Source organism: Agelaius tricolor, unplaced genomic scaffold (genome assembly GCF_023055355.1).
Source record: "Agelaius tricolor isolate 1412-34295 unplaced genomic scaffold, bAgeTri1.0.p SCAF_10, whole genome shotgun sequence".
Lineage (NCBI taxonomy): Eukaryota > Metazoa > Chordata > Aves > Passeriformes > Icteridae > Agelaius > Agelaius tricolor.
The window spans coordinates 6,026,124-6,170,302 of record NW_027269270.1 but is presented as its reverse complement, the minus strand read 5'-3'; the positions used below and the strand labels follow the sequence as shown (position 1 = coordinate 6,170,302).

The 144,179-nt window shown below is 41.9% G+C and overlaps 2 protein-coding genes across 5 annotated transcripts; one reads left to right on the top strand and one right to left on the bottom strand.

The window, feature by feature from the left end:
• Positions 1 to 17,890: 17,890 nt before the first annotated feature.
• On the top strand, positions 17,891 to 18,724 carry TSSK6 (testis specific serine kinase 6). Its single transcript, XM_071434229.1, has one exon. The coding sequence runs from the start codon at positions 17,891 to 17,893 to the stop codon at positions 18,722 to 18,724; it is 834 nt and encodes a 277-aa protein (XP_071290330.1).
• Positions 18,725 to 33,324: 14,600 nt separating this feature from the next.
• MYO1B (myosin IB) lies at positions 33,325 to 142,222 on the bottom strand. Of its 4 annotated transcripts, none has more exons than XM_071434527.1 (31): positions 142,026 to 142,222; positions 126,495 to 126,635; positions 113,112 to 113,227; positions 93,803 to 93,897; positions 90,685 to 90,789; positions 87,678 to 87,724; positions 85,026 to 85,089; positions 77,252 to 77,350; positions 76,765 to 76,868; positions 75,747 to 75,894; positions 74,962 to 75,080; positions 74,160 to 74,246; positions 73,769 to 73,834; positions 63,028 to 63,132; positions 61,485 to 61,547; positions 60,534 to 60,734; positions 58,043 to 58,269; positions 57,318 to 57,518; positions 56,210 to 56,303; positions 55,622 to 55,771; positions 53,482 to 53,550; positions 51,823 to 51,909; positions 51,427 to 51,513; positions 48,689 to 48,775; positions 45,548 to 45,622; positions 45,017 to 45,151; positions 44,071 to 44,177; positions 41,505 to 41,637; positions 39,866 to 40,018; positions 38,857 to 38,984; positions 33,325 to 36,321 (listed from the first exon to the last, which is right to left on the bottom strand). In XM_071434527.1, the coding sequence occupies exons 2-31, from the start codon at positions 126,627 to 126,629 to the stop codon at positions 36,198 to 36,200; spliced, it is 3,411 nt and encodes a 1,136-aa protein (XP_071290628.1). In that variant the 5' UTR covers positions 126,630 to 126,635; positions 142,026 to 142,222; the 3' UTR covers positions 33,325 to 36,197. The 4 variants fall into 4 exon arrangements, with proteins under 4 accessions (XP_071290628.1, XP_071290627.1, XP_071290629.1 ...); XM_071434526.1 differs by lacking the exon at positions 142,026 to 142,222 and adding an exon at positions 141,671 to 141,801; XM_071434528.1 differs by lacking the exons at positions 48,689 to 48,775; positions 142,026 to 142,222.
• Between the last annotated feature and the right edge of the window lie 1,957 nt (positions 142,223 to 144,179).

Below are 144,179 nucleotides of genomic sequence, written 5' to 3'. Positions count from 1 at the left end.
GCACTGTGCCCACTCCAGCCCATCAGCATCACCCCCTCACCCAGTCCTGTTCTGGGGGCTGATAGTGATGATCAGCTCCTACTTCTGCTGCCAAGCCACTTAGCTTCACAGGATCTCATTTACCAGCTCCCCACAGGGCTGCAGCAGAGGCTGAGGGGGAGGCAGGAATGTCTGCAGCCAGCACTGCCATTCCTGCAGCCCCGCTCTGCTCTGTGCCTCCACTCTCTTCAGGGAACAGGCTCAGCCTCAAGTCCCTGAGCTCTTTCTTTCATGCAAGACTGTCCACAGCCTCAGGAAACAAGAAACTTACATGAAATGTTATGCTTCAGAACTTGAATAGGGTTCAGCTGGCTTAGGGCAAGCTTCAATGCCTGCTCCAAAGTCTGTGAAACTGATGGCAATGCAGAGACTCTCCCTGACTTCAGGGAGATGAAGTCTCAAGGGAAGAGCAGGTTGATCACTGGCCTGCTTGCTGTGCAGCACAGGCTGAGAAAGGGAGCTGTAGCACAAATCTCTTTGGTGCATGAAGGTACAAGTGTGTCCCCTGATGCTGCAGATGCTACAGATAAGGTGAGCATGGGGTCTGGGTCTCCCAGGGTTTGCTGTTGTTTGGATTTTGCTGGAAGCTGCTGTTACGCAGAGGCTGCTTTGCTAATCTGCTTTTGCCCAAGTGTTTGTGCTTCAGAGTCACTTAATTCAGTTAACAAACAAATTCTAAACTCACACAAATTCTTGGCATTTTGGAGCATCCCCATGCTCATCTGTATCCTTGCTAATATTTGCCCATTTCCTTCCCTCTGTCCCCAGCCACTTCACTGCTATCAAAGCTTTCTTGTCACATTCTTTCCTTAGGCTTTAGGCTCACAAACAAGCAGCATCCTTTTTTGTTGCCCCCACAGAGTACCAAGATATAAAGGACAAACTGCAGTGCCGATACAAAATATCAAATTAGCAACAACAAACAGGAGCAGAACCCTTAATATAGAAGTTTTCATGGGAAAGACCAGGCTCAAAACACCACCGTGTGTTTCTCACCACCCACAGCTCCCCAGGCTTGTTAGCAGTCCCTGTTTTTCCAGTCCCTGAGCACTCTGGCTCTCAGCTGTATATCGAGGGCAGAGAATAGCAAAGCAGTCACACAGCATCGAGACATAGGCTGGGCAGGGCAAGGACTTCCATCATCCAAATTTTAATAATTATGTCAGTGGAGGCTCTCCGCCACTGCTGGGGTGGGCTGAGGTACACAAAATGAAAAAAAACCCTGTTCACAGAATATTATTCATGCTAGCCTAACATCTGTTACTTTTTAAGTAGGTGCTTAAAGAAGGTTGTCAGGCCACACAGTTACTCTTTATTAAAATCCTGTAGGTCAATAGGGGAATAACTACTCCTTATTGAATAGATAAATTATACATACGAACAAAAAAATCATCATAACTGAAAAGTGAGGGGCTCTTTTCTCCAGCTCTCACAATATCTTTTAGCATACTGTGTCATACAGAGTGTGTGTGGTTTCCATTATGGAAAAAAATGGTTTGTTGACTGTGACAGGCTGCAATTAGACTCTAATACAAAGCAGGGCCAGTGTAACACTTGGTGTTCATGCACTGTGCATCACAATGGGATCTCAGTCTTGTTGCCTGTTTCTTCTGCCTGCCATAATGACCATCATTAACAACAAGAGTGGGTAAAAGCCTTTTCTTTGCATGTAGTCAGCCTACATATTCCATAAAAAGGAAGTGATGTTACACTGACCCTACCAAAAAAGGAGCTAAGAAATTAGCTTCTCTCTTACATTGTATTTGATCATGACCTGGGCCATGCAGAAATTCAAAAGAGGGGAGAAATTACAAGGTCACACTGGAGAAAACCTAACTTTGCTGTGTATTTCCTGGACTGGAGGGAGCTATTTGCATACTCAAGTGGAAGAGCCTGCAGAAGCCAACACAGAAGATGTTAAAAGAGACCTGCACGTGGAAGGAAGCACAAGCGTGCTGGATGTTATCTGAGCAGGGCTATTCTGATCTCTTCTGAAGAACTGCTGAGGAAGCTGGCAAGGAAAGGACTCTGAGGGGCTGTCACAGTGGCTGTGCTAGGAAATAGTCCCTGGTGACAGAGCCACGTGGCAGCAGGGTGAAAGCTCTGGAAGGTCGTTTCCCATCCCTGGCTTTGCTTTCCTCTGCAAGCAGCTCCCATTCAGATGCCGTGATAAAGCAGGTTTCTCATTTGCATTTTCCAAAACAGGCTGATGGTTTGTTTGCTTTTATGAAATTCTTTCCTATGACCTTGGCTGGAGAGAGCCCTCACACAACTTCTGCTCTTTGACGTGAGCACTCATAAGAGGACCTTTCAGCAGTTCTCAGCCCAGGCACATCAGTAGCAGAGCCCCACGGCTCCTGGGTTTCAGATCTAGGAACTCTGTCTTTCAAGCAAGCCAGTTTGATACAAAAAAACCCAGTACAGGTAGGAAATAGAACATTGCATGTGTCTAATTACTGTTCTTCTGCTGCCCCAACAATAAGGAGCAATGCTAGACAATCTGTGGGCTGTCACCCTCATGCCCCGACTGTGTGTTCTGAAGGGTTGATTTCACACTCAGGGGGACACAGGAGAAAACAAAGACCCCTATTTTTTTCCAAGGCAGTGACTGACTGCTTGTAAAAGCCCATGCAGCAGCTTGTTACAGCCTCTGTCAGTGACAATGCTGCCAGACATCCAAAAGAGACAAGCAAACATCCAAAAGATCTGCAGAAAATAAAGCCAATCACCAGGACTAGGATTTTCCAAGGGATATTAAGTGGGACAACCTTACTGAAGAGCAGCCTTAAATTACTGTGAATATTGCCGTCTTGCTGTGACCATATTAACTTAAATGTGACTTTGAATAGACCTGACAACCCCATATGTGATGCAGAATAGCTTCATACAATGCAAGACGCTTTTATTCACTTGCATTAAGAAGATTTCCTGGCTGACACAGCCTGACCGCAGGCAAGGTGCGGTGTTAATGAGAGGGGGGCAGAGCGGACGGCAGGAGAGAGCGGGCAGAGCTGGGCGTCACGGACACACACAGCCTTGCAGGAGGACGAACAAGATGTATTTTCTATTGAAAAACACACCCTCTTTGTTCGAGGAAATCTTAAGTGGTTTCATTTCTCTGCTGCAAGCACTTCCTCCTCCTTCTAGCACAAGGGAGATGGGGGATTTTAGGCGGAGCAGTAACCCCGGAGAGAGGCCACCTCTGAAACACCTACGTACATCAGTCACTCCTGGCTGCCTCAGAAACGCTGGTTTGCTGCTTGACCTATTTCTGGCTTCAGCAAAGGAGAAGAAAAACAAGCCACCATTGATTTTGCAAGTAGTTGTTCTGCAGAATTAACCAGTCCAAACCCCGTGTTTATTTTGCTTCCTGGGGATATGTCAGAGAAGTCACTGGAGAAGTTACAGAGATTTAGAACAGGAGATAAAGAGAACTTGTTTTCAGTTCAAGAGGTCGATGCTCCCTAAAGCTACCTACCTGCCCCAGATTCCCCCTTCCTACAAGAGTTTGGTAGAAAAATAAAGCTTATAAATGCCAAGCCCTGTGAATTACAAAGTGGCTCTGATTCCCCAAAGGAAGGCTGTAGAGCAGCTCTGAAAGACAGGTGATAAATGATAACCCTCCACACAGGCTGCCAGCATGAAGCATGGCCACAAACATCCTTCCTCAACAGCCCCCTCCCCTGCCCTGGCTGCCACCCTACCCCAGCCAGCTTTTCTCTCTGTGGCCAAGGGGGATGAGTCCTCCCCTTGCCCATCCTGCAGCAGCTGGGATGTCCTCCACTGCAGAGCTGCTCATTGCTAACTAGAGAAAAGCTGCTCCCAAGCCCCTGCACAGGCAATCAAATGGAAATCTGCAGCAGCAGCAGCAGCAGTGCCCAGCAGGAGACCCTGTGCAGGGAGAAATGCTGCTCAGGAAGCAGTGGGTGCACTGACCTCTGCAGAGCCCCATCCATGCTGGATGCAGGTCTCAAGGAGGGCTCAGGCAGGCAGCAGACATTCCTGGCCGGTTCCAATCAAAGGCTCTGACTTGGAATACTGGGGTTTGTGATGGGCAGAGGCAGCACAGCAGAGGCTGCCTAAGGTGTGGTTTCCCAGGCAGGGGCAGCACTGCAGGGGATTGCTTTTACATCAGGTGAAACCACTGGGGTCTGGGGCATTAGCTGGGATCACAGCACTGGCAGCAGTCACCTTAGAAAACAAACAGGTGACATCTGCCCATGCAGAGCAACGTGAAATGCAAAGCAGGAGGCAACACCATGACAACACCCAGCAGCTGATTTTTTTTCAGCACAACATGAACCCAAGACCAGACAGGCTGAGCAAGAGATTTTTCCAGTGCCCTTCCCTGTCCCTTGCAGCAGCCTCATGGAATCACAGAATATCCTGAGCTGAAATGGACCCAAAGGATTCATTAAATCCAACTCATGGCCCTCCACAGAACAGCCCCAAAAATCATATAATGTGTCTCACAGACTGGGAAAGCACACAGCAAAGTTTCCCCAAAACACTTTCTCTGAGGGTTTGAGGAACTGAAGCCTCCCTCCAACACTTATGGCAGGGGGCTGGAAATGCCAATGTGCCCACACAAGCCCCGTGCCAGAAAGCATGGAAGTGAAATGCCCTTTGAGGCTGCTCCAAGAAGAAAATCCAGGGTTCACAGCTACAAGGAAGCTTGTGAAATGGCCCTGTGGTGAGAAGTGCCTCTGGGAGGCGTGCAGGAGAGGCAGGCACCAGGACAAGGGTGATTCTGCCTAGCCAGGACCCTGCCCTGCAGATCTCCTGGTTTAGCAGATGCAGCGGAGGGGGTGCCTCAGGCAGGCACAGGAGAGGGAGCTGCAGGACACGCTGCTCCCATTCCCACTCTGCCTCAGGAACCCCGGCCCAGCCACCATCATCTGCCCGTGGTTAACACAAGAAGGCTTGAAAAAAGCAGGAAGAAGCTAATTTGTGATGAAAGAGGCTGTAAATCATGCATGCAAGCGACGTGGGGACGGGACAATCAGCTGTCGTTAATGAAGTCCTGGGTAAGAGATGAGGAAGCAAAACACTGCACTCTCACCTGGCTCCTGTAATTATGCACCCAGAAGAAGTGAGCATAATTAATTAAACAGAGACACCTATTTTTGGAGTTAGGAAGATGCAGCAAGAGTGCCTAAAAATCAGATGCTCCTAAATGACAGTGGGGAAAGGGGCTACAGAGAGCAAATGCCCTGCCTGGAAAGCACCAGCAGTGACTTGCTGTGCTCTCCTGACCACTGCCAGGAGGACATCTCCCATCTGGGAGAATCCATAAACTGTCAGCAGATTAATTGAAGATTTCATAATCCAGAGCCTTTTCCCATGCCTGAGGACAAACGACTTGATCAGCATCTTGCAATCAAGCCTGAGCTATCAGATATGTTTGGTATTCTGAGAGGTGAGGAGGAATTTCAGAGGGGCTGGAGAAACAGCAGTTTCTCCCTTGCCAGAGGCTGTGTTTGCCAGTAAGGAGACAAAAGAACATCCAAACTGAAAACAAGGCATCTAGATGGGAAATTCCCCTCATTATAAAATTATAAAGAGTATTTTCTTAGTGGGAGAAGTCAGGAAAAAAAATACAAAAAGTCCTCATCTCCTAAACAGACTTTTTTTTCCCCACAGCAATTCAGACCCAGAAACTCCCCTTGAAATTTTCCTTCTCAGAAACTGAGGCTGTGAAATCTGCAGAGGGATGCTGCATTTCACTGAGGAATGCAAAAAACCTACCAAAATGGATGCTAGAAGGAAAGAGAGTCACCACCAGTTGTCTCTCTGATGGTTGCACACAATCCCAGCCTGACCACATCATTTGGTGAGGTTTTAGTCAGTGGTGGTGCTTCCTCACACACTGGCCCTCAGGGGTTCTCTCAGCTGATGCCACACCAATTTCTCACAGGAAAGTAATCTGTCTGTGGCAGTGGTCTAATCTTGTCATTGCTGCTGTGCAACATGCATGGGAAGCCACTTGAGGAGTTGGTAAATGCCAAAGACCTGAAGCATCTCTGGATGACTGCTGCCATATCTCCTTTGGGGCCAGCCAGCCTGGGGGAGCACACTCAGACCCAGAAGTGTCCCAGAAGTGTCAGGCTGTGCCCAGATGTGCCCAGGGTAATAACTAATTGCTCAGTTACCTGGGTGAGATGAAACACAGGGGTGCCTGTCACAGTTGAGATAGCCACAATGCAGAGTATCACCACACAATGTCAGAAAGCTTCAACCCACACAAAGTAACATCTCACCTCTTCAGAAGGCTTCAAGCATCTGCCCTCCTTTTTCTTTAGCCCAACCTTTTATCCCCTCCTGTTGATGCCCTGCACCTGTGTGCCCTCTGTTCCCTGTGGTGGTTGGTCAGTGCCCCTGGGCACTCCATGGCTCATTGCTGTCAGTGCTGCTCACAGCTGTGCCCATTGGGGATGAGGCTGGGCCACAGCCCCACTCCCAATCACCACAAACTGTGTGTGCCTACAGGTGCCTGGGGACCCTTCCTGCTGTGGGTGTAAGTTACCCCACACAGCACCCCTGCCAGACCCCAGGCAGTTCTCCCTCCACCCCCGTTCCTCTCTACAGGCTCATCCATGAGCCATGTCTTACACAGTGACTAAGACAACCAGTTTCTCAAGCTGTGCCAGGACAGTTGCTGCAGTTCCCATGTAGGGCAGGAGGACCCTAGAGACTCTTTCATGTCTGCATCCTATAGCAAAAAAAAAACCTAAACCTGTGAAGTGATAAGATGAGAAAGTTGTTATCAGTCACTTCTGTGACTGCAGACACCGCCTGCCCAGCGCTGGGGTTGCTTTTCCTCTGGTGCTGACAAAGGCTCCAATGTTGTTGTTTTTTTTCCTTAGGATTGGAAATAAATCACTCCAATCAGTTGCTTTTCTTGAGGCACTACAAAACAAACTGTGGTGGAAATGTTATCACTGGTAACAGATTTAGCCCGCAGGACCATGTGCTTATTTAAATTTTAACATTTAAAAATAGTTTCTGGTGGTACCATGTAAATACAAGGTATGGCCAGCACAAGCAGAGAGGAATTGAGTGAGGTTATATGACTGGAAGTTATTTATTTCTGCCTCTGACAGTTACTGATGAAATCCTGCCTCATCACTCCTGCTGTGCATTCAGGACACTGGAGTGACTTGGAGAAGGAAGAGCACACAGGAGACAATGCCACCTTAATGATCACACAGCTGCCTCTCTCTATCACACCTACCTGCCAGACAGATATCTGGGAGAAATAAAACATTTTCTGTCTTGACAAACAGGCTGTGCCTGATTCCCACCACTGCCAGAACTCCAGCAGTGCCTAAGAGCCCAGAGGTGTCATCATTGCACTTCTGCTTAGCTTGCTACCATTGCAGCCTGCTGATTTGGGCTTGGTAGGACAGCAAAAGGGGGGGGAAGGGAAGGAGGGGAGTGTTGAATACATTTCCTTCTCAAAAAAAAAAAAAAAATTGGAAAAAATCAGTGGTTTTCTCTGAAATCTGTATCAAGAAACTGGGAGGTGGGAAGATAGTTGCACAAAGGAGACTTTTCTCTGCTCAAAATTCAAAGCCTGCTCCTGAGGCAGAGCCTGCATGCTGGAGGCAGAGGCATCACTGCTTTTCTCTCCAAGTGCCATGGCAGCTGCAGGAGGAGACCCTGCCATGCTCACCCCAGACCCACTGCCTGCAGGGCGTGGCTCAGCTTTGCTCCCCACACACTCTCAAGGCTCACAGCTGGCCAGAACCAAGCAGATTTAAGCATGTCTCAAGGCTCACAGGCTGGCCAAAACCAAGCAGATTTAAGCATGTCCCAGGCAGCAGCTATCCTTCCTCCAGGTGCCAAGGCCTTGCCCTGCAAGACCACCACAGCCTCTCAAAAAACAGAGTTTTCCCTCCTCTTCCCTTGTCTACAAAAGCACTGCTTCTTTCATAAAATACAGATGCTTTTCTAAAATACTCAGCTGTTGTCCTGCCTGGCACAAGCCCTCTCAGGCCACACAGTTCAATCTTGCTGAATTTACAGCACTCTGAGAGCAGGATCTAGTAAGTGGCAATGAAACAACTTGTCCCCTTAAAACAGAGCTGCTGAGCAGAAAAACAAAAGCAGGCAAAGCTTTTATACAGGCTGAGGCCAAGCAAGAGCAAAGGAAACAAAGGCAGCACAGGAAAGATGCTGTCTCCTACCTTGCCAGAGCTTAGAAAGAAAGCAGGGATTTGGGGAGGCCAGTTATTTTTGCAAGCTAAAAGAAGGCTTCAGCACACACAGCAAGGTATGCTCAGAAATACTCTCCCCCATCCCAGCTCAAAAAGGGTGCTGACCCAGGAAAACAGAAGGAGATCTGTCCCAGCATTTCCCAACTGCACCTAGTGGGACAAACATTGCTCACACCATGAGTTTTTTGCCCCGTGCTCCATCTTTTCCAACTGACCATGCTGTCTGGTGTAGCTGGATGATGCCCAAGGGCTGCCCTGTGAAGCATTCTCTTTGGGGACACAGTGACATGAGAAAAGGGAAGGGGAGAAGCAAAAACATGAAAGACTGACTGGCAGAGCCCAGAACAAGATTTTAGGCCTGGCATTTAGGAAAACTCTGTTACTGATGTGAAGCAACCTAGATCTAGAAAGGAAAAAAAAAAAAGCTAGGGAAGCCCTCAGCATCAATTTGGAGTCTGGCTTTGCAGAAAAATCAGCTTTTAGAGTCATGGACTCATCTGCCAGGTGGCACATCTTTTTCAACTGAATCCTCACCACAGATAGACTTTAGCTGAATTTGTTAAAAAAAAATTAAACAAAAGAAAACAAAACCAAGCCCCAAAACCACTCATGTAGGAGAAACTGTCACAAATGCAAAGGCTTGTAATTTCATATCTTCCTTAAAACAGAGGTTCTTTCATAACCCACAGACATAAGGAATCAGGGAAATTATAGGCCTGCATTACAAAAAAAAAAAAAAATCCATTTGTTCCATGGAATCATGGAATCATTAAAATTGGAAAAGACCTCCAAGAACATCAGGTCCAACCTTTGACCAAATACCACTGTGCCCACTAAACCTCATTGTGAAGTGCCACGTCTGCTCATTGTTTGAACATTCCCAGGGATGGTGACTCCACCACTTCCCAGGGGAGCCTGTTCCAATACCTAACCACTCTTGCAGTGAAGAAATCCTTGCTAATATCCAGCCTGAACCTCCCTGTTGCAGCTTGAAGCCGAGCTTTCCCCTTGTCCTGCCACCAGCTCCTGGGAGAAGAGCCCAATTTGTTTGAGTCAAGAGTGGCCAATATACAGGCAAAGGATTTCGACTTAAGAATCCTACATTCAGATCATTAAGGGCAACAGCAGAGCATTGAGAGCCATATTAGCTGAGATATAGCTACAGTTCCATAGGATCATCCCAAATATTTCCTGGAAGTTGTGTTTTTATTCACATTTTCTTTCTTCTTCATGTTTGACAAAAGATGGCACTGCTAAATCTGGAGGGAAAGAGAAGCTGGCCTCAGTCTCTGCTCTGCAGGCTGTTCTGGCAGTCAGCAGGGAATTGCCACACTTATCCACGTCCTTCCTTATTTAACGCTCCACTCGTTCTTCACACTCCTGTACCACGGCTTGCAGACAGGTCTAGCAGCAGGACTTGAGCACTCTGTGAAGGAATACAAACACCAGCTAATTAAATCTATTGTTAAAACAATTTGTTTCTTGCTGGGACCGAGTGATCTGACAGCGTTTAAACAAGACAGGTTTCATTTCTGAGGGCAGACTGCCATCTTCACTCAGGAACTCCTCACCCCAGTCGCTTTAGATTCAAAGTGCAGATCAGCAGCAGAGAAATAGCAATAAAATAAAAATCCAAGGCCAAACTCTGAGCTCTTCTCCGGGAGGGGTATTGTTCAGTGGGAAATTCCATGATTTAGCCAAGCAGCAGGAGCTGCTAGAATAAACAACGGTGGCAAGCAAGGAGTTCCTCAGCACACGAATCACAAAGGTCTATTTCCAAGGAACACCTGCCCCCAAGAGGGCACTGTGATATAGTGTATTCCTCCTGGCTCGGGCACTGGGAGATAAGAAATATAGAATATAACATATAATTAATAAATATAAATAATATGTAATGGGAGCACCAACGGCATGCACAGTGCCATCCCTCCAGCCCAGCCCAACCCCACAGCCACTGCCAGCAGGCAAGGGGAACACCTGGCTTCTTCCTTCAATGGATTCACTTCCCTTTTAGGGAAATCCACAAGCAGGAAAGCAGCAAAAGCCCAGTTTGCTGGAAAGCAAAGCAGCCAGTGTCATGCAGGATCTGCTGCTGCTGCTGGTGTGAGCAGGGCTGTACTCACTCCCCACCCAAAGCACCCATCCCTTGGCAGCTGGGTGTGATAAGCCTCGATTTCCTTGGCAGTTTTCCTCACAGGGTCACAGATAGTTTCTTGCTTGATTTCTCAGGCAGTTTCAGCTTCAAATACCACAAAGGCCTGTGCAGTGAGGTGCTGGATGGAGTAAACAGATGGTGCCTGCTCAGCAAACAGACCTCCAGACCCTTTCAGCTGCCTCCAGCCTTGCTCCCAGAGTGCCTGCCTGTCTCCCTCCCTCTTTGATGTGCGCACACCAACTGTCTGGTCCCAGATCTCCCTCTGCCACTTAGAATGCACCTTTAGAATCTGGACTTGCTATCTTCAAATCTCAGTCTGAGCTCTCTCATCACTCTTGACAGCTCTGAAGCTTTCTTCATGAAGGTTTGCATGTCTAGCCTGTCCCCTCCTTTAGTCCTCCCCAACCAGCTCATCCAGGGCTAACCAGACCCGTGGGAGAAGCCACTTCAGGGCTTTGTGAGCACCTTCTGGAAAGCTTTTACCACATGACTCCACAGCACCTCACGAAATCAGCCACTGATAACATCCATACCACTTAAAAGCATTTAAGCATCTGCTTCAGAGCTCCAAAACTTTGCCATCGACTTTCCAACCCTGTGCACCACAGGCTGTTATAACCTAATCATAGACAAAATTCTGCAATCCCTAACTGGCCACAAATTACTTACAATAGATGCCAGACAACTGAATCTCTTTTTAACACATCATACTCTCCACAGGCAGGTAAGTAAATCAGTGTAAGGAGGAAAGTAGTGTTCACTTGGGATAGTTAAACACAAAATGCTTACCTGTTTTTCTAGATTATATTTGGATTTAACACACAACTTGATGTGGTGAAAAAAATTGGGAGTTGAGAATCTTCCCTCTTGACCCTCATTGCCAATTGTTAAAAATAGGTTAGAAACTGTTGTAAAATAGTTGCTAATTGTTAAGCATGTACTGTTAGTTTAGTTGTGATACTGTGAAAGGGGTTAAATGGGTAGTTATAAGAAATACAGTACTCAATGTACCATATTTCACACAAGTAAAGTGCACCACTCCCCAGGCCAAACAAGCCAGTCTGGACAGAACTGCAATGGGCCAATCAAGCGCCTTAAACCTTCATGCAAATGAAGGATTCAAAAAGAAACCAATCCAAAGGGACAAAAAACAGGATAAAAAGGGGTATCTGACCCAGGGAAGCCATGCTGCTCCACCTGGAACATTGGGGATATCGCTGCTGAAGAAGCCCCAGCATGGGAATGTTCCTGCTCAGCCCACAAGCCCCCATGCTTTAGGCCTTTTCATTATAATAAATGCTGAAATCACTTTATTACCAGGAGTCTGGTCCCATTTACAACATCACCTACTTCCAACTCCATTTCCACTAGACCAAGAGGCCCTTGCTACGGCTTTTGAAAGCTTGGCCTTGCTTAAATCCTCACCTGAAGCCCTCTCCCTCCTGTTGGACTGCCAGCCATGAGGGAGCACCGGCTAACCCTGCCTGGGCACAGACAGCAGGCCACACAAACACAGGTGAGCAAGTCACCAGCTCTGGGAGGCATTTCATCTTTCAGCTACAAAAGAGGTTTTTTGTGGATCCTGAGGCAACAAAAAGAGCAGGGACATGTTCCTTGCTTTCAGGTATGGGCAGCGTGGAGCCGCAGTTCCCATCCACGGCCTTGTCACCTCAGCAGCAAAGGGGACCTCAGCAGGCTGGGTGGGCTCTCTCCAGCCTCAAGGAGACTTGAGGAGCCTTGAGGAGGGGCAGAAAGAGCAGGCTTAGTGCTGCTCTTGGCCCAGCAGGCTGTGGGTGCTGCACAGCCCTTCCCTTTGGAGGTGTTCCCTGGAAGCCCTCAGGAATCGGCCACTTGAAGGCCGAGCCGAGCGTCGGCAGCACGGGCCAGGAGAGGAGCAGCGTCCCAGCTTTAGGAAGGGAGGTGGTGGGAAGGAAGGAGCCCTCTCAACAGAGACACAGGGAAATCAACACCTCCAGCCAGGAAAGGGTGTGGTGAGCTCCGAGGCTGAGGAGCCCTCTGCTCCCCTCTCTCTGCAGCCATGCCTACCCCTCCCAGCCGGCATTCCAGTGCTGGAGAGGAAAGCTTGCTTCCCCGTGCAGCTGGTTTTCCTTTGCTCTGACAAGCCAGGCATGACTTTCCACTTACTGCAAGGATGGAGGCATATGATCTCACTTTGCTTCCTCTTTCCATAAGAATTTTGGTACAAAGCCTCTCAGAGACAGCCCTGCCAGGAGAGTCTTCCTGCTCCTCCAGCAACTCACTTGTCACTGCCTGCTTAGCCCCTTTTGATTCCCTCTCCACTCGAGTTTTTTGCCTTCAGGTTTGAGACTCCTGGCAGGTGTGGCCTGACAATGCCAGCTGCAAAATCCTATTTGCAGAGCAGCTCATTAGCCCTTCTATCTTTCTTCTCACTTTGGCACCTACTGAGGCACTCACAAGCTGCTCCAAGAGGTGGTAGTATGGCCTGCTGCCATTAATCTATTCCCTCTGATGGCTTACAAACCCACTTAATGTCCCTCACACAGTTTAAATTCTAATTTTCATGAAGAGATGTTTCTGGCACATGAGTGCTGGCCTCAGGTTTCTCTTCAGTGTCTGAACAAGTTTGGTTATTTAAATGGATATCCACTGAGTTTGGTGTTATTCCTCTCATCCTGCTGAATTTCTGGGAGATTTTGTACTAGTCCCACACCCAGCTTCACTAATTTATTCTGCTTGAAAAGAGGGTAAAGGCAAGATGTGATGGCCAACAGCTGTGAGGGTCACAGCCACTTCTGAGCACACTTCTTGGGAATGTGAGGTTCCAAAACTCCTTATCTGCCAACATAGCCTGAGTATCTGAAACAGACACCAATCCTTGAAACGTGAGGAGAAGACAGAAGCAGCAAAACCAGCACATTGCCCAGCACAGCTTTCTGACTACCTGTGACTCTGGATTTCTCCCCTGTCTGCACTGCTGCTGCTGCCAGGGAGGAGCCACAACACCATGGCCAAATTTAAGGTGCCATTGTGCAGACACACAACATCAAATGTTCAGAGACAAGGCTGTACCTTTGACTTCGCAGGTCTTTTCGACACCAGTGCCTAAAATAACCGCCCAGATATCTTGATTTTGCAAGAAAGGATCGAGGGCAGTGACAGCAATTTAGCTCCCCAGGCAGCTTGGATTCAGTATGTTTTTCATGGGATCTGCCCCACTTTTCAGCTGCTCAGATATCACACACACCAGTGATCAGGTGCCACACTGAAGGGTTCTTGGCAATAAATGGGCAAATAACATCACTGTTGAAATGAAAGTATTTGCCAAGGGTCATTTTCTTCACTGGCTGTGCCTCTTACAAGTTGGCCTCAGCTTGGCTTGTTCCTCTTGGTACTCATACCTGGAGGTTGTAGCACAGCTCTGTAGGACTACAGAGGAATTGTGTGCAGAATTTTCACCAGCCTTCTGCACCTGCAGCACCCAAATAGATGGGAAACAGTGCTGTGAGCAGTATGCTTCTTTTCAGGCCAGCAGTCTCTCTGAAAGTACAACAAACATACTTTTAAAAGTAATAAAATCAAATACAGGATAAAACAGAAAACTTTTGTTTGCCCATTGCTGACAAGAAGCTCTTGGTAACTTCAGCATCTGCTGGGAAGAACTGTGGTTACCCTTTGTGCCATCTATAATGACTTAGTAAAGGGAAAACATTAACATTGTTTTTACTTCTTGTGCAGAAGTTTGCCCATTCCCATATGCACAGGGTGCCAAGAAATAATGTCTGGTCATGGACTTGCCACAAATTGGACACCTAGGAATTCCCTGACAGGTCCTGAACATGGCAGTCCTTGGGCAAAATTTTTCTGCTTGTATGGAAATCGAGGTATTTAAAGAAATCTCAAGGGCCCTGTGCAAGTGCAGAGGTCATGCTACACGTTGTAACTTACAGCCCCATGGCATGTATAAAGGTATAAAAATATGGTATGTCATGGCTTCTTGGACATCTGTATCCACAGGAGTTTATTTTGCTGCACTTGTGCCAGCAGGACCCATGTTAAGCTCAACAGTGTCCTCTGTCAAGTGAAATCTCTGCCCTGGAGGTGTCAGTCTGTCATCAGATCCATGGCAGGCATCTGAGGCTCTGACAGGCCTGCCCCCAGGGCTGGGGGCAATAGGCTCACAGGGAGGGGACAAGTTCCCAAAGCATGCATGATCTAATGGCCCTCCTTAGCTGCCTGGTTTGCCATATGCATCTCAGCTGGGATCTCAGCGATTGCTCTGAGGCAGTGCCCTCTCAATGACAGTCAGCAAGAGAGCAGCCCCCCCAAAAGGCACCACACAGGCATGTTAGCAGTGAAAAAATACCTATGGGTGATGCAGAAAGAAAAAAGTCCCTCCTCTATTAGAAGTCATGGCCTGTGTGTTCTTGTCCAGTCGATTGAAGGTGGTTGTACACATAAGGCCAGAGATCTCCAGCTACATTAGCTTCCCAGCAAGCTGGCTTACCTGGTGGTCCTTCAGGAGCTGACCAGGAAGAGGGATGGTCCTTCAGGAGCTGATCAGCACCTTGCCAGAGCGACTAACTTCATGCCAGGATGGTGCACAACAGTGCCACCATCCCATAACAAAATCCCTGACAGTGAGCTCCTATAATTTGTACCTCTGCAGACCAGCTCCTCCTGCTCAGATGCCACACTTTTAACAAAACAGTAATTGCTGCCTGATTTCTGATTGCTCTCATTAACAAGAGCAACGGAACAAGTGAGTTTTACAAACAGAGCTTTGATGAAAAAAATTATCTAGAAAGCACAGAAGCTTGGCACTTTTTTATATATCTTGGTAGTGAGTACACTACCAAAGTATATCAGTGTGACCTAAATATTTATACCACAGGTAGCAGTACTTGAGGTGCAGGAATTGAAAGCAAAAGAGATTTTTGGGTGCATTTTTACACCAATAAATGTTGAGCCAGCAGCCAACCAAACAAAAATTCCGTTTCTCTGAGATCTGAGGACAGCACAGAAAGCTGAGCTCAGCTGCCATTCCTCCTCCTCTGCCTGGCAGTGCCCTGCCAAACCAGCCCCTCTCCTCCCAACCTCTTGCTGCCTGCCTTTGGAGCTGTTTGCAGCAGTCCCAGCCTCGCTGCTGGCCGTGGGGCAGGAGCTCAGGGATCCACAGCAGCGATGCCTGCAGCCTCGGCAGCTCACAGAGCTGCAGCCTGGAGCATACAGGAGGGGGAGTGTTTGCTTCGGTAGCTGCTTCCTCCCTGGGAAACCAGGGCTTGCCTCCCTATCTCCTTCAAGCCTTCCCACCCCTAGGATGCTCCAGCAGCATCTGACTGCACAAGGCTTTTTCTGGGCTCCCAGGAGGGCTTACTGGGACTGAAACTGCCCACTTCAGCCAAGTTTGCAGAAAACTTTCCCAAAGTGACCTGCTCCCTCGAGCAGATGAAGAATTAGCCTCAGCACAGGACTCCTCTACATTGCTCCTTACCATTGCAACCCAATTTGTAGCTGCCACTTTGGTTTTTCCACATCGGTGTGGACACTCCCTCTTCTGGTTATGCTACTGTAGGGGCTTCAAAGGGGCTTCCCCTAAGTGAGGATTTACCTGTGGGTTTTAGGAATGTGCCTGTCATGTGACTGCCCATTCCTATTTTAAAATACATTCTGAGCATTAGCCAGGCCCCTGTACACGTCCTCCTATTCCCAGGAGCAGCAGTGTTGTTTTCCAGAGGTGCTTTGGTACTAAGTGGGGAAGGGAAGCCTGGCCTAAGCACTTCCCCCTCATAAAAATGCCCACATTGGTTCAGTTCTGTTTAGCCATCTCAAAGTTCCCAGCTCCTCTGAAAAGTCCAGCTCAGACCTCTGCTGAAGCCACTGTGGTTATGACTCAAGGGCTAAACTTGTCAGGAAATCATGTCTATCCAGCAAAATGGGTTTCTGCATCTGCCTGCTGATTGCTAGGTGGGATTTTTTTGTGTTTAGTAACATCAGTTTCTGAACAGGGACTTCTGGAAATGGCTTCTTGCTGAACCACTTCAGAAATAAGAAATCTGGGGGCATTTATTTGAAGGCCCAAACATGCCTGCTGGTACAGCCTGATGGTATTTCTGGTGGTACATGCCTGGCAACCACATTTCCATGGCATGTTGAATTCCCATACTTCCAACTGGCCTGTACAAATAACACCTGAAGTGGGAAAGTGGTTTGGTTTGGACCCACAACCTCTAAGCAGATAGAACTCGACATGGTGACTGCTTTACTTGCTCTTAGTTCAGAGTAAAGCTCCCCTGCAGCACATACAGACCCATGTCTGCAGCTTTGACCCATTTTAATTTCCTCAAAGTGACTTCAGAATACTGGCAAGATGGACTCACAAGAAAGATTTTCTTTCATCTTCAGCTGATCACCATTCCTCTTTATAACTGACTTGCAAAATGAAACATATATTCAAAACCTAAAAATAGTGTTTGGGTTGGTGTTTTGGAAGATGGGGTTTTGTGGTCCTAGGCTTCTTTGTACAGCTGGAAAGGAAATGTGGGCTCCACAGGGAGAACAGGATACTTGAGCAGCTTAAAAAACCCAGCACAAATCAGAAAAAAACAGCCAAGGATGCAGCACCTGGAAGAAGGAGCTGACACTGGCCTGAGAGACAGAGTGTGATGGGAGGGATGCCTTGCTCTGGAGTGGGTGTTGTGGCCCAGCCCAGCTGCCCTCCGCTCAATTTGACTGTTACGTTATGGCAACTAAAACTGACTATAACCTTTTAAAATCCAGGTTACAGAAGGTCTGAGAAGGATCTCAGGTCTCACTTCTCTGTAAGTCTCCAAAATATCATTTTGATAAAAACAGATAAAGAGCAATTCCAAGCTCAAGAAACAGAAAAGCTGTTTTTTCTGAAAGATGCATTTAAAGTTCCCTGTCTACTCCACAGAAGGTCAGAAAGCCTCCCTAGTAAGGTAATAGCTCTGTGCACCATCACCAAAGAAGTCAGTATTTATAGCCAGCCAAGGTAGTTCACGGTTACCGCAAGCAGAAGTCACTCCCTTGTACCACTCTGTGTAGTTTGGACTTTAATGTTAGTAATATCCCTGCACAAAACTGGTGTAGGTCTCCAAATGGGTCCCTGACCCCAGAAAACTGACATTTGAACTTTCATGCCCACAGCCCTATGCTGAGAACTCAAATGAAGAAGCTGAAAGGGTAAAAGCTCCAAAGTATCCAGCCCCAGCTGTTTTGTCCCCTGTGCAGGCATGCCAGGGGCACCCATGAGCAACGGGGACCCACCAGACGCCCGCATCACGTCCCAAAGTTCCTATGACACACAACATTCCACCCATCACAATACCCGGGTGGGGCGTGGAAGCAAGGGTTGTCATACCCGTTGTTGCAAAGGTGAGCAGCTGCCATGCAGCAGATAATACAGCCTCCCAATGCTGGGGAGCCCCAGCCCCAAGAACAGAAGCCCCAGGAAAGCCCACCGGCACCAGAGACCATGCCAAAGTCTGATGGAGGAGAGAGGATACTCAACGAGCTGGGCTACAGGCTGGGTCAGACCATAGGGGAGGGCAGCTTCTCCAAGGTGAAGGCGGCCACCTCCAGCAAACACAAGGGGCCCCTGGCCGTCAAGGTGGTGGACCGGCAGCGAGCGTCCCGAGCCGTCGTGTTCAAGTTCCTGCCCCGGGAGCTCTCCATCGTGCGCAGGATCCAGCACCCCAACATCGTGCGCGTCTACGAGCTCATCGAGGTCTGTAACAGGAAGCTCTACATCGTGATGGAGGCCATGGACACTACCCTGCTGCAGATGTTGGAGAATCTGGGAAAGCTGCCCTGCGCCCCCAATGCCCGGGACATCTTCGTGCAGGTGGTGAGGGCCGTGCGCTACCTGCACGACCGCAACCTGGTGCACCGGGACCTCAAGTGCGAGAACGTGCTGCTCTCGGCCGACGGCCGCCGCGCCAAGATCAGCGACTTCGGCTTCAGCAAGGAGCTCAAAGGGTACCCGGACCTGAGCACCACCTTCTGCGGGACGGCGGCCTTCGCCTCCCCGGAGGTGCTCATGGGCATCCCCTATGACGCCAAGAAATACGACATATGGAGCCTGGGGGTGATGCTCTACATGATGGTGGTGGGCAACGTTCCCTTTGATGATACCAACGTGCAGAGCATGCCCCAGCTGCAGAAGAAGGGGGTGATGTACCCGGAGGGGCTGCCCCCACTGCCGGAGCCCTGCCAAGCCCTCATCACCCAGCTGCTGCAGTACACCCCATCGTCCCGGCCCGGCGCGGGGCAGATAGCCAAGAACCGCTGGCTCAACGGGGACATCTGAAGGACACAGCCCTTCCTGAAGATTCTGGAAGAGCACTTTGGTGCAATAAATGAAAGAGCATTTCTATGGTTTGTCGACTGTTTTGAGGCCCAGGGGTGCCTGTGTGTGGAGCTGATGGAACTTCAGGCACCAGCAAGGCCGTGTGCTCTCAGGAGGTGGTCAGATCCCAAAACAGCAGAGGCAGCCTGCTGCAGGCTGGGTTTCAAGACACAGCAGCCAGGCAGAGCTGCCAGGGCAGGGTGGTGAGGTGCTGCAGCACAGCCCATCATGGTACCTGCTCCCTAGAGCACCAAAACTCTGGCACAGCCACCCCAGTCTGCTCCTCCCCACCCTCTGCTGCTGAATGAACAGGGACTATGGGAGGAAAGCTGCTCTCACAGGGGTCTTGGCTTCTTCTCAGCCTTGTTCACCACCAAACTGTATTTGAGCAGGTAGGAGGGGAGAATCAGTGGTCCTACAAATCACTGCTGCAGAGAAAATGTCACATTTTTTGTGTGCCACTATTTCAAGTCCACAGTGACACTCACAGCCCAAAATCACCCTAGGATTTTTGCAGGCAGCTGGACAGCATCACCCAGCCAAAAGTTTTGGTGTGGCTTTGAGATCCCCTTACATGGAACACCTTTCAGATATTTATTCCTAGCTATATTTGAAATGTCTGCCAAAAGATACTTGATGAGAAATGCTACTGGCCATGGAGAACTTGAAAGGGAAAACTGATAAAAGTATAAAGGAGAACCCACTTTGTAAACTCCTGCTGTCCAACTTCAATGCAAAAAATTACCAATTACTCTTAATACAACACCCAAAATCTTCTATGTATCCTTATGGGCAAGTCCCATTTTAAAGGGGAGCTAATTAAAGGTAGGAGCTGGCATCTGAAATGTGCTTTCATGAGATATTTCAACCCATTCTAAAAACCATCTCCAGCTTCCAGGGAGTGAAGTCTAAGAGGAAATGTCCAGTTGGGTGGTTTGATGGTGATGGTGCCTCATGAGCTGACCCAGCACAGGCCTGGCAGCACAGCCCGGGGCCAGGCCATGTCTGACATGGACAAACCAGTGCACGTGGTTCTGCTGGGGGAGGTGGAAACACCTTTCCCAAAGCAAACATTTTGGGTCTATTAAAAGCAGTAGTTTAAGTAGAACAAGATGTGGCAGCAGAGCCAGCCCAAGGCTTTTCAGCATGCAGGCTACAGGGAATTTTGCCATCCCCAGAATGAAGCTTTATTTTGTTCTTCTCACAGCTGCAAAATAAAACTTGCAGCAGCCAAGTCTAAAGTAGACAGAGTAATGGGATACAAAGGGTGTCCAGGGCTGTGGAAGCAGGCTTGGGAAGGATCAGGAAGGGGCTAGAAAAGAAGGGGAGGTGTCAAAAGGATGTGGGAAGCAAGGAGGTGGACTTCAGGGTAGTGAAATTTTCAGCAAGGCTCAATTCTTTTTCTACTCCCTTCCAGCCACCCTGTCAGTCTCATCCCAATCCATACCCCAGGACCTCCAAGTACCTGTCCACCTCCATCTACTGCCTCACTCCAGCCTTGCTTGCCTGCAGGTATTTCCTCACAACCTGGGAGGCATAAACCTGGCCTCTGCTGCACAGCCTCTCCTTTTGTTCCATCTCAGTCTTCTTTCCTTAAAGAACACAGTGGGAGTCGTTCTAAAATCCAGACCCTATTAATCTCCCCTCAGCACCACATTCTCCTAAATGGTTGCATCTGTTGAGGACACCAGCTGGGACAGATGACTAATGTTTTGTGAGGCTGCACCCCCTTGGGTGGCTTGGGAAAGCAGCTGGGGTTCAAGGGGGGAGAGATTTGAAGGAGCCACAGGAGGCTCCGGGCTGCCCGTGGCCCTCGCCCTCTGCAGACAGATGGTGATCTCCCAGGGCCAGCACTAATGACCTCAGAGCAGTCCCCAGGCTGCAAAAATAGTCCATTACACGTCTAATTATGCAAATTAAAAATAAAAATCACAATTAAAGACCCTGAGCCAATTCTTATCTAATTTGCACCAGTGGGATATCAGTTTTGAAGGAGAGCAGGAGCAGAGGCTTTGAGCAGGATGAGGCAGAGGCTCATGCCTCTGCCAGCACCCCTCCCCTCCAGAGGCCTCTGCATGTGCTCAGCCTGATGCTTCCCTAAGCTTATTTCATCCTCAGGAGGGTAGAAATTTTTTAACCTTTAACTTTTTTAACCTTCCTGGGAGGTGCACAGTTGATGGAAGTGCCCCTTCCCTGACTGCTAGCAGCTGAGTCCCACTATCCTGGCCACGAAGCACAGAGCCCTGTGTTTGTGGGACAGCCCTTGGAGTCAGAACAAGCATGTTCTAGGCACACTGACTTACCAATATCCCTGTGTTTATGGGACAGCCCTTGGAGTCAGAACAAGCATGTTCTAGGCACACTGGCTCACCAATATCCTGATCAGCCCCAGCAGACTCCTCCTGCAGTGTGACTCTGTCCTGCCCAGGCTGTGTAGAACATACTGGTGCAGTGCAATCTGGAAATGAAAGGATGTCATACCAGCACCAAATAAATAACTTTCCATGGGGAACCTGACCACCAAGCAATCTACACAAGTAACTATGTGCTATTTAATCCTCCTCCAAGGTTGAGGAGGTAAATGTCAGGGCCTGTATGAGGCAGCTGTGTGCTGTGGCAGCACCTGGCTCCTTGCATGGTGTGAGCATTACCCCATCCACAGCCCTCCTGCTGGCTGCCATGGTGCCCTGTGTCACTGACAGGCTCACTGAAAGATCTTTCAGATTTTTAGACATGTGAATTGAAATCAACTAGAGGAACTCTTAAAAGGACATTCAGCAGAATAGAGTCTTTAGTGTTTTCTTGAGATCATCTTGAAGCAATTTTACCCCATTTAAACTTAAAAGAGCATTATAAATTTCAAAGACATGTTCCAGACCTTTAGTATAACTCTCCTCCCACTGCTCTTTTGTCCATATGCTGCATCACTTTGCTTAAAATACAGCCTTTATTTCAGGCAAATGAAAGGAAGGGAGGTAATTCACTGCACCCTGACATTAAAGCTCTCTTTTCAGCTAAGCAAAATTTGCTTTCAAGATTTTAGGCCATGGCTGATATGTCTGATAAGCTTCAGGACTCAGCTACTTGAAAGTCTACACATTACCCACCTCTGGAGATAAGTACATTCATGAATTGTGGGAAATCACTGCCAGGTAATCAAACACCTCAGGTACTCCTGCCCCAGCTCAGGGCTGGCTCTCCCAGGGCTCTCCATCTGTGCCTGCAGCCAAGCCAGGCTCCCAGTGACTGCTCCAATTACCCCAGCCCAGGCAGCAGTGGCAGTCAGGCAGGAGCTGTACCTGCATGACCCGGCCTCCCTGCAGAGACAAAGCTTCCAACAGGCAACTGAGCCAGCTCAGCCCTGCTTGAATACATTAACCTTTCCAGAATTGCAGCCTTCAGTGCCAGCAGCCTTTTCTCCAGTGACCTGGAATCCTCCTGGCTCTGTTCTAGAGCCTGCTGCACTAAGTTATGGGTCTCCATGACTTTGTGTCAACCCTTCTTCAGCTGAACATCTTCCTCATCCTCTCTGTTCATCATCTCTGCAGGTCTCTACACTTAGTTGTCTGCCAGAAGAGCTATGGAGGGAGAATTTCCTGTCTTGAGCCTTTTGGTTATATCAAGCATAATTTAAAAAAGCTAACAAGAGGTTCTCACCAAAAACAGGATCCGGGGTGTCTTTGCACACATAACTTTCCTTGCAAACAAGAAACTTTCTATTAATAATAATTTCATTTTCACAGCACCTAGCAAACATTAATCCTTGCTCTTGCACCAAATGGTAATTATTCTCCCTGTGTTACAGTGCACAGGCTAAGGGGCTTACCTCAGGCCAAAGAGATTTCATTTCACATTACAGTTCAAAAGTTCCCTCTGGCCAGATCATGACTCTGTCTTCAAGCAATAATAAATTCAACAATACTTGATGGTCTGGAAAGACATATGATTTTCCTCTCCAAAACTGCTTCCAGATCAACTTCATTTTATATTGTAAATGAATGAAAGGAAATAGACTACAAACACAGATGGGTGGAGCTTCTTTTCCACGTTCTGAGTAAGGGATCCAAATTTCCTAACTGCATTTAACAGCCCTTTTGAAGAGCCAGGGAGGCACCTTCAGGATGTAACACGGGCACAGGTGGCCCTCAGCTGGGGCATCTCAGTCCTTGGAAGTTTCCAAGGGCCTGGAACAGGGCAAAGTCCCTGATGTGGTCTCAGAGTTGGCCCTGCCTTGAGCAGCACACTGGGCTGGAGATCTCCAGCCTGCCGTCCTGCAGGAATTACCCTGTGATCCCACAAACACACAATTTTTTTGTGATACAAGATCACAACTATATTTTGTTTCAGAGAGACACAGACCTCTCCATGAGTTTGACTGCAAGGGTGATAAATAACTGTATTTTCTAGACCCATTAAAAAATGAGACAGCAAGCAGTGCCTCCATCTGCTCATTACATTTTGGATATTACTGCTCTTACGGGAGGCAACATGACATAGGGACCTGAGCATGGCTGTTAGGTGAAGTTAAAGAGCCCCACAAAGGTGGGCGGGGTGTCTGTGCTCCTTCATTCCTTTTCACATTATTATCAGCCACAGCAGCAACCAGCAGATTCCCTGGAAGACATTTGTGGCGTTATTTCTTCCCCTCAGCTGGCAGATGCTCATTATATTATAAATGTCACAGGAGCCCTATTGGGACAGATCCTGGGTACAGTTGTCATATTTTTATTGATCATGTCTTCCTCAGAAGGTCTCACTTCATAAATCAGAGGCACCCTGGTCACAGGAGGGAACCTTTTCTTGGATTGTGCAATCTCTAGGTGTCCTCACAAGCAGCAGAGAGTGAGACACCACAGGAATGTTTGCCTCATGCCTTACCGAGAATCACAGAAGCATTTCTGAGCAGCACAGCTCTGTGTGCTTTACAATACAAGTGATACTTGAGGGGAAAACAGAAAAAAATAAATAAAAGGAAACTAATTAAATGCCTCTCAGCAGACCCATTTAACAGCAACAATGGGACAAGGTCAATGGCCACAGCGTCAGCAGGGTCACCTGGCCAGTGACAGGGTCACAGAACACCTTGTACCCTCACAGGAATATATTTACAGAGAAGCTGGATCTCACCAAATGCTCAGAGCTCTCAAGTCCCACTAAACTATTTTAAAATAAATAGTAGCTGAAGGAACTGAGCCCCTCCAGACAAGCCCTTCAGAAATCCCTGACCATTCCTCCTCCATATGGGCACTTAGATTATTCTCCATGTACTGCAGCAACCTGCTGGAATTGTAACTGGCAGCATTGTTTCATCAGAATACTCTGCACAGCATTGTCCTGTCATTACATTCTCTGCAGAAACATGGCATTTCCATTAAAAACTTCATTAAAAATACATATGGAGCCTTCACTGCAGCTGGCTTTAGTGCTACCTCAGACCTTGGCATGCCAGCCTGAAGGCTGGTAAGATGTTGGAGCTCCTCCACGAGTACATGGCAGGATTTGGTGGGTGGAGGCAAACTGGAGTTTGCCAAGAGGAGACACAGGATCTGTGCAGCACATGGGCTGCTACCTCCTCCTGGCTGAGCAGCAACCAGCCCAGGGGACACCGGCAGACCAGACAACATTCTCATTAATTACAAGCAAAAAAAAAACCCCAAAATACACATTATTGTCTCAAAAATAATGATAATCCTTGGCTTCTTGTTTGCATGTTCATTAGCATGTTAATAGGATACCTATTATGGAAGGGCTAAACCATGCAGTCATGCCCATATGCACCCAGTCATTTATTACAAAAACAGCTTCCCTTCTATTCGACATATTTCTCCCTGTCCAGAAAATGGTTCAAGCTGCACCATCTGGGGCAAGCTGTAATTGATGAATACATCTTGAGGAAAGCAATTTTGCTTTCTGTGCATTACACAGCCAATTATCTTTTCCAATATCAAGAGTTCTATTTACTTACTGTTGACGGAGCCAGGGAATTGCTGGAAGGACCCCCGGGAGGGTTGCACCTACTTAGCAAGCTTCACATAAAAACACACCAGTCTTCAAATAAACAGGGGGAGAAATGTCAAAAGTGAGTCCCAACAATCAACAGATCCACAAACCCCTATGTCCATGTGGAAGAAAACTACTGCTGGTGAAGGAAGCACCCAGGGTGGCCCAGACCCAGGCAGGGACAGAGCTCCTGAGCCCAAGAAGGGAGGATAGGGAGTGATGGGCAGACTGGGACAGCAGTGGTGGCACAGGGCTCAGCCAGCCTGGGCAAGCAGCACAGTCACTTAGGTACTTCTTGAGCTGATCACACAGTAATTTCTGACTCGGCAGCACGGTTAACTATGAAGATGTGAGTGCAAGACTTTACTCATGGCAGGTAACTATCCAGGAGAAAACTACAGCAGAGACTGTAGCCTTTCCTGCAGCCATCATCTTCTGCATTTCATCTTTGTGGCAGAAAAAGCACAGCCAGTTTTCTGTCTTTTGTTAGACTATTTCAGGCAGTGCCTGGGAGGAGAGAGTCATGGAGAGAACTGTGCTGGTGGTTTTGGGACAGAGCAGCAGTCTGTCAGCAGATTAAATCTTTTGAAAATGCTATTCTCAACACATCATGCAGGATCTAAACTTCAGACCAACAGCTCAGCACAAACTTAATTTCATTGCGAAACTGGAGCCTTTCATATTTTGGCTATAACGCTCCTAAAACATTTGTGTTTTTCATTGCACCCTGCTCCATTTCTTTGGTTTTACTCTACCCCTGAATTTTCTGCACGCCTCAGATTTTTATGTGGGGGAGGAATAGTTCCACTGCAAATGCTTCACTTACAAAGCTCCACAGCCCCACAGCAGTCAGGGAGGGCACAAAAATGGGCATCAGCTGGTGACCTGCCTGACAGCAGGGGAGCAGCAGAGGTCTGGGTGAGCAGGCTGGTGGGTGAGTGGAATATTCCATTGAACAAAAAGCATCAGAGAAGACTTTGGCACATAGGGTCAGGACTTTAACTGAATCCACGTGTTAAAATGCTGATGGCCTCAGTTATGAGCTCTGCTGGAAGTCCAAACATTGCCAGACTCCAGAATGAATGGTCAGATAAAACAAATTACTATGTTGAGCTATGGTCAAAATCATCACCCACAAAAAGATCATCACAATGCATCACTTAGGTGAGCCCATATTTGCAAGACCTTCCCCTAAATATATTGGCATGAAAAATTTTAACTCTATGTCCCTGCAGATCTGCAATTTATGCCAGAACAGGATCTATAGCTAATTCCAGTATCAGAGAAATAGATAAATCAGCACACAGAAGGGTAGTTTTGGTGACATTTTTTCAGTAGTAGACAGACTCGAGTCACTTGTTTGTATTTAGCATCCATCAAATGATAAGGACTGTTGTTGGCTAGCAAAGCACACACTGTCTCACTCTGGGCGCTCCAAACTTTTCCACATCTTGTCACTACCCATGGCTTTTATCACCTCTGCCACCAGAAATGGAATTCACTACTGCAGCATAAGCAGCCTGTGGCAAATCTCCTCTCACCACCAAAAACCCCATTTCCACTAATTAAACTACCAAGTTCTCAAGAGGGACCTGCCCTCACCAAGGACTCCTGGGGCACTCACTGACCTCAAGCCTCCTCCTTCAGGGATACACAGAGCACCAAACCCTGGCATGGTGGCTGCCCCTGGTTGCCCATGCACTGAGGATGGAAGGTCAGGATTGTGCCTTGTGGTGCCACAAGTGGACTAATGGGAAAGGAATCAACGATGGCATAGGCCAGGAGAGGACTGCTGCTGGCCAGCATGGGCTGTTGTGGTGAGGATTTCAGCAATAGGTGTCCTGTGAGCCAGATTTCCCAGCAGTTTAAGAAAAACGTTCTACAAAGACAAACCTGCCACAACCCACGACACCAGGGAGCAAACGATGAGGTTCATGGAGTGTAGGAGGCTGGTGATCAGTTCAGCTGCTGCTGGGGAGGCTGGAAGCGTGGCTGCCTGGAGCTCGAAAGAAGAGGAAGGGTCATAAGGAAAAAGCCCAAAGACCCATGGAAAGTTGAAGAACATAGACACACAGAAAAAGAGCACATGGTGTCCAAAGAAAGTTCAACAACTTTCCCAGCTTATTGGATTGTGGGAACTTTGCTTTTCCAGGGAATAACTATGCTATTTTCAGCATTTTTATTATTCAATTTGTCACAGGCTGTCTCAGGAGACTATCAACAATCAGTTTCAAGCAGCATCTGACCACAAACACTTCTCCACATGTGATTTAGAACATCTGGAACTAAGAAGACAGCTTTCAAAGCGTGCCAGCACTGTGCTGCCTCTCCACATTTCTTCTCCTTCCTTCCATCTTCACACCATTGTCAGACTGTGCATAGAAAGCAGGCTGGAGAAGCCAAATGTGGAGCCTGACAGCGCAGCATTGCCTGTGTTTGCCATGAGCACGTGGGGAGAGCGGGCACCGCCTGCTTTGAAGAAGGGCACAGTCAGGGACTGCTGGTGGCACATTCCCCGCATCGCTGAGCTGCTTTGGTTTAAACTTCACATTCCCTAGGGACAGGAGATGTGATCCTTGGTCTGGAGGCAGGCCAGTCTGAGGGCTCGTGCCAAAGCTTGCACACTGGATATTGCATGCACAGAGCTGAAAAGGAGGCGCGTGCTTTGCTCCATGCCAGCTGTACACACCAGCTCTCTGATTAGCACAATGATTTCCTTGGAAACCCAGAGCAACCTTTCCACCAGAGCTGTCTGGCAGGTAAATGGTAAATTAGCAAAGCAGTCCTTCAGCAAGCCTGAGGAGGGAATGGGAACATATGAAAAAGGAATCCAGGGAAATAGCAGAGGAAATGACATTATGATCCCAGCTGGAAGCTCTGCAATGAGCTGCTCGGTGTCCACACAGCAAACCTACATGAGAACGGGGAGAGGTTCTGGCCCCCGCAAAGCCGATGAGAATTTTACCATCATCTGGGAGGGGGAAGGTTTCATACAGCCATTAATTCTGTGTTCATCCCTAATTTCCCTGAGTGACCCAGGCGGATGCGGTGCAATGGCACAGTGGGCTGCACTCACCGCCTGCTGCCCTGCATGTCTGGCCTCCCTGCGTGGCTGCCAAGTGCTGGGCTCATTAGCACATGTGCCCTGCTGCTCCCAGCACTGCCCAGCCAGTGCTGTGCAACCCCAGGTCGGGTTTGTAACAAAGTCAGCACCAGGGCACAGAGAGACACTGAACTGTGCTTTGAGATAGTGACATTGCAGCGGGATCTGTATCTACCGCTTCCTCTCCTTTCTATGTTTTCAAAGAAAACATAGAAAAATGGTAAAATTCTGGGATGTCTGTCTTAAGTCAGAAAATCTGGGATTTTGACACACAGTGTCTTCTAAGAGAACTTATGAAGTGCCATGGCTGCAGAAAGCACAACTGCTATCCCAGTGCATGGCTATGTATCATGCCCAAGCGGGAGTCACAGATCCCATGTCCTGTCCCCTGTCCCACCCTGCACAGGGACCTGTGTCCCTCAGGGAGCTCCTGTCACAGGGTCACTTCTCAGCCCTTGCAGCCCACGGTCCTGGCTCACTGAAGGGCCCAGGAAGGGCCAGACCATGGTGCTGCAGTGGCAGGGAACGTGCTGGATCAGCTCATATTGAAATGTGAAACCGCAGCCTCAGTCTTACTTTTCCAGCCATTTCTAGTCAAGAAATAGCTATAAATACAAATCTTACTTCTAGTTGCTAGGATCGATTTTGTTTCATTTTATTCCAAAGACTGAGAATGGTTTTCAACTCCATTAATAGCCAGTTCACTCAAAAAAGAAACTAAAATGTGTAAACCTACCTTTTCTTCATGAGAAAAAAGATGTATCCTTAAAGCCACAGTGACCTTTATGCCATATTGCAAGCACAACAATCCAAAAAATGAAGAACAAAGACACTTGACTTGAAGTATGGTTTCCACAAGAGCCCAATCTTCAAGGAACAACATGACAATATCCCTTAGGTGGTGAGAAGTGGCATCCAGTGGATGTGCCAGGTAGAAGATGTCCACATTCCCCCCCATTTTCATTCCTTTGAAGCATGTATGTTCACACACTCCAGCTGAGGACACCAAAAGCAGTTTCCCAGGAACTCAGGGACAGCATTTCCTCAGTGCTGCGCCGCCACCAAACATATTTCCCACTCATTCAGGTTGCTGTTGGCATTGAACCGAGCGGTGACACACTCCAAAAGATCCTGCCAGACCTCACAAGCTCCCTGTGAGGCACCAGTCCTGATTTGTGGGTTTTGGAGCCCAGGTCCTCAAGACTGAAGAGCCAAAGCAGCTAAACCCTGGTGGCTGCAGTTCAGCAGTCACTGAAAGCTCATGATGCCTGGCAGCTCATACACCTTTTCCAAGTGCCTCTTACCCATTCCCTGCTTTGGATTTGTTTTTCTTTCTGAGAGAATTTCATGCCCCTCCTTACAACAGATTCTAGAAAATTCCGTGCAAGTACAACCAACACCCTAGAGAAACAGGAAGACCTCTTGAGCAGGGCACACTGGGGCAATGTGAGGGAAGGAATATCTGGGAGTGCAAAACATGAGGAGAAAGCCACAAAGACAAGGGAAGCCTCCAAATAACACCATGGATCAGGGCTAGCACAGTAAGCAAAAATAGATCAAATCTAGTTTTGTTTCCACCCTGGCTGGATGTAGCATCCCAGGGTCTGAGAGCTGGAAAGATGCTCTCCTCTCTTTGAAAAGATTTTCCTCACCCTCTTTGTACAGAAAAACCTGAAGATGGTCACATTGGACAGGGCTCTGAGCAATCTCATGTAGTTCAAGTCCTGCTCATCAAAGCAGGGATTGGACTAGAGATCTTTAATGGCCCTTCCAACTCAGACTGTTCCATGATTCTGCAGGACTGAAACTTGAAGCATGGAATGGCTCACAGTCCCCATTCTCCTTTTCCAGTTTGTTCTCTTGTTGTTTTGTTTGTTTTACCCTGAGAAATCCTGCCTCCTCACCAGCAGGAAGAAAACCACACAGGTAGGACCAACTCTACATCCCTGGAGCCAATCACACGCAGGACAGCAGGTCATATCAACATTTCTAAATAGTGCTCAAATCAAGGGTCAAGGAGAACAACTCTGTGCTCCTAGTGGGCTGATTATGAACTGGAAACATTCCTACACTTATGTTGCCATAGGTTTGCTGTCTGTTTAGAACAAATGCCTTTTTTCTTTAAAGAAAAAAAATTATTTCTGATAATCATCCCCAGAGCAGTTCATGAAGACTCAGGAACCTGCCATCACAAGGCCACAATCCCCATATGATATTAAGAAGTTTGTGATGTTATGAAAATTTAGGATCTTCCACTGCAAGGTCAGCCACAACTTTGGGACTTTATTTTTAATTACAATCAATAGCTTATGGGGGAATCATTTACATAGAATTGCTTTGAACACCTCCAGTTTAAGTCTCCATGTTTAAACTTATGCCAAAATCCCTTCCCATAGCTATACAGCATACTAGCAACTAAAGAGATACCTGAGTGTATTCACAGCTATTTAACGCTCCTTTGCATCAGTTTAAAATGAGTTCCCTCCTTTTGGCATCACAGTTTGAAACTGCCTGTTTGATATTCTGATGGATTCATTTTTTCCAGCTAGGAGAAGCATGCACAGCAACCTCGAAGGCTTCGTGCAGTGAATTAAACCAGCAGAGACTCATCACAGCATCACTTGGAGGAGATCTCTCCTCTAACAGGAAGAGACAGAGCACATAGCAACAGCAGCTTTTCATGTTTCAGGCTTCAGGTTTGCTTTTTGTCAGAGTTTTGGGAAATACTGGTGATACCACACAGCTAACAAGGTAACTTGAGAGGGAAGAAAGCTTCTCTCATTAAAAACAGCTCTTGGAAGGGAAATAAAACATTTCCTGTATGTTCAGCTGCAACCAAGGTGCCAAGATGCAGTGGTAGATAATGGAATAACCTAAAAGAATACATTGTTGCTGTATCCTGGAGATATTTGCCTCCCTTTATCACTGCAGGGAACGTCAAAGGCAGGAGGGAACAGGGCAGGAAGAAATCAGAATGTGATGTGAGCCAGAGCAGGAAACATCATGTGGCATCTCTAAGACCACCCAGTATCAAGATACTGGTGGGGAAAGAATTCATAGAGTGCAGAAGGGACATTGCCAGGCCAGTAAAAATCCCCATTCATTGTGGCAAAACCCACCATGTCCCACTTTCAGAGAACAGCTTAAAGGCATTCGATGTTTCAGAGGGTAAAAGTGAAAGTGGGCAGTGAAGTCCCAGGCTCCTCCAGGATTCCCTGCAGATCTCCAGCACTTTGCTATGTTTCCAGAGAAGAATATTCCATGGCCACAAGAATATTTAGTTGTTTGGGTGTTCTTTTTATTTTTGGGTTTTTTAAGTTTTGGGTTTTTTTTAAATAATTGGATACCATAAACAGTAAAATCTGACACAGCAAAGACATCATTACCTTGGGCTGAGTGCAGGGAGCAGCCTTGGAAACCAGCTGAATTATGAAGAAACAAGATCCAGATTCTTTGAGGTTTCTTTTCATTCACACATAAAGCCTTTTGTGCCTCATACGTCATCATTTCACCTAATCACTGCACAGCCAGATGTCAATGGTTTAAAGGATTAGAATGAAGGAGAGAGCCAATCTGTTTCTTAACAGTTTTAGGACTCATTTTCATCAATTGCTTATAAGCAAAGTTAACTCCATGGTCTCAGACTGTCCTCGCTCTTATTTTGAGTTAAAGTCTGAGTACTCAATACATCCATGGGTGGAAGGGAACAGGAGCAGAACTGGTTCTAGCTGATAACAAGATTAAGTTGATATCAGAATCCCAATTCTTTAAATAGCCCTAGTTTACTGTAGACAAACACAGTCAGACATAAAATAGCAATGCATTTACTTAAACCCAACAAATTTATAGGAGTACTTTTTTCCTCTTTGCATTCCAGCTAATTTTTCAAGACTGCCCAAAGCAAATCTGCCTCAACCTACATAAAAACACATTTCCACAACAATTACTGACAGCGACTGTAAATTCTCCACAATCCTCTCTCCACTCTGCTTCAGAAGCCCAGGGAAATCTGGTGCTGCTGAGGGAGTGCTGTGGGCAGAGTCACCCTGTGAGACAGAACGTGGCAGTTCTGGCCATGTCTGAACAGTCGGTGCTTAAAGCAGCCACTGCTCACACCTACTGCTCAATATTTCAGCAGAAGCAAGTTCTGCTCTGCCAATTAACTTTTTTTTTTTTCCATGCACTAAACCTTCCTTTACCTTCAAGTCCAGGAGGAGACACTCCAGCGAGTCAGAACATGGAAAGTCTCACTGTAAGTGGGACTGACACGTGAATGATGTTGACCTTGAGGAGGATGTCACTGCCTCAGTTAAGCCTCCTGAAACTCCTGAGCAGGTCACACAACTGCAGAGAGACAGGTCTGCAGTGAAAACCCCCAAATCCTGGGCTGGAATGGCTGCAAGATCACACTACATGACACCAACCTTTAGCTACATTTTATCTGGAAGGTCGTGGGACAGTGACATACCAAAGCAGCATTCAGAAAATTTTGATCACTTTGAAGAGTTTTAAAAAATTTGGCAATCTTCCCTCCCACTTACATTCATATGTTTGTGTAAGCTAAAAACCACTACAATAAGGAGGGAAGTTAGAAAGGAGGAGAGTCAGAACTCATTTGTTGGTCATACTAGAGATTCCCTCAAATTCACACTGCTCCACACTGGTCTAAGTTCTCAGCATCCCCAGAGTCCTGTCCAGTTCTGTCTTTGAAATGTTTGTTGGGAAGTTCTGATGCCCAAAGCAGCACAGGTGTGTGCATCTCCCATCACACTACCAAGCAATCCTTTAAAAATAACCATGACCATTTCCTACAGAATATGGAAAATATCTTGTGTTCTTCAAGATTAAGGATCTAAAAGTTTAAGAATTAATAGTGACATTTACACAGACTAAGGGAAAATTTTCTCATTTCACATAAAAATTTTGAATTCAGTCTTCCTTCCCCCCCCCCCCCAAAATGTATAGAAAAATGCTTTCATTTTGGCAAAGAAAAGAAACAAAAATTAAAACTGAATATGTTTTTCCTGATGTTACATTTTAGTTTCTTCCATAATTTGTATGGTGAACAAAAAGATTAAAAAACAATCAGGATAGAATTGTTAAGCACAAAAGGAGAGGAAACAGATCACAAGACATAACACATGGAATATGATAGGTTTGGGGCACAAAGCCATTTTTAAAAACCAAGTTTAACTGGCTACAATATTGTTCTCAGGCAATTGATCTAAAACCTAATGTTAGAAAAGTTGAGTTTTTAGAATTTTCAGAAAAAATTATGATGAGGAAATGACTGGAAAATGTTATTGTGAATCACGGAAGCTGCCTCTTAAGGAATCACATACAAAATAAAAATTTCTTCTTTCTTCAAGCCACACACCACCAGTGTTGTGTACAATTAATCTAAAACCCAGTCACCTGCTCTTTTTGCAGTAAGAAAGATACAGATATAGAGAAAATATAGGTCTAGGAACAGAATTTTATTTGATTCTAGAAAGCATCATGCATCAATTTTTTTTCTTAATAATCCTTGCCCAGCTTTGAGATGGAAGAATAGCATTTACAAAGTAAAAGGATGCAAAAGTAAGGTTAGCACCATAGGAGGAATACTCTTCTCTTTACAACTCTATTTGACAGACAGTGATAAAAGAAAACAGAAGAAAGGGACAAAAAAAAAAAAAAAAAGCTAGGTAGTTAAGTGACCTTGCATTTTTACTTTCAACATCCAAGATACTTAAATCTAAACATGAAGATACCGTGGCTCTCTGAGCAATATCTAATAATTCATGTTCAGCAAAACCTGCTCTGTACATTGAGAAGTATTCAAGAGTCAAAAGATAATTGTCACAAAGTACCAGCTAATGTGCAAGGTAGAAATTGTTGGAGTCCAGAAAAAAAAAGGAAACAAGAGAAACCAAGGTGAGGAGTTTGTCCCTCTTCCAGTCTTTTGCAGGTATGGCTATTATGTCTTGCTGCAAAGGTCAACAAAATAGAAAGGATGTGTATTGGACCTGGCTGGGATGGGACAAATATCCTAATACTATCCTGTAATACTCTAGTTTCATGGGCCAAATATCCAGATGTTCTTAATCCACACTCTCCCATTTCTTACCTGCAAGCAACTACAGGATCACATCAGATTTCAAATGTTTGTTTTCCTTATTTTTTTTTATTAATTTTTATAATTTTCTTCATGCGGTTCTTCCTCTAAGGTTTCCCAGAGAGTGAACAGTTTTACCAAATCTCCAATCTTCCCCAAGCATATAGTCTAATACAGGAGTTAGGACTTTTAAATGCCACATTGTCATCATTGTGTGCTGTCTTCTTAAGGCAATGGAATAATTCCTTTCAAGTACCATAATTTTGCATCACAAATCAATTCTAAAATCTCCTTCACAAGCATCTTTAATTGCAATACATATAAAATTATTTAAATTTTATTAAACTATTAACCTGACTCATTTACTAGAAGAAGGGTTTGAACTACAACTATGAGGAAGAGGCAGCTTTTTGTCAGTTTGGGAAATACATCTTTTGATTATTCCCACCTTTCAAGGTCACATGTATGGACTTTTAACAGTAACATTGAAGCATCCTGTTAAAACAATTGCTTTGTACCCAAATCATAGGAGAACCATTTAATCCCAAAGCATGGTTTGGTGTAACCCAAACCAGTTGTATTTTTCAGACTAATGACCATTAGCACTTGAACACCTATTGCAGTAAACACTGTTTTAAACCTTGAATTACCCAGAGGAGCCTTCATCACATCACCACCATGAGTGCTACATCACATCCCCACCGGGAGAGGAAGGAGACTCTGAACTTTTCTTTCTCTCTTTCTTTTATTTATGCTTGGACTTCCAGCACTGCACATCAGATAGCCAGGGTGTTAATCTGTCCTCTATCAGACTGCAAAAATACAAGGCGCTTTCTCCACAAATCACGGAGTCACATCCCACAAACCCTTCACGTGAGCAGTTCCTTCTCTCTGGAAAAGCATCTCTCCTCTCAAGGATTTCAGCTAATGCTTCTGGCTTATAAAAGATAAGTGCAATCAGTTACACTGAAGGTTTATAATGCGGCCCTTGATTGTATTTTCTGTGCACGCATTTACATCAGGCACACGAGTTATATAAAATAGTTTGGAGTACAAAAATATGGTTATAACATAGGAGTACCAAACAGCACAGAATTAGAACAGTTTTATTACCATAATACCAATTTATATACAGACCCCCAAATTAAGGATTTTTTTCTTTTTTTAAGTATTCTTCCCAAATTGACAACTGTAGTGTACACTCTATAAACTGCAAATTAACAACACAGATCTATTTTAACCTCTACATTGTCTATGCAGTCTGCACCAATCCGCTCTCTTCCACACAAAAGTGTATTATAAATAATCTCACAAAATGTCACGTATGTTTTATTGCACATTGTACATGCCAATATTTAAAAGAAAGGCTCAAACCTTTCACTTGATAACTAACTATTTAAATAACTAGCATTTACTTATTTTATGAATACTATTGCATTTTTCAGGCTCTAATCTTAACTCATAATTTAAAAGAAGAATAGCAGAACAGAAAATATGCCTTGAACTTTATAGCTTTTGTGAAAAAAAGAAAAAGCTTCTTTAATTCTGCTGATCTCTACTTTATAAAGTCATTAAAAACATCTGACCTAATTAAAAATGCTGTTTCAAAATTTCTGCATGTTTTACTATAAAATTTGCATGTAGCTGCTTGTGCAATCATCTATTCCTTCTATTTTGCAGAATTAGATGTCTCTGTGCTGCACTGACCGGAAAGTTGAGTTACACAGGTCCTGGTGTGAGCTACAGGAGTTGTTTCATCAGCCTCTGTTCTGCTGGTCTGCACAGGGGCAGGACATGAGGAGCCTGACAGACACCTGGACAGCTTGGGATAAAAGGACACCAGGTACAAATGGCCACCCAGCATCAAGGCCATGTATAATTCCTGTTAAGCAGATCTCTAGACTAAGGAATACGAGTAAGTTACCATTAATATGTGGGTTTATGATATGCTGCACTAAAATATGGCTGCTAAACAAAGAGAATGATTGGTTGTATGACAGATATGTGCCAGCTGGTAAAAATGCCTCACTGGATAAAAATCAGCGTTTTGAGGGTTAAAACTCTGGCATGAACAAAAAGATTTCAAAGTCGATTGATCAAATGTTTTGCCAAGGGTTTCTAAAGCTATTAGCCATCAACAGCTCCAGAAAAAGATAAAAATAGCAAAACCAAACCACTAAAATTGCACTATTACAAAGAAACAAGTCCATGAAAGGGAGAGTCACCAGCTGCAGTTAAGGGACAGCCACTTCGAGAAGCCGATTGTTTTTTCGCTTGCAAGTTGGGATGTTGCCATTTTTCTGGCTGCCTTGTATGAACTTCACACACACTTTGTCTTGTTTGAACTGGACCAGGAACCTAAGAGAGGGAAGGGTAAAAACTTTAGTTAAGCATGGAGAGAAAAAAAAAGACACATGAGGAGCAGAAGCCTTTTCCTGTTGGTTCTAAGCATCACTCCAAAAGATGTCATTTTCAGCTCCATATTAATAATAAAGAGTTGGGGAATAAATAAAAAAGCCATAGGTTATGGTATGGCTAGAATCTCCTTCAGGTTGTACCTCTTAATGATTGCTTTTTGCCTATAACTGTGGACATTTTACAAGTTAGTTTGCTATTCCTTTAGAAAAAAAGCAGTTTGAAACAGAATTTCTCATGTACCAGAAATGCAGCAAAGACTATTTCTAACTACTTCACTGTTGGCCAAAGGGACTTCTCTGTTTTCATGGAAGCTCAACACTTCTGTAGCAACACTGGGAGTTCTCTTCTTCTGATTTAAGATTAATTTATTACATCTGGTATTTCAGCAGCTCTCATATGTCTAATCCTCAGTCAGCCTTTATAGCCCCCTGCTTGGCAACTGGGAAAATTCACTTCCTGCCCAGCAATCTCCAAATTTAGACATTTTCTATAGTTCAGGGTAAATTAATCTGGATTTGACTCTTCACTTTTTACTGGAAGGGAAATTTCACTGAATGTGGAGAATTTCTTTAAAAAAAAAAAACCACCACAAAAAACCAACATGCTCCTGTGGAGTCTCAAACCTCTCACGGATCTGGATAGTGAGATTAAAAGCAGTAAGCAAGGCAGTGCTGCCTCTTGGCTCACATGCAGTGCTTGCTGACCTAAAAAGTCCTTTGTAATACAGCCGATTTTCCCTTTTAGCATCCTTAAAAAGTCCTCCAGCAGAGGCCAAAAACTTCAAAGAATTTGCTCTGCAGCCGGAAACCACAAATCAAGCTGACGGCAGAGCTCAGGGGAGGAAGTGGCCTCTGCTGAGCTGAGCTTCCCTTGGGTCCTGCTTTCCTGCTGCACAGCCCAGGCACTCAGAGCTTGCTCAGCACTGCATCTCTGGGGTGCAGCATTAAGAGCTACACCCCAAAAATGTGTGCAGCTCTTACAGCCATTGTCTCATCACCAACACTGCATTTTCCTGCAGCCACTGTTGTGATATTATGCCTGTGAATGGTGTGTCTCCTCCTAAACAGAGCCCTGCATCAATGGCGTTCTTACATCCGCTCTCTTCCCGAAAAGCAGAGTAGTCAAAATAAGGCCACATTTTCTCCTCAGTCCCTAGCTTGTGTCTAAACTCCAGCAGGGAGAAGACTCCTGCTTCACCATCAACACAGATGGGACTGCAAACAGCTTAAAATTATTTAGTCTGGATAAACTCAATAGCAGTACACACATGAATGTTTTTAATCTGCAAGAGAAGAAACAAAAACCACATCCCAAAAAGCAAGACTCCCTGAAAGCAGGCTGTTTTCCAGACCTAAGGCAAGCAGGCTGTCCAGACTAGTGCAATGCATGCTTAAACTTAGCTTTAGTAGTTTATGCCTTTGTAGCCCCCCTTAAACTAGAAACTTACTGGGGATAACCACACTCTTTTAGAGACTAAAAAGCACATACTCTTGAGGAAATTAAATGACATCTGCTAACAGAACAAAGGAAAATGGCAGATTTTATTTTCAAGGAAAGAGCAAAATTTGCCTTTTAATAAACCCTCAAATCTGAACAGACACAAACTGTACCCACTACCATGACTCTAGAACACACACAGCATGGTGCAGTCAGATAAAATGGTTCAGGTTTTGCCTACAGGAAAGTTACTTCACCATTGTTAAAGGGTCCAATTTTTCTTCTTTATTTAAAGTGAATAAATCCACCTAATGAACATTACTGAAAAGAAGGGCCACTTCACAGAACAAGAGTGGCACTTAGCAATGGTGGACTAAGTGGGAGACTCTTACTCAGCAAACTTTAGGAGCTCACACACAAACACCTTTATTCAATAGCTAAAAACACCACAAGGGCAGTCCTTATTTAAGACCAAAATATGAAACTGTCCCAATCAAAAATAAATATTATTTTGAGATGCAGACTTTTCATCAAACAAAGCTTTTTTACAAGCAAAAATCCCCAACAATAGGTTGTTACAGCTTCACAAGAGAGTCAGAGCTTCATAAACTTACATTGGATTGGGGACAGGTTTTGTATTCTTTTTGGATTGTTTTCAGAAGAACTTGGCTCCTAGTGTCCACTCTAATCTATAAATATCTCATAGTAATCTGTGAACTTTTCAGTCACATGCAAAATTGTTCTCCCAAATGTAGTAACTCTTGATTATTTCTACAGCAGCAATTGTGCTTCATAGCCCTATTTGAAACTACTTTAACAAAAGCCCATTTTCTGTAATGACTTTCAGGGACGTAAAAGCCAAAATGAATACTATAAAAGAGTACACACTGAAAACTGGATCCTTCTTCACAAGTATTCTGTCAAGAGAAAAGAAGCATTAGCTACACAACAGTGTTTTGTTATTCTGACACCAGATCCTTGACTTTTTAGCATGCTGCACTGAAGCAAATGTACTCTTTAAGCAAACAAGAAACATACTCATCAGATATCTCAATGTTGAGCTTCTGTTTGGTTTGGCTGAGGGTAGTGCGGTAAAGTTTAGTGGCCATTTCAATAAGGTGATCGCTGCTGAGCAGGAAATCTCCTTTACTGGCAGCTTCTGAGCCCTGAAACAGGAAGGAAAACAGTTAGGACTACCAAAACCTTGAGTATGGTTAAATGGCAGCCAAGCAGGAGGGTTTACAAGGAGTCTTCTCTTCCCAGTTTAAGGAAACAACAATCTTTTGTCCTGCAAATTAAATAGGGATTGCAGTGCAGTGTATAGGATCAAAACATCATTTGCACCCAAATAATCTACAAATCAAGTGAGAAAGGTGAAAAAAAATCCCTTCTGGCCCTAAAGGAGGGTCATCTTCATTTTCCTATCCCTTCTGTATTCCTTGTCTGGATACACCACAGCAAGCTTCCAATACTTGTGGAAAGGAACCAAAGCAAATTACCAAAACCAGGATTAGGATGATGGCAGTGAGTATGAAAAGACACTGTATATAACAGTCTTCAGATTCATTTAGGCTAGAATACAGATGCCAGCTTAATGATTTTAGCAGAGCAATGGTTAGAGTGCAGTGAGGCAAATATAGCACTGAGCTAAGTTCTTTAGAACTGAGTAACAAATTAACTGTGCCTCAATGTCAACTTCTTGGCATCCCATAAAGAAGAGAGAAATATTCTACCAGTATATGTAAGGAAAGCACTGGCACAAGGCACCTGAACCATATTACAAGTGGAAAACTCTGATCCTGAAGAGACTGCAGTGAAACACGAAGTCTGATTTTCACAGTTAAATGATCATTCATAATGTAATAAACTGTTCTCATTTGGCTTCAGTAGCTTTAAATCAAAGTTTCTTTTCAGCTATGGCAAAGTTAAATAAATTTCTAAGCCTACAAGCTAAACCCCTATGGTTTAATGCTACAAGATAATTAACAAACAGGTTTCACATCACTGCACATAAAGCATATTTTTTTGTGATGGAGTGGTAACCAACCTCCTTGAGGTGCACTGCAAAGAATCCATCATTTTGGGAGCTCATGGACACTTTGGTAACATCTCCCAATGGAACCTCTGACTTGATAGTCCCAGATTTTTGATCCGCGAGAAGAACGTTGTTTTTGGTTAATAAGAAAATCCTGGATGCAGCCTGTGAAAATGCAAAAATGCAGATCATTGTCCACATGAGGAGAGAGATGGCTTTCATCGAGCACCTACTGCAACTTCAAGGAGTTCACAGAGTTAAAAAGTTTGGCCCACATTAGCAAATGTGAACATTTGACGTTCAGTTAAAGCTGCAGATCAGTTAAAATCAGGTCAGATTTATTTATGTGTCTAATTATAGACTGAGAAGCTTAGCTCATTTTGGCACATATGCTTAGGTATAAACAGTTCCTTTAATTACTGGCTTACAGCTGTAAAATTCAGAAAGTCAAACTCTGAAACTATGCAAATCAGGGTAACCTCATTTCTCATGCTCTTTAAATCTCCAGGAAAATCATCACACACTAAGTCTCTATATTGAGCATTATTAACCAAAATGATGATGCAGAGCAACACAAATCATGTAAGTACTTTTCAGAGTTATGTTCTCCTCCCTTTATCTCTTGGAATTACCCTTTAGGAGGATAAGCATTCACACTTTCAAAAGATAAATATTTTTAAAGCATGAAATGTCTGTTCTTAAATTTGTCTTAGAAAATACTAAGGAAGAGAAATGAGAACTTAATCCACATACACATTTTTCTCCTGTAAACTTTTAAAGAATAAAATCTTTATTAAAATTAAGAAGTAGCTGCCTTAAGCACATAGAACCATAGTTCATTGATTTTATTTTTTTTTTAATCTTGAGAGCTGTAGCCTATGAAAGTACAGGAAAGATATTGTCTTCATTTAATTAGTTTCTTCTAAACCAGAAAATTAACTTGGCATCAACAATGGGCAACCTAATTTCACTCCTAGAAATGCATAAATGACATCTACATCTGAGAAGTTGAGATCTACTACTTCTAATACTTAGATATGGTGAAAGCAATTAAGTTTACTAAGGCAGAATAATACTTCCTGTTTTAATAAGTATAATTTAAATGCAAACTGTGTTCTATCTTGGCAGAATAAAAAGGTACCCACCATATTTAACAACTTTATTCAAATGATACAAGAAACTCGACTCTTCCTTCCAAAGAGCTTTGGAAGGCAGGTAAAGCTAGAAGAGTATGCCACTCATAATTTTAAAAGATAATAAAATGTGATAATCAGAGCTTGACTGACAGCATGGGCCATGAAAAGTTAAGTTTTCTAAATACTTGAGTTAAGATATTTGCTAAATGTTTATTTTCTTTAATTGGGAAATAGAAGATCTTAGCTGAGTACACAATACAGTCTGTTACCAGTTGATGAGATACCTTTTTTGTTTGGAAAAGTCTCTGGAAACCGCAAAACAAGATTTTAGTAATCTTTATGTAGATTTAAAAGAGGTGTTTAAAATCACCAAGTTACATAAAACCAGCATTTCCAGTCTTGCCCTTAAAAATACACATTATTTTAAAAATCCTCAGACTATTACGAGTCTCACTTTCAATGTATTTATTACAAAATGATCTATCCTTCTGGATAAATCAAATCCATGTGATTACCTTCCCATTGGCTCTATTGATCTTATTGACAACTTCTGCAATGATGATCTTTTCATCCACAGCATCTTTGAGCTTTTTGTACTTGGGGTTCTCGCTGATCTCCAGGTAAGCCCCTTGGAACGGCTGCCCAACACTGCAAAGGAAACACGAGTTAAACACCAACCCCAGGCAAGAAGCAAACCTGACACCAGCACAGGCTTCGTGAGGAGATGCACCAAATATCATTTTCAGTGATGGTGAATGAAGAGAAAGTTATCACTAAAATGGGCCCAATTGCTTTGGCTATCAGACACATGAATACCCTTGCATGGGCAGTGAACTGGGATTTGAAATCACCCAGTGAGAGTCTCTGTGAAAGCAGAAATTAGAACCCCAGTAGGAGTGACACACTATTGATGATGACAGGCAGGACTTCAGTGACAGACATGAACTTGCCTTCAAGATCTGCTGCTGTTTGTGAAACATGCAAAAACATGCTCCTTGTCAAGATCCACTGCACTTGCAAACTCCCCCATCTTTACACACCTCAGGGTGCTAAAATAAGGGCTTCCCTACAGACCAAGAACTGATGAATTGTCACTGCTTGCTTTGTTGCAAATCACTTTAAAAATGGTGATTTTACTTCAGTCAAAGCATTAATGCAAAGCTTTGCCAAGACTGGAGCCCAGGAGAAACTGATGCATTCATTATGTGGAACAGCACTGCCTTTGCCATTGCATCTCTGGCACACAGAGTGATGGGAAAGAAGAGGAAGGATACTGGAATTTTAGTACCCACAAGTCCCTCTTTCTCCTTAAATAATTATACTACAGACAGAAAATTCGCCACATCCTATGAACCATTATCATACTAATTAATCAGAAACTTTATACAGCAATTTTCTCTACCCTTAGGCCGATTAAAAAAAAAAACAACAAAACAACAGTAGGAGCTAATCAGCTCTGAATACCAGACAAAAAGAGATGGAAATGTTTCTAAATGAATCAGGGCAGGGAAAGCATTCCAACTTTCCACCACGTTGGAGCTTTGGGGTTTTTGGTTTTTATTAATTAGCAGTATGAAACCATAGTCAGCAAAACAGTAGATTCCATGTGGACTTCATCCCTGACCAAATGATGACAAGTCATAGCTAAAACTGAAATGAATCAACAGTTCCCTTATCACATATACCACTTAAAAATGTCTTGGAAAAAAATGACTCTCATATATATACATATATAAATATAAATATAGATATAAATTTCTAAAAAATATCTGTGTGTGTGTATTTTGCTGTAGGTTATTTAATTGTTCAGCCTTGGTGTAAAAAGTACCAAACCAGGAGTATAAATAGAATTCCTTCCCTTCCAAGGAGCTCTATGCTGAGCAGATGCATACTGACTAAAACCTAAAAAAACCTGCTTGCTCATAGGAAAGTCCAAAGGCACCATCTTTCTCTTTTGCAGCATAAAAAGGCATCCCAAAGCAAATAAAGAACAAACCACAAGCTAGCATATATAGCCATTAAGTAAGTGATCTACTGAAGGGGAAAAAAGAGAAATGTACACTGAGCCCATTACAGGAAAACAGGAAATGTCTCAATAAAAAAATGACACAAAACCAGGGAAACACACAAACAACAAGCAGGGCTTGTCCATGCATGGAACTGTTCCCATAAACTCTTGCAGATTCCTGTTCCTCCCTCTACTGAACCTTGCTTCTCATTCTATTTTGTTCCTGCTCAGCTCAAACTACAGCTTCTAAGAGAAAACTCTCACAAGATGGACAAGATGGTTGTTTTCAAGAAAAAACACAATTTATAAGCTTGTATTCACTTAAAAAGTGTAAGTCAACTTATATCAAGGACATCATATCTTTATTTTGTCACTTTTACTGCATACCAAAAGAAGAGTATTCCTTAAATAAAATTATATACTAGTGCACTCTCTTGAATAATGCTGGCTCTGTAGATAGCAATGACAAGAATCTGTCAGTTTAAAAGAACTCAATAATCTGAGAATCCAAAATACTTATTTGCAGAGATTTCACATTATTAAAAGAAAAAGAAAAATAGATTCTAAAATGGAAATAGAAATTTCTTTTAAGTATCTCTGCAAAAAGATATGCACCAGTGTATCTAACTTTTAAATTACCCAGTCTTCATCTTAAGTTTGAACACAGCAGAGCTCCCCAGGACAGCTCACCTGGGAGGGAGTGACATTGTCACTTAGAGCCTTCCAGCCCACTCTACCTTTATTATTGCAGGAAATAACCTGAAGGGAATGAGGGGAAAGGGTGAAAGTTGTTCCCACCTGCAAGTTCCCCAAACTTGTAAGGCATAAGTGGGTCAAGGAGGGTTAGAATAACAAACCACCATGGATTTTGGACAGAATTTCTTGCTATCACAGGACTGGTGGCAACATCTAAGTTTGCTTCTAACTGAGGTCAATTTTCAGGATGGTAAAGGCAAATGATGGAGGAATGTTGTCAAATAAGGAAAATGCACTTTCCTGCTTAAGACGAAAAGCGAAATCTTGCAAGGATATTGAATTTCTGGTACACTAAAAGCAGCAGAATCAGTCATTACCTGGCTGGATATAAAGCCTTCTTGTCCTTGAAAAGTTCACTTGCTTCCAGTTTTTCTTCATAGATAAGCTTTTGCTGATCTGTGAACTGATCTCTGTACTTTTTACACTACAAAACAGGATATATTAAACAAACCATAAAATTATCTTTCCCAATCTCACAGCACCACAGACTAATGTTTGCCCATTGCTCAAGATGCACATTCTTTGTATGCTTCTGAAGTGATTCAGCTCCATCCTACGTACCACTGATAACAAACAGGGGAGGTGTTTTGCTCCTCCCCAATTCTAGATACTTTTGAATTACACCAGAAACAATGTATAAAACATCTCCTGTAAGTATGAACATGAGCCTAATCTATGAGACTCATTCATTGGAAGAGTGCGCTAAAAATGTTCACAAAAATATGCATACAGTTCCACAGTTTTGGAAGTTTATGTAGGCAGAGGAAGAAAAAGACACAGCTGACAGGGTGAGTTTTGCAGGCTCAGAAAGAAAAAACTGTTCCTTGACAATTCACAGAAAACACAGCCCACAAGATCAGTAAAACATCCCATCAGCACTTGTACAGATTCTCGCCGTTCTCTCCATCCAAAGATCCAAAACAAATTTCAGCTAACCACAGCTCATAAGTAAAAAATTCCACCCAGCACTTCCAACGTTGGTCTAAGTCCTGGCCATGGACACAAGTATTACAAGCTATTAATTAACAGGCTGATGGCAGGAAGCAAACTTCTCTCCCTAGCCCCAGGAAGGAGTAGCCAGGATAGTTATATCCCTTACAGGCCAAAGGCAAATGATCAAAAAAACCTACTCCCTTCCAAAGAAATAAAATTATCCTGGCTGGAATCGAAGGAAACACATCCTAAAAATAGACCCTTTGTGAACAATACTGCTGAAAATCATGGGAAGAAGTTCTGCCCAGACTGGACCAGAATGTGTCCTACCCTCCACAAATGGAAAATCCTCTTTAGCTCCTTGTGGGTTGATTCCAAGAAAAGGTAAGGCCTCGCTGGCCAGTTTTTATCTATTGGTGATAAAGAAGGCATCTTATTCTTCATTTCCAAGAAGTATTTTTGCATCTGTGATAAAATTGAAGCAAGATGTTTTATTAATGTTCGAATATCAGAGTTATTGAAGCTCGCAAGGAAAAGCAGATGCTCTGTGATTAAAAAGCACAGTTACCAAACTGCAACTCTCAGCTCTCATAAACCACAATATGGATTTTTAAAGCCAGGTATATTGAGAAACACAGATTTAGGTATCACAGAAATGTGGCAAATCCTTAGTACCATTCTTATATCTCCAAACATTATCACTATCCTCTCTTTACAATATCAGAATATTAATTTGCCACTTTTCCATGAGCTTGGACATTTCCTTACAAAGACTATCATAACACAACAGCTACATTTAATAGACAATAAAAACTTAAAACACAGGAAATGTACATGTACTTTGTACAGACATATACATACAATTCTCTGAAGGGTAAATTCATAAATTTTTCTTCCAGCATTGGCTCTGAAGAATTTCCTGTATTCTCTACGGACCTGGAAAGTTAAAAAAACCCCTCAAAATGAATATAAAGAATGAATTTGTTTGCACAGATACTTTTTTAACAAGCTCTATGGTAGAAAACATTAAAACAAGCATACATACATGCATAGGGTTCCCTGAAATAGGAACATCACCTGGTCACACTTAAATTATGTGAAGCAGACCATGGACCACGATGTCTGAAAGATACCTCGGCTGACCTGAGCGCAATTATTTGCAAACTTATCAAGGAATTTGAAATGCTTCCCTCCAAAAAGGCAAATTATTCAAATATTGTCAAATTCACAGCATGAATCTATTTTCAATAGGCTTTTGCATAAAGCTGGACTGGAAAAAGTGAGGCATCACCAGTGATGATACCATTTTCTTGTGTCTGAAGTGACACTTATTTGATGTTAATTACAGAGTTAACTGGTGAATTTTTCAGCTTTTTCTCCTTTAAAATTCTTAATACACAGTCTTCATTCCAAAAGACTAATGGGATTTTGGTGCAAGAGCAAAGAATCAACACAAAGGTTGCTTAGTGTCAGCAAGCTCGATATTTGCTCACAAAATTTATTTGAAAACCAATAATTTAAAAAAAAAATCAAAAAAAGAAATCATCATAATTTTTGCAGGCGATAATAATTTTTAGTACGTACTTGGAAGTGCAAGTTTTAGAGTACTTGTTTTGCCTTTTGTATTTCTATCAGTCTATATTCTATGCTATTTGGTCTATGCTATTTCTAATTAGCATAGACCAAAATTCAGAAAAGGCAATTAGGGAGAGCCCAACTGGTTTGCAGTTTTATGTGACACCCAGGCTCACCTCAAGTCAGCTGAAACATCCCTCAAATTTCTTTGCAAACTCTGGCACAGTCTGCAACACACCTGTTATGGGTTTTGGGCAAAACCCAGGGAAAACATCGTGGCTTTGCATAATTTACCCCAGAGCAAAATTTAGTGGTTTTAGCTAACTCACTAAGTGTTGCTGGCTTCTCTGTAACCAGAATATAAAGGAAAACCCATAGCATAAAATCCCCTTCAATTTACAGAAAAAAAAATTTACTCCTTTCTGCCTCACAGTAATTCATGCATTTTAAGATAAACCAGCATTTGGAAAGCAAGAATCTGTCACCATTTCTGGACAAATACACCCACAGGTAAACAGATTTTGCTTAATTACACATTAAGATGCACCAACAAAACTGGCAGCATTCAGCTTTCATCATTCCATGCAAATTCAGTGTATATTTTTTTCCTCATCACTTTATGAGAAAAAAAATATCACAGTTCTTATTCACTCATTTTCTGCAAGGCTTAGTGCTCTATAATTAGAGAACATCCTTTATTAATTATTCAGGGATGTTAATTAACACACTCAAAGCCACTCCAACCACAATCATCCCAAATCTCACCATAGATTCTCCTTAATGATCTTGCTTTATATTATTCTTTGCGAGCTGCAAGGTGTGCAAATTAATTTGGAAGAAAGGGACTAATAGACACCCACGCATCCTATTGGTGCTGCAGGGAAGCTGCAAAGCAAGCACTGAGAAATGCAAGCTGCTCCAGAAAAGCCTAAATCTGGAAAGTACCACAAATGCTATTAAAATCTACTTGGCATACAATTAAAAAAAAAAAAATCAAAACAAAATCCTCATAACTTATTGGTTTAATCTTCGTTGTTTTTATCAACTTTAATTCTTCAACCTCGCATGTCACAGGTGAAAACACTTTGCCTTCAAACTACCTGTGGTAACAGTGATATATTGGAATGACAGACTACAGTCTCATTCAGAAAAATCTGTGTATTTCAGGTGAGATGGAAACTGGAAATGTAGCTTACACTATTTAACAAACTCACTGAAAACCACAGACTGCAGAAATGTATTCCTGCTGTAATGTGCCTTAAAGGTTTTGGAGTCATCAGCTTGCATTTAAATGCTGCTGTTTGATATAAAACAGCCTCTGAGTTCTCAGGAGGGACATATCCTTGTTTTAAAATCATAAAAACAGACCTACTTTGGCAGTAGTACCTAAAGTGTGATTCTGATCTGCAGAATGACTTCTTAAAATGGCTCCTTTGTATTTTCCAGCTCTGGTTTCCATGTATGTATTGTAATGGATTTTTTTTTTTTTCATTTATAAATGAACATGTATTATATATAATTATATGTTTTCTAACTATTTTTCCCATTTCATCACTGTCAGGATAAGTACAAGAATAGAAAAGTACCTGAACTTTACTCTGCACTGTCAAGTGAATTGTTCCTTTCATACCCCTGCAGTTTACAATATCCCTATTAGCAGGAGTCACTCCCAGCCAAACCAAACAGATTCAGATTTCTGCAGTTCTTCAGGACTGCATCTGTAAAACTGTGTTATGTAAATCATTTGGGCACAGACCTGAAACATCTGAAGATGCCATTTTCATAGTCTATTTACAGAGCAGAACTACATTTTTCCAGATTACAGATGTGTTTTCTTTTGCCAACCAGTCCTTGAAAGCAAGGGATGGAAAACAAAACACTTTTGTGCATCTCAATTTTTCTAGAAATCCATGGCTGTCAAAAGCCACAGGTAATGCAATGCCAGGCCCCCAAAAGGCTGCTGGATGCAACAGGACATGACCACTGGCTTTACACCCTGCCCTCCTCAACACTGGGATCAGGGGTCTACTGTGAGCAGCAGTGAGAGTCAGACATTTCCACCCTACTTCCCATTCTAACAAGCAGAGGTCACAACAAGAAAATACATCCTTGTAATCTTTCCAGATAGGACCTTTGCCAAGGTAGGTCAGTTTTTAAAGTCAACAACTGTAATAGAGTCCCTTTTATCTGATTTTTGTCTTCCTGTGATTGCTGACAAAAATCCCCCGATGCCTCAATGTTGCTGTAAGTGAGGCAACTTCATTTATGACTTTTTCAGCCAAGTCCACGACAAAGTTAAACAATGTGTAAAAAAAAACCCCCATCCCTTCTAGTGAGCCCACACAACTGCTTGTTTATTAAGTGTTAGTAAGGTGTGCCACGCTCCATTGAGTTCACGTTGACAGATGGGAGTGTTGGAGAAAGTACCTTCAGTCCAAGCCAGTAAGCCCAAATGACTGCCACAGCATGCTTACGCCTAGCCTCCTCCTTCAAGCGTTTCAACTCCCTCCGAGCCTAAAAGGTTCAGAGAGTGAACAAGAGACACAGCCCGGAGCAGACAGCGCCAACGCCGCTCCCACACCCAGCAGGGGAGGGATGGAGGAGCAGCGCTCGGCCTCAGGCGCCCAACGCGCCGCGGGAGCCCGTGCGGAGCAGCTCCAAAAGCCTCCACTGCTGCCGATCTGGCATGCACAGGTGGGAATTTGGTATTCAGCCCTGTTATTCACTGTCAGCCCTTCCTCCTGCTCTTCTGTGCACACCTGCCATGAATTGACTCTGATGGGAGGGCTTTGCCTGCGGTTTCATGATCAAAGTGATGCGCGTGAGAATCAAGACTTACTAAGATCTCACTATCTAGTCACTTCTTCCACTGGCAAGTGCCTGGGCAGGACAGAATCAGCTCTGAAACCATGTGTCATGGTGACTTTCCAGCATTGTAATAAGGGCTTTTATCCTGGAGGTTATTTTTTTATTTTGATCTTTATGTATTAAAAAAAAAAAAAAAAAATCATCTCCAGCCATGTTAAAATCTCCATGTTAAAATTATGTCAGTCTGTGGAATTAGGGGTAAAGCCATCAAATCTAGTGCATTCCTCATGTACAAATAGATAGGCACCTTCCTACCTTTCATCAATCATTCCATTTCAGGAAAGCAATTTGAGGCATGTGTGGGCAACTTAACAGAATGTCACATTTTAGGAGATACCAGCACATTTTTTGTTCAGTTATCTGATGAAAACACTCAAGGAAGAGTTCCAGTATTACAGGCTCAGTCAGAGCAGCTCTAGCCCTGTATCTGCACTTGTCAAGCTGTAAGTTATCAGACCTGTGCAGCAGCAGTTCCAGCCTGTGCCAGTAATGCTCTTCTGGTGCAGCTGGAAAGGTTAATGTGCAGTAGATGCAGACTCAGAGATTATGTTTTCACTCATCTGCTTGGCAGAAAAGCTCCTACTGCACAGCAGTGTAAAAGCAAGAGCTATGCAAAGCTAAGTATTTGTCTACCCTGTGAAAAGGAAGGAAACTGAGTACTTGAGGCTCACTCTTGTTTCATTTTTGTTTGTTTTTGGGGTCTTTTTGGGTAAAGCAAGAGATTTCTGATGATAACTTTAAAAATTTTTGTCCTAAATATTCCCCCAGTTAAAGATAAAAGATCACATCAATAAAAAGTTGTCTTTCTTATCAGAGACTGTAATTATTTTTCTAATCTTAATTCAATTTAGATTATTATCTTTATATTCATATATATTATTATATTTAGATTATTTATAATTAAGGAATAAGGAGACAATTATTCACTAGATTCCTGTGAGCCAGTTGATAAAAATAACTATTAAAGCATGTTAAAAATTATCCAAATCTACTAAACATTTAAATGAGGAACTTTAACATGGTTAACAGTATTGCATCCACTGGATGTATCTTTTAATTCAAAGGACTATCTTAAAACTATGAAAACAAATATCTCTTCTGCAGTACTGAGCAATATTTTGGTGAAAGGAACTCTGGTTAAAAACAAAATAAATTCTCAATATATTCTGCTTAATCAAATGTAGAGGAAACTGTGTTTCTGTCAAATTATACTGTTAACTAAATATCAAGCTAGAGTTGAAAACTTCCAAAGACTCCCTAGTATTAAGGAAGTTCTCTACATGTTTGTTTGAATTCCCAGGGCTGCCATTTTGCTGGAAATCTAATAGATTTATACCAAAATAGCAAAGGTCAAACACAGCATTATACTCCAGATGTAATTTGAGCATATTTCTCCATTCATTTGGCAAGGTGTTCTAACAACACACCCACAACCATAAATAACAACTGAAAAATGTTTTAAATCTAATGTATTTATGGTTTTCAACTAAATTAGCAATTTATTAATTGAAACCAATATATTTTTGACCTCTAGTGAACAGCATTTCAAATGTTCACATAACCCGCAACTACAGGCTGGGGATTAGCAAGAATCTTTCAGTGGGACTTTGCTTCTGAAAACAAACAGCTGATGCTGAAATTCCTGGGATTTTTCTAGAGCTGCAAGTTTAGAATTGCAAACTAACATCATTTTCTGCTAAAAGATCAGCTCATAAAATTTTGCTTTACTTGTGGTCATTAATTTTTTTTTACTGGTTCAAATCACAGCCAATTAAACCAATCATAACTAGAATTTAATGAAACTTAATAATGTCGGTTTGAACTTGTAGATGAAGACTATTCAGGGTACAGATTATAATAAGTGGTGAAAATCTCAATTGGATCACTAACACAGTGTCACTGAAAGCACTTGTTGGGGGCATGGGGAGGAACACAGCAAAAAACCCCAACCTCCTCTCCCACCACAAACCACACTTTGCATATTTACATGTAGTTAAATGCATTTCCTAGTTTCAGGTTACTGCAGTCCAGTCATTTTTAATCTAGTCTAATGCCTTGTTAGTGCAAATCTGTACTTGGTTGCCATGCAAGGTATTTCCTACTCTACAAAAAACTGGCATACACAATGCTATCAGATTTATTAGGTGTGGCATGAATGGAGATGGAAGGAATCGATGATCATGCTCTATTATTTAAGAGTGAATTGTATTAGTCATTAATTCTCACTATGAAATAGTGATTAAATGCTGATGTTGTTGAGCAATGAAGGGAGAACATGTGATATGTGCATGAAGTACCTTATATCCAAGCCAGAAAGCCCAAATAACAGCAATAGCATGTTTATTTCTAGCCTCGTCTTTCAGTCGTCTCAGTTCCCTTCGTGCCTGTGATGCATTTGAAAAGGGGATATAGAAAAGCTTAGGAAAGAAAAGGTTACTGCAAGTTCCCATTGGTGCAAGAAAGAAAGCAAGTAACCAGTCACTACAAACAGCAAAAATTAAAGCGTGTCCCAGCTTCCCAGACTGCACCAGCTATGACATGTTAGCAGCAAAGAGAAACCAAAAAAAAAACCAGTTTAAGCAGTCAAAGCAGTTTAAGGCACTGACAGTATTCCCAGATAACTATCCTGAGGGATATCCTTCTTCATTCCACGTAGGGACACACAGCTGCACGGTTTGCAGCCATTTTCTTACCTGGGTACCATGCCAATAAGCAGCAATTACTGTGGCAGCCTCATTACAACGCTTCAGATGCTTCAGCTCCCGAAGAAGTTTCCGAGCCTGCAAACAATTTAAAATGTTCTTTTTGACTAACTAACTTTTCATATTTTTGAAGTAGGGCACTGCAACCTGTAAATCTAGGCAAAACCAAACAAACACTGCCTCCAAATCCCCAAGCAAATACATTCACAAATGCTGCCCAGCCTCAGATTTGCTGCTCCAGGGAGGATTCTGTGCTGCAAGGCTGGGACTGGCAAGTTGGGGATCTTAGTTCAATGCTCAGTTTTCTCCCAGATTTGCTGCATTACCTGAGATATATAGATATCTGTTTGCACAATGGCAACAATATTTTTTTCTCCTTACAGTAAATGTCTGATCCATTTAGAGTGCAATAAAGAATAAATCCCAAGTAAATTGTCTGGCTTTAGGTCACACTAAAGGCTGCTGTCATACCAAGCTTTCATGCACAATGCTACTGCAAAAGAGCTTGTTCTCCAATGGCAAACAGAAAACCATAACTCGAGATGATGCTTTTAACCCAGTTTTCTTCAAATAATGCTCATGGGAAAAGACAGCACATCAATAGTTACACTGAAAGGATATTTTTAACTCATTTAAACAAAATCATAAAGACAAAGTAAAAATCCAGACAAACAGCAAAATCAAATCACGTTACCTTATTGCTGGCAAACTTTAAAGCCTTCTAGACAGGAGAGATTATTTACACCAACAGCTACTAACTGCAGCCCCTTCCTTCCCTGTCTGACAGAAAGGAAACTGATTCCAGAACTAAAGGCAGTTCTCTCTTTCTAACTAGAGGGGAAAGGCACCTTTAGCAGGGTGAAGAAAGGTTAATAAGAAAATAGAGGAGCCCAGGGTTGCTTTTTCTGAAGATGGACAGCAGTAGTTACTTTGAGCATCCTGGCTGCTTTCATGTGAGCTGTTAATCTCATTTTTACCTCCTATTAAAGCATCATTCCTTAAATATCTACCAGGATGCATGATTATCCCTTCACAAAGTACAAATCTCTCAGAGAAGAAGTGAAGCTGTGGCAAACTGAGGCAGAGTACAAGCCCATAGCAATAAACTATTTTCTCAACACAAGTACACTTTCACTCCTCCACTAAGCAGACAGAGCAGAATTGATGATTTAACCCAAGTAACAAATTGCCCAGGCAACTCAAACTCTTTATTTTAATCCTGCTTAAATCTGATTCATTCTTTGAGAATCCTGTTAAGCACAAAATAACTGCCAACCACAACTTGTTTCTTCCAAGTCAGTCCAGCACTACAGTTCTCCTAAGGCCAGTGGCAGAGCCCCAGAGCATCCTTCTCCAGAGCTGCTGGCCTTCTCAATTCCTTGGCAGAACATGCCTCAAGGACAACCCAGTGGTTTAGTGTGGTCCCACCATCCCCCTTGCACTGTTTGCAGGGATTTATAGCCCAGGCAGCACATCCAGGTATCCTGAACTCACCTCTTCTACAGCAAACACGAGTGTTTAACAATGGCACAGCCACAGCTCCAAGGAGAGAAGGTGTGACAGGCAGGAGGCTCAGTGCACTTGGGAAGTGTTTTCTGACCTGCTCCTTACCTCTCCAAACAGGGACAGCTGCAGTAACAGGAAACTCACCTTCCACCCTCTGATGTACGACTGTACTGTGATAGCCGAACTCTTTATCTTCTGGTATTTTTTTTGTTGCTGCGTTGGAAATAAGTATGTGACGTTTAGAATAGAATATTATGTCTGTTAAACACTGCATAATAAACCTTTCATCACTAACATTTGACAATATGCTTGGGGAGACAAGCACTGAATGTAAAAAGTGAACAATTTCTGACTGAGCAGATCAGAGTGTAGATTCTGTGTTCAACTCGAGGGGAAACAAAGCACATCAACAATGCTGCATGGACAATGTCACTCTGTTTACAGAAACACTAAGTTCATGGTCAGCAGCACAATTGCACATTAAATGCTAACAGTAAGAGCTTTATTTGTCTTTCCCACCACCAGGGTAGCACACAAACTGTCACACATACTCAGGTTTGTAGGCTAAGCTTTTTACCACCTTTTCATAAGACATGTGCTGTTCCTATTATCCACAGTGCCTTTATTATGGCTGATGATAACTTAGGAAGAGGAAAAAAACAAAAACCATGGATTCCTAGCCGAGATGCTGGAGTACTATTTAGGTATGCCAGGTTGAGCAATAAATTTCCCAGACAGCTGAGCATTTTCCTTCTAAAAAGCTCAGTTCTCCAGTGTTTAGTGTAATACTAAATTGACAGACTTTGCAGCAGGGCTTTCAGGTTTGACATTCAGCCCACTCAGTGACAGTGAAAATCTCTGTGAGCAAGCTGGAGAGGGTCCCCCCTGGGCCACCCTCATGCCACAGCTGCTGTCTGTCATGCCCTGCAATGCAACAGACAGACAAGTGCCTGCAGATCCTCGAGTCAAGCCTCCAGCACAAGGAGTTACTCAAAAAAGCTTTATTCATTCCAGGGATCTCCCACGAAACCTTCCAAAGCACAGTGCCTACCAGTCATGTCGGGTTAGGAGAACAGCGCCTTCCATCCATGTGAAGAGGCTGAGGAAACATCTCTATCATCACCAATAAAACAACTGCTGCCATGTTTCACCAGTGACCCAATTACAGTTAAGAAATCAGCACTTCTTGGTCGTGTATGTGTTTTCATTTCTTTATATTTAAAGTTGTGCCAGTCTAGCTGCAGTAAGTCCATTTTAAATTCATTAAGACTGTGTGAGATCATAATGAAGCCATATGGGCACAATGCAACTGTAATGATGCTGTTTGTAGGAATGGGGCTTTCAGTCACACAGAGTCAGAGGGTTTTTAAGATCAAGAAGTATGCTTCAGTCATACTTTTTCCAAATGATCTATACTTCCCTCTAATTATCCAAGAGAAGTGAACCAAACATTGATGGCTTTCAAGAGGACAAACAGAAGTGCTTGTCAACTGAAAAACTGGGATTTGTCAACTTTGCCACTTGCAGTTTAAGAAGACTTTCTTTCTGTGTTTCATCAAGGTTTCTGATATGCTTGTGCTGTTCTCTAGCAACAACAAAATGCAGCTGAGAAGTTCAAGAGTAGCTTTAAAAACAAATCTTTTCATTAGTCAGTAAGTCAGTATTATTTACTAACTGCCAAGAAAACATGAAAGAGTCGTATATTAGTGCTGTTCAGTTTGTGGCACAGAACATCCAGTCCACACATAGAACTGAAACTGCTTTGGGATGAACTGTATCAATAATGAAACCAAATTACGAGTCTTAGGAGTTACAATTAAAATAAACCCCTAGGGGCAGCATTTTTGAGTCTAAGGCAAGTGTTCCAAATAAGGCAAAACCAAAAAAAGGCTTAGGAATGACTGAATTCCACAGAACTGCACGTGTATATTACTGAACATTTTTTACACATTAACCATGTTTTGAGAGCACTGTAAGTGCTAGGAAGCACAGCATTTTAGCTGAGTGAAAAAGACTTCCCAGTTGAGCCAGAGAATCCTGCTCTCCCAGAGTGAAGGGATTCTGGTGAGCTTTTCAATGTTTTAAAAACAAGCACAGTGTAAGCACTTAACAGTAGTCTATACAAACTAAATTTTCTTTTTTCCCCTCTACTGTTACATAACTATTAACATAAAATTGAATTCTTTCAACAGCTCTCTGTGCATATTGAAGAAAAATATCCCAAGAAGGTAATATGCATTAAACAATGAAGAGAACCCCCCATGTAGTAAGGATGGGATCTTACTGAGTATCGCCTGTACCAGGACGCGATCACAACCTGGCATTTTTTCATTAGCAAGAAGTGAGTACGGCACTTCCAGCCTCTGTAAATCTTCCCAATCAGAGTGGCCAAGTCCTCCAGACGCTGCTTTCTCAGGTCTTCCAGCTTGAAGAGCTGTGTGGGGGGGTTTGCAGGGTTTTGTTTGACATTGGAAGAAAAACAGCAGGAGAGAGGAGACAAGGAAAAAAACCCATAAGCACAGCTCTTGTAAGAGAAATCTCTTTCTTTTTTACTGAAGTCCCCCCTCAGTCACACGTTGTTTTATTCATCTCCAGAGCTACAGGCAGGTACACCAACAAGATTTGTGGCAGATACAATGTCACAAGTCACTGCTCAAAAATGATATTAAATTAATGCTGACAGCTATTGTAGAATCTTGATTCACATTGATTTTAATGGGCCTAACATTAAAAATCACTTTTTTTTTTTTATGCTATGGTTGTAGCAATACATCAAAGCACTGCATGGAGAAAAATCTGTGGGAAGCAGGTAGTGAATGATGCTGTCCTCATGAGAGAGGGCTTGATTTTGCAGAAGGCATTTTTCACTTACTGTTCTTGGGTTGCGGATGAATATCTTTGATCTACCGAATGAAAATTCCTCTTCAGGGATTCTCAATTCATTAAACAGCACCTCTACTCCAGCCCTAAGAAGGAGCAAATGAGCTTAACAAACATGACCCCCAGCTCTAAAACGCCTTAGTTTACATACTCACAGCTTAATTTATGGAAGGTATATGAAAGCATATTTTAAACTCTTAAATAGTGCTTGACATAACTCATTTACTCAGTAGTTTATTCCGCTAAAGGCAAGAATAATCACTGTAAAGACTCAGAATAATTTGATGCAAAAAAGAGCAAATTTTATTCTACAGCATCAGCAACCGCCTATTTTTTCCTCTTACATCTATAATTATTTTACTTAAAAGCAGAAGAAAGGAAAAAGGAAGGCTTCACACTAATGTCAGAATGTGAAACAAAGACTGACAAGTTTGACAAATGCTAGCATTCCATTCTCATCAAATGCATTTTATGAACACCAACAGAAAAAAGGGAAGCGGAGCTGTGCAAATCTTTGTGATGATTATTGCAATGCTATTGTTACCAATACTGCACTGCCACCATTCTCTTGATAACCTAAAGACTTATATTGTAGCTGAAAGATGTTAATCAATTATGAAAGATATTTAAATCTTGCTTTTGGTGGCCACATGCAAAAAGAAATAATAGAAGCTTATTTGCTCATCCCAGGTATTATTTGCAAAAAATAAAATGTGGATAAAATGTGAATACTATGCAATTTAAAAGTATCTATTTAATATAATTGATTTGCAAGAGGCATTATCTCATAACTGTTCCCCAATCATTATAGTTATTCCTGAAAGGGCAGAGGAATATTGTATGGCTGTCTTCAACAAAATGAGTGTCCTTACACTTTGAACGTTGGCCATTAAAGATAAGTGCCCTCCTGACCATTGCAGCCCTCCCAGTTATTTCGAACTCACTGCAGTATCTCTCTCTTACACCCATTCTCTCTGACCCAAATTAGTAAGGCCTGCACTATATTCCTTCTGCAACGTATGCACAACAACTAAAAGCTCAGGACATGTGGAAGATGGGAATTTCACCTGGGACAGGTGGGAATATTGCTGTTTGCCTACCTGGCTGGCCCTCTCCAGTGGGGCCAGGTCTGCTTGCAGAGCATTTTGTACCTCTCCAGGCAGGGCTCGTAGGGCTGTCGGAAGGCGTAGCCCGCCCTGCGCACCCGCACGTTCTCCAGGAGCCCCAGGTAGCGGATCTGGTGGCACACCAGGGCTTCGTTGAAAATGTGGGCAGCCTTTTTGTCATTGGGCTTGATGCACCTGCACAGGAAAACCAAAAGGGACATCTCTTTGCACATGCCGGCAGCTATTATGGTGAGTTTAAACCATACATTTCAATTGTTTATTTGCCCACTATTCTTCTCCTGAGAAGCTGAGAGGCCTCAGAGAAAAAGGAAAACAATATTATCTCATTTGCTTCTCCTGTGTTTTGCTGCTTTGGAATGTGGTTTGGAGATTGTTTATCCAACAGGTGGTTGTTTGATTGGTTTCATGTGAATTGTTTTAACTTAATGACCAATCATTGTCAGGCTGTGTTGGACTCTGGAGAGAGAGTCACAAGATTCATTATTATTCTTTTTAGCCTTCTGTAAGTATCCTTTGTCTATTCTTTAGTATAGTTTTAGTATAGCATCCTTTAATATAATATGAGTACATAAAATAATAAATTAGCCTTCTAAGAACATGGAGCCAGATTCTCAATTCCTCCCTCATCCTGGGGACCCCACAAATACCACAAACCTCATCAAACAAACTGACCAAATCTTTGGCACTGGGGAATTTACCTGATATAGTTTGGATTTTTTGTCTGGAGATTTTTCATCAGGGTAGCAACTGAAGCTTTGAATTGTGAACCTGCTGTTGGTGGTCTCTTCAGATTGATCTTAGCAGGGTTTCCTTCTGGGAACAACGCTTTGATAAGGGAGTGGTTGGCCTTCCACATGGCCTGGGAGAGGTCACGGTACAGGAGATCATTATTTTTGTCAACAAATCCTTCCACCTGGTACATCACCTGAACAACAGAGAAGAGTCTCATCAGCACAGGTTTTGAACTACAACACAGACCAGTTCAAAACTGACCCAAGAAATTGATTTCTCCTTCTTACACACTGTCCAAAAGAACCAAAAGATATTTCAGCTTTCATTTTAAATCTGACATTTGGATGTTTTTTTGTTGGATAAAATGCCTGTGAATGTGCTACCTGGGAAAGATGCATTTTCTCATGCTGCCAACAGTTCCCTGTGTCAATCAATTCTGGTTTCTCAAGTGGAAGAAACCCTTTTTCACTGATAACTCTGACACACCACCACCTGACAAGACTCCAAAACAATCTTTTTTTCTGTCTGACATTTTTCTCCCTCTCTTTTGAGCCAAAACAACAAAAATACTCTTTCCTTCCAAAGTACTAATGCTTAAATTATTTGCCTAACTAAAACAAGATATGGAATATCACCTCTTGCTATCAGAGTGCAAGCAGCAAGCTGTGCAGCCCCCAGGGGACTGTTATTTTAAAGGACTTTTACCAGGAAAGCAGTCCAATAACAACAAGCACGAGTACAAAGCTCTGACCTGCAGCTGGGTACCCAGGAGGCAGCCAGAGGAACTTCATGCAGACCTCAGATTGCTACTGGCTCCTTTAATTTTTGAGGGTAGGAAACGTATTTGATTAATTGTGACAAGTCATCTGGCTGGTAATACAGATCCTTCTTCAGATCCATGATTTCTCAGTTCTGCCAGGGTTTGTGCTAAGTACACAGAATACTGAACGAAAATAGTACTGGCACGTATTTTACACAGCAGCAAGTTACTGGGAACTCAGTAGGCAGCATTTTACCTTGCAGAACACGTTTCTGGTTCTGACAGGTGCAGTAAATGCCACTACTGAAAAAACCCAAAAAACCCCAAACAACTGTTCACATGAAATTACTGATATTTCTTAAAAGGAGGGTCAAACTTTTGTTGACCAGTGACAAGATCAAAATGTTCTCAGCTGAGGATGGAAAAACAACATTCCTCCCAAAATAGGAGGAATTCACTCTGCTGGGTAAGTGAGTGCCTGTAACAATCAAAGACCCCCACTGCCTGCTAAGACACAATCTGTGCACAGTCCTTCTCACAGCACTGGGGTATTTTCAATTCACTTAGATTTTTGACAACCAAAGAAATACTTAGGTATTAACCCCTGATAGATTGTATGCAGTTACAAACGCTTCTTGGCAACTAATGTGAATGAAAGCCTGAAAGGTTGAAAGGCTGATATTTCCAGGACTATTTTGAATGAAAAAACTATTGAGCCATTCAAAATTGTAAGACTGAGAACATTTCAAAAAGCATCAAGCAGTCCTAGGGAAATGAAACACTTTTCAAATATTTTTTACTGTATGACATTATCACTTCAGCAGATTCAGACAAGAGGAACAATTTCAACCCTACATTTACTTTCAATTTTTAAAAAATAGATTGTCTTCAGTCTACAAATGTAATTATTTTGATTTTCATTAATAAAATGTCATAGTGGATTACACACTGAAAGCTGTCAGACTTGTATTTATTCATACTGCTTATGTTGAAAAATGCAAATACAAACATTTGTAAAATGCAAATGTTTGCAAGCCCTCTGTATAACTTTCTCTTCCATCTGTTTAAACACAGAGCATCAAACTCAGTTCCTTCAAATGTACAAAAACTGCATTTTCTCAACAACGTGACTAAGAACTGCAGCTAGCTCAGTCACAAAGAGCATGTTTTCCAAAATATGTTACCAACAAATGCGTGTGAATTTTTGTCACTGTGAGCAATGATTTATTTCCAGAGACCTAATGCAGCACCAAAGTACATGGGGCACCTTTCTCCTTTGGTGAAAGGAGAACTGCTTTGATTTCAGCCAGAGCAGCAAGGGCATGCAGTGGCAGGACAAGGGGTGGGGGCTTCAGACTGACAGAGGGCAGGTTTAGGTTCACCAGCAGGAAGAAATCCTTCCCTGTGAGGGTGCTGAGGCCCTGGCACAGGCTGCCCACAGAGGCTGCGGCTGCCCCATCCCTGGAAGTGTCCAACACCAGGCTGGATGGGGCTCTAGTGAAAGGTGTCCCTGCCCATAGCAGGGTTTGGAACTAGGTGATATTTAAGGCCATTTTATAACCATTCCAAAATCTCCTAAAGCCTTCCAGCGCAAATCACAGATTCTAGGTTTAAGACAGAAAAGATGAAGACGGGTGTGGATTTGTCAATCAGCTACAGCAGCCCCCCACAGCCCCAGTGCTCCCTCCAGCAGGTACCTTGCCAGCATAATGCTGAATCCTGAAGCAGCTGTGGGGCAGGGAGGTGTCGTTGAGGAACCGGGAGCACTTGCTCATCCTGCTCTCGAAATGCTGGTGAGTGGCACAGACCTGGTTCAGCTTTTCCAAAAAGGTGTCATCAGTAACTGTTCCTGGTCTCAGGCATTCTTCATCCAGCATGGCCAGGATTCCCGTTTGGTTCTGAAGTTTCAAAGCAAGAGCTTTAGTACTTGTTTCCACCACAGCACAAGAAGGAGATAATTCATTTTTTCGACTTCTGCTACCCAGGAAAACATTCTTTAAACCATCTCAAAGTTTGGCTCTTTTTACCCCATGACCATTTCCAACTGATTTTTAGCACTTGCGTTTTTGAAAGACTTTCTATGAGATCTGAATCCCAAAATTCACATTGAAACTTCATGTCATTTACTCAGACTGTAGGAACTCCAACTCAACTGAAAGTATCCAGTTTATGGTAAAATCACCATGTCTTTTATGTTAATGGCTAAAAACTGCTCTTTTCTGATTGTTAAGGAATTTTATCTTTCTTGCATTGGAAGTCTTCTCAGTATATACAAGTACTTTGAGTACCTCAAACACTCAGTAACATGTAATTGAGTTTTCTAGTTTCCATATGAAAAGAAATGTTAATTACAATGCAGCATGTGATATCTGCTACTGAAAACAGCCCTAAATGTAAACATTTAAGAGATGTTTGATTTGTTTTGGTTTTTTTTAGTGTAGGTACTGCTGAATATTTCTACAAAAGTAATATAGATTATAAGAAAACTCCTTTTTAGTAAAATAAACTTCTGCTACAAAAAGTAAGATGAATAATACAACAAATGGCATGTTCAGAAAATTTAGTGCATGAGGATGCATGCAGACATTACAGCTAAATTAAATCCATGCATTAAAAATAACCCAGAGAGGTTCCTGAATACAACTTACATTTTCTATTAGGTCACAAATGATAGCATTGTTGAAATATTCAATATGAGTCCATTCAATCCCCTACAAGAAAATATAAATAAATGGATGAACAAGTAAACAATGGAGGGAGCTTTTCCTCTAAGCAATTAGAATGATATTCCAGTTAACCACGGTACTGCATTCAAATTTAATTCCTCATGCTTACCAACAATTCATTTATTAGGGGAAAAAAAATGCAATCATCTACTACTAACATTATCTGCACAAAATGAGTGTCCTTGAGTGGCTGCCAAAGTCACTCTCCATTCCTTTCCCCCACCCATGTCAGCTTCCCATGCACTCCCTGGCTCCAGGCCAGGCTCCTCCCGTGCTGCCCACGCTCCCACTGGCCAGAAGGAAATCAGCCCATGTCCCTGCAACTCCTGAGATCAACATTTCTAACTTCTTCCTTGCTGGGATTTTTTTAAATTTTTTTTTTTTTTAATGGGAGGAAGAAAGAGGGCTAAATTTAGATAAGATGATTTGAAAAATCCAGAGTATGATAGTTGTTCAGATGTTCTTAGTATCTCAATTCTTTTTCGAATATCAGTGATAAAATTTCCAGGATGAGATGCCAACGCATCACAAGGTAGCACTGGTAGGGCAAAGGACTGAAAAAAGGAATATATTAATTCCATTCTTCATTTGCACTCTGTGGTACTTCTTACAGTCTACTTTTCTCAGAGCATTTGAAATACCATTCAAGAACCAAACTGCAGCAATAATGGTTCACCACTGAATGCAAAATTAAAAAGAGATGCTGAAATTTCATGTTATCCTCAGGATCATAAGGCAGGAACTTTATGTAATTTTTAAAAATGTTTATATAGCAAAATGGCATCATCCAGTTTGAGTACAGGCAGTGTGTGCCAGCTTTTACAGCTGGGAGCTGGTATTTTGTCTGAGCTCTGTGTATCATGTGGAGCACTGCTAAAACCTATTAGAACTTTAGCTTGATGTTCACTCACAGAATAACATCAAACACCAGAGGGCTGGGCTTCACAGGACATCTCAAATTTATCCATAAAGCTCACACAGCTCCCTTCAATAAATACCTGAAAGAACACTAGAACCCAACTCTATTTGCAGTTTCTTTCACGTTGTGTGCTATTATTTTAGCCACCCAATTGAAGGACTGGCTGTGGCTGCTTTTGGGTGCACACCAGACATTGCTGTATAATCCAAAACACAGGCTGCAGGGTAATGCTACTAATACCAGAAAGTGATATTAGTGTTCTAATAAATCAATTAGCCCTTGCTCAGAACTGCCAGTCATGGTTGCCAACAAATGAATCAGAGCTGGGGCTGGTTTTTACCTGGAGAACTCATAATGTCAAACAAATGCCAAACCAACATTTTTTGCTTAATGTGACTACTACACAGCCCCACACAAACATGCTCCATGTCAGCCCTGTGGTCAGAAAGTGCCTCTCCTGCCTGAAAAATGGTTCCAGCTTGCTGACCAGTGTGTCTTTACAGGGAAATGGGGAGGAGAGGAAGGGGAGATCCATTCCAGTATTACCTCTCGGATGTATTCCTCCTGCTCTTCTTTGAGGGTAAGTTCAATGAAGATCTGCTGCAACTTCTCATTACAGTAGTTGATAATGAATTGCTCAAAGCTGTTGTCCTGTCAGATGAAACATGTTTGAGTTTGCTTTGTGTAAACAGCCTGGAACCCAGCTGGAGCGAGCTACTGCAGCAGCTGCAGGTCAACAAGCCACTCTATTAACTACTCCCTCCAGTTTTGTGAGGTGATGGCTGGAGTAATAGTTGATTGAGATCATGATTAGTTCAGAAATTATAGACCAAATCCTTCCCTGAGGCTTTGTCTGTTGGGAGGGACAAAAACCTCTGTAGGTTTTATTCCTGATGCCTCCACACTGGTTCCTTTTAACAAGTCATAAGGACACTTGTGGTGTCAGGAAATAAACAACCCAAGTTTTGCCTGCACTCATCTGTCCCCATATGTAAAATGTAGGCTCCTGCAGGGTCTGACAAATAAAATCATGACAGTAGCATTAGCTCTTTTCCACTCAGCAGCCAATAAAGCATCCCATTTCCCTACAGAACAAGGCTCAAGCTGCTATTCCAGCTGCAGCTGAGCCTGGGTTAAGAGATTATTGGCTCCAGAGGTCAACCCACCTCCTCCCTGCAAACAAACTGCCCCTTGAAATGGTGGGAAACAAAAGAGCTCCATTGACTAAAATTCCTCTAGCAGGCTAATTCACCTAAAACTGGGTTAGGGAGCAAGCAGATGTGTGACCCTTTGCAGAAGGGACCAGGGAGTGGAGCAGACCCCAGCAGGAGGGGTGGGCACAGGAAGGAGGCAGTGTCACATGCTGTGATGTGCCTCTCTGCCTTTTTCAACTCCCAAATAATCTGCTGCACAATACCTGGGAAGCCTAAATTATGCTGATAGAATTTTTTTCACTGAAGGCAAGTGCAATCATTTTGAATGTTTGAATTAAGGATCTGGTTGCTAAATGAGATTAAGAACACACAAGCAGATTAGAAAATATTGAGGTAGCACAGATTACTTTTATCATTTTAGTTTTAAATGAAGCAAAATCATAGCTGATCACCAAAAATTCCTCAGCCACAAATGCTGCCCCTCTCACCAACTGCAATTATCACTCAGAGATTGCAAAACTTGCATAGCTCTAGATGAGAGAGTTAAAAGTTGGCATGCAGCAAAATCAGCACTGCAAACAAACCATACTTACTGCATTCTGTTGAAAAAGAAATTACACAAACTGCAGTCAGTACTTTTTCTACTTCCAAAACAACACAGAATATAGCTATTAGCATTTATTTAGCATACCAAGTAGATCAATCTTTGTATCACTGAAAATGCAAAGTACTACATAAATGTTATGTATTACATCTTTGCAGGAGAGTCTATCTTTAGGCACTGCCTAAATATTACCAAATAAACCAAGAGGTTGAGACACATCAGAGCCTAACACAGAACAGCATTCTTGCATTGCCCTGTCTCTAAATCCCCAGCTAATGTTGGCCTCTAAAAGCCATATTTATAACCTTGGGCAGACAAATCTGTGCAACAGAAGAGGAGCATGTGGAAGGAAATAGAGAATACTGGAGGAAGAATGAGTGTAAGTTTACTTGACACATTCAGATAAGGCCATCACTTCAGATATGTTGAGCCTGAAGTTAAAGGAGCCCAACTGCCACATCACCCAGACAAAGAGAAAGGGTGAAACACACTCTGCATCCTCCTGCCAGGCACATGCCACCCAAATCAGAGAGACTGCTGCTCCAAACGACCAGGTCATTCTGATTAAAAGGGCTGCAGGACTATTCACTCACAAATTATACAGGCTTGGTCATCAATAGAGGATGGAAACTGAACAGAAAATCCAGCTAAACCATCTAACTGAAAGGTCATTAACAATACATTAAAGTAATTGCTAGATGTTTTCCTGATTTGGTGTGTATCTGTGATATTTATGGCTTGCCAAAAAAAAAAAAAAAAAGGGAAACCAAAATCCACAGAGTTCTCCACAAATCGCTCACTTTGAGCTACGAAATTTAATTTGACATTGCCAAGCCACTGAAAATTGCTATTCCAGGAAAAAAGTTATTGAAGAGCAGCAGCAATGTTGTTCTTTATGAATAATACAGAGCAAAAGGCTAAAACAGTTAATTATGGCAAAGAAAATGGGGGAAAATGTTTGAAATTACTGAAACTCTCAAAACACTTAACTCTGAGCAGACCAGAAGACATTTGGTAAATGAAATACACTTCAGAAAAGGTTTTTAAAAACCATGCCCAAAAAAACCCAATTAGCGTTTATCTCTAAGCAATTCTAAGGAAGGCAACAGAGCTTGTGCATTTATTCTCCCTTAATGAATATCTGATTTAATTTATGTGAGGGCTCCACAAAGCATATATAAACATTCACAAATTAGTTGCTCCCCCCAATATTTTAATGAAGGTGTTATAGAAATGAATACAACAGAATTAGAAGGGATTTAAAGGACCTCTGACATGTTTTTTTTAGAAGGCAGTAGAGAATAACCCACATCAGTGATAGCATATCACTAAACCCACTCAGGAGACAGGGGATGTAAGGACACAGCCAGCAGAGACTACTTGCTCCTTATGCTGGCCTCTTTATAAGGTGACACAAAGGGGATTGACCAACACAGAAGCAGAGCAGTCAGACCCAAAATTTGAAGAAGAGCTATCAAATATTCCTAGAAAGTTTTAAAGGGGGGGAAAAAATCCCAAAATTAAGACCACGTCTTCTCAAGGTGTCAGCTTCTCTTCCAGGCAGTAATTCTGATATTTTTAATATCAAGGGCATCACTTCAATCCCTGCATTTTAATAGCAGCTTTCTAACTATGCCTTTGAAAGCACTGTGGAATACAAAATAAAACCTCCAGGGAAGGTAAAACCACACAGTCTCTCAAATTAAATAAAGGTGCTGGGAAAACAGAATGTCACCTGAGATAGGCTTAAAGTCATGTTGAATTTATAGATACAGCTCAACCAACCACCCTCAGCTTATCCTTTGAATCTTTTATCAGATGCAACACTAAATTTAGGGGACTAGAAAAATTCACTGACAAAAATCAAAGCCTACTTCACCATAGTTCTCACTTCATAAATAATGGTGTCATACAGCTTCATTCTTTATCAGCCTTCATGGCTGGTATTTCATGAATAGCAAGTTTTGAACTCTAAAAAAATATCTTCTCCATGCAAAAAATAAAATGATTATATAAACTAGCTCTAAAGTTCTATCTGTGAGCCACAGCTATTACATACAGGTGCTTGAAATGCCCTACAGAAAATATTCTTTTGTCCTTAATATTTCACCTAACTTCTTCTTTGAAAGATTCCACATGTGTACCGTGGAACCATCTGAAAAACACATATGTGGTTTGTTGCTGACTTTATACATTTTTATACCAGTAAAATACCAATGTGAAACAGACAAAAAATATTTCTGACAAAAAAAAAAAAGGCTAAAATTCTTACTGGTGTTAGGCAGAGAGATCTCCATTAGATTTATGAACAGAAAATATCTAAACCAGGGCATTTTCCTATCAACATTAGATACTTTTTAACCTTCTCTCCCCACACAGAATTCAAATTCCCTTTTGAGCACCCAGTTTCCAACAATTTCCAAAGATGATAAGGCAACTGAGATCCATGCTTAAAACTGAAAACTGAGTCCCTTTCCATTAGCCAGGAATCAATTCTTAACTTCCCCCTGCCTAATAAAGTCTAACTTTTAAGGGATTTTTTTTGTCTCCCCCAAATTAAGCAGATGATGTGGATGCAAACCTACAGACTCAGGTACACCACAGCAAAGTGTCACACCTTTGTAGGTGTTTCTCAAGGTCTCCTCTTCCTCCTTAATCTTTCACCACACCATTCTTGTTCAGAGGCAACTCAAAAATCAACACATTGCTCAGTCTGCAGCCACACTGACAAAAAAAGGTGCCCAGCAACATTTTTTCAAATACATTATGTGAGCACATACAGCTCAAATAGTACATGAGATGTATTTAAAGGAAAAGCATTTTTTTTAAAAGAAAACCCTAAACATTTCAGGTCATGAGACTGTTGAAATCGACAGGAATGGTGTCATTAAAATGAACTTTCACATCAATGTGAGACATACAGAGACTGATACTTCTGCTCTATTACAAATAGCCCCAGAAAGTAAGTGGGTTTTTTTTTTAAATATCAACACAGCTCCAGGCATCAGAAGTCTCTGACTGCCTCCTAACATAAGCAGGTGACCCCAAGTAGTTCCATCAGGCCCCCAGAGAAAAAGCCAGATGGCAAAAGTAATGATGATAAAAGACCAACATACTCACTTCCCTGAGATGAATGGTGGATTGAAGGGTGAAACCAACCAGCAAATTCAATTTATATGCTACTGTGGTGTCTGGGGATAGGGGGTTTTATGTATGACCACACAAGCATACAAGTTTATGAGATGAAACTAAGGAATATAAATGCTAGGAAGTTAAAATCAGCAAAATGGAAAAATTGCATTTAAAGAAAATGAAAAAATATACTATTTTAATCTCAGACAGCAATGACCCAGTTATAACGTGACTCAGTTGTAACAATTTTTCAAAATTTTTTGCAAATTTGGTAAAGGCATGTTATCAATATTTATCCCTTTCTTTGCTGTTTACATGTACAAGCATTTGAGCAATCAAGCTTATTTCTTGCAAACCAGACTGCACTGGACTTTTGTGTAAACATCTGTATATGCAAAGAACCAGGGAGGCACAAATCTTTAATTGTAAATATTCCATTATACGCAATCAAGCCATGTCTCAGTGTACCTCATGGAAGCAGGAAAGATCTGTGCCAAAGCTTGGGGTATTATCCATTTCCCATATTTGTGTGGCTGAACCAACTTCAGCCCTTTTTGTGTGCCAGGCAGAGAACCAGGCACTCTGAAATCCATCTTGCTCCCAGCTGTGCTGTCCAGGCACACAGGTCTGAGCCAAATTCAGACTTAAAAAGATGAGAAACTGCAGTGAACCCAGTGCAGGTGTGTTCCATGGGAAAACCCAGGTGCCATCACTTCAACAAACTCAGCCTGGTAATTTACAGTCCTGGAACAACAAGAATTGCAACCAGGCAAGAACCTACTGTATTCTCAGAACCACTCCTCTGCTCAGACAGAAATAGCTGCTGTAGGGCAAAACATTATTCTCACAACCTGAAGCAGAATATTTGTGTATTTTTGCTCCAGCATTTCAAGTATTTCCTCTGCTGCAAACAGCCAGCCAATGGGATTTACTTCATAAAACTGCGAGTTGCAAAATAAGCCTCTCTAAATACTTAGATTGTAATACAATTAATTAAATGGTGGTTAACTTCCTGGGATGCATCTCTGCTTTCAGCATCCCATCACTCAAGGAAATAATTGCTTTAACAGTATTTTAAAAACTCCCTGACACCTCAGAGTCCAACCAAGGGTTCCTCTCTGTAAAGCTCCTCTAACACTTGACAGCAGAGGTAGCTGATCAATTATAGATTAAAAATTCAGTTCTCCTCTTTTCCACTAGTCTGGGGTTTGCCAGAAGAAGCAGAGGGGCTGTGTGCACACATTTTGGCACTGCTGCTTGCCACTATGTGATAAACTTCTGGGCATCAGCAAAGGGTTGAACAATTTCAAAAAGGAAATCTGTGGCAAGCTAGACAGCCTAGAAAATGCAGCTGGAAATTATGGTCTGGAGATTAGGGTAACTAACAAACCAGATATCCATGGATGAGTTAAAAAAGAAAGATAAAATAAGATCCTGATAAGTCAATTTCCTCCTTAGAATTTTTTTGTTTGTCTAATATATCATCCTGCTTAGCAAATAACTACACCCTTCTCCAGTAAAATAATGCTTTGGGGTGTGGGGGGAAGACCCTGGTCCAGGAGCAATCTCTCAGAGCTCAGGATGCTCTGAAACTGTAACATCCTTCATGTAATCAGCAGGATAGAAAAAGGCAAAGCAACCAGGCAGCAACTGGACCAAGCTGCTGTACAGGTTTATGGTGAAGGTGGAAATGGCTCCCCTATTTTTTCATGCCTTAAACACCTCACAAAGACATTTTTAGTGATTACTGCTCCTTATTTGGTTACCTCCCTCTAAAAACGGACAATTAACACAACTATGAGCTTGTTAAAAGGAAGAAAATGCATTCTTCACATTTCTAACACATTCCCTCAACAGAGATAGTGTCATTTTATCATTGTCCAGATGACAGCTTACACAGTACATGCAGCAGGACCAAGCTTCTTTCCCTGTTACCCCTTTCCCTTCTTTCCCTGTTACCTCAAGGGACTTCTATGCACAAGAAACAAGCAAATTGCCTTAAATAAAAACAAGTGATATCAAAATGCATCACAGAGGAATGGACCTGGTTTTACTGCTGGGTGGCTTGTTTGGCTGGTTTACTTGTGACACTTTTCTTTACTGGTGGGTTTTTTGCCAGGTCTTTGCGTGTTCTTGCCCACCAGGAGCAAAAGGAGTTGGTCAGTTGCTGTCCCCAAGGACAAGGCAGCCACATGGAAACCAACCAAATGGAACCAGTCCCTCTCTGCAACTCTATCACCAGTGCATCCCAGTTTCTTGTCAGGCTAAAATACCTGGAACAAATTGCTCCACCAAGGGACTGAGCAGAAGGAACTCACACTCTCAGTGTCTTCTCAAGGTCTGGCAAATTTCAACAATAAGCCTTGTTTTGGCAGCATTACCTTCCATAAAACTGCACTCCAAATCATTAACTTCATCATATGGACCAGCTGCAGAGTGGTGCCTGAATATTCAGGATAAAGCCTTTAAGGCAAGCAGCACAGACAAACATTTGTGTCTCTGAAGGGCTGGGCAGGATGAAATACTCACCCTCACTCCACAAAACATTCATTTTTACTACTCCTTGTCTCCACAGGAAATGTACACAACAGGAAACTCAACACCCAAAGCAAATGGAGAGAGCCTTCTGCTCATCTCTGCTGAGCCCTGGCAGGCCCCCACCATCTGCCTCCTACAGCCTTCACTCCTCCATCACAAACCCCAGCCTTCCACCACCCCACCCTGTAGCCATGATATTTTCTGAAAAATCCTTCCCTTTGGATTTTTTTTCCTCCTGAGAAGCCCAGAGGCCTCAGGAACAAAATGTAATCAATGGTTATCTGCTGCTGTGGAATGCAACAGGTGCATCTGTGATTGGTCTCATGTGGTTGTTTCTAATAAATGGCCAATCACAGTCCAGCTGGCTCGGACTCTGTGTCCAAGACACGAGCTTTTGTTATCATTTCATTCCTATTCTATTCTTAGCTAGCCTTCTGATGAAATCCTTTCTTCTATTCTTTTAGCATAGTTTTAATAGAATATCTATCATAAAATAATAAATCAAGCCCTCTGAAACATGGAGTCAACATTCTCGTCTCTTCCCTCATCCTCAGACCCCTGTGAACACCACCACACCCACTCCTTCTGCAGAGATGCAGAAACCACTTTCTGCCTAAAAACACCCAATCAAACATGGGATAAAATGGGAACAGCCCCAAACCTACCCCAGAAGGCCTGGAACCAGGCTGATTCTAGAGCTCCCAGTGCCACCAGCCACCATCCTGAGCCCATGTCAAATCTCAGTCTAGACTGCACACTGACTATGCAGGCAGCTGCCCAGAAATGTGGATAAACACCCTTGGAGCAATTAGTGTCAGGCTCCAGGCCACTGCCCAGTTACACAACCTGCCCAGCCCTCCAGCCTGCATTTCCACGCTAATCCTAGTCCCTAAATCCTTGCCCACAGACAATTCACACAGAGCCACCCAAAATTTCAGCGTTTCGCTCCGCAAACATTCAGTCCCAGTATTTGGCTTCCCACAAAAGGCAGGGCAGGATTCAAAAATAAACACAGCTTTACAGCACCTATTTTGTGGGTTGCCTAGCCAAGCTTGCTGCTGACATGTGCCAAACCCACAGAGGCTGAGGATTATTGATAGATTTAAATTCCCTAAGCTGAATTTTTAGACAGCCAAGTCCTTATATCTACTTTCTTGGACAGCTTTTGTGTTTGTCTGAAAAGTGGGGTTTGTGTTTGATAAATATACTAGCAAAACCCAAATCCCAAAGAGAATATGCCAGCAGTATCAATACTCCAAATATCTTTTCTCTGTTAATTTCCAAGAAACCACAAGTTACCCTTGTAAATTAACTTCAGCTTAAATTACAGAAAATTGCAGAAACCACAGTGAACAGTAAATAAATCAATATTTCAAAAATAGATGAAAAATCTCCCCTTTAAAAGCTTCAATCTGCATATAATAGAACAAGACTGCTATTATCATTAAGAAGGTGAAGTATGGTTTTATATCTTTCAGAATAGCAAATCTGGACTTCTTTATTCACTATTCTTACACAAGGACCTCTAGGATGATCCAAAGAATCATCCTGAACAGAAAAAGGGCCTGAGAAATATTGTGTCCTGCCCATTAGGAAACAAAACAAAAACATCAAAAAGAAAGAAAAAAATTAAAATGTAAAAATCACTCTTCAGTAAACACATTCCTTGCTGCTTATTGCAATGGTACCTGTGTAAATATTTTCCATGTATATCAAACACTCCTGCTACACCTCCTGTGGGTTTTGATACACTCTGTCTCCAGGGCACAAGGCCACTTCAGGTCAAAGACCATGCACTAATGATAAACTTACCTGATTCCTGAAACATGATTAATGTAGGCCTTTCTACCCTCAGCACATCAAACAGCTTCCACATTTAAAAGGCACAAATTTAGAGATGAAGCCTTTCAAGTGCAATTTTGCCAACAAACATTCTTTGTAGAGCTGACATTAGCTCTAAGTTTCAGGAACAGATGTGAAAATCAAAATACAACTTAAGAATTAGGTTCAAGAGGCAACTGCACATTTTTGGTCATGGGTTTTAACTGATTTATAATTAGATGGATATGTTACTGTCACTAACTACACCTCAGCTAATATTTTGAATGTTTGGCAATAGTGCTTACAAATGTACCATACAGCAAAATGCTCCAAATTCCACTGTATTTGTTATGCTATAAACCTTAAGACATCATTAAATTTTCCTTGACTTATGTGGCTGCATAGTGTCAAAATTTTATTTATGGATTAGTTGTTTTAATATAATTAAATTTAAACAATCATTCAATTATTTCTTTGATGTTGAACCAAGTTGCTTGGCTGCTCTTCTCACCATAGGTCCCAACTCATGACACAAAGTCACACTTTGCGTGAATGTACTGATGAATTTGCTCCTTAAGTCACAAGGCAAAACCTTCCGAGCTTTTCCAGGAAAACCAAAACTTGGCATTTAAAAGAGTGAACAATAACTACCCACATTATTTTACAGCTTAAGAGTTTGCAGCTTTTTAGAAAGCTACGCTGTAATTCAGCATGACAGGTAAGTGAAAAGAACTCTGGGTTTTTTTCCCATTTTTCTCCTGTACTCAGCCACTTACTTATGACCTTCTAAGGTGCTGAATGTAGAAAAGATGAAAATTACGGGTGAGAAACAGCCTTGCCTCTGGAACACCATGCCACAAACACCATCCCTCAGCTGGCTCATGTGCTGGTGCACCCTCCTGTCTCCCACCTCCCTGTGCTTGTCCACCCTACCCACACACAGGGGAGCCAGAGAAAACAAGCCCTGCCTACTGAGGATGCCAGCAGCACCATCCCAGTGCCAGCTTCCTAAAAGCTCCTCAAGGAGCAGCTCCCAAGGGATCTGGCACCAGGATCCCCGTTCAGCCGCCTGACCTCGGGCACAACATTTTCATAAATATGTTCTTGTGTCTAATGCAAACAACACAGCCTCGCTCAGCCAGCCCTTGAGGCAGCTCTCCTTTTCCTCTTCAGAGGTACTCTGATTTGCACATAGTTGGATGTTTTGCTTCTGAAATGAAACTTACACCACCCTCACATGAACAATTATTCCCATTTTCCACACAGCTTCAACACCCTCCCCGGATTTCTAAGAGGGATGTAGGGAAGTGGGTCCAGATTTTTCTACTGATCTTTTTTTTTCTCCTCAGATGAGTTTCTAGTTTAAACACACACAGATTCCAAGCAAGATCTATAAATCTCTTAACAAAAACCTGTCAGAACAAGATTTATGGAAAATGCCCTGTCCCTGGTGCTCTCTAACCCAATTAAAAACTCCTCATGGATTGTTTTGTTTCAAAATACCACCAGTCTAAAAATACTATTGTAAACAAACAGCAGTGGGCCACAGATCTTTAGCTAGGAATAGGTACAGAGTATTTACCTGAGTGAATTGAGATGCAATGCAATATAAGTCCTTGTTTAATTTTGACAGGAAAAAAATGTATAGTTTTTGTTGGGTGGTTGGTTTTTTTTCCCCTCTCAGGATACACAGCTTGTTCAAAGACATCTACAAAATGCCTCAGGGCAGAAATGACAGTGCCAGAGTTTCTCCTATGCTCAGAATGTATGTCACAACAAAATATATTTAGTTTATCCATCATAAATATTTATTTATCTATGGTGTAAAAACACAAGTGTGATTTTCATAATTTTTTGTTTCAATTGCCAGACATGCTAAGACATCTCTCTTTGGCTTATGTTTCCAGTGGGTTTTATGGGTTTTTTTTTTGTCAGGCATGAAGCAATTGAGTCAATTCTGACTATGAATTCATGAACAACTCTCTTAAGCTTTAATAACAGCTCTCTCACTAAATGGTTACTATTATAAAGGTCTTACCTCAAAAATTTCAAAGCCATAAATGTCCAGCACCCCCATTACCTTCTTTCTCACTTTTGTTTGTGCCTTAAAGAAAAACAAACACTGAGTCAGTCATCTGTACATTGTATACTTGGGATTCAAGAAAATGAATGCATCTCATAAGCAGGCCGTCAAATACTGTAAAACTAAAATGTTACATACGGTTTCCCAAAATACACTTAATGTGAATATTTTTACAAGCTTAAGAACAGAGCAGAGAGCAATTTGTTGAGCTGTGATAAGGTTATTTGTGTGTAACAGTGTACAGCCAGGAGAAATGAAATTGGCAAATACAGTTTTACTGTCCACTTTAATTTGAAGGATTTCTATTGATTTTTTTTTTCTTTTTACAAGCACAAAGCAACAATACCTTAATGCTCTCATTGATCCTGGTAACAAGCCAGGAGAACAGGCGACTGTACAAATTCTTAGCCAGAGCATCCCGGGCATAATAAGCCTAAAGAGAAGAAAGAAGAAAAATGTTATAAATGCTGTGCTAAACCAAACATCTTCCTGCTGCTGAGGTGTCCTAAAGGTGCCATTAATGAGTAAAACCAGCACAGGGAGCACTGGCTCTGCCCTCCTGGCCACGGGCTGGCTGGAACAGCAGCCACAACCAGGGCACTCCAGCTCCCTTCCTGCTCCTCCAGCTGCCCACTGAGCACTCACACATCCCCCATCCCCATCCCAGGCAAGGGGACTGGAGCAGCTGCAGCTGGAGAAGCCCCACTCCTGCTGGCCTGAGCTGATGAGACACAGGTGGCAGCCACCCTGGCTCTACAGCATTACAGGGAGATGAATTCACACTGGCAGCAAAGGTTTTCCAGCAGCCCCGGGGCCCACAGCTCACATGGAATTACAGCAGTTGTCCTAAATGAAAACAGTCTGCCTCAACACTTGTAACATGTGCTTTGTGCAGGACTGCTTGTTTTCACATTCTCTGCAACATTTGCCCATCCTTCATCTTTTGGGGGTAATTCACACACCAAACAAAAGCATCCAGCATCTCTTAACATTTAGAAACCATTGAGCAAAAAACACACCCTATGCTTGTGATTAATTCAGTGCAGCCTTTCAGCTGTAGTTTTTATTGGGGTAGCTATGATTTAATCCTGCAGAATAAAATTGCCATTTAAAAAGATCTTGCCTTTTAAATCAGGACCTCTTTTTACCTGAGCCACGTTTAGTGTTGTTGAAACTTTCTCCTGTTTGGCCTCAACAGTGCGAAAGCTGAACGCTCTCTCCAATACAGACTGGTCTATACCTGTCAGCTCACAGATTTCCTTGAGTTCTAGCAAGAAAAAACAAAGTGTAAATACAATCAACCCTTCCTCATTACTGCTTTTTCTTCCCCAAAACGACCTGCTTTTAATAAGTGTGGTATTTTCCCAAAATGCCCTTCAACAGAAGTGCTCCCCATTGACACTCTCTCCCCACCACCCTGCCAAGCAAAGTTTTTAAAAATATTCAGAGTGCAAGGAAACAGAGCAACTGGTTTTGAAAGCACTTCCTTATCCATTTATTTTTGAGAAAAAAACTTTCTCTCCATTTATAACAGACTACTTTTCATAATGAAAAACTTTCAGATGAAAATGAACTTTCAAAATTCATCAGCTGCATAAATATCACCAAATGAATCTGACACTAAAGGCAGAGATACTGCAAAAGAACAAAAATCCTCCACTGGAGAAAAAACAAGCAGCTACATAAAGGCACAGAACCATTTAACATTTTAGAATAAAGTGCTAATAAAGTGGGAAAAAAGGAGAAAATAATTTTTGGCATTTCAAACAGAACGATCGAAATTGCACAGAATGCAGCCCATAGTTGCCTGAGGGTGAGCTCTGGAAACAATCTAATTCACATGTAAGGATATTGTATGTCTGCAGAAACAACAAAATTAATAATGACTTCAGACAAATTAGTGGCTTTCTTCCAAACACCAATCTCATCTTACCATTTTTATCTTTGATTTTACTTTCATCTAGGCCATTTGCACGAGATTCAGGCTTAAATTCGATATTTCCCAATTTCAGAACGGCTGCCACCACTTCAAAAACCGACTGTGTTTCATGATCCATAAACCCAACAATCTGCATTGCATTCTGGAAAGGGGACAAATAAAATTATGAGATAAAAGCATTTACATTTAAGCAGCTAATTCTTGAAAAATTCACCAATTATCTGCAAAATTACAAATGGTTTATGAACACTTCTATTACTAAAAGTGCCTCATATAATTCCCATGCTACGATAAATAAGTTTTATAATACACAGGAGGTGTGAAAATGGAGCTGGCATTCAGTCCAGTCCACTTCTAGGACTCATTGAAAATTTGGGTTTCTGAAACACTGTACTTTTTTTAGCCACTTAATTTAGTTTGTAACCCAACCCAATTTTTCCCAGTCAGATGAACAGGTCCTCCTGTCTTCTCAGGCCAGTCACATTTAGAATCCATATTTGCACACACTGGGTAAGAAGGTCCTGTATTCATCTTGTCCCTGAGTACCACCAAGCAAAAACAGGGCAGGAAACCATCCTGAGAATCATCCCAGTCCTCCTTTTCTTTCGACTTGTTCAGCATCACCTGGTCCCTGAGGCTCAGGCACTGATGTCCTAAGCCACCACAAAATATTACTTTTCCCAGGATCTGACCAAGGCACCTGGGCTTTTCCCCCCCCTTTCTTTTGTTTATTGTTTTTGATTTGGGGGTAGTTTTGTTTGGGTTTTTTTTTACTTTTTTTATTCTTATTTGGTTTTTTTTTGGTCCTTTTTGTATTCCCCTAAGAATACTCCAGAAGCTTGATCCCATTTCCTAGCTGTATTTATGTTTCCCTGCACAAACATGCTCTATCCCAGCATGAAGAGTGCCAGCACTCAGAAAAGGTGTCCCTCCCAGCCCAGCCCTGCATGGACAGACAGACCCAGGGCCATAAGAAAGAAGCCTGCACAGCCAGCCCCCTGCTCCTTCTCACCCTGACTGTTCTGAAGTTTGCAGCATCATCCACTCCATTCACTCTGGCAGAATCAAGGCCCAGGTAGTTGTATCTGCTGAAGTCCCTCTCCAGCTTGAGCTTGCCTAATAAACCAAATAAAAGTATCACTAGTAATAGCATTCTTGTTAGTAGCAATTTAATCACAGAATCAGCACCGTCAGGAATAGGTTGTTACTATTGGATTTTCTTCAAGGATCTTTTAATTATTAGCCTTCTGAATAACATGTTTTCAAATTTGTTTATAATACATTATTGTCCAGCAATTCTGACTAATTCAGTAATTCTGACTCAGGTATCTGGATAATATCAAAGCATACATGGACTTCATGTAATACCAATGATACTACCGCCAATTATTTGAAAAATGAATCAATATCACATTTCCCACAAAAGATGATGTGCATGGAATAGCACATTAAATATAAAGAAAACTCACATGTGAACAAGGCACAAGGGCAACACTTACAGAGAAACTCTTCTGATGCACCAGACAGGATCTGATAGAAAATGTGGAAGTTTCTTTCTCCCCTTGGCTGCTTAACGACACGAGACTTCTCTAGCAGATCTAAACAAACAAACCAACAAAAATCTCACAGGTCAGGGACAGACTGCTGGAGCAAAACCCTTTAAAATTACTATAACTCTCCATCATTTTCTACTTCATTGCTTTATATCACCATCAGCAAACCAGAAGAGCATCAGTATGAACCTTATCATAGTATACCATGTATATCAAATATTTCTTTGAGCTAGGGGCAAGCCCAGTGCTCTGGTAAAGGCTGCAGTCTGTGAGCTGCAAAGAATTCAGGTCAGGGAGGCAATGTGCTCAAAAGATGTCAACTGATTTACAGTACCACCACAAAATTAGGATTTGGTGAGGATGACTCTATGAGTGAAAGTTTGAAGAGGCAAAATGTTACCAGGCTAAGTGCATGAAAGATGGGTAAATGAAAAGGAGAGACCAAATAAAAAAAGTGTTTAAACTGAATAATCATGCAGCACTTTGTGATCCTCAGGTGTATCAGACTATGAAATAATTCCCAGTGGGGCTGGCAGAAGCTCCATCCTGATATACTCAAAGTGAAATGGAAAAGCAGCACTTTGGGAAGCCTCACTGCACTGATGGAGTAGCTTGACAGGAAGGCTGCTCTCAGTGACAGACACATTTCTAAGCCTTGCCCACAAGGGCAGGAATCTGGGCAGGCAGCATAAGCAGACTGACTTGTAACACCTTGCAACCACTTCAGACTCAACATCCTATGTGCCACAGAGGTGGCAATTGAAAGGTTGTGCAGCCTGCACTGCACTGGAAGGCTGTGGTTCACAGCACTCCAGGAGAAGGAAGAGGAATGCAGTAAGAGAACATCTGGACAGGTACCAGTGTGACCTGCTGGTTTTCTACAGAACATATGGTTTTTCCTTCTTTTCTCACTAGCACAACTACATCTTTCCAGATAGCAAATGCACAATTCTCATGTGTATACCTTAAACCACACATATTCAGTGACATGGAGACAGAGACATTTAATGCCTCATTCCAAGCACACAGCAAAGGAGTTCCCCCTGCTCCCACCATGACACAGCCCCACATCTCCTGGGACTGGGGGTAAAGTTCTCTCTAAGCCTGTGCAAGCAGAAAACCCCCAAAGGGAGCTGTGCACCCCATAATTAGCCAGTGACAAGAATGACAAAATTCAGACAGTATTATTAATCTTCTGATTGGCTAATAGTAGGACAAATTTCAAGTATTTACAGGCTGGTCCCCCATCCAAGTGTTAATACTTGGGCTGGGAAAGGCAAGGTGAGCAGCAGGCAGTTCAGAGCTGTGCTGGCTGTGAAGGTTCTCCAGGCAAGTGCTGGAACAGATCGCAGCCAAATTTAATCTCAAAAAAATAAACAACTTCAGCTCCCACAGTGGCTGCACACACTTCAGGAAATGGCTGTATTCTCAAAGGATATTGAAGCAATGTGGTTTGGCTTATTTGGGTTTAAAAATATTCTACCCATAAATTTTCTCAAATGCTGTCATAAAAGCCCAGTTACACATCCTGGCAAAATATTGTATGTAAGCCTTCTAATTACATGCATGCCTTCAGCAGATTTAAAAAACAGGTTCCTGAACGTATGTAAAATTAGTTATGTTTAGGAGGATAACTGTTTTTTTCACCAGTTTATCTTAATCATGTATTTTTAGAAGCAACAAAGTTAACCATCTCACAATCAGTTTTCAAAAGGCCTAAAATTCTATATTCTGTCGGCCTTCATAATTGAGGAAAAAAGCAGTCGCTGTCAGAAAATCAGGTATTTTCCTTAACAAAGCAGCTGCTGCCAATTCTTTTTCAAATCTGTGTGCATTGGGTTTTTTTGCCCTTTTCTTTCTATTCACATGCAGACTGAAATCAGACTTGTAGGATAGATCCAGACCATCTGCCCAATTCTTCAGAAAACTTCTTCCCTCTGTTTGCCCTAATTAGCATTTTAATAAATCAACCACATATATTTTTCTTGATGCAACCACTGCACTGCCAGCAACTTTTGTGTTAACTCCCACCAAGTGCCAGCTCTGTGGATCAAACACTCCAAAGAGAAAAGACAAAGCTGCACCTCAGACTGCTGCACGTGGCCCCTGGGTGATGGTGTTGACAGTGGAATGTGTGGACAGATGGTGCTCGTCTATGTGAAAATCCACAGAAGCAAAAACCCCCAAACTCTCTCTACATTACATTTTGTTACATGGTCTATGTGAATTATGTGTAGGGACAATGCAGAATTATCAGGAGAGCACATATAGAACTCACACATATACATATACACACACACACACATATGGTGTGTTTATGGGTTATTTCTGCATTATCTTACAGTGCTTCTGCTTCAACAAGATGTTTAACCTGTTGCATGCACCAAAGCAAAAAATTAAAATTAAAAAATTAATTTGCCTTGGAAAAGTTCAACCTTGGAAACATTTCTGTCTGAATACCCATCAATTCAGATGACTCAAAATCCAGCTAGAGGCCTTAGGTTTTGAAGACTTTTTTGTTATTCCTAGATATCACTGTTTAAATGCAAGAGATCTGTGTAAGCACCCTGCCTAACAATTTGATTTAACATAAAAGAAAGAAAGAAAAAAGATGCTGAATACTTCTGCAAACTCTAATGCACAACTTCATACACTTTTTTTTGGTTACTTGACCATGAACTCAAGTGACGCAGAAAAATTTAGATTCTGATTTCTAAATATACTAGAAATCAAATCAACATTCAAAAAAGGAGCAAGTAAACAGCAAAACCAAAAAATGACACTAGCCTGGTACATTCTAAATCATCCAGGTGAAGTTTATTTTAGTCATAGTCTCTTCAGCTGGCCATGACAAGGAGCCTTTTAGCTGCTCAACAGGTTACAGAACATGTTCTAGTCACAGCAGCTTATTTCTACAGCCACATTATTTTTTTTCTTTTCCTACTTTGATTATCTAGCATTCATCAAAAAAATTCACTGATTAAGAAGTTCCTCATCAACTTTTCCCTATTATTCCCATCAAGCTCATAGCAATGTTCTCTTGGATAAACTGATCCATAATTGTGTCAGTCAAAAACTACTAACTGTGCATTGACAATGACTGCATCATTTAAAGTGTTAAATCCTCCTTGCTCAAGTGATGAATGCTGTTTAAAAATGAACTAATCAAAATGTTTAATATAGCTTGCAGCTTGTTTTCTCAAACTCTTCCTAGTTTAGGCAAAGCCATTGCCTAAATGGTGGCAAATGTGCTGAGAGGAACACCAAGGGAGATGTTGCAACAAGTGAAGATTTAAAACAAAAAAAAGAAAATCAACAAGAATGGATATCTGGATATCTCTTCCCATAATGTCTAGTTGTCCAGTTTCTGCAATATTTCCCTAAGAAAAGGAGCTTCCCAACAGGAATCACATAACAGCTCAAGTTCTAGATTGCTTAGTAAGTGGGTAATTACTTCTGACTTTTAAAATGATCAAGCAAGTAAAAAATAATAAGCTGCCAAGTTATCCCTTTGCTAACTTAAAAAAAAAAAAGTTGTTGCCTTAAATAAACAGATTTCTTTCATGCTGTTGCTGGAAAAGATGGCAAAACAGGGCCCTTTCTTAATCTCTTGTTATCCAGACTCTAAAGACATTTTGCTGGTTAAAAATGGCATTTCCAGGTCAGGCACTGCATATCCTTTACTTCACAACCTGCACCAATGTTGTCTCCTAGTTAATCATTATATCACTGAAGGGCTTAGGCAGATTAGGAAAGATCACTGAATGCTAAAAACCAGCTATTTTTTGGCAGGAAATTCCAAGTGAAACATGAAAATTTAAGACTTGCAAAAACTCTGGGAAAGATATTGTAAGATCCATGCTGTTCAAAAGGTCTAAACTATTGTGAAAGATGTTGAGTTGTACTGTGGAAAACCCCTTCAGCCATCTAATTTAGTGTGCACAAAACCAGTCACAAAACTAATGAACAAAGTGTGCACACAAACACTGCCTTAAGTACAAAACAGATGCAGCATCTGTGGACAGAGTCATACTTCAGAGCTGAAAAAAGCTATTGCAATTAGCACCTATTACTTCAAAACCAAACATACCTATTTTTATATAAGGTATGTCTTATTGTGTAATTACAGGTGGAAAAGAAACTACCATGCTCCTCTCTCTCATCCTCATAACAAAGTAGTTATAATAAATGAAAAACTAAGAATAATATTGATCTTTTCTGTAATTTATTTCCACAATACTACACCCAGCTGAAAACAACATTCCAACACTGCCTTTACTCATAAGTGCTCTGGAAAAAAAGCCCTCTGAGTTCATAAGTGCTGGCAAGACTGTCCACTGCAACAGCAGTGATTATAAACAGGAATAATCAGGAAGGCAGAAAGAGCAGATACACCTCAGAGAGAGAAAATGTAAATGTTAAAAAACATTTACCTGTTTACAGGTGCCATTTAAAGCAGCAACACACCTTTAAGCAGGGACTGATGTTTGCTGCTGAACAGTGATGGGATGCCTACAGTCCCAGGTGGCACCACAGCAAGGCTTTTGTGTTTAGCAAGGCCCACAGGAGCAGTCTGGATTTCCTAACCCCATGCACATGAAACAGGTCACCTGTGGATGGATGGGCTGGCTGGCAGCTGGCACCAGGACTGAGCACCTTCCATGGGCTCCAGCATCTCCCACCCACTAGGAAAACGAGCTGGGATCTTCACAGAAAGCTAACAAAAAGGCAGGACTAACAAATCAGGCTTACTGCACACTTCAGTCAGCCTTCTTCACCCTCCTATTCATTCACCCACTGTGGATGGATCAAACAAATGCAACACTTGCTGCCTTGTAGTCCAAGGGGGAAACAATTCCTGACTGAAGTAAAATATTTAAAGTCTGCATAAATCACATTAATTTCAAATTTTCCATTCCTGATTTCTTTTCATGACTGTTCACAATGATGTAACAGTAAATCAATTTCCTTGGAAACCATCACGGTTGGAAGATCTGAGCTGCCATACATGAAATGAGACTGCACAGATTTGACACTGTTCAAACACAACATTATCTTCACTTTGGGCACATACCAGTCCTGAATTTAGAGATGCCACAAATCCCTTCCATTTCATTATTTCCATTCTGATTCTACTCAGAAGATTTACCCTTCTGTTCACGGCACATTAAATGTTTCGGATCTGTCAGCTGGATATTCCCACTGGCTGCAAACCGGACAGGGCAGACCAGCAGTGTGTTCTGGCATGATAATCCCACCCTCTAACTCCATCCTGAGAAGGGTTCACTCCCAGGCTAACCCCTCTCATGAAGGAGCAGGAGCTCATTGAAGGGCAGCAGGAGAATGGCCCCAGGGCACAGCAGCATCAGCCACTCCTTGAAGGGTCACCCAGGCAGAGTGACCAGCCTTCCACAGAGCTTCACAGCATTCCAGAGCAGGGCAGAACAGGCCATTCCAAAAGAGACCTTTCAGCCCACTGGGTCTCTGCTTTTCCACACCAGTCTGATAAAATTGGTAGCTTATCTTGGTTACCATCCTTGCCACCAAAACAACCTAGATGTTCGGTGTGTCTGCTCCGAGCCACTCACGCTATGAAATATATCTTCAGCCTGTGCCACAAAAAGCCCACTACCTTAACTGATGTTTGGAAATCATGCTGGCCAGAAACAACTCTTAAAAGTTTAACTAAAGCATTATTATGTCATCTTCACATCATATTGATACCAAACCAACAGAGGGTCAGAAATCAAAGAATATTTATTAATATTTTCATAATCATACTTTCCCTTTTAAGGATAGGAAACTTCAGCACTACTTGACTTCATGCTTGATGAATTATGAAGACAAACCCTGATTTTGACTTAAACCAGAGTAAATTCTGAGGCGTGTAAAAGAATTTAGGCCCCCAATATCTTCAGAATGATGAGGTCTGACAGAAAAAGAAATGTTTGTGTTGCAATGCAATGCTGGAGGCATGTGGAGAAGATCTAAGGCAGCACAACCAACTTGCTTTGAAAATGCAGAGAATTTAACATCTCTTTTCAAGAGAGATGGATGGACTAGCAAATTTTGCAAACACTTAGTCAAAGATGAGCTGTATTAACATGCTGCTACAGGAACTCAGTATTTGCTGTGACATACCCTGCCAAGGATGAGGCATTTCATAGTTCAACAAGTAACATCTTTTCCTCAACAGGGCTTGCTTAGACATCAGGTCTTTATTCTTAAATTGAAATTAATCTCCTTGTTATTAGATATTTATTACATGTGACAAGACAGAAAGAATGCCTAAAACAGGCATATTTTAGATGGATCCAAAAAATATGTCTGCCCTTTGATACATATGTCATCACATCACTACAATTACATGTAATGTTATAATTACACCATGCAGAGATTTATGGGGCAGATAAACTACAGAGCAACTATTTGGATTGCCTTTTGATATGACACAATATTTTAATTACATGACTCAGTGCAGTACTTTCAAAGACAGACTGTTAAATGTCCACTCTTACAAAGGAGGGCTCATTTTTATGTATATATTTTTAATGTGAAATAAAAAGAAACATAACAGCCTTTTAGAAACTTCTTGTTCACATTTAATTATTATGATTATATTATGTTTGGCCTCTAATTTTGTTAACTGCCAAATGTCAAAGCTAATAGATAGCCATAAACACTTATATAGTGACTAAATTGAGTTTCAAAATCTACCCTGTCACAAAAATTAGGCTCTTCAGGCACAGTTCCAAAAGGTGATCTGGTTGAGAAAAAATGTCTGCCCTCTGAAAAAAGCCAAAACCTACATATATGTGCAAAATTCCTCATGGTGTTTTTAAAATGTTTATATATGGAGAGTACAGTTCACCTTGGGTGAGTCTCATTATTTCACAACCAGCAAAATGCCAGTGGTGTCAAAAGTCACATCTTTAGAAGCAGCAATGAATTTGGCTGAGTGGAATGAGAGGTCAAGGCTAGGTCAGTGACACCTAGTATAGTCACTCACTGCCCTCTTCCTCCCCTTTTAAAAATAAGAAAACCAAACAAATATGGCTTTATATAGCACTGAGGAGGAATTTATTTTAAAAGCTGCACTTAAACCCTCAAAAGAAAAGCAAGTCAAAGCATTCTGGGCTGCCATTCAGTTCCCAGCCTTTTTTTCCCAACAGAGAGATGGTCAGAATTTCTGAATTGCTACAGGTGTCATAAAACAAGCTCCAAGGTCACCTTTGCCTCCCCAAACTCAACAGCTGGTTATCCTCTCTCATACAGTTTTCCTATACTTTGAGGTGTATAAATTTGTACAGACAGCTTTGGTTCCAAGTAAACACACTCATCTCATGGTGATCTCCAGCACACTCTCTATCACCCTTGAAAATTACAGGACATATATAAATATATGGCCCATCCAAAAAAGACCCTCAGATGTTCATCTGCCACCAGCTTCAGAGATAATATACAGACTCACACACATCACTCAGTATCTTTGAAACAACGCAGTAAATTCAATATTCATGCTTACCTCTTCAAGTCTGTTTTCACTTCCTCTGAGGTACATTATTCAGCACCACAACAGCAATAAAATTAAAATTTATCACATGATGGAGACAACTTCTATTAGACTAACACAGGTGATCTTTTCAATAATTTAACCATCTTCCTTTCTACAGAAAACATTTTAATCTGTGAATATAATGATAGCAAAAGTAATACTCACAGTTGCTTATAACTCCCCCAAGTGGGTCACCCTTGAAATCAAACTCAATATCCATGTATTTTCCCTGTGAAAGCAACAAATTTTAAGATTACAATTTCTGTTTAAGAAAAACACAAGTTCAAGACACTAAGTTAGTTGGTTCAAAGGTTGGAAGAGCAATCTGACAATCAACTGTCAGATTTTTGCAAAAGAGAAAATTATCAAAATCTTTTAAGATGCTATCACAGCCAGGGATTTTTATGGAAACAGCTTTAGTCAGATCTGCAAAGCAACCCAGTGACTTGCTCAGTTTCTAAGGTTCTGTGAAGAAAACGCACATTGTACAAACTCCCACCGTAGTGCCAAGAACACCAAACAATCCCTGCAGCCATTTAGGCAGGGCCACACTTATTTACTGAAGGATGCAGGAAGAAATTATCTTGCAGGAAGAAACGATCTTCCTTTCTCCCTGGGAGCTGTGGGAGCGTGAAGCACGGCAGCTGAAGGAGAGCCACGGAGCCTGGCCCCAGGCAGCGGCTGGCAGCGATCGCGGGGCGCCTGTCCGCGAGCGCGTGCCTGCCTTGTAAAAGTGATGGATTCTTCCCGCTGAACTCTTTCCCTTGGAACTCAGGAGACCAGAGGCAACAATTAACGGGCTGTCACCGCACAAGCCGTTTCAATCCCGCCGCGTTTCCTTGACTCCTGCCTGACTTTTCCACATCACAGAAGATCGCTCCGGTCTTTGGATCGTTTTAATTTATTTGACAAGTGCTTAATGTAGTAACAGCTACATTTAAGAGTGACAAAACGGACAGACTGTGCAGAAAAGGCAACAGCAGTGCTGCTTGCCTTGGCAAGGCAGTTTAGAAAGATAAAAGCTGCTGGTAGTAATTCAGCCAAATTCCATCCTCTGGCAATGGGCTGCCCAGAGAAGCAGGCTAGGTTGGACAGGGCTCTGAGCAGCCTGGTCCATTGGAAGGCGTCCCTGCCCATGGCAAGGGGGTGGAATGAGATGGTCTTTAAGGTCCCTTCCAACCCAAACCAAAGATTCTGGGACAAAAATAATCCACTAAAAAGCCTTGTGATACTATTTCCTTACTCACTGCATTCAGGAAGAGATTGGGTTTTCATTTTTCTATTTTACTTTTTATTACAGAACATAAAAAACCAAGCACTTTACACAGACTCACTCAAAGAAATGTACTAATTTACTGGGAATTTCATCGAGATTGACTTGACTCTACTTAAACTCTATTTTCTTTGCTATACTGTATTGTTCAAGGTTAATTGTGAGATTATTCGAATTTCAGAGAGAAAAAAAGTAAATCAGATTAATTAAATTTTCATTTCCCAAGGACTGGGACAGCTGGGTGTTTCCAAAAGTATTTTTAGCTCAGTGTTTATAAGCAAGGACTTGAAAGGCAAAATAGTTGTTAGTTCCACTTTGTCCTGGAAAGACTTCTGGGCTGTCTGCTCATCATTTCTGCAGTGTCATGTCTGATAATTGCAGTCTTCCTAGCCTTTCTTTTTTAAAAAAAATTAGAAATATCTACAGGTGCCCCAGATTTTGGCACTGCCCTTGTGATGAAGACCCCTTGTTCTGTTCACCACCAGAGGCAATGAGCTGTAGAAGGAGCCTTCACAGACATGAGGAACATCATCAGCTCTTGAGAATTAGAAGGGAAGGGGAGGAAATTTCCCAAGTGGAAAAAAAAAAAAGCCGCTCTCCAATCTCACAATGTCCAGAACTTCTGTCCATTTGCTTTAACTCACAACACACCATTCTCCCAGTGAATCGATTTTCCTTCTCTTGTCAACTTCACACATCTCACAATATTGCTTTTCTGGACACAAGTGAGCAAGTGACAGAGTTGCATTCAGCTTTCTGATTTTAGCAGAAGAAACTATGATAAGTACTCACACTTCTGAACCTCTCAACTCTAGCATCAACTTTTCTGGTTTTTCAACTGGCAATTCTAGCAATTTCTCATTCCATTACATGCCCAAAAAAGGTTGAATTCAACCAGTCGATTAATTATAAATAATTTAAGCAAAAAAATAACACTACAAATGTTCATATTAAAAACTAAAGGTGCAAACACATTTTGAAATGTTATAGAAAGCAAATGGGAACCTAAAGTAGTCATTTTAACCCAAAAAATATACATATGAATGGAAAACAAGATCACATGGAAATATCTACTTGCTAAGCAGACCAGTTGCTGGACACATGGTCTCTGACACTAAAGCCACCAGTGCCAGAAAATTATAGAATCCAGCTGCACTGTAATTATGTTTTCATCCAGTCACAGGCTGCCACATCCTAATTTTGTTTTTCTTTTTTAGCCTCTGCTTTGATATTCAATTGAATTCTATGCCCATATCAGAAGCCAACAAGATTTCTGGCAAGGAGGTGAAATATCTTTGAAGAGGCATCACTAACAGTGTCCTACTAACACACTGGGGAAGGAGAACGTGCTCCTGTGTACAAAATTAAATACTGACTGTTGCTGTAGGTGTTCACCTTCTTCAAACACTCTACAGACAGCTATAAGAAAATTCCCAAAATTATTTCTTCCCTCTTTGTGGATGCCTTGGTGGTTGATACATGGTAAAACAGAAATAGCCAACAGCAAAGCACACTCCTTCAAAAGGACTGAAGAAAATACTTACGAATCTAGAAGAATTGTCATTCCGCATAGTTTTGGCATTCCCAAAAGCTGGAGAAAGAGAAAAAACAAATACAACAAGCAAATCTATCAGTAAAAAAATATTTAAATGCTAAAATATCTAGGTCTGCTGGTATATTTAAAGGAAATACAGACTTCTGAGAAACAATGCCCTGTACATTGTATGGGCATCAGTCCCTGGGGACAGAGTGGGACAGACACGATCACAAATACCAAAAATCTATGGAAGTCCAAAGAGGTTTGGTCTCAACACTTTCCTTGTTTAAAAAAGCTAAAGAAAAATATACAAGAAGTTCCAAAACAAAACTGTACCCCTATTAAGCATATATCCTTGGGGTTTGAATCAACAAATTCATAATTTTATTACCCAAATAACTTTAAACACAGGAAATACTTCTTCTTCTTGATGTCAGAGAAAGAAATGAATCCTAGTTCCCAGAATACATTAAAAGCTGGAGGCCAGAAGTGAGGAAATTACAGAATGACACTTAAAAATTGTTTGCATAGGACAGTTTAATCAATGCTTTGAAATTGATTTATTTACACCATTTCAACTCATTAATTCTACCTCAAGCTGAATATTACTCAGCTGAAATCAGTCAGATTTACAATGAAAGTTTGTCTTCAGCTTGATCTAAACTAGCTTTCTGAATAGCTTGGTTTAAATTTCTTTAGCTCCAGTTTAACAACAATGAAAATTCTCTGAGAAAGGACTGCCCAGGGTGACATTCAGAAGGACAGCCACCATCTCAGAGCAAGGGCAGGACAAGAACTCGGGCAGGACCACAATTCAAGCTCTCAAACTCCCACATTGTCCAAGCACATGGAGTCAAACAGGAGTGTCCCCTCCATCATTAGGTACAGCACTCCTACTTCCAACAAGAGACTTTATTTATCCCAGTATTTATTTACATAGCATATATATACTCAAAGATCAAGTCAAGTCAACGTTTTTTTGGACAGAAATAAATACATGCCTTAAGGCTTCCACACACTTACATGAGTAGACTTATTCTTGACCAAAGAACTAGAGCCAAAATGAAAAGTTTGTTGATCCTAAAGGCCAGGATAAGTGAAAGAATTGTTTTTGAATCTTTATGCCCTGCAATAAATCATCTTTTCAACAACCAAATCTCTGAGCTGCATTTTCTTAAACTCTGTGCTGAACAGTAAAGTCATTTATAACTGCATGGAGCCAAGCACAAATGTTCCATTATAAAGCATGAGGCACATTCCTTGGTTTTCCCTAAAGTTCATTGTTTCTAAAAGTTAATTTACAGTAGCAACTGTAGTTTAATAAAAATAATCCCATAAGATAAATTATGCATATGTAACATTTATGTCATTTTCTTGCACTGCAGTTTGACTGAAACAGAGCTACATAACCAAAGAAAAATAAATCTCACCACAAATGCCTAATTTCTTTCTAAAACATATATAAGCAGCCAGGCTTGCTCAGTTTTTATTCCTTACAGAATAACCCTGTGTCCAACCTTCCAAAAAAGCTCAACAGGCATTACCAGCCCATCAAGTAGAACAAATAGTACCTTGAAATGATAAGGCAATCATCATTTATCATCATAAAATGATAAGGCAATCTTCAGTAAGCTCAGCTGATTCCTTTTGCATTAAAACAAAGCTTGACAAACCAACAAGAAATCAAACTCATTTGGCAGTCCCTGGGGAACAGTCTAGCTTTGGCAAGAAAAGCCTCAGTACCCACCATGCCATTTCTGTCTGGATCTGAAATCTGCTTCCAGAACAGCGATGAAACAACACAGCTCTTCTCTGTGAGCCCAAAACAATGGAGGGCTGCAATCCCCCCATTCAGCTTTAAGGGGAACACAGCTGATCATCAAAGAAAGGCTTATCCAGCACTTCTATTATTCTTAAATGTCAACATTTCATCCTTTCTTTACAAGTCTTTGCTTACAATTTCTGGTTTGTGTGCAAAGACCATGTTTTAACTATCCACTTCCCCACTGCTCTCTACCCAATTTCTTACATTCCCTTTCATTTTATTTTTTTTCTGTTTTTCCCTCTGTTTTCACTTGCAGAGTCCTTGCCCCCTATAGGTTCCAATTCATCACCTATAAGCAAGGCAATAAACAATGTTGACACTCAACAGTCTTTACAAACAGCACATATGATGTGGCCATAATGTAAAATTGTCTTTTGACAACTGACTTTGTCCCAGCACCACAACAGCTTTGAAAATTCTGGGTAAGACTGAGCCAGGAATCAACACAATAGATCTAAATAAGTCAGTGCCAACCAAGGAACTTCTGAAGGCAATTATTAGACAATGGGACAAAACTGCAAGCTTTGAGGATCATATAACCTATCTCCAGGATTAAAAAAAAAAAAAAAATTCTGTTTCTGGCAGCCAACATCTTTAAATTAAAATCACTAATTAAAAAAATAAAAGCCTTTCATGGGAGAGCAGGAATGGCAGCTGTCAGGAAGAGCAGGCCAACAATCACCAGACCTAGGAACAATGAGTCTCAGGGCATGCATATGGATTGGCTTAGTTTTTTTCTAAGATCCATTCCTTCACCCTTTTTTTTTCTTCCCCCTAAAAGAGAAATAATGCCTTACAGAGCTTGTTTGTTTACTAGAGACTATAATAATATGATTTGGAAGGAAATGAATCAGAGGGACTGAACTGGAGTCAAGTCTTTTGATACAGGCAAGCATCATCAAGGCAGGGTTGAGAAAGGGTAAGCTCCTCTGAGAGCAGCAGGAGGAGGTTGGGAAGCATGACCTAACTTCCTGAGCTCTTCCTACATGAGGGAAACGATTTTCTTCTCAAGAAAGCCTACACACAACTGAAGAAAGTCCTACAGATGTATTCACATAAAGCATCTCCTATGGTTTTGGACACCAAACAACAATAAAACATCATCAGACACAGTTTTCCAAACCAGCTCAGCTGGAACACCAGTGCACACACAGGTAACACGCTGGCACATACTCAGTGAGATTCTTACCTTCAAGGACTGGATTTGACTGCAAAAGTTGTTCTTTTACTTGATTAACCTCTGCCCCTTTTCCACACACAGCAGCTACATATGACATGACAAGTTTGCTTGCCTCTGTGGGGGAGAGCCAAATAAAACAGTGATAAGCATTGGCAAAAAGGCTGTGATGTGATTTTACAGACTAAACCTCCATCACGTTTTCTCAGCGCCAGACAGGAACTGTGAGCACATTCATTTCAGTTTTCTCCTGCACTGTTGTGCCATCTGGAAATGCAGAAGGAGCACACCCTGCTCTGAGACCCATGCCATTACATCAGCAATTCCCTTGATTTAAATACCTAGAGCCTCTACCCAAGCTTTAAAAAAAGCCACCACTGGATACAGCACATTACCTGCTCCTTTTTCATTTAGCCTCAGTAAGAGGCATTCTTCAAGGGAAGAACATTATCCCCTGCTGACACATTGGAAATGTTTTAATCTAGCCTGAAAATAAACAGGCCCAGGCAGTTTCAAGACACAAAATACAGTTTATATCAGCAGATAACAACAAGTGCAAAATACAACACTTATACACATGTAATTACAGCTCTGATCTACAAGCAACTGAGTAACTGCAACATCACCTAAGGTGCTGCAGCATCTTTGAAAGTAAAACCAACAGAAAAAGTGAAGCATTCATTTAAACAATAAAACTAGTTTGGAGCTGCTTTTAAGGAAGTTTGGAACTATTTTTGGATTTTCAAAGCTGAGTTCATATGGGTGTCAATCACCCATGACAGAAACAAAGATTAGATAATCCATCCAACCCTTCTGTGATCGCTGGTCAGGAAAAAGCAGCTGGAAAATGATTTGGTTTATAGAGAGAGTCTGTGATGGTTACTACGATGCAAGATAGTGAAATTTCAGGCAATACAGGCTGATATATAGTGTAATTACTAGCAGCTGGAAACCCTATCAATTCCAGACTGTGGTCATAAAAAAAAAAACAAACGCAAAAAAAACCCAACCATTACATTTGTAACAGATCTTCAGAGATCTGTTATAAATTTAAGTGTCTCATTTCAGGAAAGAACGGACAGATGAGACGTTATCCCTTGGATTTTGATTTTTCCTACTTAACCAAATTTGTTTGTTAGCATTATATTACTATTCCATGTGTAGAGGAAAATGAGCAAACCTGCCACACAGGAAGCAATCAGGGAGCAAAAACTTTAGGTGTGCTCAGAAGGCTCCCATCTCCTTTATTTGTGCCTCAATCCCAGCTCTCATTTTTTACTCTGTTCCCTTCAGAGCTTGGAATTACTCAATTATTTAATTTGAAATATTTCCTAAAACAGTCAACATCTTTAAGCACAGGCACTCAATCACTGAGAGAAACAGAAACATTTGCACTGAAACAGCAAAAAAAGCTATTATAATAGTTTACCCACAATGACTTCAATACAGGCTTTGAATATCAGCAAAAGAAAATAAAGGCCCTTTCTCTTAGTAGGAACTCTGTTTGCCCCAAGAAAGACATCAGGAGGGGAGTTATCACCCTAACATTTCAAAACATATAAATAAACTCCTTATTCTGGTGATGCATCATGTTTTCTTGCCCAATGTAACTATCAGTTAACATTAAAAACATGCAGAGAAACAAGGACAAAATTGGAAGCAAATAACAAGATTCAACTGATGACAGCTCAGTTTCAGTTCTTCCAGGGCAAAAATGTCAAATATTCTGGCTACCAAAAATTTAAAACACAGTTACATAGTGTATCTGTGGTAAGAAGTTTGTTTCCTTAACTCCAGTAACTTCCTACCCTCTCCATCCCGTTTTGTACTAATCTTTACAAAAAAGGAATAATTTATATTATTTCCCATACGGCTAAAAAATTACAGAACCCTCTAAATCTCTATACAAATCTAAATGTACTATTTACATATAGAGAAGTTCAACAACTCAACCTCTGATTCACCTTTCAAATGAATAAATCACTAATATGTATGCCTCAGTTATATGTGACATGCTTGATAATTCACAATTTGTGAGGAAACCAAGACATTAAACACCACCAGTCCAGGACTCTTGGCTAAAGTCTGAGCTTCTAGACAAAACCTCAAAGAGTCATATTAATAAGAACTTGGGTTTTTAAACTACACTTCTACTGAACAGGTTTTCCTGTCATTGAACTGTAAATAAAGATTACATTACAAGACTTCAAGACTTCTTAATTGGGTGCCACTAATCTAAGAGCACTAAAGATGATGCCTACACTTTATATACTTTTATATGTTTCCAAAGTCTTGGAAAGCAACTTCTTGTTACCTACTTTGAGTCTTGCTCAGAATAAGCACACAAAGCCCCACATATTTTCAGATGCAAAGGAAAAATCTCTCAAATTACTTGGAAACAGATGTATGCCTTCCTACCCGCTGTCTCTTCTGCAAGTCACCTCTGTTTTAAATTGCTGTCTTCGAAAATAACCGGCTTCTTTCTTTTTTAAGGTCTACCTAAAATGTACTGCAGTTATGCAATCCTCTCTTGGTTTCTAACCTTCCAGTTTAAAAACCAGCAGTCATTTTCAAGGAAATTTCAGCTTTGCCTAAGAAACTCAGTGTTCTGGCACACAAGCCAATCTTAGCACTGCAGCTGAGCACAGTGTGCGAAGGGCTGATAAAATTTCCAAAGTAATCAGCTACAGTTATTTCTTTTCCTTAGATAAATAGCATAATCCAGTTTTCAAAGGCATGTGTTCATTGAGAGACAAGTGGAAGTACCAAGTCTGGAAAACTCAGAGCATTCAGTTTTCCATGTCTTCAGGTTTCTCACCAGGACAGCCTAAACATTTTCTGGCCCTTGCAATACTCTGTGACAAGTCAGCATGACTTTGGTACAGCTCTGGATACTGATGAGGACACTGAACTAACATGACATGGGACTTCAATGTGGTGGCAATTTGAAAAAAAACACTATTTTATGTGAGTTCACAGCTGCAGCCACAAGTGTGGCAGCACTCACTTTCTGCAATGGCCAGACACAGAGAATTGCTGACATCTCTCAACTCTCACCGACTCCAGCTTCCCTCTGCAAGGCTCTGAACAGCCCTGAATGGTTTTTCATCAGATCCTAAATGCTCCTTACCTGTTTTCCCAGCTCCACTCTCTCCTGTGATAAGGATGCATTGGTCTTTGTCCTGGTCCCTTAAAGACCTGTAAGCTTCATCAGACAGAGCAAAGCTGCAAAGAAAGAAAGAGTCAATTGAGAATTAGGAAAAACCCCAAAACAACCAAACCATCAAATATTGATAATAGTTACAATCTGTCCTTTGCACAGCCAGGAAGGAAAAAACCCAACAAAAACCCAAAACTCTCCAAGTGCTAATGTTCCATTAGTGGTGAAGCATTCCCTTTTCAGAACATAAAGACCCACAGAAGCAAAATGGATACTTTATCTCAGAAGCTTACTTAGACCTCCTTCAGGAACAAGCAAAGATAATCTTGAAGTTTTCCTAAAGACAGCAAAGTCAAAACAAAATAACAGAGTTTTAGGGAAGTGTAGCTATCTTTCTTCATTGAACAAAATGTCTTATTCTCCACTGAAAAAATGTCAACACAACATCAGGGCATGGTTTGTCTGAAGATGTCTCTAAGATAAAGAGGGGAACCCTGAGCAATAATTACACCATAAGCTACAATTTCTACTCAGTAAGAAGAAATCTCACAACCTTATAAAACACTGAGCATTTTAAGCCTTCGGGTATAGCTGGACTTGTGCATGAATATGCAGAATTATTTCCCACTATCTGTGTTCTTATCCCAGGAAGTGTGATGCCATGTAGGGAGCCTAAAGAATATAACAAGAGCCAACAGATTTCCTGTACCAAAAATGTCTTTTCCTGGAGGCTCAGAATATCATGACCCTGAAACTCCTGGGCTGCAATTTGAATCCAGATGTGCTCTGCTGCCATGCAGCAACATATACTTTGTAGAAGTGCAGATGGTTTACTTATATTTAGTTTTCTTTAGTAGTAATTTTGAGACAGAACAAAGTTTTTTTCTTTCAACTGCATTTTCCAATTAATGGAATGAAGTATTCTGGAAACTAAGCATTTTCCCCTTAGAAAAACATAAACAAATAGTATCTGAAATAGGATATAAAAGCAAACTCCAAATAAAAAGGCACAAATGCATAACCCAATTAAAGAAAAAATATGATATCCAAACACAGCATGTTTTTACATGAAATAAACAGCTGTTCAACAGACCAAGACCTTGGTTAGATTACTGCATCTAGTAAAATATTTAGTGTTTATATATCTCCAAAAGTGGATATTGTTTATTATTTACAGCAAACAAACCATGTATGAAAAACAGAAATGAACTCTCAGGTCAACATAAGATGCAGAATCACTGCAGGTTCAATGCACTTTTTAGAAACCTGATTCATTATTCTACAACAGTTTAGGAGTTTCACATTCAGCTGATAACAGCAAACAGATCAAGTGTTTGTTTTGGACAGCACAGCTATATGGTGCTTTTTTCACAGGCTCCTCTATAGAAGAGCAAGCTCTTTGTCATGACACCAGTGATGGGAAGCAGGAACAACACAATGCAGGCAGTGAGAGCCACTCAGGGCCTTGTCTAGAGGTTCTTACTGCTGCAGTTTGAAAGCATCAAATATTAAACCTACATCTACTAAAATCAGTCATTAAAAAAATCTTATTTATAAGTATAAATATACTATAAACATACATAATTATATATTATTTGTATATATTTTATATATAAATATATATTGATTATATAGAAATATATAAATACAAATACATAAAATATAATAATATATAAATTATTTAAAATATAATTTCCATTATAATTATTATATATTATAATAATTATATAACTATTATATATGAAGATATAATTTAGATATACTATTTATATAAATAATTACATAAATATTACATGTAAATTATATGTTATAGAAATATAAATAATTATATAAATGTTACATATAAATTATATATTATATAAATATAAAATACTTATTGCTACCACTGTCCCTTAGCTTCAGGCTTCCCTTCCCAAAAAGTTTATGAAGAGCATGACAAGTTATCTCCAATTTATCATCAGGTGCATGTGCAAGGTGGTTTTTTGTACTTCCTCATCCCTCACCTGTATTAGACTCACCTCACATTTGCTTATTTGGGTTTTGGTTTTGTTTGCCAGTTTGGCTTTATGGTCACATCTTGTTACCAGCCCAGCCACCCTCTGCAAGAGACCCAGGCAACCAAGTGAGGGCATTCTGAAAGATTTGGAAAATGGGGAACTGAAAGAGCTCACAGCTCCTTTGCTCCTGAGCACCAACACCCTCCCCTGCCTCTCCAGGGCCTGCCAAGGATGCTCAGGCCATCCTTTCCCCCCTCTTGGTGTCCCTCCCATCTTCTCTCCTGCAGCACATCTGCCTGCCCAGCTCCACCACAACCCACCCAGGGCTCCACCTCTCTTGCCTGCTTTTCCCAGCCTGTTTTGTCCAAGGCACTAAATGACAATTCTCCTCTCTGCACAGATGGCTGGACCATCTACTTAACACCCGTGATCAAAGGTCATTGACTCCTTATGATGCACATCCCATCCAACCCCGAGCAGGGCTGAAATCTGTGCTCAAACCTTAATGCTGCTGTGCTGACTGAAGCATTTGGACTCAGTAGTTCAGCTGGAGGTGAAAATGTGTTTACAAGAGAGTAGCAGGCTGTAATGTTTTTAGCATTACAACAAAGTCACATTGTGATGTGGCCAACATGCTGGAGAGCTAGCAAGAAAAATATAAAATATTCTGCTGCTGCTGCTGAGAGACCATGACACAATTTCTGGCACCCATTTTACTGTTTGGAATCCAAACTACAGTAGCAGCAACACTTTACCAGACTCTGTTACAGGACGTATTTAGGATATTAATAATATTTGCTGAATGTTGCTGCAGATATACTTGCAATTTGAAAAATACAACAGCACTCAAAAAAGCTTACTCCAGCACAGATTACCTTCCTTTTTGAAAAAAAAAAAATAAAATTAAAAGCAACAGGATAAAGATGAAAGAAATAAACTTCCCTTAGCATTCATGGGCCACATGAGACAAACTTTAACAATAATGCTGCAATTTCCACAGGTTTAACTGAGGGGAACTGTCTTTCAGCAAGAAGATAAGACTCTGAGACTCTTTTTAAATTTACAGACTGGACAGCTCATTCTGTGCCTCTTGTCCTTCAAACAGTCTTGGCCATCAAATAGTTTTTCACTTTGGAAACTATTTTCTTGGCGGTAGTTTCACACTGGAAAATGAAATAAGCATCAAGCACAGAGGAAGTATTCTCTGTTGATAGACTGAGTTACGAGTTAATCAGCTTAGTACCCATTCATCTTTTCTAATACACTGAATTTAAGTTTCTCAACAGCCCCTGTCAAAATGCATTTTACTGCTTGATGTATTTATTAGCTCTGCCTGCACTGCATAGTTAAAGACACCAAATCAGGCTTTTTCTCCTTCCTCCACAGAAAAACTGAGAGCCTAATACTGCAGTGAGGTTTCTGAAATAGGAGGAGAGAGGGGGATTTCATCCAGTTCTGGTTTAATCCAGTCTAGTCAGAGTTTTCCCGCCATTTTCTTGAATCTGCACAACCTACAAAGCCTCATAATACCCTACCAGAGTATCAAATATTATCTACTACAGACAAAAGAAAAAATAAGTCAACTCATTTCAAAAGAAGCTTTGCATAAGTAGTTATCAAAAGTGACCCAGTAGAAGTGTTTTAAAATCTATCACTGATGTTTCAACCATTGCTCCAACAATCCAATTGGAGGAGGAATAACCAAGAGTCTTTTTAAACAGCTAAGACTTGTCTTTCTGGCACTGCAAAAGAGCAATATCACATTTCTGTCAGTCTGAACAAAGAAAAAGACACATCTATTCAGATGTCATGTTGACTTTCATGACACAACATTACACCTCACAGTCCTTCCTACCTATTATCAACATCCATAATAATCTTTACAGTAACAGAAAACCCAAACAAAAACAAACTTTGAGTCTTTTAGTTCAAACTCTACTGATAAAAAAATATAATTCCATGCTATTGCCTATTTGTTTAAAAAATAATTTCATTTAAAGTCACTTAAGTTTAACACATATTAATGGTTTAGAGATCATAAAGAATCCTAGCCTTTTCCTTTAAGCAACATGAAGAGACATGGCTCTGTGAAGCCACATTGGCAACCATGGATTTAAACCACATACCTCTCTTTGAGCCACCTCCCAATTACAGAGCCCAAGTAGAATTTCAGAATAGTTTAAAAAGCAGTTATAAACCATGTGTTTCCAATTAGCTGATGAGTGCGTCAGCACTGTCAGTTACCATACCTTATAATAAGCTCTCCTTTGATTTTTAGGTTTTCCTGGAGGAAGATGACATCCTCTTACCACAACAAACACAGAAATTTTTACTGGAGCTCTCTTTTAGCTGAGACTTAAGTTTAGAAGCAATTTGAAATCAAAAGGCCGCCCACACCTGGCTCAGTAAGAAGCCTCTGCTTCTTTCTAGCACAGCCTCTTCAACCACAAGCTCCAGATGGCCAGATCTGTCACCAAGTCCTAACCTAAAAACTTAACAAAGGGAAACAGCACAGCCCTCCAAGGGAGGCTTCCAAAGGGCTTGGGCAATTTTCAGCATCCCAACAGCATCTCTGTGTTAATCTGTGTTAAACATCTCTGTGTCTCTGGGGTCAGGAAGAGACAGGAGCCAGGCTCCCACCAGCTCACCCAGTGCAGCATTTGAACACCCCAGATTGCACCCACAATTACAAAAGCCATAAAAATCTTGTTGTTATAAGTCAGAAATTCACTTCACAGGAGCAGCTTTTCTACCACCTTTTTCCTTCAAGCCAAACTCACCAGGATCAGTATTTGCCAGACACTGATACTTATTTGTGGTATCATTTTCATGCTTCCTTTCATTTTCCTTAGCATTCTCAATCAGAAGTAACTCGTTAACACTATTTTAAATTCTCTCCAATTGCTCTTCTCGTGCACTAATAGAGTCAATTCACTTATTCACCAGCTGCTGCTTTGATTCAGAGACCCCGGGTCCCCATTTCAGAACATCTATTGCTTAATCTTGGCTATTGGCTGACAACTTGTTTGCTACTTTCAAAGGAAATTAGGAAAATCTCTTTTATTGACTGTTCTAATTCCTTATGAAGCAGAGTCCTGGTACCAGGGCTCATTTCTGCCCAAACATGTCTAAACACACTGGCAGGATGCTAAAGGCCAGTGCTTATCAAAAACTATATACATGCTATACTAGAAAGAATAGAGGTAATACATAAATTGTGCACGCACTTTTAATATAAGTTTTACATAAAATGTAATTTAATGACTGCAAGTTTACTTCAGAGCATAATTTAATTTCCTTCCTTCTCTTTCTGAATGCATAGAAGTGCTCAATAGCAGGGTAACAGCAAAGAAATTATTTCATTCTCTCATGACATGCAGTGGGAAAGCATCAGAACTGCATTTTGTTTCAGTATGAAAAGCCTAACAACCTGAGCTAGGAAGAGTTGAAGCAGATTTTATAAAGTGCTTTGAGGCTTTACATTGTAAATCATCACTATTTGCTATATATATTCCCCCACCCATTGAAGCTCAGTGGAAAATTCACCATTCAGGAAAAACAACTGTAAGAGATTATTTATAGTATTAGCTCATGGTGCAGAATCATTTAATTGCCCTAAGGATAAAAAGTGTACTCCCATTTTCCATAATTACAAACTGTCTCATGTTCAGAGCTTTGACACACTTGAAAAGAAAAGGTTGATTAGCCTGCCACTGGAGTGAATAAAGTAACAGCTGAATTGATGGAGCATCAGCTAGGATGGACCTTCACAGGCAAGCAGCTGCTCTTTCAAACATGCCAATCAGGGGAAAAAAAAAATAAAACAAATTTAAACACCAGGATAAAGAGGTGTGCTAAGACAGATGGAAAGCCTTTGCTCCTATTCACATCCTCCATTTTTATTTTCCTGGTGAGCACAGAAACCTGTTTTATCAGCAACACTGTGTGATAACACACTCAGCAGAAGGGTACATCCTGCACAGGCCTGCCCACTTTGTCATTCACATGAGCCACTGGGACATGATTAGATGCAGAATAAAGCCCAAAGCTGTCCCAATCAGCCCATTGGATTTGTTAGAAGCAGCCATCATTTACAGAAGGGAAGGGACAGAGAAAAAGGGAGGGGGAACAGGACAAAGCCTCTCAATTTTCATGGGTAGGACATTTCAGTAGAGGCTAATATTAAGCCAGAGAGATTTATTTTCTGGTAGACTGGGAATATAATATAACCTCTGATGCTCATATACACACTGCAGGTTTAGCAGAAGACTTGTCTCAGACCAATAAGCTGAGGTCTGGACAAAAAGAAAAAAGCTCTTGCTGAAAATCTTGTCTTTGTCAGACTGAGGCAGATCTAAGGTGTGTTCAAAAAACTTCGACTCCAAAACCTCCCTACAGAGAGGTTCAGACAATGCTTCTTCCAAAATACTGTGCCTACACAGCCTCCCAGCTCACCAAAACCTGGTCCTTTTCCCTCTCACAGGATGGCACATATTTCCACTCCAAAGGAGGTTTTATCAGTTTTGATAATTTCCAGTTTTGATAATTTCCTTTTAAGTAAAAATTAAAAAAAAAAAATCTAAACCAACAGTGATCTCTCCCCAGCACTGTACAGAAAAGCCAAAACTGCAGCCATTGATTTTCCACCAATTTCAACAATATCTAAGACATCTTGTTTGAGCTCACATTAACATGATGGAAAACAAGAAGTGCCTTTTACCAGGAGCCTGTGACCCAGCTGTTGCCTTATTTTCCTTCAACCAGTGCAAAACAGGATCTCTGCAGCTGAGGATGACCATGCCACTTGCCAATCCAGACTACAAAATAAAGTCTCCCCGTGAGTTTTAGCAAGCTTGACAAGCATGGCCACATCCCATCCCAGAGCTCAGTGCTGGCAGTGCAATACACCCAGCAGAGATTGAGGAGAGTGGCCTGGGCATGACCCCAAGGCTGGGTCCTCCAAGGAATGCAGGGAGCAGCAGGCAGGACCCTGGTGCTGCAGATAACCAAGCCCACAGGCCCATCCCCTGTGCCCCTGACAGGTTTTCCATGGAGCACCAGGTTGAGCTGGGTGGTGCAGGGCCCACCAAGCTGAGCTGACGTGTGCCAGTGCCACTGTACCCACCATAAACAGGGCTCCTGGCTTGGCCTAAAGAAGGGAACTGAAACAGCAAACTCCTGTTTGGAGCAGGTTCATGCCATTGAAGTGAAGATACACATAAATTGAGGTGGGGCAGGGAAGCAAGTATCTCCTTGCTTTCCAGCTTGGCTTGCATTCCCTTTTGACTAGTCCCATTTCCTTGACATTACATCAGCCAGCTGGATGGCACACAACCATCATCTCCTCCCCCACAGGGACACTCTGTGGGCTCAGCCCAGCAGGAACCAGCAGGGCCCAGTGCCACAGCACCAACCAGATGAGTCTGTCACCCAAACACTCTCTGAGCCCAAACACCAGCTGTGTTACCCCAGGCAGACACAGCTCCTGCACGGTCAAACAGGAGGACACAGGCCTCCCACACACCTACCCCAAAGTCAGTCTGCTGCCACCTGCACTGCAAAGATTTCAAGTTTCTTGAGGGAAAAGGAGCTTCTGTTCACAAAATAAATAATTCTATTGGGCTATGATATCCTTGAAGGGAAGTACAGGAAGTGTTTTCTATTGTTTCATCAAAAATCAGATTTAATGAGATGTTTATTTGCTAGGATGAATCAGCAATTGCATGCTTGATTTAATGACTACCTAAACCAGCCAAGTCCTTACACTCTGTGTTCTTACTGCAAAACTGTAGGCTGAAGTTTCCTGGTAGCCAAATTCTGCATCAGAAGCTGCAGGTTTTTCCTTGAACTGCCATCCCAAATGCACTAGAGGAGCCTGCAGACCCCAGGGGAGAAGCAGCTTCACAGCACAGTAGAAATGCTGATGGCAAGAAGCTCCTCATTTTTCTCCACAGACCTTCTGAAGCTTCCCAGTCCCTGAGGCTGGGCTTGTAAAAATTGGGATTTATTCCACTTTTCTGGTTCAAATGGAGCAGCAAGGGGTCAGACAGCTGAACAGAAAGGGAAGACAGGAGCAAACTGATTTGCCATGCCTGGCTTCTGTCAGAGTTTAACCAGAGGGCACAAAATTATTTAAAATCCCAGTTCACTGTTTCATCTATGCAGAAGCAGATTTGAATTGCACCTCTGAGCTTTTGCATATGTGTGGAAACGAAGGGCTGCTGGGACAGGGAGGAAAAAAGGAGCAGGAGAAAACAGTCATTCCCTTTCTGCATTGAAATATAGAGACACTCAATATTTTTACAGAAAAATGAATTCGTTTCTGTACCTAATACAGAATGTGTGTGAAACTCAGGGAAGTTCACTTGCCAAACACACATGTTCAGTTCAGCTTTGATCAAATTTCACATAAATGAAATCTTTTTCTGTAGAGCAAGAAATGCCTTGGTTATGCTGCTACACCATGAGAATAACATGCCCCAAAAAACTGGAGTTCATCTTGCCTTAGCTGGCTACAAAGAAGACATTTTCCATCAAAATGAAACAATGCAAACCAATTATTCCTCATGTTTAAAACAAAGATAGTGGTTAAAAAGGGATCCTTAAAATTATTCACAGCTATTTCAGAAATAACAAGCCCAGACCACAGGTTAAGTTGGATACTTAGAAAACAAAACTCTATAATCCTATTAGAGGAACAATGATCATCACAACTTTAGTCCTATACAGACAGGAATATACAATGAATTGTTTTGGCCCTTCTTTTTAATTTATAAATAGGATGTATCTTTGGGACTTACAGTGTGTGCTATTCCCAGACAGTGGCAGAGCACTGATTTGCTCTGTTCAAAAACTCCAGTGACTTCTTCATCTCACAAATGAAACCACAACAGGGCTGTGCTGGTTGTGGGGTTTTCCTGGGGCACTGAAGGGCAGAGTGCTGCTCTTATGATTTCACATGAAAAAGTGTTCAGCAAATAGTGTTCCATGTCTCTGCCTCAAAAATACATCTCAAAAAAATCTCCTGCTTAGCAAATAGAAAATCCTGCTTTTTTTCCTGCAGCCCTAGGAAGCAGCCTCAAGTCAGAAGGCAGAAATAAGTAATTTTCTCCTGATGCAGTGACAGCAGAGATATAGCAAGTCCAGTTTTGGAACCATGCAGGGTTTATTGATACCATGTGCTCATGCAGGGTCTTCTCTCACTGCAAAAAATTTTACTGCAGAACTATCAGTGCTTTCCAAACAAATTTGTTCTACTTTGCTAACTCAAGAGAGAAAAATAAATTTATTCCTTTATTCTAAAGTAAAGAAACGTGTTCCAGTACTCGGGGACAAAAAAAACAGCAAAGTGAGGTGCACAGCTTCACATACTCACTGCACAGAAAGGGACATGCTTTAAAAGGTCTCACCTCACAAAGAAATAATCCAGCACAATTGAACTCCAGTGTGCAGCACATACCTCAGAGCTACAACATCTCAAAAGATACATTTTGTGTGACTTCATAGCTCTGTCTGTGAGACAGGTAAATAGATGTCAGCCATGTATTAGTGCAACACACTCCAGTGGACTGCAACAGTTTGCCAGCAGAAAATATGCCAAGCATTCCACCAAATTCATCTCATGGTACTGGAGAAATACAATCAGAGAATCATAGGACTGGATTGGAAAGGATCTTAAAGCTCATCTTGTTCCAACCTCTCTGCTATGGGCAGGGCACCTTTGCTAGACCAGGTTGCTCCATACTCCATCCAGCCTGGTCCTGAACATTTCCAGGGATGGGGCGGCCACAACTTCTCTGGTCAACAGTTCCAGTCTCTCACCATCCTCTCAGTAAAGAATTTCTCCCTGCTATCCAACCCAAACCTACTCTCAGCCTGAAGCCAGTCACCTCATGCTCTTGTCCAAAGTCCCTCTGTCCCCCCTTGGTTGTGGGCTCCCTTCAGAAGGGCAGTAATTCTGTCACCCCAAAGCCTTCTCTTCTCCAGGCTGAACAATCCCAAATCTCTCAGCCTTTCCTCACTGCAGAGGTGCTCCATCCCTCTGATCACCTGGAGTCCTCCCATCAGGTCCCTGTCCCTCCTGTGCTGGGAGCCCAGAGCTGGATGCAGAGGGGCAGTAGGAGTATTCCCACATCCTCAGACCTGTTTGTAAGCTAAACTAAGCTGCCAATCACCTGATTTGAAATCCAGGCTCTGTAACAAAGGCTAGAATGCAGCTGCCCACAAGTTTATCAGACACAACAGTGACAGAACTGCAAATAAAAGTAATTCACTTATCTGGAAAACATCTGAAAGGCAATGTCAACACTATGTAATTACATAGTTATGCTGCTACTCTGCTCAGAGGTGTTACTGAATCCTTTTTGATTTTGTAAGTAACTCTTAAGTTCTCTTAACAATCCAAGTAGTTTGTTAAGAAGTTAAGAAGTCTTACACAACTTAATTTCTGCCTCCTAGCTCTCTTTTCCAAATAAAATCCCTGCCATGAACCCCTGGGCAAAGTAGACACTGGACCTTATCTGAGCTTCTGAGAGCTTGTTAGCTCAGGTACAACATTGAGCTAACATGTCTATATAGTCTATTAAATGCCATTTGCTCAAGTTTGTGAATGAGATTTGTGGACACACATCCACAATTATATTTCTATGAATGGACAAAGCAAGAAATAAAAAGCCTCCTTCAGACTGCTCAAACATGAGGCTCCAATTCAGCCCATGTGGGCTATTTCCAGTAACAATTTACTGCATCTATGTCCTTGGTTGGAATGCTGATGCTCAAGGAGGATGTCAACTGCACATATTTGTTCTCATCCTCACTACATCCTCACAAAAAATCATCTTGGAGTAATTAAGACCAGTTGCAGCTTGAACCCCACAAGTTTTAGCTACTAAAAATCATTTCTGCGTTATGTAAAATGGAAACTCTACGGAAGAAAAATGCAGATTTAAACTAATTTACTGAAATGACCACAATTAAACTGTCTTTGTAGTTCAGACCTTTGTTTGTAAACCCAAGTCCCAGCTCTCTTATCTATTCAAAACATAAGTACAAGATTATTCAGTGTGCTAGACTGTAAATATTAAGACTGTATTTCCTGATTCCTAACATGAAAAAGTTTACCCTTAATAACCCAAACTACATTAACCATGCTGAACCCAGAGCTGAATAAAACAGAGTTTTTTGCATAATGGTGCTGATGAAAAGAGATTGAATGGGAAATGATCTGCTGTTAACAGTGGCACAATATCTGCAATTTTACTAGTGTTTCTTTAGGGCTTTAAACATCAACCTTGCTGATGCTGTATCGAAAATCACAACAAAGGCTCCTAGCAGAGCAGATGGGCATTTTCTAGTGGGCTCTAAATTGCTTAAAGGAAAGAAAAAAAAAGAAGAAAAAAAGACAACCATTAAACACAATGAGACACTTCCAATGAAAGAACAACAGCTGTTCTTACTTGCAATCTGAAATCCCAGATCTTAAAGAGAGTACCAGGCGGCCAGGGCAGGAAAGGCATAATGAAAATTCTGGTCTATGTATACACAGTGCATTAAATGGGATTTGTCTCCTTTCTGACAGGGCCTATACCTGTCCTCACTTTTCAGACTGCATTTAAGAAAGGAAACACAGTAGTTTCTCCTTTTTAAGTATAACTCATTATTTTCAGTGTGCAAAAAGTCCCAAAATTCTAATGAAAGGAAAAATGAAGCTATTGAACATTCTACTTCATGTGACAATGTGAATTAGTTTTAAAAAAATCTCAGTATTTTATGTCCTAAAAATATCAATGGCATAATATAATTTCTAGACAGAAAAATCCAGTTCCAGGAAAATGAGAGAAATGGGATCTGGCAAAAAAGTTACCATTAGTTTAGTCTGCTGAAGCATTTACACATATCCCCAACATATATTCAGGAACTTTTTTTTTTCCTGCTTTTTTTCTTAATTATCTTTGGTCTAATAATCTAGCCGAGTTCCAAACTTTTCTGTGCTTACAAATAAACATAGACTATTACAGATACACTCACATGCAAGGAAAAACAAAAAAGGAAGAGGGAGAGATTGTCACAGATAACCAAAAACATTTGACTCTCCATCCCCAACATGACTGAAGTCAAATGTGAAGTATGCTGTGTACAGGGGTACGAGTAAATATTTGAAAACAGTTCTGAAAACAAAGTTATTTTGTTGAGGCTCTAAGCCAGCAGTTAATTCATGAGGGATGCTCTGAGATTATTTTCCTTTGTACACCATGACAACAACTATAGAGTTACAGAAGCATCTGGAACAGATCTCAAGTTAAGTGTTTCCCTTAGAAACTCACAATATTTTAAAGGTACCCAAATTCTTGCATTCCTCTTCCTCAAGGAGCCCCCTGGGCACGTGAGGGCTGGCTAGGAGAGCTCTCCAAAGGAGACACTGATGGATGAGCAGGCTCTCCTAGAGCCAGGTGGGTCCTGCCCAGAGAGGGGGCCTCTGGCAGTGGCACCTCAGGAGCTGTGACTGACAGCACTGCCAGCTGCTGTGGCTGGGCACACTCCAAGGGTTTGTGAGCCAGCAGAACTGGTGCTTCTGAATGCTTTTGTCATGGCAGAATACACTGCTGCAGCTTCTGAGAGACCCAGAGATGAGGGAGGGTGGGACCAGAGGCAGCCAGCACTCTCCATCTTCTGGGGTATTTTGGGAGGCAGTTTTGCCTTGATGCTTTTTATAACCCCTGAGGTCTCTATATATACTCCTTCCTAGGCTAGGAAGTGTTTAAATGCCACAAGAGCACAGAAATCCAGCCTGGCTCCACGCAGGCTGTGTGCAAGCAGCCCTGTCAGCCCCAGCCCACCTGCACAAAGCTCTGCTGCTACATGGCATTGTCTGTTCCCATCCTGGACATCCCATGTCCTGGACACCAACAGCAGAATGACAGCACCAGGGCCATGCAAAAAAAGAATTTAAAGGGCCTTTTCATTTCTTAATTTAGACTGAGCTACTTAGAGGGGCAACAGAAAGGCTCATTCCATCAAACTTTGGAATCCAGTCTAAATGTCACTCCAGAATATTCTGAAAATTGAAATAGAGCACAACATTCATATACACACTGCTTTTTTCAGGCTGTTTATACTCCTGGGGTGTTGGGTGCATTTCTGGAGCTTCCTTACAGCCACACATCCTGCTATAAATCAGTTCCTGTATTATTCTGCATTATTAGAAAATTTCATGCAATCTAAAACCAGCAGCAAACAAGCAAATACTGTTCTTGTCAATAAGACTATATGCAACTCTGGAGCACTGGGGCAAGATGGCTGCAATATGTGCTATCCAAACCCACTAAAACAGCCCTGCTCAAATTTCAGAAAAAGCTAAATTAGTTGTTGTATGTGGAAGAAACCCTGCTTTATACCCTGAGCCTTCAAACTGGCAAAATGCCTTTTCAGAGGTCATTCACTTCAGTATGGCCACATCACAACTGCCTTCCTCAAAACTCTTGTTTCCTCAGAAGGACTTCTGAGGTCTCCAACCAAGTGTAAATGTAGGAAACTGTGCATGCCATGATTGGTGTGAGAGAACGTTGCAATAGAAGAGTCTCTTCTCAGGCATGAAGTCCTTCTGGCTCTTGAAGCAAGTGTGATGTTTCATCACCCTCCTTTCACCTCTGGGCTTGAGGGACTTACATTCATGGGCTCACTGCATCCATCTCTGCCTCCCTACAGAGGCTAAGAGAACACTAAGTCTCACCCCTACCAAGAAAAGACTTCAAGGTTCTCTGTAGGGCTCCACCCCCCTCTTCTTCTTTCAATTCACTCCAAGCATGGGTTTAACAATTAGGAACTCAGAGTCCTCTCTAAGTGCTATTTATGATTTCCACCAGTCACAGATGTTCCCTCCCTGCCTAGTGGTCAGTTATGCCAACTAAGCTCTGAAGTGAGCAGCTTCCCTCAGCCATAAATCTCTTGTGAAAGCAGAACTCTGCTGATGAACAAGTCCAAAGACCAAGTCTCTGGAGAAGTCAGGAATTACTAGGAATAAGAACAAAATCTGTAAAATGGGATACTGCAAGGTGAAGAAAACCACAGTGGGTGGTTAAAAAAGAGAAAAAAAAAATAAAAAGAAAGAAAATGAAGATTAGGAAAGTACAAACTGAAACGGAAATGTTAAAATAAACATACTGGGGCAATGAAGGACACTTAACTATGTCACAGCCTCCCATCCCACCCCCAACTTCTTCAACAAAGACAGCTACTATGCATCTTACCACTCTGCTACCTATGGGTAAAAGCTTGCTTTTACATACAGGTAAAAACTATCCTTCACAGCTGGAGCTTTATCACACCCTCCAGACAAAAATGTTTGCTTTACATCATAGAGGAAAAAGAGTTACTGAAACCTTGGTGTTCCTGAAGACATCTGATCCTTTAACACCAGCAGAAAAAGAGCCACAAGCAAAAATCTAACTTCTATATTCAGCATTTACATCAGCTCAAAAGCTGAAAAGCAAATTGTATCCATTATCAGAGTAACTGCAGATATGCACAGGATAATGATTAATCCCAATAATTATCTACATGACAATAACTGAAATGTGAAACATAGAAAAGTTCCTCATTATTGCATTTAACAGGTATCACATTGGTATATTTGTGCTTGTATCCCATAAAAATGCAAGCAGGTTTTCTTGAGTTGCCTGCATAAATTTAGGTCTAAATTTGAAACCTTTACATGCAAAACTATTCAGAAAATTTCAGAAACGTTGATTTAAAATAATCAATAATAAGTAAATAAAATATACTTCAAATTGCCTATGTGGAATTCAGCAAGTGTGTGATAAAAGCCACCTCCAGATTTCTCATGTCACCCTAAATACTTCAGTGCATAGCCTAAAAAACATGCAGAGTGACTGAACTCTTATTTGAATGTAGCTGGCCATTAGCAATACAGCTGCCACTTTTACTTCATCCCCCAACTTAAAATAATCTGTATTTTTTTTTAGAGCAAGCAGGTAGGGCATCTCAGACCATAAAGGGGAGCCAAAAGCCACCTGTCACCTTCCCTGCCAGGGACAGAGAGCTGCTAGGAGCCAGGAGACAAGGTTAAAACAGAAAATTCAAGAAAGCACCTACTCTCCAACCCCTTATTGCCAATCTGTTACTGATAGGGAAGTGATAGAGCATGATGGTTACAAATATGTGGGATGATAATCTATTTGGTTTCCCATTGCATTGACTTCAACAATGCCAGCAGCTACCTTTGTCACCAGGGAAAAATCAGTGTAAAATAGCAAGATAGACAGCTTGGTTTGCTCTCATGACTAGCTCAGCCACAAGGTAAGCAAAGCAGCAATTACATCAACTGAAAGAGTAATTACATCAACTGAGAGAGCAGAACAGAAGTGTAAGAACTGCACAAATCAAGCAGCAAACTGTTTGAACACTGAAATGTCATACTCTGCCCTGCCAAGTCAGAGACAAGTTTGATCCTGCCTTGCAGATAAAGACAAAACCAGCAAGATTAACAACATTAAAACAAAAACAACAAGCCAGCAATTAAAAAGTTTGGTCAACTTCCTATTACACCTATGCAAATAGCCACAGACCATGAAAACAAGCATTCAAGGAGACCTAGAAAAATAACGCTTCTATTACATGGTGCCACAACAACAGTAGCACAGTAGTGCACTCAGGGAGGAATGAACTATTAAAATAAAAACCTCTTGGATCAAATTTTATCAGCTATAACACTATCCAAAATCACCTGACCAGAAACTTTCTCTCAGCAACTCAGTTTGGCTGCCCATTCAAAGTGTGACTGTGACCCTACTCTAGTTTCCAGAGATCATTAAAAAAAAAAAAAAAAAAAAAAACAGAAAAACAAACCTGTCCAAGCCCTGCAATTAAGTGTTAACTGGCGTCACTGAAAGCATCACTCACTCTCACAGACGCTCTTGAGGAAACACAGAGCAGAGGACGAGGTGTTCCCTCCCTCCTCTCTCAGATTAGGGCTGAGAAAACACCTGAACAGATTTTTCACCCCCTACAATGTGTTCCTTCCAGTGACCATACACAGCAGCAAATCTGCAGGTATTTCCTTCCTGTCATTATAAACTTCTGTCTTTTTCTCCTTCTGTTTCCCTGTGCTGGCCAAGCCTGCTCTTTACCTGGGACAACTGATATTCTCAAGCACAGCCTCCTCACCTATCACACTGAGGCACATACAAGCAGCTCCAGCCCAGACAGAAGCTCACAGAAAATTCTTGGAAAATCAATAAAACATGATTTTGGTTCTCCAGGAGCTTCCATACAGAGCTGTCCCTATGGGAACAACCCATGGCAGACTGTTCTAGAGATGCTGACACTTAAATCCTGGTCTTCCCAAACCTGAATGTTCTCTCCAAAACTGCAGATGTTGGAGAATTTGAGCTGTTACACCAACAGGAGATGGAAGAGTTTTGGTGCCATACTGACCTAGTATCTATAACAATCTCTAACCAAACCACTGCTAGAAATTTTGCTTTAATTAATTGCTTGCATTTTTCTAGCTAGCACTAGTACCAAAGTTACATTATTTATACAAAAAGAGATGTTGAAATAAGGAACACAGTATATCTAATTCTATTTCTAGACAAACTTTTTAGGTTGGATAGATTAGTTTCCTTCTAAACAATCAAGAGTTTTACTTTGCTCAGGATCACACAACAGAAGCCAAAAGTCTTTCCCAGTGGGTCTTCCCCACAATCAATTCTTGTGAAGAGTCCATGGCTCAACAGAGATTTACACATCAAAGAAAACCAAGTATGCACATTTCCACAAATCAATGGGGGTTTTTTACCCCCGTGGCAGAACAAACACCACAAATTGCAATTTGTCTCGTAGCATCTCCTTATTAAAGTTCCTGAGCAGCTAAAAAAGAGCCACCTTGAAGATTGCAAGGTCTCTGAGGAAGTGCAGCAGCCTCCCTAGACACGCCTGAACCCTGCTTTTAGCAGCGGCCTAGTGCTGCAGAGCAGCCAACCCTAGCATTAGCTGCAAGCTCCAAGGGTGGGATGATGCCAGCTCCGTCCCTAAGTCTGTCAGTCCTCAGTCTGTCCTGAGCAGCAGGGTAGGCAGGCACAGTGAATAGCCCAGGCCTGGCCCCAAGCCACCCTGACAGCTCCATTCAGGATCTATCAACCAGCAGCCAAGGACCAGCTCCGTGTTTGCAGGCTGGACAACTGGACTGGCACAAATCCTTAGGGGTACAGCACTAAAGGAACTCCACACTAAAGGGGATGAGAAGTGGTTTAGGTTTGCCAGAGATGCCATAAGGCAGCCTACATAGCACTTATTTTATACACCTACAATACTGCCCAAATATCTCTTGAAGATGGTGAGAATTCTACCAATTTTAGCAGAGCCAAAAGAGACTCTTCTTGATTCTGCAACTCCCATAAGCATCTAGAGACAGGTGGGAAGGGAAGCAAGGTCACCATAAAGTAAGATCATTTTATATTTCTACAGTTTGCAAATGATGTAATAGAAACAAAGATTATTTCCTAATCCTTTATTTTAAAAGATATTTTGTCCACTTCTGACACTTAGGTGTCAGAAGACAAAACTCTCACAGAAGCAATAAAAAATAAAGAAAATTTGTGAAGAGATCATATCTGTCCAAAACAAATTAGGCCTACACTTTTCTTGATTGGGGACTCTATCCAAATTGCAAGAAAATCTATTACTATCAAGCAATTGAGATCTCATGACAAAAATTAAAAGTCAATATTTTCTCACTTTGGTCTCTTACTCTTAAAGTAGATTTCTAGTGTTTGGGCTCCAGAAGTTGTTGCTGTGAGGTGGGAACCTGACCATAAAATTATTGTCATTAGTCATGAATGATGTTTATGAAATAGTTTTCTACCAAGTATGAGAGTCTACCAAGTAGACTCTCATAATACACACAAGAATGACTCTTGACCATTTCTGTTCTGAAAAACCATCTCTCAAGGGACAGAAAAATGTGGAGATCAATATATTAGTATGTACTTGATTCAAGGTGTAACCAAGTACATACTGACTTTCAGAATGTCAGACAAACTTTAACTCACAAGTTTTATTTTTAAAATACTCCATCATTTGACAGCAAATTTTATGCAGCTGAACAAAATTAGCAGAGCAGAAAGTTCTTTTAGCAAGGAACTGTGTCAATTTAGCAAGCAATTGGGCTTGCTAAACAAAACAGTGAAGAAAGAAAACCTGAATTTAGCCAGAGTTCAGAACCAAGAGGTCCAAGAGCTACCAGCAATTTATTTGATCTGATTATTGGGCTGTTTGTATTTCAGACTATGCTTCTGGGAGAGTGACAGATGAAGTGTTAAGGCAAAAAATTAATCAGTTAACTAAATATCTTGCAGAACACTTTGTACACATAATTTTCATTTAACCTACAAGTTAACACTGAAGCAAGATGTATAAATGTATGGCCCTGTTTAGACACTTATCTGACCACTGATTGACCCAGTCTCCTGAATTTGTGGCTGAAGGGTCAGGTGCAACCCCACAGCCAGCTGGAAACCCTTCTCCTTCCCAGTGTCACTGAGGGGAGGAACAGCTGGCTCCAGCCTCACCTCTAAAACTGGCAAGGTAAAATTATTACAGCAACATGCAGACCTTGAGGACCACGTACCTTCCTCTCAGCCACACCACCCACACCTGCGAACAGCACCTTGTCCTATTATTCATCCTATTTTAGTCCTAAAGTTTGCATTATGCATTTAGGGTGCTCTGGCTGTCCTTTATGAATGGGCTCATTTCCAGCCAGCACAGAGAAGACCAAGCTTTAATTTTCCTACAGTTACCATTCAGACATATCCAACGCGTTTCTGCATTCATCGTGAGAGGGTTGGTTTTTTTCTGCATTGCACGAAGATAATTTAAGAGTTTCAGTTATCAAAAGTAACACTATATGATTCAAACATATTTAACACCTTGAGGCTCCCAGGAGGCATCTGGACTTTGAAAGAAACAGATTTCCTTGAAAACAGACTGCTTACTTCACTGTGCTGTAATACTGGCTACTGCTAACAGTTAGGGAGGAATGTTCTGAAATGCACATACCAGGGCCTAAGTGCATGAAAGAAGAAGAGTAACTCATTTTAACTTCACTTTAAAATACAGCTGAGTGAATAAAAATTCATTTTGGGGGAGTGGTGGTGTAATTTTCATTTTGGTAGCCTTAATCAACAGATCTTTTGAGGAGAGAGACAGCTGGTACCATCTGTTCCCAGACAGAATGAAAACTAAAATTTCTTTGCTCTACTTACATGTGAGGACTGAGTTCATAAAAGTTTCGGTTTCTGTATTCTTCCACTTTCTCTGGAGTATAAATGGGTAGAGATCTGTAGGGGTTTATTGATATCACCACGCTGCCAATGTATGTCTGTTGAAGGAAAAGAGAAAATTATTGTGGGATTTTCTTTTTGACATAATTTTGCTGCTTATATATTATTTACCCATTTAATAATTTTGTGGAAACAAACAAACAAAAAAAAGGCCTAATTGTAGCAATGAATAAATATGTTCATAATTTTCAAAACACCTTTTAGATACTCTCTCTGTTGGGTCCCAAGTAGCTATTTCTGCATAACTGAAAGCCTCTTATGAACATTTTCTAAAAGAAAGCCCAATCATACTATATTTCTGTGACTAATTCAGCTGGGGGAGGGAAAGGCAGAAGGACACAGATGTTCACGAAGAACTGACTCCATCTGCATGGCAAATGTCACACAAGCTTTGCTGCAGCCCTTGGCCACTCACACCAAACCCCAAAAGGCAAGGCTGGCACTGGACTGTGCCCCTCTTCCCAAGGAGGAACTTTATGTCACCTTGTCAAAGCCCCAGGCACAGAAGAAACCTGAAGGGGAACAGCCTTGGACAGGTTTCTGCCATGGTTCCTCAGCAGATGTGAAGTGCAATTTGTATTTTCAGATTCTAAATGTACTCACCATCACCCTTGGGAAGCAAAGGGAAAAATGTGTTGTTTCACTCTGTTAGACCCCATGCACTGCTGGGCTCAAGGAAGACCAATTCTGTACACAATAAACTTGAATCCTTAAGCCTACTGTCAGATATCCCACAGCTTTCTGCGCCTCCCTCAGCTCCAAGGGCTGCAAACAAATACACTGAGCAGCAAGAAATGCCAAAACCCCATTCCATCCTGCCTGCAGATACTGACCAAAGAGTAATAAAACCCCCAAGTGTTTGGTATCTCTTTGCACAACTGTGAAACAAATAAATAACACCTGATGAAACATGTTTTTTCCAGTAACCAGTGCTCCCTAGGAGGTGTATATGCTCTACAGAAAGCCATAGGTTCCCATTACTTGGATTACATTTGCAGTAACTACAGAAGAAAAAAAAAACCCACAGTCGTTTTTTTTAAATGCACTATGATTCTAAAGGGCTTCTGTGCTGATATCTCAGCACCTGACAAACACTATTTGGATTTTTCCCCACAACACTTCTTAGAGAAAATACTGTAATTTGCACTTTGAAATGGGAGGAGAGGCATGAGGAGCCCAAGCTACTGACCAAGCATGTTCAGTAGAGCACCAAATTATGGCCAGGGCTGAAATTACAAATGAGAAATATTAATTGCTGCAACCCTTCCAGATCTAACTTCCATGCCTAAAGCAATTTCCTGCTAAATGCTACTAAATCTGGTCCTAAGCAGAAAGCAAGGAGAGGAATATTTCCCATTTTCCATTGCACACATATGCCCAGCCAAGCTGTGAACTCACATGGCATCTTCTGTCCCAAACTGAGTGGAATAAACCAGACTGCAGTGATAAAACAAGTGGCATGAGGCCTCCAGAGACTCTTAAAGCTCATCTTTGTAGTGTTTCCTATTCCTGGGATGGATCAGAAGCAGCCAAAAAATTAGGAGTTCTGCTCTTTCAAGCACACACCACAGTGTGTGCTTATGTAAATGTTCTTCAAATAAAGAAAAAATGGTTCTAGTTTTGTGGTCATCCTCCCCCTATGGAGGAAATAATTTTCCAGCTATGTCTAATCTCTTTGGCTGAACAAGATGGAAATGCTAAAATTGCCTTTCTACAGTGTTTACTTTGCTCTCTCTCAATACAAGCGGCCTTGGCAATTTGGAAATCTACAGATTCCTGGCAAGACCAACAGATGCCCAAGACTAAGAAGCTTTCTAGTCTTCCCAAGTGCACAGATAGCCCAATTAGGACTCTTTTCTGATAAAACAATAATAAATTGTTTCCTCCTAAATCTTAGGAATTTGTGAGCTCAGCCTGTTGTGAAACCAGTGCTGTAAAGTATCAGCAGAAGAGAGATGAAGGCCAAATCTTAAACATTATATTCTGAAACATGAATTCTTTGGAACACAAAGACTTGTCCCTATTCTGCTATCATAATAGCATACAATTTAATTGCTAAGTTCCTTGAAGTACCCTGGGACTTCAAGATAAAGAAAGATTACTGAAAGTGAAAACCTTGATTTTTAATTTTGAACACAGGCATTTAAATGAGATTTATTTAGAACCATGTCTTCATAGCTAAGTGCTGCTTAGACAATGTATTTTGGGAATTCAAGTCAGCTCTTTGCTGCCAGATACAAACAAATACGGGCCATTTCCTAAAATACTAATATTTCAAAAGGTCAAATGACTATATTGAAACAAAGACATGCTCCAATCCATTTTAAACACCAAGCCAAAGTGTGCCAAGAAGTCATTGGGTTTGTTGCAAAGCTGCTTACAAGAACTAATACATTTCCTCTTCTGAAAATGCCAATCTCTCAAAGCTGATGCCTAATAGCTACTTGCTACTGGTGGTCTGTGAGACTGCACATAACAGGGATAAGCAGATCCGGAAAATAGCTTTCCCACATAACATCTGTCTTCCCACCAGAGCTCTATTATAAACAAACAAAATAAATGGCTTAAATCCTCGAGCGAGCGACAAGCACAGGAACATTCCAGTGCTGAAGGCAGAACGCCCAAGAGTAGTGGGAGACCATACCACAGCACCCCAGGGACAAAAGAGATTCTTGAATTTCCCTGCTTAAGGACAAGAATGAAAGAAGAGTTGGCCTCATGATGATGGATGCACAGAATACAGCCAGGAGATTTGATTTCTTTCTTGGTTTGACATGGTCTCCTTATGCAAGTTTGGGTGAGATCTGCTGTCTCGTGAAGTTTTGCTAACTAGACTGCTAATAACACTCCTTCCTCCCAACTTCTACTTCAATGCAACTCACAGAGGTGAATTCTGTGAGTTTTTGCTCAGAACACAAAGCAAAAGGACCCTCACTCATCATTTCTCAGTGCACCTCTCATGTGGTGTGACAACACTGCTTCAGAACAGAGCATTCAAATTTCTGTCAGCTTAAATGACAACACACTCTGCATTCACCACCAAAACAACACATACAGCTCATTCCTGTTCAGATAAGGGGTTAGCACCTCAAGCAGGAAGAAAATTCCAAATTCCAATTCAACTGGAAAAGCTGTTCATGTTTGTTACACATCACTTCAAAGTACTGGTCCAGATGCAATGACCAAGACTCTTTGATGTCCCATTTTCTCCCCCTAGGACTGGAGGCCAATGTAACCACTTGGGACAAGATACTAGTGCTACTTCCAGTTTGCAGGGACCATGCAAGGCCTTCTGAGCCTCTCTCACCCAAGCAGACTGGCTTAAGAAAAAGCCTCAAATAGCAGGATCAGGCTCTTGCTGCTTGAGAGAAATGTACAGGCAGCAGCCTCTTCCCAGTCAAAGGTTAGGGAAAGTTGTTGCTATAAACTGGACATTTCCAGCTAAGAGGCTGCAGACACCTTTCAGTGAGCCCAGTGAAAGGTCCCCAAACAACCTCTGCTGCCAGGGTGCACAGTGAAATCTGGTACACAGGATAGAGGCAGTGCAGGCCAACCCAAGAAGGGCATCCTTTAGAAGAGCACTAGTACAACTAACAGGAGAATATTTCACACCCTGGGACACAGTATATTAATAAAGCTGTTTTTCCTCCTGTCAAAGTTAGACTTGCAGTGCCCCAAAGGCCAGAAGAGAGGAGACTGGATCTGCAGAAGCCAGGGAACACTACTGACACCAGTTGAGGCAGAAGCACAGAAGTTGTCCAGCTGGGGCTGTCATAAAAGCCTGCTCTGTATCCTTAAAAGCTTTTCTGGATCTGTGGCAATCTCTGCAAAGCAACCTTCTGCAGAGGTTAAAATCATTCAACATCTACACGGATTTGTGGCAAGCCTTTTGGAATTGTAGCCTACATCCCTTTTGTCAGCTCTGCTAAAAACAAACCCACTGCTTCTTACCTCTTGTAGCCTGTAACAGCCCAGAGAAATTGCTGCTGCACACAAGTCAGTCCTGCTGTAAAATGCCCCAAGTACAAATGTACCTGGCAAGTGCACTAATTCCCAGGGGGCAACAAGGTTTCTCTCTATTTATTTAATGTGTCAAACTTTGGAGCACAGAAATAGAAAACAAAAAAAATTTAGTAAAATAAGATTGCTAGTTTGGATTCTTCCATTTATGCAGGCCAATTTTAATACTCCAGATACACATAATGCACATTGCTTTAGTAATGGCTATGCTCAAATAATCATTTGGTTCCTAGATCTTTGAAGAGTTTCAGATCATGCCACCAAAATGTTTCATTGAAATGGGAGACAAAGTAGATCAAAGAAAAGTGTGACTAGGTTTTATTGGAATTAATTCCAAACCAAGGCTTCCCAGCACTGTTTTCATTGTGGTGGAGGAGAGCTGTGTTCTGGTTTTCAGGCAGTTTTTTTAATATGACACGTGAAAATTCTCTTTCTAATATAATACTCATTTTCCTTTGTATTTGCCTGACCTACTGCAGTTCTGGATCTTGCCAACTCATAAGCATGTGTGCCACTGCATGTTCAGAACAGCTGAGGCCAAGGAGATGGCAGAGGAAGCCTGTACTTACATGTTCTAAGTGTTTTGAGCTGTCTCAATCTCAAACAGAGCCAGGCAAATTTAAAACTACAACTTTACTCTATATTGAAGTTTCCTATTTTAATAAGTGTTACCAGCTAGATCAGTACTGTATTAAAATATCACCTATTATTTGAACAATCATGTTGTGAGCTCAAATTTGTTTTACAGTGTGGCTGGCCATAACAAAATAGCTAAATGCACCATGCCTCTGGTCCATCGTGTTTTTTCAGGTTGGAAGCACAAAGCTGCAAGAGACAATGTTTTAAAAGAGTAAGGAAGACAGCAACATGAAGACTAAAAGCAAAACCACCTGAGCCCATTGCTGTTTCTGGGGCTTTGATTTACTCATTCCTGTGTATGGCAATTGAGGTGTTTGTATTGCTTGGTGGAGAGGGATGGGCAGGGTACTTGAAAAAGACAAACAAACAAACAGACGTGGATTTCATCCTGTAACACTCCAGGGTTTGCAGGCACTGTTCCACAGCAGCACATACAAAATAAACTCCACCTGTGATCCAAGCTGAGCAGCTGCACTTCAGGTTGAGGCAATGCTGGGCCAACACTCCTTGTGCTTCAGTGAGAGCAGGGAAATATATCACTGGACTGCTGAACAAACACAGACTATTCTCCATGATGATGAAAACCCTCTTGCTCAAGCCCACCTTCTTGGAAACAGCATTTTAGTCCCAGAGATACAGTGGACAAAGTCTGTATGTTGTAATAGGAAAAACCCCCAATCCTGGTAAACTACTCTCTGTGCTTAATGCAGTTATTAACCAGGACAGGCAGCCGTGTAAAACCTGCATGGGACAGTAAAGGCTGTAAAAAAACCTACCTAGAAGAGCAGTGGATGAGGTCCTGAAGGGATAAGAAGGGAAAAACAATCAAGGAAAATAAGAAAGTGAGGAGACAAAATAACAGTCCTGTACAAAGTACATTAATGGCTGATATAATGACTCAAGAAAGAAAGCTCAAAGAGGTCACACAAAGGCAGAAGCCCACATTTGCATCCCAGAGCAAACAACGACAACACAGGCAACCTAAGTCAAAGAGGATAACCACACTACTAAAATGTCCTTCAATATGGGCTTGATCCTGCAAGCCACTGTGCAAGCAGCAGCAGCCTGGACAAGCTGTGGGCAGCCAGCAGTGGCCAGGATCAAGCCTTTAACTGCACTGCAAGCTGTTTGAGATCCAAGCCCTGGAGTAAGAGCAGCTCATTTGCCAGAAGACACCCACACTGCAAGTCGGAGCGAGTACGCGAAGTGCATGCACGAGCGCAGCTGATCAGGTTTCACTTCTGAGCTTCTTGAGGGCACAGAAATCTCTGCCCTGCTCAGTGAACATTGCTGCTAACCTCAATATCATCATGAACAGACTCCAGTGCTGTTATTAATGAAGCAGGCTAATCCTCTCTGCTCGTCTCATCTCTGGCTACACTGGGATGATTTATACAAACAAAGAGTCCATACACAGGATACATATACAGGCAAAACCTGAAAATAGGCAATGAAGAAGTCAACTCAAAGGTGACATGAGGAATTTTCAAGACACTGTTTAAGCACCCTCAAACATCAGTGCTTGCCCACTTTTCAAAAGGGAAAGACTTGTTTTCACAAGCAAACAGTAGCTGGAGATTGGATGTGTCTGTGCCAAGAAACCACTGGTGAAAACATTAGTGAGAGCATTCATTCCAAAATATTCCATTATTTCTGTATGAATGAAAGGTGGGGGGGAGAGAAGGCGAGCTTTCTGCCCTTTTGCAGCCAAGGCTATCCTATGCTCTTCAGGGTGAAAGCCGTGTTTTTACAGCCCTTGGACACTTTTGCTTCTATTTTTTCATTTGTCAGTCTTTCATTAATCTTCCTTCAGTGTTTTGCTATCATATAATGTGCACTGAAACCATCACAAAATGACCCAGATGTCATCATCACCTTAGTGAAGAAATACACAGTATTTTGAGGCAAAGCTAACACTGTAACCAGAGGCATTTCCTACACTTTCTCCTCTCTATTTTCAAAGTATCACATCAGAGGCAAAAAAGAAGGAGTGTGTAGGGGAGGAGAAGACCCCTACACACCGCCCACCAAATACATTCAGTTTTCTCTGATCCTTATTACTGTTTTCTTACTCCTTCATGCAAATACTGCATGGAGCCCCACAAGCAGTGCCTCAAACACGAGGCTCTGAATCGTGGGAGCTGTACAAAAAGGAAAGGAAACAAAGCACTGCCTTGAGATAAATAACTCTCCTCCCACAAAGCACTTCAAGGTAAAAAGCAGCCAACCTGCTGTGAAAATCTTTACTCCTGACTCTGGGCAAGTTATGAAGTTTGTTTTGCTGGAGCAGGCTGATGTGAAGGGCCAGAGGACCCACAGGATTTTTATCTAGATAACAAAGCAAAGGAAGATTTGCAGGGAGGCAGAATACTTCTTAGGCCACAAGCTATCACAGAAAAGATGTGCCTTGGGCACACAAGCCTTTCTTCACATCTGAAGAAGCAGCAGGCATCAAGGTCCTAGCCTGTGGCAGCTGCAACAATATTATTACTACAACTCAGTAGCTTCCCTCAAAGGGCAAAACTGTTGAGGCACTGATGGGAAAATTGCTCAAATTGACACAGGCATTCCCCAAGGGAGGAAGAGAAGGAGATGGGAGGAAACTCAGGTCCCCTGGGCTCCCATCACAGGCAGATGGAGGCTGCTCTGATCCAGCTCTCAAACCATCCTGCCTTTAGGAAGCTGGACAGCCACCACACCTGCCACTCCTCAAACTCCCAAAGGGAGACCAGCAGCCCAGGATGGACTCGCTGGCTAAACACAAGTAAACACATGAAAGGACAAGAGAGCAGGGTCAGATCTGGCAGGAGGAAAGACTCTCATGTGTGTTGCTGCAGGAGCAGCAAAGCACAGTCCTGCCACCAGCCAGCACACACGCAGCTATGACGTACCCTAAATCCACAGGGGACAACAACCCTCATCAAAACCCAGCCAAGGACCCCACCTGGCCCCAAGAACCACATTTTAAAGGTGAGCATGATCATGCTGGCATCAGCATAATAAAACTGAGAATAAAATTGAACTTCAACAGTCACTCAGTTACTACTACCACACAGATCTTCCCAGTAAGCTGCATTTGTGTTGCCCAATACCACAAGTCTCTTCTTCACAGCATCAGTGGGATGGTTACACAAGGCTGATGCAGACCAGGACAATTGGTCTCATTCACATAAATGTGTTCCCTACCCTGTTCTTGCAAATGTAGCATCTGGAATACCAGGTACGAGTGCAGCAGGAACAAAGAAACTGTGCTTGACAGCAATTCAGTGAAGTCCTAAATAATCTAAGGTAGCTGAAAATGGATGAATCAATAGTATAGACAGACACAGTGGAGTAAAAGCAAGTCAAACCCAAAAAGGTTAACCCTAAAATATTAAAGCAATCAAGATCAACAGGAAGCAGCTCAGTCTATGAAACAAGCACATGTCAACAGCCATGCCAGCAGAAGGCAGCCATAAGGATGGTACCTCAAACAGATAAAACAAGAGTTATTACCCTGGAATGCCAAATATTTAATGTTTCAGTGATAAAACAACAAATGTTCAGTAACATAAGACTGCTGCTGCCCAAAGCAGCCCACAAACTCCACGCACCAGAAAGTACAAATTAAACGCTGACATCAGAGAAAGATTCTGTTTTGTTGTAAGAACAAAAAGCAAACAAACATTTTCTTGTAAGGAACAAAATGTTGACCTCTGCAAATTTGGGAAGACTTCAAGAAACAACATAACTGTGGGGAAAAATGTGCAGGGCAGCAGAATAAAGCCATATCTGACCTCTAAAGGCTGACTCCTGTGAGCCTACACAGTTCCCCTCCCCTCCAGACTCCTCACACCTCCCTTGACACTTCCACATCTCTCACAAAACAGCAAACCCAGCATAAAAATAAGTTTCAGACCAATACAAACACTACATTTTACCCAAAATCTCTACCATTCATGAGTCACTGTAAATGTATATATAGACAGATGCCCCCTCCCATTTGTCAGCATCCCAAACTGCAAAGGAAAAATAATTGCCGAATAGGATTCGGCGAGCATATTTCAGCCAACTTAGAAAAAAAAATAAACCTTAAGAGAGGGAGTTCAACAGAACAAGTCAAAAATTCATCAATCACACACAAACTGAATTTTATGAATGTATTTAAAGTTTTCCATGCGGTCTGCAGGTCACACATTTTAACCACACAAAGTGCTCCCTGAAACCTTCAAATAATCAACATTGTGGGATTCTTTCCTACTTGCTAATGCATTGCCCATGAGCCACATTTTACTTCGTAAAGTTAACGAAAGACTCCCACGGGCTTTTGTTACCAACAGTTACAGAAAAGAGCTTTTGTGGAACAGCAATGCAAATTTTATCAATGTAAACTTTAAGAGTTGCGAAAACAATATAATAAACAATTACAGCTTTCTAATGAGATTTTTCTTGGTCAGACATACCTCAGACATTTCCAGACATGACTAAACTCTAAGATTCCCATTTCCAATTAACACATGCGTGTTACCCAACAAACCCTCCCCCCTCCCCAAGCCACTCAGCATGAGATTACTGCAGAATTTGATGGTCTTTAGTAGAATATTTGGCCTAACTCCAGCTCCACCAGCCTTCATGCTTATTTTTATAGGCACAGCCTCCAGCTTTGCGCTCTAGTATGTAACACAACACCCAAGTCTATTAAACTTTCCACCAAATACACATAAAATTGAACAACAGGTAATCAGGCCACAATCTGCTCCCTCACTCTTAGGAGGGAGCTCATTGCCGTGTTTGCACCATGGCATGAAGTGTTCTTGAAGGGCGTACAGTGAATGTGCCTGGGATGATACAAAAGGGCCATCAGAGGATCCAGAGCTAAAGAGCTCCAAGAGCTTTGCCTCTTGCAAAGGGAGCTCTGGTGGAGGAGATCTAGAGTTTCAAAGGGGTAGATGGAGCTGGCACTAGAATCTCCAACATCAAACATTCAGCATCGAACATAAAAACTGTGAAAGAGACTAGAAAAGGCACAAAATCTTCTAGTGGAATGAGCCCAACCATCTTGTCATCCTTGGCTGTGGGGAGGGGAGAGGTTTGGCATTGTTCACTAATGGCTCGATCTGAGTCTCACATGTCATAGAATCACAGAAGAGTTTGGGTTGGCAGGAACATTTAAAGGTCTGTAGTCCAATCAATCCCCCCTGCAATGAGCAGGGACATCTCCAACTAGATCAGGTAGCTCAGAATCCATCTCCATGGTGACCTTGAATGCTTCCAGGGATGAGGCAATCACCCCATCACCTATCACCTCTCTGGATGGCCTGTTACAGTGTTTTACTATCCACATCATGAAGAAAATTTCTTGCTTATTATCTAGTCTAAATCTACCCTCTGAGTTTAAAACCAATATTCCTCATCCTGTCACAATAGGCTTTACTAAAAAGCTTGTGTCCATCTCTCTTTAAGTCCCCTTAGTGAGTTTACCTACCAAGACCGGCTAACACCATCGTGCAGCACCTGGCCAACCTCACAGCATCTTCAAAGTTTTCCATGTTACAGGTCTCATTCCTCACAACAAACCCTTCTGAAGGTTACAACTGCAACTCCCTTTAAAAACTAACATATGTAGCACTGACAGAGCCTTCAGTCTGCAGGAAACCATGCAGACTGCATGGTTTAGAAAACCATGTTGGGTAAGCCTGGTTTGCTGCAGCTTGACTTTGTTCTTTAAACTTGAGCACAACTTCCGGCAGTGCCTGCGGTGGAATACTGACATGAGGGCTGAACTTAAGCCCACAGCTCAGCCATTAAAGGACAAGTCCATTCCTACTGCCCTCTGAAAGGATCCTGAGAGGTCAATTTGGCTATGCAGCTTGTTGGAGGAGCAGAAATCTGCAGTGTTGGTTAAGCAGCAGCTCTTCAGTAGTGCAATTTGGTTTCCCCTGGATGCAAACTACAGATTTTACATGGTAAAACAAGCCCTACTTCCAGGTGTAACAGAGGCTCCATTGTCCCCATCAGAGTCTAAAACCAGAAATGCAAAGTGTAGTTGCCATGAGTGGCAGCAGCAAGGAGAAGGTAGAGAAGAGTTTGTACTTGAAAATTAACGTGGTTGTTACAGTGAGCACCATTCCAACTGTTACTGTTTTACAAATTTTCTAAAATATGCAAAAAATTCGCAAGGCAGCAAAACCCAGCTGATATGGAGAGGAGACAATATTCCTCAAGTGATTTGGTAAATAAAACCATGCAGCATCACAAGCCAAGTAACTTGCATACTTGGAAGCAGCATGTGGCACAGGCATGAACATCTCTCTTTTCTACCACTGTACGTAGTGAATGTTTTAATATTTGCAAAGATCTGTGACATTTGACCTTCAAATTCTAGATTCACACACAGAGCTTGTAAGACCTTGAAAAAATAGACATTCCCACCTGCAAGCCAAAGGATCCTACATTGCTAGGGAAAAGTGGCACCTGGTATGACCTACCAAAGAACATAATACAGATAATTAAATTGCACATCAGTGCCAGGTGCAGCAGAATCAGAAACTGGGGGAAATACATATTTCAATGTCACCATCTCAAAGAAATGTGTGTTTGAACACACATTGTCAGCTAGCTCATAACAGCAGAGAATAACAAAATAGAACACCCATTTGCCATTAAAGCATTCAGTTTCTTTCAAGAAAAAACATATCTAGTCTGAATTAAGCAGAAACATGTAATTAAATGCAATCCATAGGAGTTGACAGGAAAATCCATAGCAGTTGACTGGAAAAAAAAAAAAAGAAACCAAAACCCCCTTTGAGAAATCCACTTGCATAAGATTTATAGCAATCCTTCATAAGAAACTGCACAGTCCAGGGTGCCCTCACAGAACAGGTCTGCATCTTTATTGCTTTAAATAAAACTTTCAAATATGACCCAAAGTGGGTCATATCAAAGGCTGGGTTCTCCTTTAATCTCCAGGCAAACAGCTCTTTCGTTTTCTTTTCCTTCATATTTTCTTGAGTTAAATGGAATGGGATGATTCAGAATCACCCACTGTTACTGCAGACACTAGGAATAGAGTATTAACCCTAAAACTGATGTGGAACATATTAAGCATACAAGCCACTGACTGGAAAAAAAACCTCTGATTCCCAGAAGAGGCAGTCACTGCAGTTATTGAAAATGAAGGATTTGCCAGAAACAAGAGGAAAGAGCAGAAAAGAGAAGTCTAATATCTACTTGTCTGTATCAACAACCAAGGGTTATCCATAGGGAACAGAACCCATTTTCAAGGACCAAGGAAAATTCAAGACACAAAGTTTTGCAAATCTAACTCTCAAAGGTATAAGAGAAGTTTAAAAACAAAAAAGTTTAATTTTTTTAACCATTGAGAAAAAAACGTTTCCACAAATATACATCGTTTTGGTTTCTTCTTTAAACAAGATTTTCATGGATACTGAGAGTCTTTTCTTAATTTTATTGTTTAATTTAAATTGTCAGTACAACCTGAAGGAGCAATCAGTGGAAATGATACAATAGCAGTTAGGAGCAACTGTGTATTACCAATCTAATGTGCACAGAAAAGGGAGCAGGCCTGATTGAACAAAAAATTGAGAAGAAAGACATGGCAGACAATGAATAGCAGACTATTAGCTTCTTCCATCTCTTAGCTATAGACTATAGCTAAGAGATAGAAGAAGCAAACAAAAATAGCACAGATCCTCCCATACCTTTTCCTTTCCAATCTCCAGAATAACGAAACCATCACGGTTCAAATGCTCAGCAAGAATGAAAAATATAATCACCCCAAAAATTAAAAGGGGGAGGAAGACTAAATTATAATTAAGTACAGAACATCTCTTTGATTTTAGTAAGCTGCAGACACGATGGCTTGCAGATCACAGATATACTTTGGTTTAAATATTTAGGCTCACCAGCAGCCTTGGAAAGTCTCTTCAAACTGTTAAGTTCACACACCCTAAGCAATAAAACAGATACAATACCGTGCACATTTTAGCAAAAGTGGAACAAAGAGATGAAGCAGGAAATTAAAAGCTTAACTGGAATCACCATTTGCCTCTTCATTCCCCTGCCTGTGTTCTAACTGCCAGTTCACAACATCTCTCCTGTGATCATCACTCAGGGATTAATATGCCTGAAGACTTTGATTACTTCCACATATATCCAAGCTCATTGTATTTAGTTTAAAACCCAACCTTTGCAATAAACATAACCTTTTTGCAAATCAAAGATAGCAGGCAATATTTAAGATACCCTTAGCATATTCTGAGTGTGTATTGTTTCTGCTTCAGCCCGCTCTAACATCCTGGAAGTGCCTTCCCTGTATATGAATTATTTATAACTGCAATGCCCTCTGACAACAGGAGCATCAAAGTTACTGCCAGCAGCAGTTCTGGAACTGCTCTTTATGAAAATCAGAGGTCTCCCATGTCGTGTAATGGAGAAAAAGAAAAAGGAAAAATATCCCAGATGGGGAAGATCAAATGCAAAGAATGTAGTACAGGAAAGGCTACAGCACAAGTAAGGTTTAAAACATCCCTAATACAATGGATAATATTCAGGCATTCGGTCTGTGTGTATTCTTATAAATAAACACATATCTTAAGAATGACAGCATAGCTCCCCATAGGATGTTATTTTTTAACATATACTCACATAAACTTCATTGTGATCAAAGCGCTTCTTCAGGTTATTGATGAAGGAGTCTTCATTAAGTGGCTCTAAAAGAACCATATCTCCCACCCCAATCATGTCGTCTAAAAGCGATGTCTTGACCTCCATTTTGGCCATTTTGTCCTGGGAAAAACAAAAGAAACAAGAATAAAACAAACAGCAAAGGTTAGCTCAAGGTTATTTTAATTATTCACAGGCATTATCTAGTAACACTACTTGAGGAAAAAAAATTGAAAGAACACTACATTAAAATTATGTTTCCAAGGAACATTCTCAAAGTCATTGCATCTACCCAGGTAGTCCACATGATTCCAAAATTTAATTTGTAATAGTCAACAATGCCTTCTGGTCCACTTTACATCAAACATGAAACTCCTAGAAACAGGAATGAAGATTCCAGTGGGCATCGAAACCTCAGTATTCACATGACTTCAGCTCAATGTTCAAGTGCATGCAAGACTGTGTTTTATCAAAAGCTTCATCAGGATCTCCACACTAGAGTTTAAATTTGTCAGTAATACTAATCTGAGTTTCTTTTCCACCTCCATTAATACTGAAATGGAAACCAACTCAGTGAACCTGCTCAGAGACAAAAACCACACTATTTGACCTTAGTTCATGAACCCTGGGCTCTAAAGTGCCTATATTCCAGTACAGTGCTGGTATTGGCTACATGAAGCTACCAAATTACTTCATTTACTTGTAATTTTGTTGCTGGAGAGAACATTTTCAAGGGGCAGCAACAATCCAGCTGATAAAGTGGAGACACTGCACAAATATAACCGGAGTGGCAAAGGCCAGAAGCTGGGCTTGAGCAGGGGACCAGGATCAAACAAAACAAAGTAAGCAAGTCTGATAAAGGAAGTCATTTAGACAAAGAAGTCAAGGTCAGGCCAAAACTTGGCACTTATTTGATCCTCCCAGCCTTTTATCCCTCCAATCCAAACGCTGGAGATTAGTGAGCTCCTCAGGAGCTCTGGGCACACAGTTACTGCTTTCAGCTTCCACTGGAAAATGGACGGATTCACGGCGGCGGCCACAAACAGGGAACCAGAGGTGAGAGAACAGCTTTGCTGACCACACAAACCAAGGCCCAGCCACTGCACAGCCACAGCCACACAAAACAGCAGCTCAGCTTCACCAGTCAGCTGTCACAGAATGTTACCAGGCTGTCCTTGGTCCCCCCACCTCTGCTGCGCGTTTTAATTCTAAATATTTTTTCATGTTTCCTAAAATGCCATTGAGCAGCTGTTACCTCATATAACCAGTGCTACCTTGCCACAGTACCTCTCCATGAGATCACTAATTTAAAACAAGCAAAGTCTTTTATCTCTCCCTTCTCCCTGCAGCCACTACTTCACTAGAAGTTATTTGATGTTTTTCATCAGTGAGTGACATTTGAGGGATTTTCGATCAAGACTTAAGTCTTGCTTGATGTTTTTCCAAATTCAACGAAGAGAAGCACAGCTCCACAGGCAGCTAACAAAGCAATACAAAAAGATCCCCAAAACCTGAACCAAGCCTGGGAATTACTAGAAATTCACATGGAAATGCAAAAACAGTGTTGAACTATGGTAACCAACCAAAGCTGAGTCAACTCTGCTAAACAAACAAAAGAGCATTTATTTTAAACAGAAACACTGGACAAATATTTTTGTAGAGAAAGATACTTTTATTCTTAAAAGTTCACCTCTCTGAACCACCAAAAAAATTTTTTTAAACATTCTTAGAATCTTTTCAGAGGTATCACTTCAACTTCTGCATCCCATTAGGACAAATTCTTTAAACTACCAATCTTGTTTCAGTGACCTAATTACTTCCCATACATCAACTAATGCTCAAATAACTTTTGAAGGCTGAAAAAATAAAGCCCTTCTCAAGTATGGAACTTATTAAAGAATGGGTTTGTGGCCAAATATATAAAAAAAGCCAACACAAAATCCTAATAAAGGCAATTTAAACCTAAAATTTAAGTTCTAAGTACAATACCTCATTTACAATTGTGAAATTACATACCACCTATCACACTTCATGCATCACTGCTTGGGAATTTCAAGAGCAAGAGCAGCCAAACCCATCAAAAACATCCATGTATTCCCAAATTCAGTGCCATGTTTTGCAGAAGAGGTACAGGAAGACACTATATCGACTATTATAAGTTGGATCAAAAAGCTGTATGCAGATATTTACTTATCAATATATTGGAAAAGTTCCATTCTATGGTCAAAGGTTAATTTTCAGCTTGGTTTTTTTCTACAATAATTTACAGCATTGTATGGTTAAAATATTTTTCATCAACTTGCAAGCTAGAAAATACTAGAAACCCAAATGATGAGAAAATTAACAGGCTGAAACAATTTATTTAACACTGATTGCTCAAAGCCATTTTCAATAGCCTAGCCTTTGCAAAAATCCATTAAAGATTACCTCCTACACGTATGTATGATTCAAGAGTGTTCTGCCATGGCAGCATTGTTGGCTTTTGCTTTGGTGGAATCCAATCTTAATCCCTGCTCTGGTTTGGGTAACAAAGGAAAATCCAGCCTGCGGAATAATTTGGTTATCTATCTGAGGTAAAAAGTGGCAGGGGGAAAAAGCACTGCTAAGAGAAACCAACAATGTTTAAACATCTATTAATCAATTAAATAGGACTTAATAACTGAAATTAATCTACTAGAAGAATGTAGTAGAGGATCAATATATAGCACTTTCAAAATACCAAATGTTAATTTTAGAAGTAGCTTTATAAAAAATGTCAAAAATCAGCACACTTCACAGAAAAAAAAATAATCAAGCCCTTGCAACATTACATGGCTAAACTTCAGAAAAAGCTCAGAAATGCAATCCAAATCCATGTCCAAGTATTTGCCATACACTCAAAGATGCCTTGCAGCTGTTAATATTTCCCATCAGCACTGCTGACAGCGTGCTCACCACAGTTTGGGAAGCAGTGGCAAACATAAATGCAAGTGGCTTCTACTTTTGCATGTATTCACACACCTTTAAAAAGATGAATGCTACTCAAGAACCATTTACAAGAACCAGATCTATGGGAGGGATGGGACCAGAAATTGCTCCCAGTGCCTGAGATCAGGAGGATCAGATTCTTCCTTCAACATTCTCTGGTCTCACCCATACCCACTTACCACTTGAGGCTTCTCCCAAATTGACCCTTCTTGTCCCTAAAGGAAAGATCAGCAGCATTTCAAAATATCTCCTTTTCCTGTAGGCAGTTGTCAAATCTGTTCTTCCTCCCCTCGGTCTCATATCTAAGCCTTAAATTCAATGGAGTGAGAACATTTGCAACATGTTTCCATTCTCAGAAAAATCATTTAAAAGTCAATTCAGTAATCCTTCACAGTTTGATCTGTTTTATGTTGGACAACATGCTTGGGAGGAGAAGTGCTTGGCAGGCTATGTCTTTAAAATGCTTTTATCCACACACTCCCACGCCACACAGAGCCTCTTAAAACACAGACTGCTGTATCCACTGCTTGCAGTGCCTGGGACTGGGATAAAATTTAAATTTTCAGTTTAATCTAAAATCTTCTTGCCCCTCTTGGCCACAGGGATGGCAAATTAAAAATCACAGCATCCCACTGCCACAGCAACCCTATCATTGGCCATTCTGGAAAAAGAGCTAATGACAGCTATAAATAGGAGAGAATGCAGAGAATAGGCAAAACCCCCAAAGCCTTATACAATTAAATGCACACATTCTCCACAGGGGAAATGAAGTAATGCCCTGTTATTGGCATACAGCACCTTATGGAATTGTCCCAGGTTTTCCACATCACCCTCCAACAGCAGAACAGCAACAATTGTCAGCAGCTCCCTACAGCTGTGCAGTCCTTAGCTCACACTCAAGAGTTTGCTGCGCTGGAACTATCACTGCCTGCAGAGGTGGCTTGGCTTTTTTCTTTTGTGTTTTCTTCCCAGGCATTGTAGCAAGAGGACAATTTCCCTACCATTAAAACTGACACAGATGTACTCACATATGCTTCAAGTTCTGATTATTTAAAAACAAAAAAAAAAAAAAAAAAATTGAAACACCACAAGCCTTTGGTTTCACTATAACCAGCTCACTCCCCTTTTTTCTAACTCTTAACAGGGACAATGTGCAACATCAGTAATTCAGTAGTGGAGTTCAAGCTGATTTCACATTCCAGGTCTGATCCTGAGCCCCTGTCAGGCTGTAATTATGCTTGCCCACCCCTTCCCTGTTTCTCTGTCAGGGAGCAATCAGCCCACACAAGGTGGGGACATTGACAGGCCACTGCTGCAAAAAGCAGCCAGGGACACAATGTCATTACTTGAACAAAACAAAACCAAAAGGGGCTGCAACCATCATCTCATGCTGCTGCTTATGACAAGCCTAGGTATCAATTCAGCAAGAGGCAGGATTTAAATTTATCTTGTTCTGCTGCCCAGCAAGCCTTGTGTCTCACCAGCTGATGCCCCAAAGGTGGAAGTTCATTGGGAACACCCTGTGCTGGTTCACCAGGCAAACTGAGGCAGACTCTGCAGCTGAACTGCTACAATGCCCTTTTCACTCAGAGCTGCGTTTCCCGACATCAGCATGTGTGAAAAAGCGTTGATATCATCCAGAGGAAACCCCTGCTTTCCCTCCAGACCCCTCCCATCTGCTCTGCCTGGAACACCTGCACCCTACTCCCCAGCTGTGGCTGCTCTCAATTGTTCCTCTGACACATCCATGTCCTGTGGAAAAGAGCAGAAAACAGCTCGATGTTGCAGCCCGCTGTTTTTCCTGCAAGAAAATGGGACTTGAGGAACGTGACAGACGAATTTCAGGAAGGAATGTTAATGGATATCACAACATCAGTAAAAGCACTCAAAGAACTAAAAGGCTTCCTCTGACTCTCCATCTTACCTTTTGGTTTTGCCAGTGTCTGGATAGTTTCTGAATTCCTTCCTTTCTCACAGTCCTACTGCACCAATCAGTGTTTTCCAAACTGGAAAAGTTTATAATTCGGAGCTTTTGAATTAGCTAATGCTTCTCACATCTTACCTACCAAGCACGAGCTGTTATTTGAAGCCTTGTGCAACCTCTCTTAAATTTCCTTGGGCACCGAACATTACACACGTGTACCGGATTCCTTGGGCACTTAACAACCACCAGCTCTGGTGAATTACAAAAGTAAAATGCAGCATTACGGGGTGTATTTGTACTGGGACCGCAGGAATGTTTGCATTCAGCATCAGCTAAATGGGAACAGCCCTTCAGCAACATCAGATTAGGGCAGTTTCGCACCAGTGGCTGCAATTTAGATGACAGAAGATCTGACCAGAGAATTCCACAGGAGAAACGAATGCTCCACTGGCCTCTGCTACCAAACACCACACATTTATCTAAAGATTGGGTAATTTTCAAGAAAGAATCAAGCCACTTAAGGTAGTGTTGAACAAACAGCTGCAACCCTGCAACCACTGAGGCAATATCATCTTTTAATAGTTTAACAATGGAGACTTAACTGCAGTTTAGAAAAACTGATAGTGGGATAATTAGCCTGCATTAGGACATGTACAAAATGTTTGTTGGGACATGATCTCGTCCGGTTGTAAACAGTGGATGAAATTTCCTTCATTACCAGGACTCAGGTTCTTCAAAAATGCAGAAGTGAGAGGTTTGGTTGTTGCTAAAGTTCTTTGGGGCTTGTTGGGGGGTTTTAGGGTTTTTGTTTTGGTGTGGGAGTGGGGTGTTTTCTCTTTTATTTTTACATTTATTTACAGCTTGGTTACAACCCACACTAAGCAGTAATCTTCCCTAAAGTGAGAGAGATGCTTCTCTCATACCTCTGTTCATAATATGATGAACTATGAACAACTCAGGTATCACCAAAAAGGTGCACAGTACCTTACCACAAAACCAAAATCACATGGGCCATGGATGCAGAAGATAGAGCTTTGCCCTCTTTCTCTTCCTTAAAAAAACCAAAACCAACTAACTCAGCAGCCTGAGGGGGCTGTGTTTGCATTTCTCTAAGGCTACTTTCTGTTATTTTTTTCCCAGTGGTTTGAATAACATTAGCATGGATATTACCTGCTCTGTGAGACCATGGGGTATATCTATTCTATTATTCCTACTTTACAGTCCCAGCAGTACATGTCTTCAAATTACTTCTGATAATTATTTTGCAACCACAACACAATAACTGCCACCAGTAATTGCACTCTGGGGCTGATCTATTTCCTAAGTCAACTTTCTGCCTTGCTTTAACTCTTCTGGGTCAGTCACACAGTCACACCAGGTTTTGGGAAAAACATTTGGGTCTTTCAACGTTGCTAAGGCACTCTTCTTTAGCACCTGTGAAAATACAGTCAAAATATGTCTGCTACTCCATTTTTACCCTTAAAATGTTCCTTTACATTTTGGATTATATTGACAGGCTTCAAAGATTATAGGTGTGAAGTGGGATTTCACGCGAATGGTTATTCTGGAGTCCATTTTTTCTTTTTTTTTTCTTTAATTAGTTTAATGGGGATAACACCTTGGGTGTTTTCAATGCATCTAGAAATAGGTCTTCACTACCAAGGCTATTTACAGTCCAAAATTCTGGTTAAAATCCCACTGAGTTCAGCAGAAACAGGATCCATGGTGGTTTCTTATATTTAGGCTTTTCTTAGTCATTGCCCAGCCACAGAGTTTTATAATCATTCCTGGTCCACATCTACAGAAAGGGATAAAGTATTCAGTAACAAAGGAGGTCAATTTTTTGCACATAGACCTTGCTAAGGTTTCCTTGAATCTTTTTCAAAATAAGGAACAAAATGTGACTGCAAAGTTGACAACCAGAAGTTGTCAAAGGTCCTGCCGTCTCCCCCTAAACCAAAGACTAGATTACAGACTGACAGTGGTTGGACAACACAACTTTGAAAACATTGTCAGTAAGGGACATGGACAGATAGAAAACACCCTCATTCTTTCACAAAAGAAGCCAAAAAATATTTTACTGCTGGACAGGCAAACTCCACAAAGCAGTGGGTGCCCTTTTAAACTGATTATCTTAATCTTTCAAGCTGCCGCCTAAAGTTTTCTGCCAATTTTGGGGGATGCTGACCAATCCAAAGGTTACATTTGCAGAACAGGGGCACAAAAAACAAGGCAGCGTTTATTTACGTTAGCTGTATGTCCCACACCAGAGCTTGCCACCTCACCAGAGCTTGGGTTCAAAAGAGCTTTCAGTAGCAGATCCCCACCAAACACTTTTACAATCAATCAGCCCTCTCAGAGTCAGATCACTTCTTTCACCTGAGGTTTCAGTCCCTCGGGAGCAATCCAGCAATCAGCTGTAATCAAGATCTTCGACCAAAATAGGATTTTTATTTTCTATTCCACACAAGCACATGGGCAGAAAGCACTTTGCTGCAGCCAGCACGGGAACCTCACATCCCTGACACAGGCAAAAGAGCTGCTCAAGGTGATCAACTGGAGCAAACACACATTTACATCGTTGGTGAGGCAGGTACTAAGAGATGTCCTAATACCACAGGGTTAAAATACCAGAGTACACGCTAATCTTCTGCTCAAATGCTTTGTTGCCTGTTAAGCAGTGGGTGATAAGCCCTGAAGATATGCAGAAAACTAAATAACAGGCCAGGTAACCCACAGCTGCACTCAGCTGCCAACAGCAGAAGGAAAAGCAGCCACAGAAAGTCGTCACAACACTCATTGAACCAGGCTTAAAACCGGTCACTGGTGAGCACAAACCTGATCAGGAGCTTCAGGAAATCCAGATCCCAGAGGAGGCATCGGGGCCTGTATCTACCCAGCATCAACCAGCCACAGTAACTGAGCATACACCCTAGCCCCTAGAGCAGCTGGCACTCACAGGTTTCCACAGTTTCCATGCACCCATATCATCTCCAAGCAGTAGAAGTCTGGGGTAAAGCAAAACTTTCCCTGTCCTTTTCCATTTAAAACAGGAGGAAAAGAAGTCACCCAAATACCACCCCAAAGTCTTATTCTAGCCCATTGCAATTTCCCCTCCTGAAAACCTCACTAATGGGGTCCTTGAGATATTTGTAAATAAAGAATGGAATGTTTTCAGGCTAGTATTTTATGAAAATAAGACAAATCATGCCAGCTGTACATCTCTTAGTCTACACATCTACTCTCTCAGACACATCTAATGTTGAATTTCATTGAAAAGGACAGAGTAAAGGACAACAGAACAGCTGATTTTGCACACAAAAGCAGGAAGGAGAGGAGATCTGAGCACAAGCATTCCAACAGAGACATGGGCTGAGAGGAGAACAAACCCCTCATTAAGTACCACAGAGCAGAAAAATTGCTCTGCAAAATTCCCTAGCTGCAGAAAAAGCTTCAAGTGGAAATTATTACTTCTTTGCAAGTCAATCCATCACAAGAGAATAACCTGCAGGAAGTCAGACATTACTAGTTCCATGTCTCCCAGGGGTAGCTGCCAAGGTAAAACAGCAGTGCATGGTTTCACCCCACCACTTGCCATCACTGTCTATTCTCTGCATCCATTGCTGTCCAGCGAGACACTGCTATTTTTTAATAAAGGGAGTGAATAAAAGAATTTGGATCCAAGTGTTGCAGGAAGAGGAGGTATTATTTGGCCAAAACAAAGATTAAAAAAAAAAACTAAGGGAAGGTAAGGCTTAAATAAATTACACGTACTAAGACAGGTTTGCTCATCTCAAGCAGTTGACCTATATCCACTATTCTGTCATTTTCATCCTCAACAGCAATTTTCAGATAGACACCTGGAATTAGAGGATAAAAGTCACCAATTTCTAAATCCAGCCATCTCCAGCTCTTCCTGTATATTGTACAAGAGATATTTCAGACAATGGGACCAGTTCACGAAGTTGCTTTTCAACACACGGTAATCACTCTTGTCCAGATGTCCCTGAAGTTAAAAGCCAGCAGACAGTGTTTTTATTAACAACTAGCACGATAAACAGAGATTTTTCCAAATAAAATAGAACACTTCACAGATTTAGAGAGGGACACCTTCTTAAAACATCAATAGAACGCAACTCCCTTCCACAGAGGGAAAGCAGCTGGTCCCAGGGCAGGCAAACTCACACACACTCACGGCTACTGAGTTTCCCCTCGCTGGGTTTCAGTGAGAACTGTCATCTGGCAGCTTATGGGAAGCAAAAAGTTCTATTCACACGAGATACAGGCAAGCTCCCCGTGTTCCAGAAATGTTACAAGGCACAAGGAGCTCCAGCTCTGCCCTTGCTTGCCAAAAGATTTTCCAGGGTTTCTCCCGGAGTGAACTTTGTTTCCACAGAGCCCTGCACTCTTTGATCACTGGAGGTAATCTCCAGAGCCCTTTTAGCCCTGACAGACTGACAGCCTGTGAGCTGAACAATGGTAATTGAAGCTGCATCTGTCCTGTGTGCTCCAGACCACAGCATCCTACAGCCACGACTACCACACTGCACTGCTCCAGAGTGCCATTATTCAGCCTTCTCCATGAGAAACACTCCTTATGGTGTGCCTTATTCACAGACTAAATTTGTTCCTGATCTGCTAACATCCACTTTTTCTTGATTTTGCTAATGCTGCTGGGGTTTGGCTTTGGTTTTTAATTTAAATGTGTTTTCTCCCTCATGGGGAGGGAGGAAACATATTGACAAAGGTTTATTTCAATGGACTTCATTCCATATAATGCATAGTCAATATTGCCTATTTCCCTCTCAGTGGCTTTTCCTTGGCCATCCCAACCACCCTTTTTTACTCCATCTTCTACGTGAGCCCATCTTGACGGAGCAGGGTGTACAAAGGATTCATGGTACATCATGGCAGCAATATTTCCTCATCACTGCCAGGAATATTCCTTCTTAGAGAGATTAATTTTCACCCCTTCAATTTTTTTGAAGGGATGAAAATGAATCTTTTCCTTCTCCAAAGGTTCCTTCTCCAAAGCTCTTTTCCTTCTCCAAAGGTTCACAGGGAATTAGCACCTCCCAAGCTTGCTCTGCACAACAAACCTCAAGTGCTCCATCAGTCACAGACCTACTTGCACACATAAAAGTTAGGAAGGGTCTCCAGACACTCCAGCAACCCCATGTTTATCTTGTAGCCTTAACTACTCCCAAAAATAATCTGCCTTTCAACCTCTACCACCTTTCTGCTGCCCAGTCTCCAAGCCTCTCTTGATGAAAAGGTAGAGCAGCTGTTATTTTTGCTGGAAGCTGGGCATCCCAGGTATCCCTTCTTTCACATCAGGTAAGCATGAGCTCTGCTAGGAGGAGCTTTCTTCTCAGCCCTCACACATGAAGCTCTAGCCAAGCTATTAAGTGAACTGGTTCCCAGAGTCCCAGAAAAAATGGCATCTCTTCATCTCTTCCCCAGTGTCTCTATGTTAAGTTGCTTATTTGCTTCCATAGAGAAACAGTGGGGAGGATTAATAGCAACTCACTCCCTTTAAAAGCTCTCCCAACAGCAGGGCTGACTTCTCACTGCAGTGCCATCCACAGAGTCCATATGCTGTAAGGAATTTAAGGATACCTCTGATCTAAAGGGATACTCTTAATTGTGCTCCAAATTGTTTTAACACAAAGGCATTAAAACACAGAGAGTGAGAGAAACTTCCTTTGCTTGTGCTTTCCCAAGATACAGAACTCAACCCTTCATCCCCCAGCAGTTTCCTCATTTCTGAGGTGCAGGTTCTCAAAGGTTACTGGCGAGGATTTAAGCACAGTGTCAGGACACTGCATGTGCTCCATTGTGCATAAAAACTGGTGGTTACCCTAAGGCCCAGGATTTCAAAGACCTTCAAACACCACTACAGTCTTGTAGACAAAAGGAGAACAGACTCCATAAAGAAAATGCATGTAAAAGAGTAGAAACTCCACTACCTGGGTTTTTTCCATTGTAGCAAAGCCTACAGTTTAATTATTCTTATTTGTAATTTTATATTTGTACTCTTATTGCAATTCAAAGTACCCCCAGTAGCACTTTAGCGTGTACAAACTATGAAAATTATAGAATATTACAGAAAAAGAAGCATCAAGCAAACAGCAAGAGAACTCACACACAAAGCATATTTGTGGGCCCAGGAAACTTTTACCACTGCTGACCAGGCTGTGGTCACACACTTTTAAAAACTGGTTTCCGCTTACAGTAAGGAAAAATGAGTCTTTCCTTGCTGCCTTCATTTAGAAAATAAAGAAATCTACAAGAAGCACTTCTAATAGTACAACACCCACCAACCCTTCTGCTACTCAGCACCTATTCCTCTTTTTCTCCTTGGTATAGGCTCTTACTTTTTTTTGCTCTCATGGTCCTCCTGCCCAACAACATAAAGATTTCTGCCAATACAAGACCCTTGGAAGTGCTTCTGCCTCTCCAAGACAGGGAGAACAAGGAGAAGTTAACCACTACCTCCACACTGAAGAAGCAATTCCAAGGCAGCACTTCACAAAGCCAGAGACAAGGCAATTACCACTCCCCACCCCTGCAAAGGAAAGAAAATCTTAGCAAAGGTAAACATTTCTTGCCCTTACTCCTTGGGACTCTGGATTCCTTATCTTGAGCCTTCAGCTTGTTTGCTGAAGTGTTAAATCTGGTCACTCAGGCTGGAGACCACCTCTCAATTGCTTTCCTCCCAAAAGCTGGAGCACTGTAAGAAAGATGTTGTTCTGGCCTCTGGGGTCCATAACTGCTGCTTTAAACTCTGCATACAAGAATTCCCCAACCAGTTTGCATCTGGAAAGGGGACTTGATAATGCTTCTCAGCCTCTGAAACTGTATTTTTAAGCACTAGTCTTTCTCACTGAAACTTTCACATCAACACGGTGACTTTGCTATCAAACTTAAAATATATATATCAAGAAATGGATACAAGTTTCCTTGGTGATACCAAATGGGATATTTCCCAGTAAAATGGAGCTGGGAGAGGCAAAAAGATGAACTTTCTATTATTTCTATTATTCTATTCATTTTCCTTTAAAAGCTATGCCACTATCAGGAAACAAAAAACCAAACCAAACCAAACAAACAAACAAAAAAAAGAGAGATCCTGGTCTTCACACTGTTTAGAACCAAAATTTGGAGTAGTACACACCGAAGGACCAAAGCTTTCCCAAACCACAAGCAAACTGGGGCACAGCTGCAAAGCATGAATATTTTGAGACTAATGCTCAAACACACCAGAAAAGACCCACAAAAACACCCTCGTTGTAGTTCCAGTATCGTCTCTAACAGCTACTTCACCACATATGACAAAGAGTTGCAGAGATTTCCACTATCCCATCAGCACAAAATTAAAATGTTTAACTTTTGGTAGGGTTGTGGATTTCGGGGCTTTTTTCCATTCTGGGAACTGCAAAACAGGAGAAAATCAATGTTATTCTTTACAGTTTCTTTATGACAAAGCATGCCTAGATGTTAGCTTATACACCAGAAATCAAGCTCTGGTTTCCTTCTTTTTTGGAGGTTATGAATGGAGAGGTTACATAAGGGTGTAACAAGAGCTGTTACTTCCTTTCCCAGTTGAAGAGAAAAAGCTGTAGATCAAGTTACAGACTCCAGGGCTGGTCATTGCTACTTCAATCTTCCTAAAATTCTTGCCAGCAGTCCCACAACAAACAGAAGAGGCTACTTAGAAGGCTCTGAGAATTTAACAGACTAACTACACAGCTATAAGGGAGGGAAAAACCCCTTTATTTTTGTCTTTCATCAAACTCAGGAAATTCCCCAAGCTTGATGCATACAGCCACTCAAGCCACCACTTTCCATTTCAGTTCGCTGCTCATTAGTACAGTAAAAAAAGATGAATGAAATACAGGGTAGGATTCAAAGGATGCTCTGGTACACGAGCTGTGCTAAACAAGCTCAGCAGCCTGAAAGGGCACTGGACGTTGGTGGGTATGTCAGCATTTGTCCCAGCTCTGACCACACAAGGCAAATGAAAGGAAGGAACAGTGTCCAGCTTGGCCCACACCAGAACTGAGCTTTTCTCCAAACCATCCCACTGGCACTTCCTTCACCTTCCTCTCCAATTCCCAAGCCGCTGCTACTACTGCTGCTGAAGGAAGATGAGATCAGACTCCAACATGAGGAATTTCTGTTCCCACAGAGCTCAGGGAAACCAGATGATCTCAGAGAATCATGTGAAGCAAGTCCCTGACACTTCCATGAGGCAGAGTATCTCCAGTATGTTGCCAGCAGTTTCTTAAGAGTGCACAGTGGGAAAAATTAATGACTTTGCTTATGTTTCCAATTGCTCTCTCCCACTTCCTCTCCTCATTAGCCAGACTTTTATTTTCCCTTCCCCCAGACGCTCTAGTAGGCTTGCAATGTACATTTGCCCTTCTAAAGGCAATTACATCGAGTCTTGCACAATGCCTGAAAGGGCTAACACAACAGAGCTAAACTGCCGGCCCCTGGCATCATTTCCACACAGAGCTCCTCCCCACAGGTGTGATTTAACAAGGTCTCTTACCAAAAAAAAAAAAAAAAACAAAACAAAAAAAAAAAAAAAACCACAAAAACAACAACAACAAAAAAAAAAAAAGTAAAAAAGCAAGCTTCTGTGATTTAAGATGCTTCCATGAGTCCTTTCACCTTCACTTTGCTGAGCACTCAATCTGACCGTGGTGCTCATGAGGAGCCAGAAGCCTTTTAGATATCCAACACCACAAAGGCGTTTCAGCAACATCCTAAGGATATGGAGGAACTCGTGGCAACCTAACACGCAGTAAGTGCTACAAGCCAACACAAGCAGTGACCACTTTATGTTACTTTGGGAAGAATGGGAACGCTCCAACCCTCACACCTTCACACAAAATTAAGCCCGAGGCAGCACATTGCTTTAAGCACTGAATTGAAGACATTCTTACACACAAGCCTGGGATAACTGGAAATAAAAGCTCATGAGAAGAATGTCTTTACCTTTCATGTGTTCAAAAGCAGCCAAGGACTGAACTTAACTTTAACAGATGGGTCGGAGTGTTTCTGTTCTCTAACACTGCACACTTTTGGGGAAAGCCTTGTTTTTGACACAGGGCTTGACAAAGTGATGATTCATGCAGGGAAGGATGGGCAGCTTGTTGCCAGCCTTAATTCACAATTAACAATAGGACAGACGGATATGGAAGGCTCATGATTCCACATAAAATTCGCGAAGTCAGGAGTTTTACCTGACCTTTATGCCAGTGGCCATTTCCAATCTGGATATATTTTAAATAGTTCCTCTGACATACATTTTAAGAGTAGTTAGCTTTTATTTCGTTACTCTTACGCTTGTCCCTTAGAATAGTGGTCCTGACTAAATACATAGCAACTGATTTAATGACATGGTCTGAAATTTCAAAGCTTTAAATTAGTGGGAAAAGCAAACAGCACATGTGAGCACAGAGCCACCGTGGGCAAGGCAAGCGAGCACTGGACCACTTGGTGACTGCCCCGCTCCCCGTGGCTCTGCTAGGAAGGCCATTGTTTTCCAGCGGGGAGTGTGGCCGCTCCGAGGAACAAAGGGATGCCCTTCCCAAAACAGCGGCAGCAGATGTCCCACACCGAATCCCAACAGCCTCCATGGGCGCACGGTATTCCTTGGGAGGCTGCACCAACCCGTCCCCTCAAGGAAGTTCTCTGGGACAATGACCTGCCCTGGAAAGCCCTTCCTCAAGTCTCCTCTCCAAGTGTAACCCGACAGCAGAATCCATCATCCTGCTCCAAGTTACCAGCGCTCTTCCCACGGTTCCCCCGAGCCCCACAGCCCAGCCCGTTCTTTTGCATTCAGGGAAGCCGCGCACACGGGGTAATTATTTTAGACAAGAAGAAACAGATGCCACGCTCTCTTCCCAGAAGGAGCACGCACACACACACACACACTCTCTCTCTCTCATATTTGAGGGAGCGAGCCCCGGACCGTCCCCGCGTGTGTGCGCACCGCGTTCATGCCTAAATGAAGCCGTCCCATCCCCGCTGCCATCCACCGGAGCTCAGCGCACGCAGAGCGTCCCGGAGCCGCAGTTCTGCGCGGGGAAGGGGCGCCCAGGAGGCGCCGGGGCCGCCGTGCCCGGACCCGCACCCAGCACCGCCGCCCCTCCTCACGGGAGAGCCGGCGCCGACCCCATCCCCATCATCCCCTTCCCCATCCCCGAGCGTGTCCCGGAGCCGCGAAACAAAGGGAGTCCCGGGGGAGCTGTACCTCTGCCGCCGAAGGGCGCTGCCCGCCGTCCCGCCACCGCCCGCCGCCTCCCGCCCCGAGCTGCCGGCGGACGCTGCCCTGCCGAGGAGCCGGAGCCGAGCGAGCGGGGCTCAGCCCCGGCCCCTCCCCGCCAGCCCGCCCGCCCGACAGGGGCGGAGGCGCCGCCGCCCGCCCGCCCCGGGCCCGCAGCGCCGCCCGGCGGGCACCGCTCCCCGCGCGGGGTCCGGGCTGCATCGAGCATCGGGCTGAACCCGCTCCCCGGGCTGCGCCGAACCCACGGGCTGAACCGAGACCCCACACTGCACCCGCTCCCCCGGAGCTGCACCGAACCCCCGCGACCCGCCGCCCTCCTCACCTGGACTCCCGCGCTTCAGACCTGCCCGCTCTGCAGTTGTCCAGTTCATTTCTTTCACCCTCACCGTAAGCCGTCAAAAACTAAGTGAAAAAGATAAATTGGCATGTTTTGGTGTGAAATCCAAACATCTCCCATTCGGTTTCTGTAATAATCTTTTCAGTAGTTTCTGAGCTCAGTGTAAGCACCAGAAAGTGTTTACAGCAAGCTTTGACATAACATAGTCAATAACAAGTCATAGTTTATCTGCTCAATCCTGCCCCTGATAAGCGCAGGAGCCGCCGACTATGGAGAGCGACTGCCCTATTGTGTGAAAGGAGGGGCAAAAAAGGAAAAAAGCCCTAAAGGGCTCATATTGTGTTTCTGGCGCTGAGGTTTCTCCCCACCCCCGTGAAAACTCCCCATTCACAGATGAGATGGAGAACGTAGGTCTGTATGACACACTGACACACTTCCTGGCGAAATACCCCGCGTGAAAAGTTTCACTGCTGGTGCTTTTTGCCTAAGAAACCAATAAACACATTTTGTTACTGTCTCGTGTTTGCAAGCAGGTTTTTTCCAAGCTGGGTTGTTTCTAAATAGCGATAAGCTTCCATTCAACCCCAAGCTAAACCTACATTTGCTAGATACCAGTGAGAAGAGGACCTGAACTGCAGATACACAACCAGAACTCTTTAGGATGTGGAAGAAATCCTGCTTATATCACGAGAATCAATGCGATCAGAATCGCACAGTGAAGATGCAAAATGCATTTTAAACCCTTCCTCATTAGAATACTTCAGATATTTCAAAGTCAATCCTACATGTTCAGATACACATCTCCTTGGTAGTCCTTCTGCTTATAGAAAGAGAAGGTGTTCACACACAATTTTCAAATCTGTAATTGTACAAGTGTTGGAGACAGCTCCCAGGTGAATCCCAGGAACTAGAGCCTTAAAGCCCTGCTGATTCACAGACTCATCACTGCTTTATTATTTTCAGCACATATACTTAGCTCCTAAGATTAGTCTTGCCCTTATTTTTTTATATCTGTAAAATTAATTACTGCATTCATTAGAAGTGGTCAACAACTACTTCAACAGAATATTTTTCCTGCTGAAGGACTGAAGGCTTAATCAACACTCAGTTGTATGGAAATAGTGACAGACTGATGCAGGTATTCTCAGGAGGATAATTTAGCTTTTAGCTTAATTTGTCTTTAGGAAAAAGGCACAGGCAAGAACTATTCCTGAGCAGCACCATGACCCTGTCTTTTCACCTTTTTCTTGCTTCAGGTAAGTGCTTTTCTCATGACTCAACTCACTTTCAGGGAGATAGTTCTTGCATTCTTTCCCAAATAACAAAGGGAAACAATATTAATATATTTTTTTAAAATTCATTTGCTCCAAATCTAAATGTAAACAAGTCTCAGTAAGGAAAGCAACTACTGTCCAGTCAATGCTAGTTTTCTACAACACACACAGAACAAAAAGAAACATCCCAAGACAGTGACTGCAAGCATTTCACTGAGAAAGTACATGTTTCAACTTAACACATTAAAATTATCATAAGCTATTGTCATAGCATTAAAATAGAATTTTTTTTACCTCTGAGGTTAAAATTTTCCATTTGATTCAAAGAGAAGGATCACAGGGGAATAAAGCAGTGCAGCTTTCCTTGCATGGTCCTACCATGGTACTTCAGAAGGGGTAACACTGGTTCCTTCTCAGGTGCTCTCTTCATGCCCATTTGATGTTTAGATTCCTGTAAACAGAATTTCCATTCATGACCACTGTTGTCTTATAACACATATAATATTAATATTATTATAATAATATATCTTCATGAAGTTGCCTTGTCCTCCAGGAAACAAGCAAAAATTACCTAGAATTTTCCCCAGCCTTCCAGCATCCATTCCCTGCCTTGTTTCAGGTTTGTGTGACAGATATCTTGTTTTCCATCCTTATGCTGAGACAATTTTCCAATTTCACTATAAAATGGGAATTAGCAGCCTGTCACTGTATCTTACATTCTTTGCTTTGTAGAGCAAGTAAAGGAAGAAACATTAGTTCCAAAACACATCTTCTTTCCTCAAAGCAGGTAAGTGCAATGCAAAGAGTATCCAATTCAAGCTAGAATATTTTTCATTTTACTACATCTAGTGCACTACATAATTAC

Excerpts from the sequence above, each read along its gene's own strand:
- TSSK6 (XM_071434229.1), top strand. The coding sequence starts at position 17,891 with ATGCCAAAGTCTGATGGAGGAGAGAGGATACTCAACGAGCTGGGCTAC.
- MYO1B (XM_071434527.1), bottom strand. The coding sequence starts at position 126,629 with ATGGCCAAAATGGAGGTCAAGACATCGCTTTTAGACGACATGATTGGG. Across the intron at positions 113,228-126,494 it reads TTGATCACAATGAAGTTTAT|ACATACATTGGCAGCGTGGT; the intron begins GTGAGTATATGT and ends TTCCTTCAACAG. Across the intron at positions 44,178-45,016 it reads GGATTTTCCATTTGTGGAGG|TGTAAAAAGTACAGAGATCA; the intron begins GTAGGACACATT and ends CCTGTTTTGTAG.